This window comes from Bufo gargarizans, chromosome 3 (assembly GCF_014858855.1).
Source record: "Bufo gargarizans isolate SCDJY-AF-19 chromosome 3, ASM1485885v1, whole genome shotgun sequence".
NCBI classification, from domain to species: domain Eukaryota; kingdom Metazoa; phylum Chordata; class Amphibia; order Anura; family Bufonidae; genus Bufo; species Bufo gargarizans.
Window position 1 is genome coordinate 49,622,570 of NC_058082.1, and position 144,179 is coordinate 49,766,748.

Consider the following 144,179-nt stretch of genomic DNA (forward strand, 5'->3'; position numbering starts at 1 on the left):
CAAAGCACATTTTTTGTTCTGGGTTGAAGTACAATTCCCAATTTAGCAATTTCATAATTTAGTGGTTTCTGCTATATCAGAGCTATTTGAAATCTATCCCTAAAAGGGTATATAATATTGAAGGTGCACATAGGGTCATTCAGAATAACTTCACACACACCCGCTACTGTGTATTTCCAAGTCTAATTCTGTCACTAAATCCATACCGGTGACCCAGCGCCTAAATACTAGGCCTCAAATTTAATTCCCTCTAAATCTCTCGTTACCCACCGGTGTACTGTTGTTGCTGGGCAAGATATTTAGTGTCCGTCAAAGCACATTTTTTGTTCTGGGTTGAAGTACAATTCCCAATTTAGCAATTTCATAATTTAGTGTTTTCTGCTATATCAGAGCTATTTGAAATCTATCCCTAAAAGGGTATATAATATTGAAGGTGCACATAGGGTCATTCAGAATAACTTCACACACACCCGCTACTGTGTATTTCCAAGTCTAATTCTGTCACTAAACCCATACCTGTCACCCAGCGCCTAAATACTAGGCCTCAAATTTAAATCCCTCTAAATCTCTCGTTACCGTTGTCCTGTTGTAGCTGGGAAAGTTATTTAGTGCCCGTCAAAGCACATTTTTTGTTCTGGGTTGAAGTACAATTCCCAATTTAGCAATTTCATAATTTAGTGGTTCCTGCTATATCAGAGCTATTTGAAATCTATCCCAAAAAGGGTATATAATATTGAAGGTGCACATAGGGTCATTCAGAATAACTTCACACACACGCTTCTGTGCATTTCCAAGTCTAATTCTGTCACTAAATCCATACCGGTGACCCAGCGCCTAAATACTAGGCCTCAAATTTAATTCCCTCTAAATCTCTCGTTACCCACCGCTGTACTGTTGTTGCTGGGCAAGATATTTAGTGTCCGTCAAAGCACATTTTTTGTTCTGGGTTGAAGTACAATTCCCAATTTAGCAATTTCATAATTTAGTGGTTTCTGCTATATCAGAGCTATTTGAAATCTATCCCTAAAAGGGTATATAATATTGAAGGTGCACATAGGGTCATTCAGAATAACTTCACACACACCCGCTACTGTGTATTTCCAAGTCTAATTCTGTCACTAAATCCATACCGGTGACCCAGCGCCTAAATACTAGGCCTCAAATTTAATTCCCTCTAAATCTCTCGTTACCCACCGGTGTACTGTTGTTGCTGGGCAAGATATTTAGTGTCCGTCAAAGCACATTTTTTGTTCTGGGTTGAAGTACAATTCCCAATTTAGCAATTTCATAATTTAGTGGTTTCTGCTATATCAGAGCTATTTGAAATCTATCCCTAAAAGGGTATATAATATTGAAGGTGCACATAGGGTCATTCAGAATAACTTCACACACACCCGCTACTGTGTATTTCCAAGTCTAATTCTGTCACTAAATCCATACCGGTGACCCAGCGCCTAAATACTAGGCCTCAAATTTAAATCCCTCTAAATCTCTCGTTACCCACCGCTGTACTGTTGTTGCTGGGCAAGATATTTAGTGTCCGTCAAAGCACATTTTTTGTTCTGGGTTGAAGTACAATTCCCAATTTAGCAATTTCATAATTTAGTGGTTTCTGCTATATCAGAGCTATTTGAAATCTATCCCTAAAAGGGTATATAATATTGAAGGTGCACATAGGGTCATTCAGAATAACTTCACACACACGCTTCTGTGCATTTCCAAGTCTAATTCTGTCACTAAATCCATACCGGTCACCCAGCGCCTAAATACTAGGCCTCAAATTTATATCCCGCTGAATTTGAATACAATACATTGGGCCAAATAATATATTTGTTGTTGTGGTGAACCATAACAATGAGAAAAACATCTAGTAAGGGACGCGGACGTGGACATGGTCGTGGTGGTGTTAGTGGACCCTCTGGTGCTGGGAGAGGACGTGGCCGTTCTGCCACATCCACACGTCCTAGTGTACCAACTACCTCAGGTCCCAGTAGCCGCCAGAATTTACAGCGATATATGGTGGGGCCCAATGCCGTTCTAAGGATGGTAAGGCCTGAGCAGGTACAGGCATTAGTCAATTGGGTGGCCGACAGTGGATCCAGCACGTTCACATTATCTCCCACCCAGTCTTCTGCAGAAAGCGCACAGATGGCGCCTGAAAACCAACCCCATCAGTCTGTCACATCACCCCCATGCATACCAGGGAAACTGTCTCAGCCTCAAGTTATGCAGCAGTCTCTTATGCTGTTTGAAGACTCCGCTGGCAGGGTTTCCCAAGGGCATCCACCTAGCCCTTCCCCAGCGGTGAAAGACATAGAATGCACTGACGCACAACCACTTATGTTTCCTGATGATGAGGACATGGGAATACCACCTCAGCATGTCTCTGATGATGACGAAACACAGGTGCCAACTGCTGCGTCTTTCTGCAGTGTGCAGACTGAACAGGAGGTCAGGGATCAAGACTGGGTGGAAGACGATGCAGGGGACGATGAGGTCCTAGACCCCACATGGAATGAAGGTCGTGCCACTGACTTTCACAGTTCGGAGGAAGAGGCAGTGGTGAGACCGAGCCAACAGCGTAGCAAAAGAGGGAGCAGTGGGCAAAAGCAGAACACCCGCCGCCAAGAGACTCCGCCTGCTACTGACCGCCGCCATCTGGGACCGAGCACCCCAAAGGCAGCTTCAAGGAGTTCCCTGGCATGGCACTTCTTCAAACAATGTGCTGACGACAAGACCCGAGTGGTTTGCACGCTGTGCCATCAGAGCCTGAAGCGAGGCATTAACGTTCTGAACCTGAGCACAACCTGCATGACCAGGCACCTGCATGCAAAGCATGAACTGCAGTGGAGTAAACACCTTAAAACCAAGGAAGTCACTCAGGCTCCCCCTGCTACCTCTTCTGCTGCTGCCGCCTCGGCCTATTCTGCTGCTGCCGCCTCGGCCTCTTCCTCCGCCTCTGGAGGAACGTTGGCACCTGCCGCCCAGCAAACAGGGGATGTACCACCAACACCACCACCACCACCTCCGTCACCAAGCGTCTCAACCATGTCACACGCCAGCGTTCAGCTCTCCATCTCACAAACATTTGATAGAAAGCGTAAATTCCCACCTAGCCACCCTCGATCCCTGGCCCTGAATGCCAGCATTTCTAAACTACTGGCCTATGAAATGCTGTCATTTAGGCTGGTGGACACAGACAGCTTCAAACAGCTCATGTCGCTTGCTGTCCCACAGTATGTTGTTCCCAGCCGGCACTACTTCTCCAAGAGAGCCGTGCCTTCCCTGCACAACCAAGTATCCGATAAAATCAAGTGTGCACTGCGCAACGCCATCTGTAGCAAGGTCCACCTAACCACAGATACGTGGACCAGTAAGCACGGCCAGGGACGCTATATCTCCCTAACTGCACACTGGGTAAATGTAGTGGCAGCTGGGCCCCAGGCGGAGAGCTGTTTGGCGCACGTCCTGCCGCCGCCAAGGATCGCAGGGCAACATTCTTTGCCTCCTGTTGCCACCTCCTCCTTCTCGGCTTCCTCCTCCTCTTCTTCCACCTGCTCATCCAGTCAGCCACACACCTTCACCACCAACTTCAGCACAGCCCGGGGTAAACGTCAGCAGGCCATTCTGAAACTCATATGTTTGGGGGACAGGCCCCACACCGCACAGGAGTTGTGGCGGGGTATTGAACAACAGACCGACGAGTGGTTGCTGCCGGTGAGCCTCAAGCCCGGCCTGGTGGTGTGTGATAATGGGCGAAATCTCGTTGCAGCTCTGGGACTAGCCAATTTGACGCACATCCCTTGCTTGGCGCATGTGCTGAATTTGGTGGTGCAGAAGTTCATTCACAACTACCCCGACATGTCAGAGCTGCTGCATAAAGTGCGGGCCGTCTGTTCGCGCTTCCGGCGTTCACATCCTGCCGCTGCTCGCCTGTCTGCGCTACAGCGTAACTTCGGCCTTCCCGCTCACCGCCTCATATGCGACGTGCCCACCAGGTGGAACTCCACCTTGCACATGCTGGACAGACTGTGCGAGCAGCAGCAGGCCATAGTGGAGTTTCAGCTGCAGCACGCACGGGTCAGTCGCACTACAGAACAGCACCACTTCACCACCAATGACTGGGCCTCCATGCGAGACCTGTGTGCCCTGTTGCGCTGTTTCGAGTACTCCACCAACATGGCCAGTGGCGATGACACCGTTATCAGCGTTACAATACCACTTCTATGTCTCCTTGAGAAAACACTTAGGGCGATGATGGAACAGGAGGTGGCCCAGGAGGAGGAGGAGGAGGATGAGGAAGAGGGGTCATTTTTAGCACTTTCAGGCCAGTCTCTTCGAAGTGACTCAGAGGGAGGTTTTTTGCAACAGCAGAGGCCAGGTACAAATGTGGCCAGCCAGGGCCCACTACTGGAGGACGAGGAGGACGAGGATGAGGAGGAGGTGGAGGAGGATGAGGATGAAGCATGGTCACAGCGGGGTGGCACCCAACGCAGCTCGGGTCCATCACTGGTGCGTGGCTGGGGGGAAAGGCAGGACGATGACGATACGCCTCCCACAGAGGACAGCTTGTCCTTACCCCTGGGCAGCCTGGCACACATGAGCGACTACATGCTGCAGTGCCTGCGCAACGACAGCAGAGTTGCCCACATTTTAACCTGTGCGGACTACTGGGTTGCCACCCTGCTGGATCCACGCTACAAAGACAATGTGCCCACCTTACTTCCTGCACTGGAGCGTGATAGGAAGATGCGCGAGTACAAGCGCACGTTGGTAGACGCGCTACTGAGAGCATTCCCAAATGTCACAGGGGAACAAGTGGAAGCCCAAGGCCAAGGCAGAGGAGGAGCAAGAGGTCGCCAAGGCAGCTGTGTCACGGCCAGCTCCTCTGAGGGCAGGGTTAGCATGGCAGAGATGTGGAAAACTTTTGTCAACACGCCACAGCTAACTGCACCACCACCTGATACGCAACGTGTTAGCAGGAGGCAACATTTCACTAACATGGTGGAACAGTACGTGTGCACACCCCTCCACGTACTGACTGATGGTTCGGCCCCATTCAACTTCTGGGTCTCTAAATTGTCCACGTGGCCAGAGCTAGCCTTTTATGCCTTGGAGATGCTGGCCTGCCCGGCAGCCAGCGTTTTGTCTGAACGTGTATTCAGCACGGCAGGGGGCGTCATTACAGACAAACGCAGCCGCCTGTCTACAGCCAATGTGGACAAGCTGACGTTCATAAAAATGAACCAGGCATGGATCCCACAGGACCTGTCCGTCCCTTGTCCAGATTAGACATTAACTACCTCCCCATAACCATATATTATTTGACTCCAGGGCACTTCCTCATTCAATCCTATTTTTATTTTCATTTTACCATTATATTGCGATGCTACCCAAAGTTGAATGAACCTCTCCTCTGCCTGTGTGCTAGGCCTAAATATATGCCAATGGACTGTTGCAGTGGTGGCTGACATGAAGCCTGATTCTCTGCTATGACATGCAGACTAATTCTCTGCTGACATGAAGCCAGATTGTCTGTTACGGGACCTCTCTCCTCTGCCTGGGTGCTGGGCCTAAATTTATGACCATGGACTGTTGCAGTGGTGGCTGACGTGAAGCCTGATTCTCTGCTATGACATGCAGACTGATTCTCTGCTGACATGAAGCCAGATCGTCTGTTACGGGACCTCTCTGCTCTGCCTGTGTGCTAGGCCTAAATATATGCCAATGGACTGTTGCAGTGGTGGGTGACGTGAAGCCTCATTCTCTGCTATGACATGCAGACTGATTCTCTGCTGACATGAAGCCAGATTGTCTGTTACGGGACCTCTCTGCTCTGCCTGTGTGCTAGGCCTAAATATATGCCAATGGACTGTTGCAGTGGTGGGTGACGTGAAGCCTCATTCTCTGCTATGACATGCAGACTGATTCTCTGCTGTCATGAAGCCAGATTGTCTGTTACGGGACCTCTCTGCTCTGCCTGTGTGCTAGGCCTAAATATATGCCAATGGACTGTTGCAGTGGTGGGTGACGTGAAGCCTCATTCTCTGCTATGACATGCAGACTGATTCTCTGCTGACATGAAGCCAGATTGTCTGTTACGGGACCTCTCTGCTCTGCCTGTGTGCTAGGCCTAAATATATGCCAATGGACTGTTGCAGTGGTGGGTGACGTGAAGCCTCATTCTCTGCTATGACATGCAGACTGATTCTCTGCTGTCATGAAGCCAGATTGTCTGTTACGGGACCTCTCTGCTCTGCCTGTGTGCTAGGCCTAAATATATGCCAATGGACTGTTGCAGTGGTGGGTGACGTGAAGCCTCATTCTCTGCTATGACATGCAGACTGATTCTCTGCTGACATGAAGCCAGATCCTCTGTTACGGGAGCTCTCTCCTCTGCCTGGGTGCTGGGCCTAAATTTATGACAATTGACTGTTGCAGTGGTGGGTGACGTGAAGCCTGATTCTCTGCTATGATATGAAGACTGATTCTCTGCTGACATGAAGCCAGATTGTCTGTTACGGGACCTTTCTCCTCTGCCTGGGTTCTGGGCCTAAATTTATGAAAATTGACTCTTACAGTGGTGGGTGACGTGAAGCCTGATTCTCTGCTATGATATGAAGACTGATTCTCTGCTGACATGAAGCCAGATTGTCTGTTACGGGACCTTTCTCCTCTGCCTGGGTTCTGGGCCTAAATTTATGAAAATTGACTCTTACAGTGGTGGGTGACGTGAAGCCTCATTCTCTGCTATGACATGCAGACTAATTCTCTGCTGACATGAAGACAGATTCTCTGTTACGGGACCTCTCTCCTCTGCCTGGGTGCTGGGCCTAAATATATGCCAATGGACTGTTGCAGTGGTGGCTGACGTGAAGCCTCATTCTCTGCTATGACATGCAGACTAATTCTCTGCTGACATGAAGCCAGATTCTCTGTTACGGGACCTCCCTCCTCTGCCTGGGTGCTGGGCCTAAATATATGCCAATGGACTGTTGCAGTGGTGGCTGACGTGAAGCCTCATTCTCTGCTATGACATGCAGACTAATTCTCTGCTGACATGAAGACAGATTCTCTGTTACGGGACCTCTCTCCTCTGCCTGGGTGCCGGGGCCTAAATATCTGAGAATGGACTGTTCCAGTGGTGGGTGACGGGAAGCCAGATTCTCTGCTATGGAACCTCTCTCCAATTGATTTTGGTTAATTTTTATTTATTTAATTTTTATTTTAATTCATTTCCCTATCCACATTTGTTTGCAGGGGATTTACCTACATGTTGCTGCCTTTTGCAGCCCTCAAGCTCTTTCCTGGGCTGTTTTACAGCCTTTTTAGTGCCGAAAAGTTCGGGTCCCCATTGACTTCAATGGGGTTCGGGTTCGGGACGAAGTTCGGATCGGGTTCGGATCCCGAACCCGAACATTTCCGGGATGTTCGGCCGAACTTCTCGAACCCGAACATCCAGGTGTTCGCTCAACTCTACCCGCAAGTCGATACTTTGCCGCAGGGTAACGGACCTGACCGCTGGTGCACACGGGGGGCAAAGGTTTAAAAGTAATATCAGGAAGTATTACTTTACTGAGAGAGTAGTGGATGCATGGAATAGCCTTCCTGCAGAAGTGGTAGCTGCAAATACAGTGGAGGAGTTTAAGCATGCATGGGATAGGCATAAGGCCATCCTTCATATAACATAGGGCCAGGGGCTATCCATAGTATTTAGTATATTGGGCAGACTAGATGGGCCAAATGGTTCTTATCTGCCGACACATTCTATGTAGTACCTCCCCTGATAATGCCCCCTTCAATAATTATTGGCACACAGTGCCTTAAAATAACTGCGCCCAGCAAATAGTGCCCCAGACACTAATAGTGTAAACATAACATCCCCTAAAAATAATTGTGGTAAACTGATAATGTGCCAAGGTGCCCCCACAGCAAAAGTGCTACCAAAAGTCCCACCAATAGGAATAATTCTCTGCTAGAGCACACATGGTAGTAATAGTGCTCCTAGAGTGCCCCCAACATGTCCCCACTGTGCCGCAGAAGTAATAATGCTCCCATAGTGCCCATACTAGTAATCATGTTCCCCATAGACCCCCAGTAGTAATAAAGCCCACCATAATGCCCCCCCCCCAGTAGTGATAATTCTCCTTATAATGTGACAGTACAAAAATGCCCACTTATATTGTGTGCCAGTGCAAAAAAATACCCTTTAAATGGCCCCCAGTTGATCTAATGTCCCCATAGTGCCCCCATAATATGCCAGTATAAAATACCCCTATATAGTGTCCCCAGTAAATGCCCCCATAGTGCTCCTCTCCCCCTTCCTCCTAGTGCCCCCCATAATATACCAGTATAAAATGCCCCATATATAGTCCCCCAGTAGATTCCCTCAGTGTCTGCCATAATTTGCAAGTATAAAATACCCCTTCTTAGTGCCCCCGTAGATGACCCCATGATACTCCTCTTCCCCCTTCCCCATAGAATCCACCATGATGTGTCCCAGTATAAAATACCCCCATACAGAGCCCCCATATAAAATTCCCCTTTTCTTTGTGGCCTCAGTAGAATCCCCCCAAAGTGTTCCTCTTCCCCCATAGTGCCCCCATATAAAATACATAGATGCCCCCATAGTGCCCCCAATAATGTGACAGTAAGAAGAGCCCCCATAGTGCCTCACAATAATGTGCCAGTAAGAAGTGCCCCATAGATGCCCCACAATAATGTGCCAGTAAGAAGTGCCCCATAGATGCCCCCAAAGTGCCACCCAATAATGTGCCAATAAGAAGTGCCCCATAGATGCCCCCAATAATGTTCCAGTAAGAAGTCCCTTCATAGATGCCCCCAATCATGTGCCAGTAAGACGTACCCACATAGATGCCCCCCAATCCTGTGCCAGTAAGAAGTGCCCCCAATAATGTGCCAGTAAGAAGTCCCCCCATAGATGCCCCCAAAAATGTTCCAGTAAGATGTTCCGCCCATAGATGCCCCCCAATCATGTGCCAGTAAGAAGTGCCCCCCAATAATGTTCCAGTAAGAAGTCCCCCATAGATGCCCCCCAATTATGTGCAAGTAAGTAGTGCCCCCCCAATCATGTGCCAGTAAAAAGTGTCCCCCACAGCGCTCCTCTCCTGTATTATACCATATAAAAAAAAATAAACACATACACTTACTACCATCATGCTGTCAGCGATGCGATGAGGGCCTTTTCCGGCCTGTGTCCCACGCTGTATGTCTCAGGCGGCGCGATGACGTCATCGCACTGCCTGCACCGGCCTCTGATAGGCTGCAGGCCTAGTGCCTGCAGCCTATCAGAGGAACGGGGAAGGGAGATGCTTCTCCCCTGCCCCGCAGCATCCATCTGCATCACTGTCCTGAGGACGGCGATACAGATGACTATGGCGATGAGCGCTTCCACAATGGAAGCGCTCATCTCCCTGTGCCCTGTCACTACGTCACTGCTTGCTGGTTCGGAGGCCCACCGAGAATTTCCCCGGCTCCCCGGTGGGCCAGTCCGAGCCTGCCTCTTATGACCATGTTGTTGTTACAGACTCAGTCATGTACTGTGTCTGGGATTGCACATGTGTGTACGATCCCAACATGAAAACACAACCAGTTGCCGCCTTTTAACGATTAAAAGCCCATTTACCTATACCGCCTTTATATGGTAGGGGGGGGGGGGGTAAACAATTTAGGGGTCGGCCGCTACACATGGGCCAGTGCTGTGTGCTTGTCCCTCAGGCTACAATTTGCCAGCCAGCCCCTGAGACAGGGCAAATAGAAAGGTGGTGAAGTGTGCTGTATGTATCGAGTGATATGAAAACAAGCATGAGAGAGGCAATTGTGAATGACAAGGATGTTAAATGGAATTACAAGGAAGAAAAACACAGCAAAAACAATATTTTGTGTATTTAGAAAAAAACTGCAGCACTCTTGACTTGAAATAAAGGAAGTGGTCCTTTTATTCATCAAAATACAAGTGTAATGCAACATTTCCAATGTTAAATTCCATAAGGTGTATGTGATATAAAGTCTGCATCTGATAGATTTCCAGCAGGTTAAGTGTTGCTTTAAAAAATGAAGTAATTAGTGCATTTGGGATTCAGACATCCAGGTTTCCCTGGAGCATATGCACCAAAACTAAGGTGTCTATTAGAGAGCAATTCAAAGGGCCGCCAATGTCCATAAGGGAGAATTTGTGCATCAGCCTCTCCTGACCATTTCATCACAAAGGAAGGTCAGAATCAGTTACTTGTGGTCCGTCTACTCTGCATGCCATACCAGATCCATGCTCAAAGGTAACATGTCAACATGCTCGGTCCCTATACCGCATGTATTGTACCATAATACCGTAAGTATTGAACAGTATCACAAGTTCATAGAAAAATAAAGAGGAGGAGATAATCTCCAGAACATGAAGATCCAAGGGAGAGCTGTACGAGCTGCAATCCTGATCCAAAATAGCATTAATCCCTCAGTCTGGAATTCTTCATTCATGTTGGAGAGTTACCTCGTGCCTGTGAAGATAAAATATAATTAGAATCAAAGAAACACTTTCTCTAAAATTCAACAATAAACTTCTATATATACTGTGAGGCAGTGAAAGACCTCATGGTTGTTAAGGGAGATATATGGCAGGATTTTCTGTGTCTTCCCCACAATCACCAGGTCTGAAGCAAGACCAGGTGCAGTAATCACCTGGGATCAAAAGTATCCTCAAAGTAAGAGGCTGGGAGATAGCCCGGAGACTTGGAAGCAGAGGCCTGGGATGGCTCTGTGAGTGTGGTCTCAGCTGGGCTACGCTGAGGAACCACGAGGCTGGGAGATAGCCTGGAGTTGGGGGACGAAGCGACACCTGGGAGGGTCGCAGGGCCATAGTCAGGTGGACTACTGAGCCTTAATCCCCCACAAGAGACATTGGACTTAAGACAGTGTGTGAACTGTGCTCTGTACAGCCAGGAGGCTGATGAACAATGGGCTGGGAAAGCCGCACCTGAGACAGTGTGTGAACTGTGCTCTGCATGTGAGTCAGGGAATATGTTATGTATTAGGTAGTGCCTAGACGGGCAGGTGGTTGTTTTGTTTGCTGTGTTTATGCTGGTGTGCCACAATAAAGCACTATTTGGACATTAAAGCCTTTGTCTGGAAGGAAATCTGTGCTTGAAAACCCGAGAGAAGACGATCCCTTACAATATCTATGTAATCCTAATATTCCAAGCTCATCCTGATGATATACAGTATATTACCAGTTAACGGTGTGGACATACCTTTTCAGTCCTCGTTTTTTTTTTGTCTTTTTTTTTTCTCTACATTGTAGATTCATGTTGAAAACACATATGGAATTGAATAGAAAACTAAAAGGGGGTTGAATCATAATGTTTTTTTCCATAAAAAAAGTCACAAGGGCTTTTTTTAATGACTTTTTAAAATATTGTCGCAGGGGTGTTTTTCTACAGTGTTCAACACTGGGGGGGGGGGGGGGGGGGGGGGCAGGACATCAGCCCCGACAAATTTACTAGCATAAACGCCTGGAACAGGACTGCCGGAGATGCATCTAATTTAGGACCCTCACAATTGAAACTTAGATTGGGGACGGTGTGATTCTAATGTCTGTAAAGCACTGCGGAATATGACTTCAATAGAGAATAAATTTAAAAAAGTTCTGCCTCTGGGTACTAATAATCTAGATGCAACATATGTCATAGGACAGTGATGTGAACCTATTAGAGACAGAGCGTCCAAACTGCAACCCAAAAACCACTTATTTATTGCAAAGTCACAACACAACACTTTAACCTGATTACTGAAAATACCGGCCAAGTTGATCTGTGGGGGCGAGGCTTAACACAAACCCCAGCATAATGAATGCCCCCATTTGTGCCCCAGAATTGCACTTGGAAATTGCTCTTATTGGATGTTCCTGAAGTTACACTTTGCACTTAGTAAAAAAGACTGTTGTACATTTACTTCTGGCCTCATTCTTCAACACTACATTTCCACTGCACTGATCCCCAGGGAGCAACGGCCTGAGGGATTGCACTGTGACAGACCATTGATCAGGGCCACTATCACTCCCATCCTCTGCACCGGCTCCTCAGGGGCTCGCTGCATATGCGCCAGGCTGCATTTTAGTCTCAGTCTTGCCCTGACATTGCCTTTATATTGTAACACTAGTCTTTTGGCTGAGGTCCTTGAATGGTCAGATATGATGCTTTGATCTCATCCATATTTGTTCAGCCAGGTATATCACAGGTAGATTCCCCTCCTGTCCCTTAGCTGCTATCATACTATTACATATGAAAACCTAGAATCTAGAAGACATATCTGCAATGTTATTCAATGTACAGGGCTACTAGCCAGTACTGTGTAGTAACTAATGATGACCTACCTTTATATAGGTGAGGTATGGCTTCAGAGAGTCCCCTGGCAGCAGGCGGCTGATCATAAGGATTTCTGGAAAAAAGTATACATTGTGTAAGATAATATCTGCATGTTCTGATGCTATTATCCTGATGTCTTCTTCTAGTCCCGAGCATTTTCATAAGTGGACACCGGACTGCATGAGATTGGTGTGCGACCTGCAGGAGGACATAGTGCAGCCTGGAGTCTACTGACAGCCCATAATGTGTTGTGATTAGTGTTGAGCGAATCGAATCAGAAGTGGGCTTCAAATTTCAGGAAAAATTAGATTTGTCATGAAGCCGACTTTCCTCCCGGTTCGTGGTAACAAATCAATTTTCACTAAAATGGTGGTAAAAAAAAAAACATGCCTCATCTCATCCATTTGCCATCACAGCCATCTTGATTGTAAAAACCATGCAAAATCATGCCTGGCCAGCGTGATGACATCCTGATGTCACCTCTTGAGATTTCACGTGTTGTTTTCAATCAAGATGGCCGTGACGGCTTTCCACACAAGCAAATGGATAAGGTGATTTTTTTTAATATTTTTTTTTACCTCTTATTAACCCCTGAAAGGCCTAAATTTTAGCCTCAGATGCCGCGATCGGTAATGAATGCGGCATCTAAAGGGGTTCAATGACAGGGAACAGTGCGATCGCTGATTCCTGTGATTCCGCCCCCAACGTACAAAGAAATGCGCTTTGTGAAGAAGTAAATCATCACAAATCAAATTTCTTTGTGAAATTCAGTGAAGCAGCCAAATCAAAGTTGTGATATTCAGGTCCCGGACAGGTAAGACATTGGGTAATTTGACTTCCCTACAGCCTTGTGTGTGATATCAGTCTCTATCAGAGCCTTTAGGATGACATTAGGGGACACAATTTCTATACGTTGGTATTTACTATGACACTTACATATATAGGGTGGAGCATCGAGCATGTCAGCCGTCACTGGTGCCACATTCAGATGTTCCAATGTCTGTAAAAGACAGGATATTGTATTTCATTGAAAATATTATAATATTTATAATTAATAGTAATAATAATATATTTACTTTCAAAGATTGGATTTTCTGTTACAGGACAAGTCAGAAATGGCGCACATGTTATAATACCAGTGTAAACCCAGGAAATTCACTATCATGGCGGAGAGGTTGCAGTCACACACAGGCCCTGGTGTCTGAGAGAGCCCAAAAGTGCCCATGCCATGAAAAACTGCTGCACTATTATGGTGTATGATAGATGCAGGGCTCTGGTATATATTTTGCATCATGGCCTTAGAATTGAAGGGATTATGATGCTTTTACTAAGTGATGGACTATCTTCAGGATAGGTCACCACTACTTGATCGGCAGTGGTCTGATGCCCCAAACTTCTGCCAATTCGTTGTTTGGTTGTAGCTCTGGTGCTGGAAGTTGGCAGAAGAAATATACCGCTCTGTCAACTGTAGGGTGGAGGGTGCTCCCATTGAAGTCAATGGAAATAGTGCTACAGTGACCAGCTCTGTCCACTACAAAGCTGAATGGCAGGGGTGTGGGGTGTCAGACCGCCATCAATCAGCTAGTGATAGCCTATACAGAGGAAAGACCATCGCTTAGTAAAAGGTGGACAACCCTCAGGACCAGGTGATTTTCAGTTTTTTCTTTTTTTTACTCCCAGCTTTCCCAAAGCCATAACTTTTTAACTTTTCCATTTGCATAGCCGTATGAGAGCTTGACTTTTGAAGGAAAAGTTGTGCTTTCTAATGGCACAATTTACAGTTGTAGTGGGAAGCGGGATAAAAATTCCAAATGGGGCGGGATTATAAAAAAAAATTGTTGCAGTATGTGTGAGGTCTTATTGTTTGCAGGGCAGGTGAGGTGACTAAAAAACTACGAATTCTGCCTTTTTTTCAGTTTCACCATAAATATTTTTACATTTTAATAGTGCAGGCGATTTTGCATGAGACAATGCTCATGAAATTATTATTTTTAATTTATTTTTGTTATGCATTTATTTAGCTCTACTATATTATTCCTCAGCGCTTTACAGACATTATCACCCGCTGTCCCTAATGCGACTCACAATCTAAGGTCCCTATCAGTATGTCTTTGGAGTGTGGGAGGAAACCGGAGAACCCGGGGGAAACCACACAAAGAAGGGGAGAACATACAAACTCCTTGCAGATATTGACCCCATCGCTGCAAGGCACCAGTTCCAACCACTGAGCCACCGTGCTGCCCATCCTTTATGTATTTTAATTTTAATTTTGGGGATGGGGGTGTTGTGAATTTTGATATATTTTTTTATATTGATTTTTTTAATATTTGCAAAAATGTTTTTTTTTATTTTTTTTACTTTTTAACAGTTCCCCTAGGGAACCTTAACAAGCAATCATTGGATTGCTTCTCTCATAGACTTCATTAGCACTGGACTCTATGGAGATTACACTATGGGGGTCATTTATTATCCAGAAATATGCCTATATTGGGTGTATTTCTGGCACAGATTGTGGCGCAAAAGTTACTTGAACTGCAATCTGCAACTTTTTCCTGCTCAGGTGATGTCTAAAAAAGTGGGCGTTATGTGGAAGGGGTGGGCCAGCAGGCCTGTCTCATTCATCATTTTCTATGCCTGTTTTAGGCATAGAAAATGGTCTAAATGCAGGCTCTCCATAGGAATAAATGTGTGGCAGCCTAGTATCACTTAGCAATACGGAGGTTGTCGCACGCACACTCGGACTTCCCCGATCCTTACTGGAGGGAGCTGGTGCATGGCCAGGAGTTGCGTGCTCATGGTTTTTGACCTCCCAGATGATCATATCAGACCACGGCATCTAAGGGGTTAAGTGTACGCGTTCGGTGTTATTGTCGATCACATACAGTACAAACCAAAAGTTTGGACACATCTTCTCATTCAAAGAGTTTTCTTTATTTTCATGACTATGAAAATTGTAGATTCACACTGAAGGCATCAAAACTATGAATTAACACATGTGGAATTATATACATAACAAAAAAGTGTGAAACAACTGAAAATATGTCATATTCTAGGTTCTTCAAAGTAGCCACCTTTTGCTTTGATTACTGCTTTGCACACTCTTGGCATTCTCTTGATGAGCTTCAAGAGGTAGTCACCTGAAATGGTCTTCCAACAGTCTTGAAGGAGTTCCCAGAGATGCTTAGCACTTGTTGGCCCTTTTGCCTTCACTCTGCGGTCCAGCTCACCCCAAACCATCTCGATTGGGTTCAGGTCCGGTGACTGTGGAGGCCAGGTCATCTGGCGCAGCACCCCATCACTCTCCTTCATGGTCAAATAGCCCTTACACAGCCTGGAGGTGTGTTTGGGGTCATTGTCCTGTTGAAAAATAAATGATGGTCCAACTAAACGCAAACCAGATGGAATAGCATGCCGCTGCAAGATGCTGTGGTAGCCATGCTGGTTCAGTATGCCTTCAATTTTGAATAAATCCCCAACAGTGTCACCAGCAAAGCACCCCCACACCATCACACCTCCTCCTCCATGCTTCACGGTGGGAACCAGGCATGTAGAGTCCATCCGTTCACCTTTTCTGCGTCGCACAAAGACACAGTGGTTGGAACCAAAGATCTCAATTTAGACTCATCAGACCAAAGCACAGATTTCCACTGGTCTAATGTCCATTTCTTGTGTTCTTTAGCCCAAACAAGTCTCTTCTGCTTGTTGCCTGTGCTTAGCAGTGGTTTCCAAGCAGATATTCTACTATGAAGGCCTGATTCACACAGTCTCCTCTTAACAGTTGTTCTAGAGATGTGTCTGCTGCTAGAACTCTGTGTGGCATTGACCTGGTCTCTAATCTGAGCTGCTGTTAACCTGCGATTTCTGAGGCTGGTAACTCAGATGAACTTATCCTCCGCAGCAGAGGTTACTCTTGGTCTTCCTTTCCTGGGGCGGTCCACATGTGAGCCAGTTTCTTTGTAGCGCTTGATGGTTTTTGTGACTGGACTTGGGGACCCTTTTAAAGTTTTCCCAATTTTTCGCACTGACTGACCTTCATTTCTTAAAGTAATGATGGCCACTCGTTTTTCTTTACTTGGCTGCTTTCTTCTTGCCATAATACAAATTCTAACAGTCTATTCAGTAGGACTATCAGCTGTGTATCCACCTGACTTCTCCACAACGCAACTGATGGTCCCAACCCCATTTATAAGGCAAGAAATCCCACTTATTAAACCTGACAGGGCACACCTGTGAAGTGAAAACCATTTCAGGTGACTACCTCTTGAAGCTCATCAAGAGAATGCCAAAAATGTGCAAAGCAGTAATCAAAGCAAAAGGTGGCTACTTTGAAGAACCTAGAATATGACATATTCCCTTATGTCCTACCAGCAGCACAGATGGGGTTAACTGCCCCCCGTGGACTGGTAGGACCGGCGGAATTTTTAATGAGCCCAAAGATTAAACCAATAAAAGAACTCCAGCTCCCTTAAAGGGAGGGGTTCATCCCCCAGGCCCACCGTGTTTTTTTCTGTCCTTTGGACAGGTGGACTGGCGAGTCTTTCTCCCTGGTTTATCTTTTAGACAGGGAGTTTGGGACGTTAGCGTGCTGACCTGAGAAGGTCTCCTTTAGTCCCTTATCTGAGATGCGCTTATATTTGCGCCCCATTGCAGCTGTGGTTTTTCCATGCTCACATGTCCTCCCTCCGTCATCTCCCCTGCGATAGCCGGCAGCGCTCCACTGATAAGTTTTGCCTGGGCGCCGCCATGACCGGAAGTGACGCGGCCCTAGCCGCGGCGTCACTTCCGGTTTCCTCGGCCGTTTTTTTCTTTCGCAGGGGGGAATAGGTGGATGTGTGGGGACACTCTCACATAGGCTTAGGCCTTTCTTTCCCCTTTTTTACCAAGGGAAGGTTGTTTGTATAGCTGTTTTAAGGGGGAGGTTTAGCCCTGGACTTCACCACTTCCCTGGGCGGAGCTACTCTATTTAAGCTCCCTGATTCCCTCAGTCGGTCTCTGGTTGCGCTGCTTTAACAAGCTAGCTCCAGAGTCTCCTGTCATTTGTGAGACATTGCCTTCAGACCGGTCTTTTTTGCTTTCAGCTATCTTTGTTCTCTCCTCTGGTTCGTGCTAAAATCTGGAGGGTTTTTCTTTATTTCCATTTTTATGATGTTTTAAATTCCTCTCCTTTTGTTCCCTTGTAGCTATGGCCTCTCCTGCAGAGCCCGATCAGCCACGGAAATCAGCCACCAAGAGGAGACACCTGGCTTGCTATGACTGCAATACGCCTCTTGAGGACAGCTGCCCATTTTCTAGATGCAACAGCTGTCGTTCCGCCACTGCTACAGAGCCTTCAATGCAGGATATGTACCAGTGGGCTAAGACTTATGTCGACGACTCCATTAAAGGGGTCGTAAGTCTCCTTAACAAGAGACTACCCGTTCCCTCCCAAACACCTATGGAGGTGCCCGCCCCCACCGATAGGCCCATGCCCCTTTCTGTGGGGTCATCTTCCTCGGATGAGGAAGAAGCGACTTCTGGCTTCTTTCCACCGGAAAAGACCCAGAAGCTTCTAAGGTCCATCAGGTCAGGGGACCATGATGTTGACGTAGGGGAGTCTTCCGATCCCGCCTGCCGGACCCAGCGGGTCTTTAGGGCAGATGAGACCCTTCTCTCTGTGATGCGCACAGAGTGGAAAAAGCCAGAAAAAGGCCCAGTGCTTACCAGGAAGTTTAAACTAATGTTTCCTATGGCTATACCCTTAGTGGAATCATGGGGTTCCATTCCTAAGGTGGACATGGCGATTGCCAAGTTGTCCAGGCACACTCTGGTCCCTGCAGACGATGGGTCTAGCCTGCAGGACCCTCTAGATAGGAGGGCAGAGTGCACCCTCAGAAGAGGTTACTCGGCGGCCGCAGCATCGGCCTCGACTTCTATTGCTGCCACAGAGGTCTCCTCCTTCCTCAGAACCAAGCTGAACCAGATCCAGACGGATGTTGACCAGAGTGTCTCTCGTGATGATATTCTCGCTGCCTTTAAGTCCGTCAACTTAGCCATGGATTTTCTCTGTGACACAGCCCAACTCCAATTAAAGTTGGCGGCTAAGACTATGGCTTTAGTGTCTGCCGCCAGGAGACCTCTGTGGCTCAAACCTTGGAATGCGGATAACGCGTCCAAATATAACCTCTGTGGGCTCCCCTTTGAACCGAGCCGTCTATTCGGATCTGAGCTAGACACCATCATGGAGGGTCTATCAGACAAAAACGGGAAGAGCCTTCCCCAACAGCCCTTTCGAGGCAGGGGAAGACAAGCCCGCGGAGGCCGACCAGGACAGCAGGGACGTAAGGATTGGGGGGGGGGGCCGCCTAGAATGTTTTCTAGGCGTTCCCGCAAACCCACCAGGGAGGCAAAGCCCTCCTGACTATGGGCCTCTCAGAGGCTCTTGGATAAACCCTGCTATCCCTGCCGTTACGCCTCTGGATTTTCCCGTACCCCTCCCCCACCTCTCTGTGGGGGGGCGTCTTCTCTTCTTCAGTCACGTATGGGCCCAGGAAATCCGGGACCCCTGGGTCCAAAACATAGTAGCCGTCGGCTATCTAATAGACCTTATTTCTCCCCCCCCCCCAGGAAAATTCATTGCCACACACAGTTTTTTGCCAACCAGGCAAAGGGTCTTGGAAGCCTATATCCAAGACTACCTTTCCAAGGGAGCCCTGGAGGAGGTACCGGCAGGGGAGAAGGGTCTAGGGATTTATTCTCCAGTATTCCTGGTACCCAAAAAGACGGGAGATCTTCGGATGATTATAGATTTGAGATTTCTCAATCGTTTCATAAGGAGGACCAGGTTCTGCATGGAAACCATAAGGTCAGTCAGCCACCTCCTCAACCCTGGGGATGTGATGGCTACTCTGGACCTCAAAGACGCTTACCTCCACATCCCGATCCATCCTTCCTCCCGGAAGTTTCTCAGGATCGCGGTCCAGATATCAGGAGTGTGCAAACATTTCCAGTTTGCCGCCCTTCCCTTCGGAATCTCGTCTGCCCCCCTGATCTTCACCAAAGTGGTAGTATCGGTTGTGGCAGTATTGAGACTCCAAGGTCTGACCATTGTCCCTTACCTGGACGACTGGCTTCTTCTAGCCCCTTCAGTCCCTCTACTTTCCCACCAACTTCATGTCGCAATTTCCTTTCTGCTCCGCCTAGGCTGGATGGTCAACTGGTCGAAGTCGAACGTGAGCCCTTCGACTTCTATCCATTATCTGGGATTCATAATCGACTCTCTGCAGATGTCCCTCCAGTTGACACCAGAAAGAAGAATGCGGATTCAGGACCTAGCAAGGTTCCTTTACGTACCACGACGAGTCTCCATACGGACCCTCATGAAGATGGTGGGGCTCATGTCAGCGGCTGCGGATGCAGTCCCTTGGGCTTTATGGCACCTCCAACCCCTTCAATCGGAGGTCTTAAGCAAATGGAACGGCAGCCCCAAGGGGCTAGATTCCCTGTGCTCCCTATCCAACCAATCCCGGAATTCCCTCAGATGGTGGTTCCATCTACCAGAAGGGAAGTCTATGACCCAACCAGCTTGGCTCATATTGACCACGGACGCGTCCCTTGTAGGCTGGGGCGCTCATCTAGACGGGTCCCCAGTTCGGGGATCCTGGTCTCCTCAGGAGCGGCATCTTTCTTCAAACCTCCGCGAGATGCGTGCTATCCGGCTAGCCCTCCTTCACTTCGCCCCTCGGATTCGGGGCAAAGCAGTGAAAGTTCAGTCAGACAATATGACTGCCGTGCTTTATATAAACAAGCAGGGAGGCACAAGATCCGTACCCCTTCTTTTAGAGATTGGGGTAATTCTTCGGTGGGCAGAGCTGAACCTATCCCATCTATCCGCCACTCACATCAGAGGCTCCCTCAATGTCATCGCGGACCGCCTAAGTCGCGGCCTACCGACCATGGAATGGTCATTACATCCGGAGATCTTCAAACAATTAGTCCTTAAGGTGGGGGATGCCAGAGGTGGATCTCATGGCAACCAAGTTCAACGCCAAGGTACAGAGGTTCGGTTCCCTTTACAGGGAGGACAACCCCCTGGCGATAGATGCTCTGACAATACCGTGGAGGTTCAGGCTGGCGTACATCTTCCCTCCCTTTTCCATGATCCCGAGGGTATTGATGAAAATCCGTCAGGATCAGGCCTCGGTAATAGCCATCATACCGTTTTGGCCCAGGAGATCCTGGTTTACCCAGCTCATTCAGATGAGTCGGGGACAATATTGGAGACTCCCCCCGGAGCAGACCCTGGTGTCGTGGGACACTCATCTCTGCCCAGATCTGCACAGATTCAACCTGACAGCCTGGAGGTTGACCAGTCCCTTCCCAGAGTAGAAGGGCTCTCTGAGTCGGTCCTGAGAACATTATCGCATTCCAGAGCAGAGTCTACCAGAAAGGCCTACTCCCGGATTATGAGGATCTTCACCTCTTGGTGTAGCTCCAACCAGGTGGCGTTTGCAGATCCGCCCCTCGCAGCGATCCTACAGTTCCTTCAGGATGGGATAGACAGAGGTCTCTCCCCTTCTACCCTGAAGGTCCAAGTGTTTGCCATCTCGGCCTGTCTTAACAGACCATATTCTCGGGACCCGCTCATCAAGCGCTTCCTTAAAGGAGCGGAAAGACTGAAGCCTACAATACTGAGACCCGTTCCTCAATGGGATTTGTCAGTTGTTCTTAGGGGGCTAGCATCTCCCCCCTTTGAACCCTTGGAGGAGGCAAGTTTTAAACTCTTAACACTTAAGATGGTTTTTCTTCTGGCCATAACTTCGGCCAAAAGAGTTTCGGAGCTTCAAGCTTTCTCCGCGTCATACCCTTATACCATGTTTCTACAAGATAGGGTCCTTCTGAAATTTCTACCTTACTTTAGACCTAAGGTTTCTACCTTTCAAAATATTAATCAAGTAGTCTCTCTTCCTGTATTGCTCTCTACCTCCTCCCCGGATGCTCCAGTCCGACATCCACTGGACATAGCTAGATGCCTTCAGATCTATGTGGATAGATCCAAAGAGTTCAGGATGGATGAAAATCTCTTTATCCTGTTTGCCGGTAAGTCAAAAGGCCGTAAAGCGTCTAAAACGACCATTAGTCGCTGGGTTTAGGAAGCCATTAGGGAAGCCTTCATTTCCCAAGCCTTAGATCCTCCGGAGTTTGTGAGGGCCCATTCTACAAGGGCCGTAGCTACCTCTGTGGCGGAAAGAAATCTTCTCCCCCTAGAGTTGATCTGCAAGGCAGCTTCCTGGAGCTCTGAGTCTACCTTCATCTCCCATTATAGGATCGATGCTAGGATATCTGAGTTCTCGGCTTTTGGGCAGACAGTCCTTACTTCTGCCGAGCATGAGGACCCTCCCTAGGGGATTCTTCTTGCTATCTCCCCATCTGTGCTGCTGGTAGGACGTAAGGGAATCGTTAATTTCTAACGATAATTTGTTTTCCCTTAGTCCTAACAGCAGCACACAAATTTCCCGCCCTAAAGTACTTTTTTTCTTGTGACATACACGGTGAGCTGGGGGATGAACCCCTCCCTTTAAGGGAGCTGGAGTTCTTTTATTGGTTTAATCTTTGGGCTCATTAAAAATTCCGCCGGTCCTACCAGTCCACGGGGGGCAGTTAACCCCATCTGTGCTGCTGTTAGGACTAAGGGAAAACAAATTATCGTTAGAAATTAACGATTTTCAGTTGTTTCACACTTTTTTGTTATGTATATAATTCCACATGTGTTAATTCATAGTTTTGATGCCTTCAGTGTGAATCTACAATTTTCATAGTCATGAAAATAAAGAAAACTCTTAGAATGAGAAGGTGTGTCCAAACTTTTGGTCTGTACTGTACATTAGTCTTGACTGTAATCTGTTTAAAACAGGAGGCACCCGTTGGCTATGGTGCCCTTTTTAAACCCCCCACTGCCGGCAAAACTTTACGTTAGAGCAGCAGGAAGGGGTTAAAGTCATGCCTCTGTATGACTATGACAGTATAAGCATATTACTGGGTGTAATAGCAGATAAGTTTAGGTGGCAGCTTAGTGATAAGCCTGGCAGCTGCGGGTCACCATGCCCTAGTGGTCAGCAGCATGGTCTCCCTTTCTATAATATTATAGGGGGGCAGCTTAGTGATAAGCCTGGCAGCTGGAGGTCACCATGCTCTAGTGGTCAGCAGCATGGTCTCCCTTTCTATATTATAGGGGGGCAGCTTAGTGATAAGCCTGGCAGCTCGAGGTCACCGTGCTCTAGTGGTCAGCAGCATGGTCTCCCTTTCTATAATATTATAGGGGGGCAGCTTAGTGATATGCCTGGCAGCTGGGGGTCACCGTGCTCTAGTGGTCAGCAGCATGGTCTCCCTTTCTATAATATTATAGGGGGGCAGCTTAGTGATATGCCTGGCAGCTGGGGGTCACCGTGCTCTAGTGGTCAGCAGAATGGTCTCCCTTTCTATAATATTATAGGGGGGCAGCTTAGTGATATGCCTGGCAGCTGGGGGTCACCGTGCTCTAGTGGTCAGCAGCATGGTCTCCCTTTCTATAATATTATAGGGGGGCAGCTTAGTGATATGCCTGGCAGCTGGGGGTCATCGTGCTCTAGTGGTCAGCAGCATGGCCACCTTTTCTATAATATTATAAGGTGGCAGCTTGACAATAGAGACACTTGTTATATTTTGATAGATTGATGTTTTTGAGAGTCAAAGTGAGAAGTGAGACCTCGGGTACCAGAAAGAATATTCAATAATGCTATAAGCAATCTGCCTGGAAAATGTGGGTGAGTGCAGAGATGGAGGAGATTGCACTGACCTTGGACTCTCCTACTTCATGCTGGTGTCTTCCTTCAGTTGCGGGTGAGGTGGAGAGCTCTTCTTATTCTTTTAGCAGCTCTCCTACACCCGGACCTGATCCCATTAAACAGATGCCGTAAAGGTCTGAATGACAATCTGCATTGGCAGGTCAGATCAATGGTTATGACGTCATACTGTGGTTCTGCTGGTGGCTTTTGCTCTTGGACAACCATAGCCTGTAATAAATAGCATGGTTATACAGTGTATCAGCATTATGGTCATATTGCAGTATACAGCATCTAGTCTCAGGCTGGTCTGGATATGCTGTAGCTTTATATATGTATGTATATTACTTCCTTTCATAGGGGACTAGATCAGGGTCTTGAATAAAAAACATGATTATGAGGTGGCCATCTTCCCTGAGCTGTTATAAAGGGCATCTGTCAGCAGTTTTGCACCTATGACACTGGCTGACCTGTTACATGTGCACTTGGCAGCTGAAGGCGTCTGTGTTGTGGACAATACTTATGGAAATTGTTGGTAAGCTGGGAAGGTAGGACATATGTGTAATGGCCATGTGAAGCCGTTTATTGCTGTATACTCCACACCTGGAGGATAGTCAGCCAGAAGTCACCACAGCCTGAGTGTGAGCAGAGTCTATACCTCACCCAGAGTCTGTTACTAGGAATACAGATAGAGCTGACTGTGATGTGCTTCAGGGGCGGACATGGCTCCTGTGCAGCCGGTTCAGCATGGGAGGGTCCTGTACTCGCCTCTCTCTTCCAGCCGACACCGAGCACAGCAGGATCGTTCAGTGCTCGGGAAGAAGGTCCTGCGCTGAGAGGACATGAGAACTCCAGTAGGAGATGAGCGCCATTGTGGAAGCGCTCATCTCCATATCTGTGCTGCGGCAGGCAGGGCTGCCATCAGAAATTTTGGGGCCCCTTACACAGCTCAAGGCCTGGGCCCCCCTCCTACCCCGCCCCTTTAGAATCCGTCCTGACTCCACCTCCCCTCCACCCCCAAGGACCTACCCCCAATTTCATAATTTTTTTACAACTACAAAGACAGTAAAAAGTGATAATCAGCGATTTCAGTAAGGAATTCATTTTTGACCAAATAATATGAAGCCTGCTACCACAACAAGGTAGACTCTTTTAAGCAGGACCCTCCACTAACACTAACTGCACTACCTGTTCTTATCTGCCCCAGCAATCTTCCCCTGGCACATTTAAAAAAAAAAACTAAAAAAGCACAAGGTTTACTGTTACAGTGTTATGGGGGGATCTGTGGATGACGTACTGTTATGGGGGGAATCTGTGGAGGACTTACTCTTATGGGGGGAATATGTGGATGACACACTGTTATGGGGGATCTGTGGATGACGCACTGTTATGGGGGAATCTGTGGATGACACACTGTTATGGGGGAATCTGTGGATGACACACTGTTATGGGGGAATCTGTGGATGACACACTGTTATGGGGGGAATCTGTGGATGACACAGTTATGGGGGATCTGTGGATGACGCACTGTTATGGGGGGGATCTGTGGATGACGCACTGTTATGGGGGATCTGTGGATGACGCACTGTTATGGGGGATCTGTGGATGACGCACTGTTATGGGGGATCTGTGGATGACGCACTGTTATGGGGAGATCTGTGGATGACACACTGTTATGGGGGAATCTGTGGATGACACTGTTATGGAGGATCTGTGGATGACACACTGTTATGGGGGATCTGTGGATGACACACTGTTATGGGGGAATATGTGGATGACACACTGTTATGGGGGAATCTGTGCATGACACACTGTTATGGGGGAATCTGTGGATGACGCACTGTTATGGGGGATCTGTGGATGACGCACAGTTATGGGGGAATCTGTGGATGACACTGTTATGGGGGATCTGTGGATGATACACTGTTATGGGGGAATCTGTGGATGACACTGTTATGGGGGAATCTGTGGATGACACACTGTTATGGGGGATGTGTGGATGACACACTGTTATGGGGGAATCTGTGGATGACGCACTGTTATGGGGGATCTGTGGATGACGCACTGTTATGGGGGATCTGTGGATGACGCACTGTTATGGGGGATCTGTGGATGACACACTGTTATGGGGGATCTGTGGATGACACACTGTTATGGGGGATCTGTGGATGATACACTGTTATGGGGGAATCTGTGGATGACACTGTTATGGGGGAATCTGTGGATGACACTGTTATGGGGGAATCTGTGGATGACACACTGTTATGGGGGATCTGTGGATGACGCACTGTTATGGGGGATCTGTGGATGACGCACTGTTATGGGGGATCTGTGGATGACACACTGTTATGGGGGATCTGTGGATGATACACTGTTATGGGGGAATCTGTGAATGACACTGTTATGGGGGAATCTGTGGATGACACTGTTATGGGGGAATCTGTGGATGACACACTGTTATGGGGGAATCTGTGGATGACACACTGTTATGGGGGGATCTGTGGATGACGCACTGTTATGGGGGATCTGTGGATGACGCACTGTTATGGGGAATCTGTGGATGACGCACTGTTATGGGGGATCTGTGGATGACGCACTGTTATGGGGGATCTGTGGATGACACACTGTTATGGGGGATCTGTGGATGATACACTGTTATGGGGGAATCTGTGGATGACACTGTTATGGGGGAATCTGTGGATGACACTGTTATGGGGGAATCTGTGGATGACGCACTGTTATGGGGGATCTGTGGATGACCCACTGTTATGGGGGATCTGTGGATGACACACTGTTATGGGGGATCTGTGGATGATACACTGTTATGGGGGAATCTGTGGATGACACTGTTATGGGGGAATCTGTGGATGACACTGTTATGGGGGAATCTGTGGATGACACACTGTTATGGGGGGATCTGTGGATGACGCACTGTTATGGGGGATCTGTGGATGACGCACTGTTATGGGGAATCTGTGGATGACGCACTGTTATGGGGGATCTGTGGATGACACTGTTATGGGGGATCTGTGGATGACGCACTGTTATGGGGGATCTGTGGATGACGCACTGTTATGGGGGATCTGTGGATGACGCACTGTTATGGGGGATCTGTGGATGATACACTGTTATGGGGGAATCTGTGGATGACACTGTTATGGGGGAATCTGTGGATGACACTGTTATGGGGGATCTGTGGATGACACACTGTTATGGGGGATCTGTGGATGACGCACTGTTATGGGGGATCTGTGGATGACACTGTTATGGTGGATCTGTGGATGACACTGTTATGGGGGATCTGTGGATGACACTGTTATGGGGGATCTGTGGATGACACTGTTATGGGGGAATCTGTGGATGACACTGTTATGGGGGAATCTGTGGATGACACAGTAAGGGTCCATTCACACGTCCGTTGTTTCTTTCCTGATCTGTTCAGTTTTTTCAGGAACAGATCTGGACCAGATCTGGACCCATTCATTTTCAATGGGTCCTGAAAAAAATCTGACATTGTGCTGTCTGTTTTTTTTCAGGACCCATTGAAAATAAATGGGTCCAGATCTGGTCCAGATCTGTTCCTGAAAAAACGGAACAGATCAGGAAAGAAAAAACGGACGTGTGAATGGACCCTTATGGGGGATCTGTGGATGACACAATGTTATGGGGAGATCTGTGGATGACGCACTGTTATGGGGGATCTGTGGATGACGCACTGTTATGGGGAGATCTGTGGATGACGCACTGTTATGGGGGAATCTGTGGATGACACACTGTTATGGGGGATCTGTGGATGACACATTGTTATGGGGGATCTGTGGGTGACACTCAACCACTCTCAAACCCAACTGGTCAAACCTGTTAAATGGATCCCAAACACAATATGCACAATAACACCCCCCACCCCCTCCAACACTTAATTAACCCCTTCATGGCCTAAACATTTTTTTCAAAGCTGAACACAAAGCTAAATAGGGCTGGGTGGGCTGGCAAGGGAGGGGTTAATAACAAAGATGGAGGATCATGGCCCTGTGGGATAATCCAGAAAACAGGTTTGCATTTTACCCCTGAGCAAAGACCACACAACAAGTTGGACATGCAGTACTTTTAGTCCGGCGGCCTTTTGCCATGCACTGCCGTGCTGGGCCGGAGCTCCACCACCGTCCCCATTATAGTCAATGGAGACGGAGTGGTGGTCCGGCGAAATAACGGCAGGACGGATCCGACAGGGTGAACAACCTGTCGGATCCGTCCTGCCGCTAGTGTGAAAGTAGCCTTACAATCTCATGGCTTCTGAGCAACAGATCCCGTGGTCTTCAGTCATCTGTCACTTCTCCTGTCCCTTAATCTCATCACTGCTGCAGCCTGGTCATCAGCCTCAGTCCGTGGGTCTTCCTTGTTTTTTGGAGGATCCACGGACATGAAAAATGAAAAAAAAATCTAAGTCAAGTTTGCCTTTGAAATGATAGGAAAAAACGGACACGGATCACGGACACGGATCACGGACACGGATGACACTCTTGTGTGCATCCGTGATTTTTCACGGACCCATTGACTTGAATGGGTCCGTGAACCGTTGGCCGTGAAAAAAATAGGACAGGTCATATTTTTTTCACGGCCAGGAAACACGGATCACGGATGCGGCTGCCAAACGGTGCATTTTCCGATTTTTCCACGGACCCATTGAAAGTCAATGGGTCCGTGAAAAAAAACGGAAAACGGCACATCGGCCACGGATGCACACAACGGTCGTGTGCATGAGGCCTAAGTCTGATCTTTAGATTATTTTAAAGGGTTTCTACCACATCGTTTTGACAAATTTAGCTGTCAGACATTAGCGATCCGCTAGTGTCTGCTCTACCAAACAATGCTATTATGATAGCTTTTTGTGCAGCCGTTTCCATAAAAAACAAACTTTTATTGATATGCTAATGAGCCTCTAGGTGCTATGGGGGCGTCTTTTCAGCACCTAGAGGCTCGGTCTACCTTCACAAAATGCCGCCCAGCGCGTCCCTCCAGCACGCCCATCTCCTCTGGAATGCGATCCTACCTCTGAGTCAGCGGACGAATTCTCGCGCCTGCGCCGTGCGCGTCTGTCTTCGGCGCAGTAAATGTCTGACCGCTGCCTGCACAGACATCTCGGTCATCGGCGCAGGCGCAGTGAATGTCTGACCGCTCCCTGCACAGACATCTCCACTGCGCCTGCGCCGATGACCGAGATGTCTGTGCAGGCAGCGGTCAGACATTCACTGCGCCTGCGCCGAAGACAGATGCACCGAAGACAGAGGTAGGATCACATTCCAGAGGGGATGGGCGGGCTGGAGGGACACGCTGGGCGGCATTTTGTGAAGGTTGACTGAGCCTCTAGGTGCTGAAAAGACGCCCCCATAGCACCTAGAGGCTCATTAGCATATCAATAAATGTTCGTTTTTTATGGAAACGGCTGCACAAAAAGCTATTATAATAGCATTGTTTGGTAGAGCAGACACTAGCGGATCGCTAGTGTCTGACAGCTAATTATGTCAAAACGATGTGGTAGAAACCCTTTAACCTGTGACTCATTCGATTCTTTCTTAGACTCCCTGTACAGTGTGTGACTCAGAGCTGCTAGTGCTTGCCTTGCCTCAGCTCTGATTGGTTGGTGGGCGGGGAGGGGAGGGGCTGGCAGAAGCAGCTTCCACTCTAGGATCAGATTACACTCCTCCCGAGTCCCTCCCCTCCCTGCTGCCAGCGGCTCTGCTATTGTGTGCTGTGACTCACTGACTCAGCTCTGATTGGTTGGTGGGAGGGGAGGGGCTGGCAGAAGCAGCTTCCACTCTAGGATCAGATTACACGCCTCCCGAGTCCCTCCCCTCCCTGCTGCCAGCGGCTCTGCTATTGTGTGCTGTGACTCACTGACTCAGCTCTGATTGGTTGGTGGGCGGGGAGGGGAGTGACTGGCAGAAGCAGCTTCCACTCTAGGATCAGATTACACTCCTCCCGAGTCCCTCCCTGCTGCCAGCGGCTCTGCTATTGTGTGCTGTGTGACTCACTGACTCAGACTGAGCGGCTTCACACAGATCGGTTCAGTGAACTGAATCGATTCAAATGAATGATTCGTTCATGAACTGGACATCACTAGCAAGGAATGATCAATTGCCCCCCTCTAGCGATGCAATAAAGTTCAACTCAAGTCACTGACAAATGAGATGGGGTAAAAAAAAAAAAAAAAATTTTTATTTTTTTTTACATTAGAACTGGCCGGGCCCCCCCCAGGGTCTGGGCCCCTTACTGGGGTATCGGCTGTACCCCCCTGATGGCGGCCCTGGCGGCAGGAGAGGGAGAGGTGTGTCCCTCCCCTGTTCTTCTGATAGGCCGCAGGCACTAATGCCTGCAGCCTATCAGAGGCCGACGTCATCATCGCGCTGCCTGAGCCGGGCAGCACACAGCAGGGATACGGGCCGGAAGAGGCTGCATCGCATCGCTGCTGGTAAGTATAGGTGTAGTTTTTTTATTTTTATTTTTTTTATTTTTTTTTGAGGGGGGGGAGCTGGCACTATGGGGGCACTAAAAAAGGGGAGAACTGCACTATGGGGGGCACTATAAAAGGGGAGAACTGCACTATGGGGGGCACTATAAAAGGGGAGAACTGCACTATGGGGGGCACTATAAAAGGGGAGAACTGCACTATGGGGGGCACTATAAAAGGGGAGAACTGCACTATGGGGGCACAAAAAAAGGGGAGAACTGCACTATGGGGGGCACAAAAAAAGGGGAGAACTGCACTATGGGGGGCACTATAAAAGGGGAGAACTGCACTATGGGGGGCACTAAAGGGGAGAACTGCACTATGGGGGCACTAAAGGGGAGAACTGCACTATGGGGGCACTAAAGGGGAGAACTGCACTATGGGGGCACTAAAGGGGAGAACAGCACTATGGGGGCACTAAAGGGGAGAACGGCACTATGGGGGGCAGTAAAGGGGAGAACGGCACTATGGGGGGCACTGAAGGGGAGAATGGCACTATGGGGGCACTAAAGGGGAGAACGGCACTATGGGGGCATTATTTGGGGGGGGCACCATGGGGGAGAGGAGCACTATGGGGGCTCTAAAGGGGCTTTTTTTTTTACACATTATGGGGGGCACTATAGGGGAGAATGGCACTATGGGGCATCTGGTGGCACTATAGGGGCATTATTTGGGGGCACTAAGGGGAAGTGGGGGCTCTAAAGGGTTCTTTATTCTTATTGGCACATTATGGGGGCATTATTGCATCTGGTGGCACTAAGGGGGCATTTTTTTTACTGGCACATTATGGTAGGCACTATGGGGGAAAGGAGCACTATTGGGGCATATGGTGGCACTTAGAAGGGGCATTTTTTACTGGCATATTATGGGCGACACTATGGGGAAGGGGAGAGGAGCACTATGAGGGCATTTACTGGGGCACTATATAGGGGTATTTTATACTGGCATACATTATGGGGACATTAGCTCAACAGCGGGTACTAAGCGGGGATACAATAATTTATGGGGGACATTATCTTTATACTATTAGTGTCTGGGCGCAGTTATTATTTATTTTTTTAAACTCGTTTTATTGAAACAAGAGTAACAAGGCACTTCAGTGGTACAATTGCATAGAGGATACCAAAACATAGTACAGATCTGGTCACACGGAAAGACAGTGATTATACATACACAATTAATCAAATGAAGAGAGGGCACAGCATTTCAGGGCTTACACAGCAGAGATACCATAGATCGAGTAAGGCAAAACAGAAAAAGAGAAAATAAATTTTCTTAAAATCGATCCTATCCAGGTCCAACAGAGACTGCAGACCTCATTGAGGTTGTTAAGTGTGAGTCACACCACAAACCCCACACTTTCTGGAACTTATCTGGACACTGTCTATTAACAAATATCACTTTCTCAAAGGGAATCACCTGGTTAACCAATCTTTTCCATATCCCCAAAGTCGGGAAATCATCCGCCATCCATTTGAGGGCAATAACCTTACGGGCCAAGAACAGGGATTCACTCAAGAATATTTTGTTATAATGAGTCCAGCCATCATTGTCTAGGATACCCAGCAGACACACCTTGGGGCATAGCGGAACGGGACCTAGGCCCAGAGATGAAAGCACTCCCAGTACTGCCTGCCAATATGACTTAATGTGAATGCAGTCCCACATCATATGCCAGAAATCCGCGTTAGTATGAGAGCATCTCAAACAGTTGGAATGGGGAAGTCTCCCCATCCTATGCAATCTAGTGGGGGTCAAGTAGCTGCGGTGTAACATAAATAACTGGATCAACCTATTATTGATTGAGGGAGATACCCTAGTTACCGCCTCTAACGCCTCCGACCAATCCTCCGCCGAGAGAAGCGGGATATTCCCCTTCCACCGCGCCTCAGCGAGTATAGGTTGCGCGGACATGTGATTCTCTAGGAGATGGGTGTAGAGCACAGATACTACGCCCCGGGGTCCCTGAGACTTAATAACTCCTATGAGGGGGTAAGAAGAGATGGCCCTGTTTCTATCTCTAAATTGTTCTTGCAGAGCATGCCTAATCTGCAGATATTTAAAGAATTGGGTGCGTGCCAAACCATATTGCTCCTGGATTTGGGAGAATGAACGTAGGACGCCTCCACTGTACAAATCCCGCAAAGCTATAACACCGGCCTCTGCCCAAGCATGCGTACCCACAATCCCTTGCAGATGGGGAAATAAAGAGTTATCCCACAAAGGTGCGCAGTTATTTTTTTAGAGCACTGTGTGCCAATAATTGTTGAAGGGGGCACTATCTGTGTGGTAGCAGTATTTCCAGGGGGGCTGTTTCTGCAGTATAGTATTGGGGGCACAGTGGGCACAGTATTGGGGCACTATCTGTGTGGTAGCAGTATTTCCAGGGGGGCTGTTTCTGCAGTATAGTATTGGGGGCACAGATGGCTCAGTATTGGGGCACTATCTGTGTGGTAGCAGTATTTCCAGGGGGACTGTTTCTGCAGTATAGTATTGGGGGCACAGCGGGCACTATCTGTGTGGTAGTAGTATTTCCAGGGGGACTGTTTCAGCAGTATAGTATTGGGGGCACAGTGGGCACAGTATTGGGGGTGGCAGGAAAGGGGGTTCAGAAGATGTGAAGATGATGGAAATGTGGGAAACTAATGTCTGTTTGTTAATCTCTGCAGAGACGGGAGATGGCTGAAAAATCATCATGGCGGTCTGGTCTGAGTGGAGAAGATGAGGAAAGAGAACGTCTACAACAAAGGGGACATCACTGGATGTAAGAGGTATGGGGCGCTATGTAGGAGAGGAGATGCTCCGGCTCCTCCCCCTGCCATTTGCAGAAGGAGGATTCAGAGCTGGGTGAGGACAGCCAAAGGGGGCAGCAGGCAGATGGTGGGGGGAACCACAGGCCTTGAGCAGGATCGGGGGAGGGAGGAGAGCGGAGGAGCTTCCTGGCTGCAGCCGGCTGTCTATTGTATGATGTGAAGCAGGCAGTGCAGCCAGGACAGACCTCCCCCTCTCTCCGTATGATGTGTAGAGACAGGCCGCAACTATAGAATGTCAGCTGTACAGTGTTTGTTGGGAGTGGCCTATCATATGTAGGAGGGGCTTTTAGAATCGCCAAGTAAAAGAATCAGCGCAACACGCTACACCCCCCGTCCCTGCAGTTTTAAATATAAAGGGGGCTTTGAAAAATTGAATTAGCACAGCGCACTACACATGCCACATTTTTTTGCCTTTCGGACCCCCCCTAGACAAAATTCCTGGATGCTCCCCTGGCTGTACTCACCCCTCTTCTCTGGTCTCCTCCGGGCCGCTCTGCACTGTCCTATGAACATCTTCAGCGCTCACTATGACCTGACATTGTACTCAGCCAGGTGACAGTGCAGCGCGGGCTGGAGGAGGCCAGTGAGCAGGGACTGTAGGAGAGACCGCTGGACATGGATAGCATCCGATATGGCGGTCTGAGCATCTGATATGGGGGTCTGAGCATCCGATATGGGGGTCTGAGGATCTGATATGGGGGGTCTGAGGATCTGATATGGGGGTCTGAGCATCTGATATGGGGGTCTAAGCATCTGATATGGGGGTCTGAGCATCTGATATGGGGGTCTAAGCATCTGATATGGGGGTCTAAGCATCTGATATGGGGGTCTGAGCATCTGATATGGGGGTCTGAGCATCTGATATGGCGATTTGATTTGAGGATCTGATTTGAGGTATGATATGGGGGTCTGAAGGGAAAGGGGGTGTGTTTTTTTATTGTCGGACATTAATGGGAGTATTTTTGTACTGGTGCACATTATAAGGGGGCATTGTTCTATGTTCTAATGGGGCCCCCTAGTGTTTAATCTGTATAGTAATGTACACATCCACTATTGAGCTGGATAAGCATGGTTGCACATTCTCAGTTCAATCCTTCATTTGTCACAATCAATATCTAGTGTTAGAATCTGTAAAAGTTACAAGCAGAGAACTGCAGCAAAAAGGACACACCTAAAAATGACACGTTCCTTAAAGGACACACCCACTGATCTATGTCTCAGAAAGAGAGCTGTAGCAGAAAAAGAAAAACGTGAGCTTCCAGCTTGAAATAAATCTAACAGAGCAAGTAAAGCAAAGATTGATGAGACATTAAACCTCAGGGCTGATAAAGAAAAGAGCACCATGAGTTTTTTTTAATGGCAGATTTTTGTGTACTGCTTTTCTTGTACCATGTCACATTTGAAGAGACCCTGAGGTACCCCGAAAATTTGACCCCATTTTGAAAGGTACACCCCTGAAGGAATGTACCGAAGGGTGTAGTGAGTGCTTTGACCCCACCGACGTTTCATAGCATTTAGAAACACTTGACTGTTAAAATGAAAAATTTTATTTTTTCCAATAAAATGCTGCTTTAGCCCCAGATTTTTCACTTTCAGAAGGGGTAACAGTAGCAAAAAATACCCTACACTTTGTCATGAAATTGCTATTGAATACAGCAACACCCAATATATGGTCATAAAATGCTGTACGGGCACACCACAAGGCTCAGAAGGGAAAGAGCACCTTGTGCTTTTGGAAAGCAGATTTTGCTGGAATGGTTTTTGGGTGCATGTTGCATTTGAAGAGACCCCTGAGGCACCCCGATAGTAGAAACCCCTCAAAAATGACCCCATTTTGGAAACAACATCCCCAATGGAATTTTCAAGGGGTGTAGTGAGCACTTTTACCCAACAAGCGTTTAACAGAATTTAGACATATTTGGCTGTGAACAATAAATATTACATTTTTTACAAGAAAATGTTACTTTAGGCCCAGATTTTCCATTATATAAAGGGGTAAAAGGAGAAAGGTGCGCTCTAAAGTAAGCTGCAGTCTACTGTGCTTTCTTACATAGTTAAAAATGTACATTATCACCACTTACTGCCCAAAATTAGGCTAAAAGGTCTCTGTCAAGTGAATAAAGGCCAGTATGTGAACATAGACTTGTCAGTTTTGTACATACCTCATGGATGTCATTCAGGTCATGTGTTGGTGATGGTGGTAATGCCCTCAATTCATTCCCCTATAGTGAACAAGAGTAAACAATCATGAATTATAATTGTAATTGTTAAAGTGACGGCCTGTGGCCACTGCTGCTTCACCCACCGGTCCCGTGTTTTGGCTTCCAGGAGGTTTGGACTCCCCCCTGACTAGTCTTGTGCTGGCTGGCCTGGACTCTCCTTCTGTGGCCATAGTGTGGTCACACACTCCCCTTTAGCTCTTCAAAGGCCAGCATGCACTCACCCTAATCTGCTCCAGTCTATGCTTGCTACCTAAGGGAACTTAAGGCATCTTCCCCTGTGGCAGTGTGCCTGAGCAACGGGTTCAATAGCTTGTTACTAAATTCCTGAAAAGGTGTGCTGTCGCTGTTGTCTGCATGTGTACTGACCTCTGCCTGTTTATATCAATCTGACCCTCTACTGCCTGACCTGATCCATGCCTTACTTCTGTATTGATCCTTCTCTGCATACAATGATCTCTGACCATTTACCATTAAGCACATACTCTGACTGCCCTGACCTTGGCCTGTCCTTGACTATGATCTTGCCTGACCACTAAGGGCTCTGCACCGATGTGTCTGACCCCCCTGGAACAGCTGTCAATCACACAGAGACTATTACAGAAGGTAGCGTGTCAATCAGCTGTTTAAAGAGGAGGTGTTGCTCCATTTGAGCGCAACTACTTCATTACTCAGTGCATTGTTTCCCTTGCAACAGCAGAGCAGTGTAATTACAAGTACTCACTTTATTCAAGTGAATGTATTGTGTACTTGTAACCGTACTGCGTCTCCGAGACTTCCAAGACGACGGGCGATGTAATGAAGAAGAAGTAGTGTTTGCATGGAGCACCGCCACCTCTTCAAACAGATGATGGGCTGGGATGCCTGGTGTAGGGCCCCCGCCAATCAGATATTGATGACCTACTGTATCCTGAGGATAGATCATCAATATAAAACCTCTGCACACCCCTTTAAATGGGAAATAACTTGGAGCTAACTTATATGACATTCGAAAAACATGGCTGCTTTTTCTAGAAGCAGTACAGTAGGTAACTATAACATTTTGTAGAAGTCTTCACAACTGAATATCTATAGAAAATACCTCAGCATATTCCTCCATGCTGCTCTCACTTGATGTGGACATCAGAGGTGAAGACCTCGTCATATCGTCCTATAGTGAACACAGAGGAGAAGAGGCAAAAATCAGAAAACACTCCTGTAATTTGTCCCATGTGACACATGAACATTAAGGAGAGCTGGTGTAGAAGAGATGTTATAGAGAGGGCAGTACATACAATACCGGGATCCTGCTAAACCATTAAACATATAACACCCACCCGAACGCACACATACTGTGTTGCCTATAACCGCTATAGGCTTCAACCCAGGAGCTTTTTTCCACCATCTGGGAGAAAACCAAAGGGCAAAGCCGCCAGAATTTGGATTCATCATCCGCCATTGGTTGGTTCCTTGCGCCGAGGGATGCTCCTTCTCTTCATTTTATAGGCCTCAGGCCTAGTAGGGTAAAAGCCCGACGCAGGCACGCGCGATGATGTCATCGCGTGCCTGTGCCGGGGTGCAGGGCTTTGATGTACGCACACCTGCCTTACTATCACGGACACAGGTAAGTATTTGATTTTAGTTATCTTTTTTGTGTGTGTGTCAACTTTGGGGGGGCAGAGGAGGTTATATTAATGCAGGGACAGTGGGGGGCAAATGATTACATGCGGGAAAATTACTTAATGAGGCAGTGTGGAGGAAAATTACTTAATGGGGGCAGTGTGGAGGAAAATTACTTAATGGGGTCAGTGTGGAGGAAAATTACTTAATGGGGCAGTGTGTGGGCAAATTACTCAATGGGGTCAGTGTGGTGGTAACTTACTTAATGGGGGGCAGTGTGGTGGCAAATTACATAATGGGGGGCTGTGTGAGGGAAATTTCATTGATGGGGCAGTGTGGGGGCAAATTTCTTAATGGGGCAGTGTAGGGGGAAACTTACTTTGTGGCTGCAGTCTGGGGGCAAATTACTTTGTGGGGGCAGTGTGTGGTCAAACTACTTTATGGCAGGCAGTGTGGGGGCAAACTACCGCATGGGGGCAGTGTGGGGGAAATTGCTATATGGGGCAGTGTGGGGGAAATTACTTTATGGGCAGTGTGTGGGAAATTACTATGTGGGGGCAAATTAATATTTGGGGGCAGTCTGGGGACAAATTACTTTGTAGGGGCAAACTACTACATGGGGGGCAGTGTGGGGGCAAACTACTACATGGGGGGGCAGTCTGAGGGCAAATTACTTTGTGGGGACAGTGTGAGGGAAATTACTATATGGTGGCAGTGTAGGGGAAAATACTATATGGGGCAGTGTAGGAGAAATTACTATATGGGGGAAGTGTGGGGAAAATTACTATATGGGGCAATGTGGGGGAGATTACTATATGGGGCAGTGTAATTGGGTAATTCAGCACACGGTCCTTGTTAGGTGAGCTCCGGTCCTCTTGTCACTCCCTTCTTGGCAAACACGACCTTGGTGCCTACCACGCCAGGTCTTTATAATTGGTCTGTTGTTTACCTTTATCTTAATTGTTTAACATATTAAAATGGTGTTCACTATGACCGGCATTTCATGTTCTGCTAATTCTATAGGGAATTATTTCTTACATTTGTACTTGGGAGATTTCAGTTTAGTAAAGAAAAAAAAAAAAAGTGGAAGCAGATTCTTATAGTCTGTTCTTGGAGGATATGAAATCTATAGAACACTTCGGGTGGGAACATTACTTGGAAGAAGAGAGTTGTGGGGCTACCATCTAAGAACATAAGTAGGGTTTTTCCTCAGTTAGTAGGATCACCTATTCTATTAGTAAGGCCACGTTCACAGTTACGTTTGGAATCTGGTAGACTGATCCATCTGACGATCAGGCTACCGGAGCTCACAGTATCTGGCATTGTCAGATACGACTGTATACTGCCAGATGTCCGTGATTTTGTCTGGTCGATTCATGGCATATACTGTATGCTAAAAAGTGTCCGAATCTCTGATGGATCCCATTATAGTCAATGAAGATCCAGCGATACACAGTCATATCCGGAAATGCCGGGTACGGTGAGCTCCGGTAGCTTTATAACGGATTCCAAACACAACTGGGAATGGGGCCTAATATTATTATTTTTCAAACAGAATAAAGATAACAAAATCTATAACATTTATACATAAGGGTACTTTCACACTAGCGTTAAACTTTTCCGGTATTGAGTTCTATCCTAGGGGCTCAATACTGGAAAAAAACTGATCAGTTTTGTCCCAATGCATTCTGAATGGAAAGCAATCCGTTCAGTATGCATCAGGATGCCTTCAGTTCAGTCACTTTTACGGTATTTGAACGGATAAAATAACGCAGCATGTTATGTGTTTGTGATGGTGGTAATGCCCTCAATTCATTCCCCTATAGTGAAAAAGAGTAAACAATCATGAATTATAATTGTAATTGTTAAAGTGACGGCCTGTGGCCACTGCTGCTTCACCCACCGGTCCCGTGTTTTGGCTTCCAGGAGGTTTGAACTCCCCCCTGACTAGTCTTGTGCTGGCTGGCCTGGCCTCTCCTTCTGTGGCCATAGGGTGGTCACACACTCCCCTTTAGCACTTCAAAGGCCAGCATGCACTCACGGTAATCTGCTCCAGCCTATGCTTGCTACCTAAGGGATCTTAAGGCACCTTCCCCTGTGGCAGTGTGCCTGAGCAACCGGTTCAATAGCTTGTTACTAAGTTCCTGAAAAGGTGTGCTGTCGCTGTTGTCTGCATGTGGACCGACCTCTGCCTGTTTATTTCAATCTGACCCTCTACTGCCTGACCTGATCCATGCCTTACCTCTGTATTGATCCTTCTCTTCATACAATGATCTCTGACCATTTACCATTAAGCACATACTCTGACTGCGCTGATCTTGGCCTGTCCTTGACTATGATGTTGGCCTGTCCTTGACTATCAGCTGTTTGCAGAGGAGGCTTTGCTCCATTTGAGCGCAACTACTTCATTACTCAGTGCATTGTTTCCCTTGCAACAGCAGAGCAGTGTAATTACAAGTACTCACTCCATTCAAGTGAATGTATTGTGTACTTGTAACCGTACTGAGTCTCCGAGACTTCCAAGACGACGGGCGGTGTAATGAAGAAGAAGAAGTAGTGTTTACATGGAGCACCGCCACCTTTTCAAATAGATGATGGGCTGGGATGCCTGGTGTAGGGCCCCCGCCAATCAGATATTGATGACCTACTGTATCCTGAGGATAGATCATCAATATAAAACCTCTGCACAACCCCTTTAAATGGGAAATAACTTGGAGCTAACTTATATGACATTCGAAAAACATGGCTGCTTTTTCTAGAAGCAGTACAGTAGGTAACTATAACATTTTGTAGAAGTCTTCACAACTGAATATCTATAGAAAATACCTCAGCATATTCCTCCATGCTGCTCTCACTTGATGTGGACATCAGAGGTGAAGACCTCGTCATATCGTCCTATAGTGAACACAGAGGAGAAGAGGCAAAAATCAGAAAACACTCCTGTAATTTGTCACATGTGACACATGAACATTACAGAGAGCTGGTGTAGAAGAGATGTTATAGAGAGGGCAGTACATACAATACCAGGATCCTGCTAAACCATTAAACATATAAATGATACCTAACCTAGTACTGGGTTGAAAAATGAAAACTTCCTAACCAGTATCTTAAAAGGGTTCTTCGAGTTCAGTATTAATTGCGTATCTGATACTCCATCAATATCTGGTCAGTGATGGTCCAACTCCCAGCACCTCCACTGGCCAAATGTTTGAAGAGGCAGCTACACTCCAGTGAGTTCTGCGGCCTCCTCACAGCATAACGTCACTGGCCTAAGAGGAGGTTACAGTCAATGGCAGATTATAATACGGGCGTTCGGGTCGGCAGCCCTGGGCCCGGCATCGCTGGGGGGCCCAACACCGATCCGAAAGCCCACATACTGCGTTGCCTATAACCGCCATAGGCTTCAGGCCTAGTAGGGCAAAAGCCCGGCGCAGGCGTCCGCGATGACTTGACTTCATCACACGCGACATTACTTTGTGGGGATAAACTAATACATGGGGGGCAGTGTGAGGGAAATTTCTATACAGTGGCAGTGTAGGGGAAATTACTATATGGTAGCAACGTGGGGCCAAATACTATATGTGGCAGTGTGGGAGAAATTACTATATGGGGCAGTGTGGGGGAAATTACTACATAGGGGCAGTGTAGGGGAAATTACTACATAGGGGCAATGTAGGGGAAATTACTACATAGGGGCAGTGAAGGGGAAATTACTATATGGGGCAGTGTGGGGGGAATTAATATATCGGGGCATTGTGGGTGAAATTAATATATGTGGGAAGTGTGGGGTAAATTAGTATAAAGGGCAGTGTGGGGGAAATTTATATATGAGGGAAGTGTGGGGGAAAGTACTATATAGGGTCAGTGTAAGGAAAATTACTATTTGGGGCAGTGTTGGGGAAATTACTATATGGGGCAGTATGGGGAAAATTAATATATGGAGCAGTGTGGGGGAAATTACTATATGTGGCAGTGTAAGGGAAATTACTATATGTGGCATTGTAGGGGAAATTACTATATTTGGCAGTGTGGGGGAAATTACTGTATGTGGCAGTGTGGGGGACGTTGTTATTGGGGAGGCGCTGTAAGGGCATTTCTATTACCGGACATTTTAGTGGACATTATTTTTGGGGACACTCTATTCAGGCATTATTACCTGGAGCACAATATAGGATGTTATTACTGGGGCACTCTATGGGGTATTATAACTGCTGTAGACACTATAGGGATCTTTGAGATAGTTTATTAAACTGGTGTAAAATAGAACTAGCTTTGTTGCCCATAGCAACCAATTTGATCTCACCTTTCATTTTTGACAGCTCCTTTGGAAAATGAAAGGTGGGATCTGATTGGCTGCTATGTGCAACCAAGACAGTTCTACTTTCCACCAGTTTGATGAATGACCCCAATTATGTCTACTGGGGGTCACTATTTTTTCAGCAGTATAGTACCTGGGACATTGGGGAGCACAACGGGCACAGTATGGGGAGTGGCAGCAGGAGGACACTGTTGGGACACCAGGATGGGGAGGTTGATGAAAAAATTTAGAAATCTAATGTGTCTGTGTAATAAACTCTGTAGAGACGAGATGTGGCTGAAAGAATTTGTCATGGTGGTCTGGGTCAGACGCAGGAGAAGAGGAAAGAGAAGGTCTACATGACAGCAGATGTCCCTGGATGTAAGAGGTATGTGGTGCTGTATTCTCCTCCAAGTCTTTTTTATTATAATCATGTGTATTTTAAGTTTGGCAAACTTGTAACAGCCCAGATAACAGTGAAAACTTACTGTGTATAGATAATGTAGTAGATGTTCCCTGCAGTCCTATGTAGCACCTAACATAACACAATAATTCACTGTGTTACGTGGGGTGTTACATAGAACTGGAGTAACATCTATGACATCTGTATGAAAGTTATGAGATGGTGGGGGGTTCAACTCCTGGCACCCCCGCCAATAAGCTGATTGAGGAGACCGCGATGTTCCAGTGAGCACCGCAGCCTCTTTGCTCTTTACCAAGCACAGCGCTGTCCATTTGATAGCACTCTGCTTGGTATCGCAGCTCAGACCCAATCACCCTGATGAGACAGAGCTGCACCTAGGGCATGTGAACGATGAATGTGATGTCATATGGCCTAGGAAGAGACTGTGGTGCTCACGAAACACTGCAGCCAATTCATACAGAAAATAAGAGCAAAGAAAACCAGAATAGTCTAAGTCAGACAGAGAGATAGATAGATACAGGTGAAACTCGAAAAATTAGAATATTGTGCACAAGTCCATTTATTTCAGTAATGCAAATTAAAAGAAATTGCATTAATGCAGCTTAATATTAGAAATTTGTGAAAAGATTCACTATTCTAGGCTCAAAGTGTCACACTCTAGTCAGCTAATTAATCCATACCCCCTGAGCAAAGGGTACCTCAAAATTAAGACTTTGGGGTTTCATAAGCTGTAAGCCATATTCATCCAGATTATAACAAATAAAGGCTTGAAATATCTCGCTTTGCATGTAATGAGTCTCATATGTTAGTTTCACCTTTTAAGTTGCATTACTGAAATAAATGAACTTTGCACGATATTCTAATTTTTCGAGTTTCACCTGTAGTTAGATATATTGATAGATATTAGATCGATAAATAGAGATACCTCAGAGATGTAAAACTGTGAGAGCTGGGATGTTGCTTTAGGGGGAACCTGAAATAAAATTAGCGGTGAGTGTAATCCATAAGTATAAAAGTTTTACATCAGATCTTCTCCAGCCTTTAATAACACAGACACATACGGGGGTCTGGTAAATCCCTTGAGCCCCTTCTTAGAAGATAATTCTTATCAGTTATAAAGTGGTGTTCACTATGACCGGCATTTCATGTTCTGCTAATTCTATGAAGAATTATTTCTTACATTTATATTTGTCAAATTTCAGTTTAGTAACAAAAAAAAAAAAAAAAAGTGGAAGCAGATTCTTATAGTCTGTTCTTGGAGGATATGAAATCTATAGAACACTTCGGGTGGGAACATTACTTGGAAGAAGAGAGTTGTGGGGCTACCATCTAAGAACATAAGTAGGGTTTTTCTTCAGTTAGTAGGATCACTTATTCTATTAGTAAGGCCACGTTCACAGTTACGTGAATCTGATAGCCTGATCCATCTGACGATCAGGCTACCGGAGCTCACAGTACCTGGCATTGTCGGAAACGACTGTATACTGCCAGATGCCCGAGATTTTGTCTGGTCGATTCATGGCATATATGCTGGAAAGCGTCTAAATCTCTACTGGATCCCATTATAGTCAATGAAGATCCAGTGATACACAGTCATATCCGGCAATGCCGGGTTTGGTGAGCTCCGGTAGCTTCATACTCAGCCGGTTTAGGCTACCGGATTCCAAACTCAACTGGGAATGGGGCCTAATATTCTTATTTCAAACAGAATAAAGATAACAAAATCTATAACATATATACATAAGGGTAATTTCACACTAGCGTTAAACTTTTCCGGTATTGAGTTCTGTCCTAGGGGCCCAATTGTAACGGGGTGCCGAAGGCGCACTCGGTCCCCCATCAGCCACAGACCTGCTGCTTAGCTTTGGGAGCGAGGATCTGTGTTTGACCTCGTTCCCAGGGCGGCTTTGCTAGCTGGGAGGCTCCCTGCTCCTAGGTCTGCCTTGAGCGCCGAGCTGATCACTCGGTGCTCGACTGGTCGATCTGTCGGTCATGTGACGCTGGCCACGTCACATGTCCCTCACTCCCCACTATAAATACAGGCAGCCTGCTGGCCACAGGTTGCCTGTTAATTTCTAGGTTCCTGGCTATTTGTTGGACTACTGAATACTCACCTGATCCTGTTCCCTGACGATCCTTTGCCTGCTACTCCTGTACTGCGCATTCGTCCTGGTATTGTGACCTCGGACTCCTCTGTTACTTCTCTACTCTCCTGATATTTGACCCCGGCTTCTCCTGACCATTCTTTGCTTAACCCTTTGTACTGCGTAGCTCTCTTGGTTCTGACCCGGTCCGTTCACGTTCCGTATTTTGTCTTGTCTGTCTTCCCTGCACATATCCTAAGTAAGGGACTGTCATCCAGTTGTCCCCTGTCATCAGGACTTGTGAGGCAAGTAGGCAGGGCCAGGGGTAAGGGTGGAGCGCAGTGGTCACTATCCTTCCCCCTGTGTGCGTGTGGACGTGACCGTTACACCAATACTGGGAAAAAAACTGATCACTTTTGTCCCAATGCATTCTGAATGGAAAGCAATCCATTCAGTGAGCATCAGGATTTCTTCAGTTCAGTCACTTAGAGTATTTGGACGGAGAAAATACCGCAGCATGCTGAGGTATTTTCTCCAGCCAAAATTCCGGTTCACTTGCCTGAATGCCCGTCATTAATTTCTATTGAAATGTATTAATGCCAGATCCAGTATCAAGTGTTCCGGTAAAACGGATCTGTTTTCCAGGTCAGCGCGTGCGTAGACCTTTAAAAATTTGAAAAATAATAAACATCGGATCCGTTTTTCCAGAAGACACCGGATCCGGTATTGCAATGCATTTGTCCGATTGACCAGGATCATGATCAGTCTGCAAATGACATGCGTCTGCGCACAGTTTTCCTGATCAGGTAACTGAACTACCTGCCGGAATCAAACAACGCAAGTGTGAAAGTACCCGAACAAGTAAAAAGACACAATAAATCTAACCTCCACTCTACATTCAAACCAGTGTCCTGGCAGCTCTGGGAATTGTGTCATAATCTGTGAAGACAAGATGAAAGAATATGATATAAAAATGACCATTTCTGAGTATGGTGTCAGTATTAGTAAGGGAAGGATAAAGAAGAAACGTAAATGACTTATGTGGGATACAACGTGTATGAGATTAGAAAATCATGGCTGCTTCTTCCAGACACAGAACAGTAGGTAACTATAACATTTTATAGAAGTCTTCACAACTGAATATCTATAGAAAATACCTCAGCATAATTGTGGATGCTGGTCTCACTTTTTGAGGACATCGGAGTTGAAGACCTCGTCATATCGTCCTATAGTGAAGACAGAGGAGAAGAGGCAAAAATCAGAAAACACTCCTGTAGTTTGTCACATGTGACACATGAACATTACAGAGAGCTGGTGTAGAAGAGATGTTATAGAGAGGGCAGTACATACAATACCGGGATCCTGCTAAACCATTAAACATATAGATAATAACTAATCCCGTATTATAGAAAATAAAAAGCATAGTAACCAGGATCATAAAGGGGTTTTTCGAGAGTTTGATATTTTGATCATTTTACCATCTAATGATCCATAGATAGAAATAGGACGAATGGATAATCTAGCAGGAACATTGCTGCATGTCCCGGCCAACATTTCGCCATAATACTCAAATTCAACTTTTTCCCATATTAATAATAGATTCTGATAAGAGGTCTCTTGTTTATGACTGTTTCCATATATATCTCCCATAATCTATAGAGAGAGGCCAAGTACAAGCACCGCCGCCTCTCAACCTGGAAAGAGGGACTAGAAAAACCATTTTGATAAGAATTAATTCCATAGGTTTATTTTAAAGAACCGTTGGGTTCATCTCATTCCTAGGCCACAATGTAAGTGTAGTACCGCAGAGGGGGCACTACCATTCCTACACCTAGCTGTTGTCTCTAATGGCTAGCAAAGAATCCGCCGAACATTTGAACATATGCAATGTTCGCGGGCGCCATATTCTTTTGCATTGCACCGAACTTTGACCCATGACACATCCATCAGATAGGACAGGACAGCCAATTGAGACTTTTCAGCACATGGACATACCCCCTACCGTATCAATAAACCTGATCTGGCAGACATTTTACATTCAGTCTTTTGCCAGTGTAGGGAGAGGTTGCTGTGTGGAGCAGGGACAGGCTGTTAGGGACACCAAACGCTAGCTAATAGGGCCACAAAAGTCCTTTTAAGGACTGGTATAGGTGTGCTATCGATAGGTGTGATATAAAGAGGAGTGTGATATACTTATAATATACTTTCTAACATAGAAAGTATATTATTGTGCATTTGTATTGTGCAGCAGTTGTGTGCGGTTCTGCTGCGATACTGCAGCTACACAGAGGGACAAACGGTATCGGAACAACTAATTGCAACGTCTGTGATATACCTGTAGACAGTGCAATTTTTATCCAGTGACCGCCTAATTTACCTCCAGCCACATAATCACAAGTTCTTTTCTGTGAGGTGAATGCCTAATTGTTGGGGACCGTACTCCCGTGGCCAAAAATAAAAAAATTCTATGCTCCAGCAGGGCACATTTTTGAGAGTTTCCCTTTAATACGCATAAAAATGGCCCCTAATTAAAATACATATTTTTGGGGGAAATTTTTGCCAATGATCCCCCTCTGGTATATCACTGTCCATGTTGTGGGACTATTTGTGTACTTCTAGTAAGTGTTTTCTGGCTACAAATATGACCTGAAGGTTTTTCAGGTTCGCCTGCCATTAAAGTGAATGTCCCGGCCGTTGTTCGTCCATCACTAGCAGAGAGTACCTTTGGACAGAATGGAACTTACCATCCCATTCTTCCTCCTTTTAGGCAGAAGTGAGCTAGTCCTGTTTCCTACCAAGGGAGGAGTTGCAGGAAGCTGTGGGGAGTTGAATTGAGAGTCCAAGGAACCAGACTTGAAGCAGTGAGCGGAACGTTGTTCCCTCCTGCAGCAGAAGTCTTCTAGGAGGAGCAGATTTTGGTAAGCTCCATGACTCCTTGCAGTTCAAAAACAGTATAATGAGGGGGTCAACAGCCAAAAGGCACCCCACTTAACGGTACCAGAACCTCTACAAAGTCCAGTAACTAGAGACATAAAGCAAAGTATACAAGTTTACCTGCTATTTTACCCTTAGCCTGCTGGAGCCAAGAGAAAGATCGAGTATTGTCTGGAGGACACAAGTTTATTGCACGTTTATTCAAGTAACAACCGTTGAAGTTTACCAAGTCTGGACTCTACTTATTCCACCAACTACAACTCCTTTGTTGCTACGGAGCCTAACTCCAAGGACCGACAGTATTCAGGTAGGAGCACCGTGACACAAACTATAAAGGCCACAGCACCACTCTCCATTTCTAAACACTGGGACCCAATCGGCCCTTGGGCGCTGCATTTAGCAAATGTATTGAATATCAAACATGAAAATGAGAGCAAAGAAAGACAGAATAGTCTAAGGCAGACAGATAGATGATAGATAGATCGGTAGATAATTAGATCTAATATCTATTAATATATCAATAAATAGAAATACCTCAGAGTCATAAAAGTGTGAGAGCTGAGATGTTACTTTAGGGGGAACCTGAAATAAAATTAGCGGTGAGTGTAATCCATAAGTATAAAAGTTTTACATCAGATATTCTTCTCCACCCTTTAATAACACAGACGGGGTCTGGTAAATCCCTTGAGCCCCTTCTTAGAAGATAATTCTTATCAGTTATAAAGTGGTGTTCACTATGACCGGCATTTCATGTTCTGCTAATTCTATAAGGAATTATTTCTTACATTTTTAATTGTGAAATTTCTGTTGGAGTTTAGTAAAATAGAAGCAGATTCTTATAGTCTGTTCTTGGAGCACATGAAATCTATCCACACATCTATAGGACCCTTCAGGTGGGGACATTACTTGCAGAAGAGTTGTGGGGCTACCATCTAAGAACATAAGTAGGGTTTTTCCTCAGTTAGTAGGATCACCTATTCTATTAGTAAGGCCCCATTCACAGTTAGGTTTGGAATCTGGTAGTCTGATCCATCTGAGGATCAGGCTAATGGAGCTCACAGTATCTGGCATTGTCGGATACGACCATCTACCACCAGATGCCCGTGATTTTGTCTGGACCATTCATGGCATAGAGCCGGAAAGCATCCGGATCTCTGCTGGAGTAAAATGGAAGACAAAATAAATCTAACCTCTACTCGATATTCAAACCAGTAGCCTGGTAGTTCAGGGAATTCTGTCATAATCTGTGAAGACAAGATGAAAGAATATGATATAAAAATGACCATTTCTGAGTATGGTGTCAGTATTAGTAAGGGAATGATAAAGAAGAAACGTAAATGACTTATGTGGGATACAACGTGTATGAGATTAGAAAATCATGGCTGCTTCTTCCAGACACAGAACAGTAGGTAACTATAACATTTTATAGAAGTCTTCACAACTGAATATCTATAGAAAATACCTCAGCATAATTGTGGATGCTGGTCTCACTTTTGGAGGACATCGGAGTTGAAGACCTCGTCATATCGTCCTATAGTGAAGACAGAGGAGAAGAGGCAAAATCAGAAAACACTCCTGTAGTTTGTCACATGTGACACATGAACATTACAGAGAGCTGGTGTAGAAGAGATGTTATAGAGAGGGCAGTACATACAATACCGGATCCTGCTAAACCATTAAACATATAGATAATAACTAATCCCGTATTATAGAAAATAAAAAACATAGTAACCAGGATCTTAAAGTTTTTTTTTCGAGAGTTTGATATTGATCATTTTACCATCTAATGATCCATAGATAGAAATCGGACGAATGGATAATCTAGCAGGAACATTGCTGCATGTCCCGGCCAACATGTCACCATAATACCTCATTAACTAATCCCTTACTATAGTAAATAATGAAAAACTTCCTAACCAGAATCTTAAAGCGGTTTCTCGAGAGTTCGATATTGATGGCCTATCCGACAGGACATTAACATCTGATTGGTGAGGGTCCATCTCCCAGCACCTCCAGTCGGTCAACTGTTTGAAGTGGCCGCTGCGCTATATTGAGTGCTGCCGCCTCCTTACAGCGTACCAAGCACAGCGCCGCACGTTGTATAGTGGCTGCGCTTTGAAGCCATTCCCCTGACGAAGCCATTGGGCGAAACGCAGTGGATAAGTGAGGGACACTGGTGTTGCAGAGATGTATTAGATAAGCAATTGGTATATTATTGTTCTATATATGCGAGTCACTGCTTTAGGCTTTTCCGCCTCTGTTACCGCTTTGATCGCATCGGTTGACTTTATATAACTTATGAAGGTATCTACATGCTATTTTAAACTTTGATCCTATGAAATGTAGTAAGGTATTGACATGCCATTAGTCTATGCTGGTCTATGTATACATCTAATGTCTCATCGCTAGCCTCACTCCAGTGGTCCCTCTTATGCAGGTCACCTTGCAATGTGGACCTCTATGTATGTTTTTTAGCCTTTTATTAGTATGACATTAAATAAAGATTTTTTGATACTTTATGATCGTTTGGACTCTGAATGATCTGGGCATCCATGTGTTTTTGTAGGTATTGTATGGTTACGGTATATACCAGAGATGTGCGGATTATACACAGACACGGTATATAAGCCACTAGTACATAGACAGAAGGGTAAGATAAAGCAGTTTACCTCAGTGGAAAAATTCAGACTTCTTAAAGTCTTCATAATAACTAAGAAAATAAAGAATTATTCATATATTATAAAGTATTCAAACAGTGAACTAAACAAAACAAGACGCCATATGCAAAACTAAAAAAGTCTAAAACAAAGGAAGAAGCAAACATTTCCCGACCATCATCCAGCAGCAATAATCTGCCCTCTGGTTCAGCTGCAGTTAGGCTACTTTCACACTCGCGTTTGGTGCGGATCAGTCATGGATCTGCACAGACGGATCCGTTCAGATAATACAAACGTCTGCATCCGTTCAGAACGGATCCGTTTGTATTATCTTTAATTAACATAGCCAAGACGGATCTGTCTTGAATACCATTGAAAGTCAATAGAGGACGGATCCGTTTTCTATTGTGCCAGATTGTGTCATAGAAAACGGATCCGTCCCCATTGACTTACATTGTGTGTCAGGACTGATCCGTTTGGCTCAGTTTCATCAGATGGACAGCAGAATGGAGACTGAACGGAGGCAAACTGATGAATTCTGAGCGGATCCTTTTCCATTCAGAATGCATTAGGGCAAAACTGATCCGTTTTGGGCTGTTGGTGAGAGCCCTGAACGGATCTCACAAACGGAAAGCCAAAACACCAGTGTGAAAGTAGCCTTACAGGCAGCAATCCTCCCTGTGTATGGGGGTGAGCAATCATTACTTCCATCGCTCATCCCCATACAGATTCATTATCTGTCGGTGGCAGATCCCTGGTCACACACAGAGCTGTGCTGCTGACAGACGCTGATGACTTGTGTGGCATAAATGTGGCATCGCTCAATCGGCAGCATTTTTACAAAACACATTTAGCACACACTCCCGATAACTGGTCTGACAATCTGTCCCTGTAAATGGCCATAACTGTGGTAAATGACCGACCCGATGACATCATCAGAAATGGTGGAAGCAGCAATCTATAGGAGATGCAGCTTCAGCTATAACTACCCATTACAATGTGGACGCCGATCTACCAGCACGTGGAAATGTGGCCCCTTTATTGACCCCATCTGTGATTGAAATTCACAGAAAATGAAAATGAATGACTTCTATACGTTCCTTTGTCACTGGACTCACTGCCCCCAATAAACGTTTCCATCTGTGACTGACCTATAGATAGAATCATATATACCCATGTGTTTGACCTCCTGTGTTTTATTTGAGGTCATCATGTGAATATTGTGAAATACAGCATCGAATCGTTCAGGAGGACTTAGACCGCCACACACAGCGCTCCCCGGATTTTTAGTCCCCAGATGCCATGGTCACCGCATCTGAGGGTTAATTTCCTGCGTTCGATCTTATCACCGATCGCAGACATTAGCCCTTGGTGTCTGCTGTAGAAAACAGAAGTCCCCCAGTGCCTATGCGCCTGCTCGGCTCACTTGGGAAGGGGTTAAACACCTGTCTGCAGGATCAACCCTATCAAACAGGCATACTGCTGGTGGTGTTACTCCTGTTGATTAAAACGATATCTTAAAACCTGTTGCTCCATTCCAGAGATATGGTCGTTTTGAATCAATATGCAAATTAGGACTTCATTGTACCGAGGGGCAGACCCTAGACCCTTGTCCTCTGGCCTGGCCCTGTAAGGCCCACAAAAACATTGTTGACTCTATTATCACCGCTTGCCCCGTGCACTTCACTAGGTTTTCCTGCTGATGAAATGCTTACTGCCAGTGGGTTAGTACCATCAATGGAGGCAGACCACACAGTCCCTATGGGGACCCTGAGGTCAGTGGGCCAGGCTGGGCTGAATGGCAATGACGGTTTTCCGACCTAAATTCACCCCATGGCATTGACACAGTAACATTAGACCAGCAGCTGCCGGATCAGGAGAACATATTGTACGTTCCTGCCCCTGGGCATCCTGTCCCTGTCCTCCTCCAGATGCTTCCTCCAGGGAATGGAGTAAGGAGAGGCTGAAGAGGAGGAAAGCTTAGCACATCGGGGGTCATTTACAATGGTCCCTATGCCAGAAGCTAGTTTAAAAAAATTGGCAAACTGTGGGTTTGCCATTGTTTAAACGCCATTGCGACTAAATGTAGTGACGGTTGGCATGGTGAGAACAGGGCCACCCGCCCTGGTAGATTTATCATTTATGCCAGTTTTCCAATGAGAATATAGAGGCTAGTTACAATGATTGTACTTTGGGGGAACGGGGACCAATTCTGAGTTTTGCTATAGGGCCCTATTATTTCAAGGACGCCTCTACTTACTGTGCATGTCTGGATTATACCTGGATTGGTCCTGCTGACTGCTCCTCTTTCAGGTCTAGTTCACACATCAGAGTCTACATTCAGCTTTACAATGTTTTTTATTATTTTAATGAAAATGGCGAACTCCAACTTCCATTGCCACATTATTGACCAACACAGTTTCGAGGAGGAATTAATTAGAGAAATCTGTATCTACAATGAGGAAATATGTCACAAGCTCCACTGGTCCAGTTTGGACTTGGCAGTTTATAAGACATTTCCTGAATCACAGCCCAACTGCTGATAATCCGGATGAAGAGAAGTCCTCCCGCGTACAGCTGTGGTGAGGTATCGGTGTGATTAGAAACGGTATCACTTGTGTCCAGAGTCAATCTGGCCGTATATAAGACTCAGAGAGAGTATACACCTCGTATAGTAACCTACAGAGTTATACCTAATGACATTATAGCGGATAAATGCTGCGCCTTACCTGTCAGTCAGACAGTAACGTCCTGGTCCAGATGTTATTTCCAGAAAGCAAAGAAATAGCCAAAAAATTAGCGAGCGATAGGATACACACCGATCAACTATCTAGCGCAAAATGGGAATAAATCATCTATGGGAACTTTAGGACTAGAACTCTGTTGTGACATCATCCTCAGAAGCAGCTGCAATTGTTACATCACCATTAACCACTTAGTGACCAGACTGTTACAGACCAAGCAATATTTTTTTTTCTTTTTTTTTTTTCTTTCAAGAACTATAACTTTATTATTTTTCTGTTGATGTAGCCATATGGGGGCCTGCATTTTGCAGGACAAGTTCTAGTTTTTAATGTTATCATTTTGCGGTTACACATAACTTACTGATTAACTTTTATTAAAGGGAACCTGTCACCTCCAAAAGTGATATAAAACTGCCAGCATTACCTTATAGCAGCCCCCAGTCTGTTATTGATCATGTGTGTGAGCCAGAGGTTCGATAATCTATACTTGAGGAAAACGCTTTTTTAATCTCCATGAGCGCTCTGTTTCCTGTGAGCTTGAAGTCAAGCAAAGCCCGCCTCTTACCCGTCCCCTCTTGACTGTGATTTATATATTTTCTATTCCTTCGGATCGCGCAAGTCTGGCGCCTGCGCGGTGCGCCCATTGTGACTGCACGATCCCGTCTCGGGCTCCCGCAGTCAGCCGGGCATAATTTTCTCTGTGCGCACGGCAGCAAGAATCAGTGTGTGCGCTCGCGCTGGCGAGGTATATTCACAGCGCAAGCGTGATCACTGGTTGCAGGAGCAGAAGAACTCAAGCCAGTGATCACGCTCGTGCTGTGAATATACCTCGCCGGTGCGATCTCTCACACTGATTCTTGCCGGTGCATGGGCAGTGAGAAAATTATGCCCGGCTGACTGCGGAACCCCGAGACGGAATTATGTAGTCACAAGGGGCGCACCGCGCAGGCGCCAGACTTGCCCGATCCAAACGAATAGAAAATATGTAAATCACAATCAAGAGGGGACGGGTAAGAGGCGGGCTTTACTTGACTTGAAGCAAGGAGGCCGCTGCCCCCTTGACTTCAAGCTCACAGGAAACATATCGCTCATGGAGATTAAAAAATTGTTTTTCTCAAGTATGGATTATCGAATTTCTGGCTCACACACATGATCAATAACAGACTGGGGGCTGCTATAAGGTAATGCTGGCAGTTTTATATCACTTGGAGGTGACAGGTTCCCTTTAAGGGCTGCTTCAAACTGAGCGAGTCAATTGTGGGAATCACGCCCTGTGTGTGAGCGTGACCCTCCGTTCTGGACTTGCAGGAGCGCAGGCATGATACTGATTTATAATGCTTTGTGCCTCTGTATGACCTCATTGCTACAGGATCATATTAACAGCTTTATGATTCTGTAGAAGGAAGGTCAAGCAGAGGCACACAGCATTATAAATCAGTATAATGCCTGCGCCGCTCCTGTAAATCACACTCACACACGAGCGCGATTCCCGCAATGGATTCGCCCATGTACAAAAGCCCTAACTATCTGGGAGGGGGGTAGGAAAATCAGCAATACTGCCATTGAGGTTTTTTTTGTTTTTTGTTTTGCAACATTCTCTGTATGGGATAAATTACATGATAATTGTGTAGTGTGGTTCGCTATGGATGCGGTAATACCACGTGGAAGAGATTTTATTTTTGCAAGTTTTTGCCATTGAAAAAAGTTTTATCCAAGGAAAAAGATGTAGTTTTTATATGGATTTTTTTTATTTATTATATATTTTTGGTGGTAGCTGGGGTGCCCGTGAGGTTAGATGTTGCGGGGCCGATTCTAGCTTTTCAGCTTCCTGAAGTGAAAATTGAAATGGTGCCCCAACCCCCAAAGGTAAAAAGCCAAGTAGCCAACTGAATATACCACACACATAAATATATACCGGCAGTGAATAAACACACCAATATCTACCAGCAGAGAATATACTACACATGCCAATATTTAACCGCATTGAATATACCGCACATACCGATATCTACCAGCAGTCAGTATACCGCACATACCAATACCTACCAGCAGTGAATATACCGCACATACCAATATCTACCAACAGTAAATATACAGCACATACCAATATCTACCAACAGTGAATATACAGCACATACCAATATCTACCAGCAGAGAATATACTACACATGCCAATATTTAACAGCATTGAATATACCGCACATACCAATATCTACCAACAGTAAATATACAGCACATACCAATATCTACCAACAGTGAATATACAGCACATACCAATATCTACCAGCAGAGAATATACTACACATGCCAATATTTAACAGCATTGAATATATTGCACATACTAATATCTACAAGCAGTCAGTATACCGCATACAACAATATGTTTCAGCAGTCAATATACCGCACATACCGATATCTACCAGCAGTCAGTATACCGCACATACCAATACCTACCAGCAGTGAATATACAGCACATACCAATATCTACCAGCAGTCAACACCTACCAGCAGTGAATATACACGCCCTACCAATATCTAGCCCTGTACTAATGCCACTCCTACTATGGACACTAGCAGAATATACTACACATGCCAATATGTTCCAGCATTCAATATACCGCACATACTAATATCTACAAGCAGTCAATGTACCAATACACCACTATGTTCAAGCATTCAATATACCGCACATACCGATATCTACCAACAGTACAGTATACTGCACACACCAATACCTACCAGCAGTGAATATACCGCACATACCAATATCTACCAGCAGTCAGATATACTGCACCTACCAATACCTACCAGCAGTGAATATACAGCACATACCAATATCTACCAGCAGTCAATATACTGTACAGAACCAATTTGCTACCAGCAGTCAATATACCGCAGAAACAATATCTACCACAGGGGCGAGCTGGGCCGGAGGGTAAGGGTACACATACCCCGCGGGCTGGTAAATGTTCAAGGCGGCCTGTTTCTGTGCGGCCCCTGAACTCAATTGTATCTGTGTCCACTGGATGCAGGTACAAGTAACCATGCAGAAGTGCTGGCGGGATAAGTGAACCACTGGTTCCCTGCCATCCTATTCCCGGAGCATCGATGTGAGGTAGGGTGTGCAAGCACTCGCGTCGCATGCAACATTCCACAGGAGCAGACCCGCCAGAGGAGGCCAGGTCTGCATCGCTGCATTGTGGGATTGTGCCGGAACAGGTAAGTATAGACTGCCCTCCCCTATTCTCTTTATGTGCCCTAACCCTGACCGTAACCTTAATTACAACCCCCAAAACCTCATGTACCTCACACAGTGACCATAATATATGACTGTCCACATATATCTGTACCTACTGAATCTATTATACCTGACACATAGTATACACATAGAGTACCGTTACGTCAGGTACGAGGTATAATAGACGCAGTATGTACAGATATATAGTATATAAAGCAGTGTATTGATATGTCAGATACAAGGAATAAAAGAAGAAGTGTGTACAGGTATATATGTAATGACCCAGAGTGCCATTACCACTCCTTTTGACACCTTGCTACCATTTCCTATGTGCTAATACCTGTCATCCAATGTAATTTATGTCATCTTCTGATAATGTGCATATTTACTCCAAGTAATTGTTATGTTCATGTAATGTGCCAGGTTGCCACAAGGTGTCAGCAACACTTGGCAGTGCTATTAGCAGGGAATGGACTGGATTGTCCATTCTCTCTCTCCCTCTAGAGGGAGAAGGAGAGGAGGAGTTTAGTGTTAGTGGGAGTCTAGCTTAGCCCCTGTAAGGGGAAGCAGCAGATTTTCGGCCCTCCTGGGCGAGCCTGCAGAGAGTTCTAGTCCACCCTCCCAAGGGATAGGTTGTGTACAGGCCAGCAGAGCATTGCCTGCTCTTCTGGGCCTGCAGGTTCTGCCTGCAAAGGACTATATGGTTGTGCATGTCCCCTCCTTGGGCTTGCATTGCCTTCACCCAAGCTGAGCCGAAGCTTGAGGTACTAAATACCAGGACAACAAGTTCCTAGGAATACATACAGAAAGAGACTACTACTATTGCTAACATAGCAGAGCTGAGGAAGCTACAGCACAGCAGAACTAAGATTGTTTTTCAGAAGTATTTGCCTGCCGTTTGCCTGTTAAAAACTATTGGAAACCACGATAAAGTCTGGAAACTGTATGGATTACCGTTTATGCCAAGTAATAGCGACTGTTCAATTTTTAACAAGTCTGGACTCAACTTTGCTCTACCCCATCCAAGTTCTTTATCCCCTTTTGTACTGCTTCAGTCGACCACGTCTGGCATCCAACCGCATTCAGGTAGGAGCACCGTGACAAAAGTGCTACACAGCATCTCCAGGGATATTGTGGCCTATTCAACACCACTTTGGCCTTCCTACACTGGGTACCAACATTACCATCTACAAAGGGGACTCCACGTCCTCGTTGCTTAACCGCAACTGGCATCACGTTTACTTACTCTATAAGAGGGTCATATTTTGTAGAAACCTCCTAAGGGGTAAGAGATCCCCCAGGTGCTGGGCCCAGCCGTTGCATACAGTATATCCAGTAGTGTTGAGCGAGCATAGTCAGCCAAATACCTGTTCGGCTAGAGCATCGTTATGCTCGGCACATGGCGTTACTCGGCCGAGTACTGCATGTGTTCGAGTGACATGCTCGAGTCTCCTTCCCACACGTTTCCCGGCTGCTAAGCAGCCAATAAACGTGTAGGTAAGTACTGCCATCTCTGTGATGCCAGTAACCATGTTGGCTACTGGCATTACAGTGATTGGCTGGCTGGAACGCGTTATCGGATGCTATGTAGCACCCGATGACGCGGGTTCGGCTCATTGTGAGTCATGGAGAGCTGCGATTAGAAGGGACAGATAGTGTAGGGAGTGTGATCGCAATATATTCAATAGAAAAACGTTTCAAAGTCCTTTTAAGGACTATTGTGTGTGGTGGCAGGCTGGCAGCAATATAATATATCCAGCAATTTCCCCCCCCCCATACTTTGCAATACTTTTTCGATAGAGGGTGTCTGCAGTGACTTGTGACATCTGTTCAGCAATACCTTCTGTGTGTCAGGAGCAGAGGTAGGAAGAATATTATTGAAAACAATTATATTATTTCCATAATTTATCCACATTTTATCTATAAACGGTCCCTGCAGTGAATTGTCACATCTGTGCTGCAATAGGGTGTGTCTGTCAGGCCCAGATATTGGAAAAAATATTACTGACAACAAATATATTTTTTCCATAATTGTCCTATAAACGGTACCTGCCGTGAATTGTTACATCTGTTTTGCAATAGTGTGTGTGTCAGGGCCAGATATTGGAAAAAATATTAGCAAAAACATATTTTTTCCATAATTTATCCACATTTTTCCTATAAACGGTCCCTGCAGTGAATTGTCACATCTGTGCTGCAAAAACTTCTGTGTGCCACGGCCAGATATTGGGGAAAAATATTAGTGACAACAAATATATTTTTTCATAATGTATCCATAATTGTCCTATAAATGGTCCCTGCAGTGAATTGTTACATCTGTGCTGCAATAGTGTGTCTGTGTGTTTCAGGCCCGGATATTAGGAAAAATCTTAGCAAAAACAATTATATTTTTTCCATAATTTATCCACACTTTGCCTATAAATGGTGTCTGCAGTGAATTGTCACATCTGTGCTGCAATAGCGCGTGTGTGTGTGTGTAAGGCCCAGATATTGGGAAAAATATTAGCAAAAACTATTTTATTTTTTCTACAATTTATCCACATTTTTCCTATAAACGGTCCCTTATAACATATAACATTTAATATGAAGAAGGCGAGCATTAAGGGACGGGGAAGTGGCCGTGATGCTGATGGTGCACGCAGATGCTGTGGCCCTGGGCGCGTTGAAACTGTGCCTGCTGCCAGATCACAAATTTGCAGGGCGGCGCAGGAGATCACTCTTTAAGTCAGCCCAGTGCGAGGAGGTGGTCAGTTGGATTGCAGCAGATAGGGCTTCCAGTCGGTTAAGCACCAAGTCCAAGTCCAGTCTCAGTAGCCAGGAGTCTTGTCCACACAATACTCACTTACCCTGATCCTTCATCCTCGCACCATTTACAGTTTGGTCAAACAAGTGATCCCACACTCGGATATTCCGTGGACCTCTTTGCATCTCCATTAAAGGATTTGGCCCTCTTGAAGAGGGACCTGAGATCTTGTGCCCCAATTCCCAACCTCTTGAGCATTCAGAGTCACAAGAACATGACGCTGGGGAACGGCAATTAGTGTTTAATGAGGTGGATGATGAGACACAGTTGCCAATGGCTCAACCACAATTACTGTCTCAAGAGGTTGAGGAAGAGGATGACACACAGTGTCAATCACTGAGGTTGTGGTTAGGTCAACAAATCAGGAGGTGATCAGAGTGAGGAAGTAGAAGAGGAAGTGCTGGACGACCAGGTCACTGACCCAACCTGGGAAGGTGGCAGCAAGCTGAGCGAGGAGAGCAGAACAGAGGGGGAGGGATCTGCAGCACTGCAACAGGCTGAAAGAGGCAGTGGGGTGGCAAAAGGTAGAAGGCGGGCACCAATGAACAGGCCCGCAACTGTTCCGCGGAGCACCCCCTTGCGTAAATCTCCCTTGCCAAGGGGTAGGTGTTCGGCAGTATGGTGCTTTTTAGTGGAAAGAGCGGACGACAAAAGAATTGTAGTTTGCAACCTGTGCCACACCAAAATGACCCAGGGCGTGAACACTAGCAACCTCACCACCACCAGCATGATCTGCCACATGGCATTACAGCACCCTAATAGGGGGGCGGAACACCTGGGTCCCAAATCTCCGCAAGTCACCAACAGCGTCGGCCAGTCTGTCAAGGCTGCAGCAGCGCTTGAAATTGCCAGCTCACTGGCTGTTGTGCGACGTGAGCACAGGCTTGAACTCCATTTGACATACAAGGTGTAATTTATACCGAGTACCACACATATCAGCACACTGCTGTATATAGTATATATACCCACTGCATCTATTATAACTCTTACCACGATCATCAAAATAATGTAAGGCCTCATGCACGCGGCTGTTGGGCGGCCGTGGCCATATTGCGGCCACTAAACGACGGGTCGCCAATCCACGGCCGCTGGCCATGTGCACCCCGCATCACGGATGCGGACCCATTCACTTGAAGTTGGTGACACAGTGTTAGTGAAAGAAAAAGATTTACCTAGCAGTTCTAGAAGTTCAAAAGGATGAAGAGTGTTGTTACAAATAGGACACTCAAAACTTGACAAAAAAGGAAAACGTCTCACTACTCCACTCAAGTTGGAACCTCCTATACAGAAGTTAGTTGTTCTACTTGAGAGTGATAAAAGACACTTGGAAGTTGAGAACTTGATGGAAAATTCCTCAAATTCATGTTCAAGTCCTACCACTAAGAACATAGAATTATAGGCAATTTTGGTGGGAGTGTAGCTGGCCAGCTAAGACCTGTCCTAGGTTGCTAATATAGCTTATATGTTTATTCAGCTGGACCTGCCAATAACCTTAATACAGCTCCTATGTTATTGTGTTAAAGATAAATACAGAGTTATTTACAGTGACTTTATGTGAGGATGTCATATAACTGTTATATATTGTGTTCACAGAAGATGAAAAGATAATATGCCTTTAAAATGTATTATATGGATGTGAGATAAGCTTAATGACACAGCAGAAACAACAGAAAGCATAGAGTTAAACTGTTGTTGCTGGGCAGGAGTCTTGACCAATCGCAGTCAGCCTCACACACAGCAGGAGTTTTGACCAATCACAGCCAGCCTCACGCACAGCCTGTGTGGGAAATTCCCCTAGCAGGAGCTGCTAGAATAATTACACCAGAGAGAGGAGCTGAACAGACACACACTCCACTAAGAGCTGTGTTTTATGGAAGTAAGAGGCCAAAATAGTTCCATCAAACCATAAATTCAATTGCAAAATACAAAGTTCACAATCCAAATTCAAATTCCATATTGCAATACAAATTGCTTAAAACCATACCAGATCATACTCAACCAATCTGCAAATAGTTACTGCTAACTGCATACTGCAAATTGTGACCTAATTCAGCAAGTGAACTATTAGTTAGACCTCAAATATACCTCTCAGAGAGATCATAAAGTGCTCAAATAACTTAAAGGGAGAGTACAGATACTCAAGAGAGAAATACATCCACCATTTTTTGTTGAATGACAAGATTAAACAGTTGAACCACCATCTTATGCATACCGCCATTTTGCGATACTTTATTTAACACGTGTTTTGTTGTGGTGGTGACAGTGTTATATAAAGAAAAGTTGATGGTCATAAAGAAGTTATTTCAAGCATTTGGTGTGCTCTTTAAGGCTAGGTCTACATGATGACATTTGTCGCGCAACATTTTGTTGCACTAATGTCGCGTGACAATTTTTATAATGGCAGTCTATGATGTCGCACTGCAACATGCGACATGCTGCGACGAGACAGTCGCAGAAAATCCATTTGAGATGGATTTTTCTGCGACTGTCGCAGTTGCAGCATGTCGCATGTTGCAGTGCGACACCATAGACTGCCATTATAAAAATTGTCGCACCACATTAGTGCAACAAAATGTTGCGCGACAAATGTTGCGCCCCATCTGTTGCGCGACTTTTTGTCGCGCAACAAATGTCGTCGTGTAGACCTAGCCTAAACCTACTGCGCTAGAGGAATTACAGAGTAATAGACAGTCTGGTTAGACTAAAAGTCCGAGATATCAAAATTCTTCTAATGCCACAGCGCAAAAGGCACTTTATAGTGCTGCGCCTGCCACACTGTATGTATGTAGTGAACATGGTTCTGGTTCTTTATTTATGTAGTGAACTTGGTTCTGGAGCTGTATTTGACTTATCGCCTTGGTTCTGGTGCTCTATGTATGTAGTGATCTTGGTTCTAGTGCTGTATTTGTGTGTTAAATGTGCAGCTGATGCTACACTTTGATCTAATATTCATTCAAATCTGGGTTCGGGCCACTCACAGATTCGGTCAAAGAAACCGGACAAAAACGTCCTGTATGCAATAATCTTCTGTCCACTAAAGGATCCCGTTATGGCCAATGGAGGTTCCTCAGCTCAGGAGTTGGTAAGTCTTGCCCCTCTAATCAGTGTCGGACTGGGGTGCCTTGGGCCCACCAGTGGAATTGATTCTGGGGGCCCACTGTACAGCTACCATAAATGCAGTGACGTAGCCTGGGTTGCCAGCACCCGGGACAAGCCAAGTATTGCCCCCCAACCTGTGGCCCCGCCTCTTTTTTACAGATAATGTAGTAGATATTACAAACCTATGCAACACCACAGATAACACAGTAATAACTCTCTGAGTACAGATAATGTAGTAGATGGGTGTGAGCCCCCAGATTTCATAACACGCACAGTGTGACCTGAAGTCTGGGGCTCGGGTAGGGTTGGACGATATCAAAAATATTCAGACGATAACGATATAAAAAAATGTATCGCGATAACGATATATATCGTGATAAATACCCGTTTTAAAGAAAAAAACACAAGGAGACGTTATACTGTATGGGGGGCCATAAGGAGACATTATACTGTATGGGGGCAGCCACAAGAAGACATTATACTGTATGGGGGCAGCCACAAGGAGACGTTACACTGTATGGGGCAGCCACAAGGAGACATTATACTGTATGTGGGCAGCCATAAGGAGACGTTACACTGTATGGGGCAGCCACAAGGAGACCATATACTGTATGGTGGGGCCACAAGGAGACGTTATATTGTATGGGGGGGCCACAAGGAGACGTTATACTGAATGGGGGCCACAAGGAGATATACTGTATGGGGGCCACAAGGAGACAATATACTGTATGGGGGCCACAAGGAGACGTTATACTGTATGGGGGCAGCCACAAGGAGACATTATACTGTATGGGGGCAGCCACAAGTAGACATTATACTGTATGGGGGCAGCCACAAGGAGACTTTATACTGTATGGGGGCAGCCACAAGGAGACTTTATACTGTATGGGGGCAGCCACAAGGAGACGTTACACTGTATCGGGCAGCCACAAGGAGATGTTACACTGTATGGGGGCCACAAGGAGACGTTATACTGTATGGGGGCAGCCACAAGGAGACATTATACTGTATGGGGGCAGCCACAAGTAGACATTATACTGTATGGGGGCAGCCACAAGTAGACATTATACTGTATGGGGGCAGCCACAAGGAGACTTTATACTGTATGGGGGCAGCCACAAGGAGATGTTACACTGTATGGGGGCCACAAGGAGACGTTATACTGTATGGGGGGCCACAAGGAGATGTTATACTGTATGGGGGGGGCCACAAGTAGACGTTATACTGTATGGGGGGGCCACAAGGAGACGTTATACTGTATGGGGGGGCCACAAGGAGACGTTATACTGTATGGGGGCCACAAGGAGACGTTATACTGTATGGGGGGCCACAAGGAGACGTTATACTGTATGGGGGGCCACAAGGAGACGTTATACTGTATGGGGGGACCACAAGGAGACGTTATACTGTATGGGGGGACCACAAGGAGACGTTATACTGTATGGGGGGGCCACAAGGAGACGTGACATTATACTGTATGGGGGGCCACAAGGAGATGTTTTAATGGACTATGGGGCAGCAGCCAGCAGGAGACATTATACTGTATGGGGGCCACAAGGAGACATGATGATGAGAGCAGCAGCCACAAAAGGAGACATTACAGTATTGGGGGCAGCAGTGTAGCCGCAAGGAGACATTACATACAGTATGGGGCTTGTGGGGGGCAGCAGCTGCCCCCGCCCCCCCCCCCCCATGTCTTATGGACACCTGTGTGACTTGTCACCTGCCCGGCAGCAGGAGACATTATACTGTATGGGTGGCCACGCACACAAGGAGACGTTATATTGACGTTATACTGTATGGGGGCCACAAGGAGACATTACATACAGTATGGGGCTTGTGGGGGGCAGCCGCTGCCCCCCCCCATGTCTTATGGACACCTGTGTGACTGTGACTTGTCACCTGCCTGCCAGCAGGAGACATTATACTGTATGGGTGGCCACGCACACAAGGAGACGTTATATTGACGTTATACTGTATGGGGGCCACAAGGAGACATGATGATGAGAGCAGCAGCCACAAGGAGACATTACATGCAGTATGGGGCTTGTGGGGGGCAGCCGCTGCCCCCCCCCCCATGTCTTATGGACACCTGTGTGACTGTGACTTGTCACCTGCCTGCCAGGATGCCACCACCATAATTCCTTCTTGTTCATCATGTCATGGGGGAGGTACTGGAGGGACTCATGATGGCTCACTGCGGAGCATGCAGCTAGTGGCAGGCATGAAGGACTGAGTGGGCCAAGACATATAACTGGGGTAATTATAATCTGTGACATTACACCTTTTAATAGATGCCCGTCCGGCAGCTGTGATATATAGGGTCTCTTCTCTCCGCAGGGGGTGGGGGTCGGTCGGAATCAGACGGAGTGTGGGTTCTTCTGAGTTCTTCTCTGACTGACTTTCCCGCCACTCGCTGCTAGTGATGTCTGGATCATGAACGAATTGTTCTTTTGAGTGGATTCAGGTCACTGAACCGGAAGAGTCGATTCCTCTGACTGAGCCGATCCGAGTGAAGCCGCTCAGTCAGATTAGCATAGAGGCCGCAGCAGGCAGTGTAATAGGAGCCTCCAGTGGAAGCTAGCCCCGCCCCTCCCCGCCCTCCAACCAATCAGAGGCAGCCAGCACTGACTCACAGCACAGGGGGAGTCGTGCAGGGACTCAGAGAATCGTCTGAGAGTTTATTAGTTAAAAGAATCGAATGAGTCAGAGACTCGGTGACACGACTCTGAGTCCCTGCAATAACTATACATTGTCATTACATCACAGTCTGCTCCACTGCATTCACTGCAGCAGAGCTGTGTTTGCCAGGAGCGAGTCTCTCCTGACCTTCGGTTCACTTGAGAGCCGTCTCAGCAGTCGCTGCTGTACTGCGCTGCCCAACTCAGCCTGGGGGCGTCACCTGATTCCGACGTGAGACGTCGGTCGGTGGGCGGAGACAGCACATTCGGAGCAAGCAGGAGGAGCCGCTTCTGGAAGAAACTGGTAGATAGTGATGGAGGAGGGCAGCCGTGGACTCAGTTTTTAAAGCGATGACGTCATGAAATATACTGCGGTATTTAGGAAACAGCGATATCGCCATATCGCCGTTTTTTAATACCGTGGTATATCGTGATACCGGTATATCGCCCAACCCTAGGCTAGGGTGGGCCAAATTCTATATCTACCCTCCCATTACTACAGAACATACAGTGTAATATAGCGCCCCATACCTCATACATCCAGTGACGTCTCCTTTGATGTAGATGTTCTTTTTCCTCATCTTCTCCTTTCAGACCAGACCACCATTTTTCAGCCATTTCTTGTCTCTGCAGTTTGACAAAAAAAATCTTAGTTTTCTACTTTTCCTTCATCCTTCCATCTTCAGGACAAATCATCTTACCATGCGTTATCTGGGACCGCGCGTTCCCTATCCAGAAGAATGAAAACCTCTTCAAGCTCGACCCATCAGATTTTAGGAACATATACAATTTATCAGGTCCCACTATCACCAATCCAAGGTTCCTGTGGGATGTCAGAAAATACGCCAATAGTGAAGTACTGTGTGTCAACAACAATCGTATTCACATAGCTTTATACTGGCACATTATGGGGGCACTATGGGGACATTAGATCAAATGGGGGCCATTAAAATGGTATTTTTTTGCACTGGCACACAATATAAGTGGGCATTTTTGTACTGTCACATTATAAGGAGAATTATTACTACTGGGGGGCATTATGGTGGACTTTATTACTACTGGGGGTCTATGGGGAACATGATTATTAGTATGGGCACTATGGGAGCATTATTACTTCTGCAGCACAATGGGGACATGTTGGGGGCACTGTAGGAGCACTATTACTACCATGTGTGCTCTAGAAGATAATTATTCCTATTGGTGGGACATTTGGGAGCACTATTGCTGTGGGGGCACCTTGGCACATTATCAGTTTGCCACAATTTTTTGGGAGGGATGTTATGTTTACACTATTAGTGTCTGGGGCACTATTTGCTGGGCGCAGTTATTTTAAGGCACTGTGTGCCAATAATTATTGAAGGGGGCATTATCAGGGGAGGTACTAGTATTATCACGAGGTTTATCTGTTTCTGCAGTATAATATTGGGGAGCACAGCGGCACAGTATTGGGGATGGTAGGATGATTTAAAGCTATTTAGTTCCAGTCCGTTGTATAGGATTTACCGCAGCGATTCCCGAAAGTGAAGTGGGCACAAATCACAGTTCAGTCAATGCGTTATCTGGGACCGCGCGTTCCCTATCCAGAAGAATGAAAACCTCTTTAAGCTTGACCCATTCAATTTTATGAACATAGGCAATTTATCAGGTCCCACTATCACCAATCCAAGGTTCCTGTGGGATGTCAGAAAATAGGCCAATAGTGAAGTACTGTGTGTCAACAACAATCGTATTCACATAGCTGTACTCACAAGCGTAACTTGGTATATAGGCACATCACACAACCTCCAAGGCTTTGCTTCTTATCTCTTTTCTTCTTTTCTTATTTTTACCACCGCTAAAAAAAAACATTTAATCACTCCAATAGTAAAGCACCGCTTGAGAAATCAGTATATTTTATTAGAGCGATTAAATGTTTTTTTGAAGCCTTGGAGGTTGTGTGATGTGCCTATATACCAAGTTACGCTTGTGAGTACAGCTATGTGAATACGATTGTTGTTGACACACAGAACTTCACTATTGGCGTATTTTCTGACATCCCACAGGAACCTTGGATTGGTGATAGTGGGACCTGATAAATTGCCTATGTTCCTAAAATTGGATGGGTCAAGCTTGAAGAGGTTTTCATTCTATAGGATAGGGAACGCGCGGTCCCAAATAACGCATTGACTGAACTGTGATTTATGCCCATGTAAGACCGTGAACCTGGGAGGGACCCCCAGGATACAGCGAAGTCATGGAATAAGGAAAACGACACGGACACCAGCTCCTGATGCAAAAACAGCAACTTTACTGAACAGGCGAATAAACAGTAGTATTAACAGAAATAATAATAACACTAGTTACAGAGAGGATATATATATATATATATATATATATACACACACACACTCACCTAAAGAATTATTAGGAACACCATACTAATACGGTGTTGGACCCCCTTTTGCCTTCAGAACTGCCTTAATTCTACGTGGCATTGATTCAACAAGGTGCTGATAGCATTCTTTAGAAATGTTGGCCCATATTGATAAGATAGCATCTTGCAGTTGATGGAGATTTGAGGGATGCACATCCAGGGCACGAAGCTCCCGTTCCACCACATCCCAAAGATGCTCTATTGGGTTGAGATCCGGTGACTGTGGGGAACATTTTAGTACAGTGAACTCAGTGTCATGTTCAAGAAACCAATTTGAAATAGTTTGAGCTTTGTGACATGGTGCATTATCCTGCTGGAAGTAGCCATCAGAAGATGGGTACATGGTGGTCATGAAGGGATGGACATGGTCAGAAACAATGCTCAGGTAGCCCGTGGCATTTAAACGATGGCCAATTGGCACTAAGGGGCCTAAGGTGTGCCCAGAAAACATCCCCCACACCATTACACCACCACCACCAGCCTGCACAGTGGTAACAAGGCATGATGGATACATGTTCTCATTCTGTTTAAGCCAAATTTGGACTCTACCATTTCAATGTCTCACAGAAATCGAGACTCATCAGACCAGGCAACATTTTTCCAGTCTTCAACAGTCCAATTTTGGTGAGCTTGTGCAAATTGTAGCCTCTTTTTCCTATTTGTAGTGGAGATGAGTGGTACCCGGTGGGGTCTTCTGCTGTTGGGGCCCACCTTTCTTTCCCATTCTGACATTCAGTTTGGAGTTCAGGAGATTGTCTTGGATGTTCAGGAGATCTGTGGATGACGCACTGTTATGGGGGATCTGTGGATGACGTACTGTTATGGGGGATCTGTGGATGACGCACTGTTATGGGGGATCCGTGGATGATGCACTGTTATGGGGGATCTGTGGATGATGCACTGTTATGGGGGATCTGTGGATGATGCACTGTTATGGGGGATCTGTGGATGACACTGATGGGGGCTCTGTGGATGACACTGATGGGGGCTCTGTGGATGACACTTATGGGGCTCTGTGGATGACACTTATGTCATCCACAGATCCCCATAAGTGTCATCTACAGATCCCCCATCAGATGCATCAGTGTGGAGGGAGGAGGCGGAGACACTCATGGCGGGGCCTGTTGCAGTGACTCTACTCTAATACACCGGGCCCCGCAACTGTTAAATACATTCAATCCGATCTATATCTAAATGTATATGCACTGTTCGGTACTTACTGTAGTACTGTAAGTATAGCATTAAGACGGCGCAGACCGGCAGCTCCCTCGGTCATGCACCGCCTGTCGCAGCTCCCTCCTCATGCGCCGCCTGCCCCAGCTCCCTCGGTCATGCGCCACCTGCCCCAGCTCCCTCCTCATGCGCCGCCTGCCTGCTTATCTCACTTTATGAATGAACCGGAAGGCGTGACAGAGGGAGCTGGGGCAGGCGGCTCATGACAGAGGGAGCTGGGGCAGGCGCCGCACAGACCTATGAGAAGAAGGAGTGCCCGGCGGCCACGACGCACGTGAGTATAATGCTGCTCACTAACATACCATGTCAGCCAGGACTTCAGTAGCGTCTTGGCTGCCATGGTAACCGATCGGAGCCCCAGCATTACACTGCTGGGACTCCGATCGGAACTGCCACTCTGTGGTCATATTCCAGTCCGGCGATATAGGCGATATGCATGACAGAGGGAGCTGCGGCAGGCGGCGCATGACCGAGGGAGATACCGGTCTGCGCCGTCTTAATGCTAGACTTACGGTACTACAGCAAGTACCGAACAGAGCGTATATATTTAGATATAGATCAGATTCAATGTATTCAACAGATGCGGGGCCCGGTGTATTAGAGTAGAGTCACTGCGCCGGGCCCCGCTATGAGTGTCCCCGCCTCCTCCCTCCACACTGATACTTCGCTGGCTGCGCTGTGCAGCATAGCGGCCAGCAAAGTATCCGCTTTATAAGACGCACGGCCATTTACCCCCCATTTCCTTTTGGGGGCAAAAAAGTGCATCTTATAAAGCAAAAAATACTGTATATATGTGTATATATATATATATATATATATATATAAAAAGAAAAATGTGTGGCAGCACCAATCTGTACCAAAGAAAAAATAGGGTGCTAGGTCCAGGGAATTCACTGCTTACCCTTGTATTTAGACGAAAACGGACAGCAACTCCAAGTAGTACAAAAATGTATAATTTATTGGGCCACAGTGGCACAGAGGCGACGTTTCGGCTCAAAATCCAGAGGTTTTCCAGAGGGATGCTTGAGAAAGGCTCTGGATTTTGAGCCGAAACGTTGCCACTGTGGCCCAATAAATTATACATTTTTGTACTACTTGGAGTTGCTGTCCGTTTTCGTCTATATATATATATATATATATCTATACACAGTACAGACCAAAAGTTTGGACACACCTTCTCATTCAAAGAGTTTTCTTTATTTTCATGACTATGAAAATTGTAGATTCACACTGAAGGCATCAAAACTATGAATTAACACATGTGGAATTATATACTTAACAAAAAAGTGTGAAACAACTGAAAATATGTCATATTCTACGTTCTTCAAAGTAGCCACCTTTTGCTTTGATTACTGCTTTGCACACTCTTGGCATTTTCTTGATGAGCTTCAAGAGGTAGTCACCTGAAATGGTTTTCACTTCACAGGTGTGCCCTGTCAGGTATAATAAGTGGGATTTCTTGCCTTATAAATGGGGTTGGGACCATCAGTTGCGTTGTGGAGAAGTCAGGTGGATACACAGCTGATAGTCCTACTGAATAGACTGTTAGAATTTGTATTATGGCAAGACAAAAGCAGCCAAGTAAAGAAAAACGAGTGGCCATCATTACTTTAAGAAATGAAGGTCAGTCAGTCCGAAAAATTGGGAAAACTTTGAAAGTGTCCCCAAGTGCAGTCACAAAAACCATCAAGCGCTACAAAGAAACTGGCTCACATGCGGACCGCCCCAGGAAAGGAAGACCAAGAGTCACCTCTGCTGCGGAGGATAAGTTCATCCGAGTCACCAGCCTCAGAAATCGCAGGTTAACAGCAGCTCAGATTGGATACCAGGTCAATGCCACACAGAGTTCTAGCAGCAGACACATCTCTAGAACAACTGTTAAGAGGAGACTGTGTGAATCAGGTCTTCATGGTAGAATATCTGCTAGGAAACCACTGCTAAGCACAGGCAACAAGCAGAAGAGACTTGTTTGGGCTAAAGAACACAAGGAATGGACATTAGACCAGTGGAAATCTGTGCTTTGGTCTGATGAGTCCAAATTTGAGATCTTTGGTTCCAACCACCGTGTCTTTGGTCGACACAGAAAAGGTGAGTCTTTCTCTTCATATCCCAACTGCCATACACACGGTCACATGTCCCTTATCAGCCAATAGTAGCTTGCAGGCCCTTAGTCTCCACATACACACAGTTTTACTCCAGGTTTCCATAACAACCCAGACATTTTTCTTCACTGCTGTTGGTCAGCTTTAGGCTAGGGCTACAGAACACAAGGAATTGACATTAGACCAGTGGAAATCTGTGCTTTGGTCTGGTGAGTCCAAATTTGAGATCTTTGGTTCCAACCACCGTATCTTTGTGCGACGCAGAAAAGGTGAACGGATGGACTCTACATGCCTGGTTCCCACTGTGAAACATGGAGGAGGAGGTGTGATGGTGTGGGGGTGCTTTGCTGGTGACACTGTTGGGGATTTATTCAAAATTGAAGGCATACTGAACCAGCATGGCTACCATAGGATCTTGCAGCGGCATGCTATGCCATCCGGTTTGCGTTTAGTTGGACCATCATTTATTTTTCAACAGGACAATGACCCCAAACACACCTCCAGGCTGTGTAAGGGCTATTTGACCATGAAGGAGAGTGATGGGGTGCTGCGCCAGATGACCTGGCCTCCACAGTCACCGGACCTGAACCCAATCGAGATGGTTACATATGCAATGAAAACAACATGTCACATTCCTTTTTCTTGCCCCCAAATGACACTGTTCACGTGCCCTCAATATTCCCAGCCTGGACGCTAGAGTGACCTTGGAGTGTAGCAACAACGGAGTGCCCAGGATACCATATACCACAGGCTCATAGTCACGGTACCAGCCCAAATGAACAACCGTACCAAAATCGGCGTACACAGCAGAGCCCGCAAGTTGATACTTTGCCGCAGGGTAACAGACCTGATTGCTGGTGCACACGGGGGGGAAAAGGTTTAAAAGTAATATCAGGAAGTATTACTTTACTGAGAGAGTAGTGGATGCATGGAATATCCTTCCTGCAGAAGTGGTAGCTGCAAATACAGTGGATGAGTTTAAGCATGCATGGGATAGGCATAAGGCCATCCTTCATATAAGATAGGGCCAGGGGCTATCCATAGTATTTAGTATATTGGGCAGACTAGATGGGCCAAATGGTTCTTATCTGCCGACACATTCTATGTAGTACCTCCCCTGATAATGCCCCCTTCAATAATTATTGGCACACAGTGCCTTAAAATAACTGCGCCCAGCAAATAGTGCCCCAGACACTAATAGTGTAAACATAACATCCCCTAAAAATAATTGTGGTAAACTGATAATTTGCCAAGGTGCCCCCACAGCAAAAGTGCTACCAAAAGTCCCACCAATAGGAATAATTCTCTGCTAGAGCACACATGGTAGTAATAGTGCTCCTAGAGTGCCCCCAACATGTCCCCACTGTGCCGCAGAAGTAATAATGCTCCCATAGTGCCCATACTAGTAATCATGTTCCCCATAGACCCCCAGTAGTAATAAAGCCCACCATAATGCCCCCCCAGTAGTAATAATTCTCCTTATAATGTGACAGTACAAAAATGCCCACTTATATTGTGTGCCAGTGCAAAAAAATACCCTTTAAATGGCCCCCAGTTGATCTAATGTCCCCATAGTGCCCCCATAATATGCCAGTATAAAATACCCCTATATAGTGTCCCCAGTAAATGCCCCGATAGTGCTCCTCTCCCCCTTCCTCCTAGTGCCCCCCATAATATACCAGTATAAAATGCCCCATATATAGTCCCCCAGTAGATTCCCTCAGTGTCTACCATAATTTGCAAGTATAAAATACCCCTTCTTAGTGCCCCCGTAGATGACCCCATGATACTCCTCTTCCCCCTTCCCCATAGAATCCACCATGATATGTCCCAGTATAAAATACCCCCATACAGAGCCCCCATATAAAATTCCCCTTTTCTTTGTGGCCTCAGTAGAATCCCCCCAAAGTGTTCCTCTTCCCCCATAGTGCCCCCCATATAAAATACATAGATGCCCCCATAGTGCCCCCAATAATGTGACAGTAAGAAGAGCCCCCATAGTGCCTGTTAAGGGGGATATGAATTATTGATATTTATGCAAATCTCAATAATTAATATTCATAAATAGGCACGAGTCGTCTAGTGATGACTCCGCCTATTTATGCCTAAATCATAATATATAAACTAACCTATTTAGCTATGTTAACTAGCTAACTACCTCTGTTACCTATACACTCCACTGAACTACACTACGGCTATTGCTGCAGCGCCTTACTACTACAAAAGACTACACACTGTGCTTAAATAAATGGTATTTATTAACACACTACACGTCACAGTCTAATATTTGCTTATAATTATATATATCTATATCAATGGAATAGATATATATATTTATAGCAGCACACAGCAATATAAGTACACACACTATAACAACACTAATACGGTTCTAACTACGCTAACACAGTCCCAGGTCCTCCCCAGGATCTAACTACAATTACAATAATACACACAAATATTGGTAACCCACCCACCTGGCTACTCACTGTCCCTACGGGGTTACAAGAGGGTTAACACAGGGTAGTAACTATGCAGGGGTAACCCAAGAAAGGGTTAACAAGGCAGCAGCAGTAAAGGGGCTACTGCTGGGGCTACACACAGGGTAATGGGGGGTTAATGCTCTACAGGGACTTGCAGGGCTGAGGCAGGGCAGCATGTAGTGAAGGGGTTAATGGTCAGGGACAATAATACAAGTCTAATTATACGCTATATCTATATATATATATATATATATATATATATATATATATATATACATATGTATAGATCAATGGTTATACATTTATATACATATAGACGCACACACCACAATACAAACCTAACTACACTAGACAATTATTAATGCTGAGGTAGGGCAGTATGTGGGGTTAGGGGATGGTCGTTGGAATAGGGGTAACCAGGAGTAAGTCAGGGAAAGGGTTACTCAGCCATCTCCAGGGGCATGGCCTCTCTTCCTTCAGGGAGCTGTTCCCATGTGTCTTTGATTGTAGTCTGGTTCCAAGAGCCCGCACCTTTTCCTGCTTGGGCTAATATAGCCCAAAAGCAGCCCCCTCCTCCTTCAACAGGAGGGTGATGACATCATCGTGGGCGGGTGACGGAATGCTTGAACTGAATCAGTTGGCCCCCCCTGAGGCTAGCTCAGGAATCAAAAGACTTCCTGCCCAAGGTGTAAATGAGAGCATCTTCCCAGATGCCACAACATAGCACCTCACACGCCTACGTCATAACAGAACCAGGCTGACCAATATATATATATATATGTACACATATACACACTACACAACCTGGGGATCATATCAGTATATACATATATATCCACCCAACCTGGGGGCACTTAGGTACTGGGCCCACATTTAGGTATATAGATCCATATAGATGTTTGGGGCACATCTACCTGCATGTACATATACACAATATAAATAGGCAGTAATAAGCCCACCTGCCTATGGATATATTATACATAGAGATGTATGCTGACAAGGGAGCATACATACATCTCCATGTATACACCCATACCACCTGGACCGGCCCATGCAAAAGGGCCAATATACATGCATATACAGGTCCTTCTAAACAAATTAGCATATTGTGATAAAGTTCATTATTTTCTGTAATGTACTGATAAACATTAGACTTTCATATATTTTAGATTCATTACACACCAACTGAAGTAGTTCAAGCCTTTTATTGTTTTAATATTGATGATTTGGGCATACAGCTCATGAAAACCCAAAATTCCTATCTCATAAAATTAGCATATCATGAAAAGGTTCTCTAACCGAGCTATTAACCTAATCATCTGAATCAACTAATTAACTCTAAACACCTGCAAAAGATTCCTGAGGCTTTTAAAAACTCCCAGCCTGGTTCATTACTCAAAACCGCAATCATGGGTAAGACTGCCGACCTGACTGCTGTCCAGAAGGCCATCATTGACACCCTCAAGCAAGAGGGTAAGACACAGAAAGAAATTTCTGAACGAATAGGCTGTTCCCAGAGTGCTGTATCAAGGCACCTCAGTGGGAAGTCTGTGGGAAGGAAAAAGTCTGGCAGAAAACGCTGCACAACGAGAAGAGGTGACCGGACCCTGAGGAAGATTGTGGAGAAGGACCGATTCCAGACCTTGGGGGACCTGCGGAAGCAGTGGACTGAGTCTGGAGTAGAAACATCCAGAGCCACCGTGTACAGGCGTGTGCAGGAAATGGGCTACAGGTGCCGCATTCCCCAGGTCAAGCCACTTTTGAACCAGAAACAGTGGCAGAAGCGCCTGACCTGGGCTACAGAGAAGCAGCACTGGACTGTTGCATGTCATTCGGAAATCAAGGTGCTAGAGTCTGGAGGAAGACAGGGGAGAGGGAAATGCCAAAATGCCTGAAGTCCAGTGTCAAGTACCCACAGTCAGTGATGGTCTGGGGTGCCATGTCAGCTGCTGGTGTTGGTCCACTGTGTTTTATCAAGGGCAGGGTCAATGCAGCTAGCTATCAGGAGATTTTGGAGCACTTCATGCTTCCATCTGCTGAAAAGCTTTATGGAGATGAAGATTTCATTTTTCAGCACGACCTGGCACCTGCTCACAGTGCCAAAACCACTGGTAAATGGTTTACTGACCATGGTATTACTGTGCTCAATTGGCCTGCCAACTCTCCTGACCTCAACCCCATAGAGAATCTGTGGGATATTGGGAAGAGAAAGTTGAGAGACGCAAGACCCAACACTCTGGATGAGCTTAAGGCCGCTATCAAAGCATCCTGGGCCTCCATAACACCTCAGCAGTGCCACAGGCTGATTGCCTCCATGCCACGCCGCATTGAAGCGGTCATTTCTGCAAAAGGATTCCCGACCAAGTATTGAGTGCATAACTGAACATAATTATTTGAAGGTTGACTTTTTTTTGTATTAAAAACACTTTTCTTTTATTGGTCGGATGAAATATGCTAATTTTTTTAGATAGGAAATTTGGGTTTTCATGAGCTGTATGCCAAAATCATCAATATTAAAACAATAAAAGGCTTGAACTACTTCAGTTGGTGTGTAATGAATCTAAAATATATGAAAGTCTAATGTTTATCAGTACATTACAGAAAATAATGAACTTTATCACAATATGCTAATTTTTTGAGAAGGACCTGTATGTAAGGGCATATATACATATATATTTAAATCCAACACTTCCCTCAACAGTGCCCCCAATAATGTGCCAGTGAAAAGGGCTCCCATAGTGCCCCCTCAATAATGTGCCAGTAAGAAGAGCCCCCATAGATGCCCCACAATAATGTGCCAGTAAGAAGTGCCCCATAGATGCCCCCAAAGTGCCACCCAATAATGTGCCAATAAGAAGTGCCCCATAGATGCCCCCAATAATGTTCCAGTAAGAAGTCCCTCATAGATGCCCCCAATCATGTGCCAGTAAGACGTACCCACATAGATGCCCTCCAATCCTGTGCCAGTAAGAAGTGCCCCCAATAACGTGCCAGTAAGAAGTCCCCGCATAGATGCGCATAGATGCCCCCAAAAATGTTCCAGTAAGATGTTCCGCCCATAGATGCCGTCCAATCATGTTCCAGTAAGAAGTGCCCCCCAATAATGTTCCAGTAAGAAGTCCCCCATAGATGCCCCCCAATTATGTGCAAGTAAGAAGTGCCCCCCAATCATGTGCCAGTAAAAAGTGTCCCCCACAGCGCTCCTCTCCTGTATTGTACCATATAAAAAATAAAATAAACACATACACTTACCACCATCATGCTGTCAGCGATGCGATGAGGGCCTTTTCCGGCCTGTGTCCCACGCTGTATGTCTCAGGCGGCGCGATGACGTCATCGCACTGCCTGCACCGGCCTCTGATAGGCTGCAGGCCTAGCGCATGCAGCCTATCAGAGGAACGGGGTAGGGAGATGCCTCTCCCCTGCCCCGCAGCATCCATCTGCATCACTGTCCTGAGGATGGCGATACAGATGACTATGGCGATGAGCGCTTCCACAATGGAAGCGCTCATCTCCCTGTGCCCTGCCACTACGTCACTGCTTGCTGGTTCGGAGGCCCACCGAGAATTTCCCCGGCTCCCCGGTGGGCCAGTCCGAGCCTGCCTCTTATGAACATGTTGTTGTTACAGACTCAGTCATGTACTGTGTCTGGGATTGCACATGTGTCTACGATCCCAACATGAAAACACAACCAGTTGCCGCCTTTTAACGATTAAAAGCCCATTTACCTATACCGCCTTTATATGGTAGGGGGGTAAACAATTTAAGGGTGGGCGCTACACATGGGCCAGTGCTGTGTGCTTGTCCCTCAGGCTACAATTTGCCAGCTAGCCCCTGAGACAGGGCAAATGGAAAGGTGGTGAAGTGTGCTGTATGTATCGAGTGATATGAAAACAAGCGTGAAAGAGGCAATTGTGAATGACAAGGATGTTAAATGGAATTCCAAGGAAGAAAAACACTGCAAAAACAATATTTAGCTTATTTTGTGTATTTAGAAAAAAACTGCAGCACTCTTGACTTGAAATAAAGGAAGTGGTCCTTTTATTCATCAAAATACAAGTGTAATGCAACATTTCCAATGTTAAATTCCATAAGGTGTATATGATATAAAGTCTGCATCTGATAGATTTCCAGCAGGTTAAGTGTTGCTTGAAAAAATCAAGTAATTAGTGCATTTGGGATTCAGACATCCAGGTTTCCCTGGAGCACATGCACGAAAATTAAGGTGTCTATTAGAGAGCAATTCAAAGGGCCGCCAATGTCCATAAGGGAGAATTTGTGCATCAGCCTCTCCTGACCGTTTCATCACAAAGGAAGGTCAGAATCAGTTACTTGTGGTCCGTCTACTCTGCATGCCATACCAAATCCATGCTCAAAGGTAACATGTCAACATGCTCGGTCCATATACCGCATGTATTGTACCATAATACCGTAAGTATTGAACAGTATCACAAGTTCATAGAAAAATAAAGTGGAGGAGATAATCTCCAGAACATGAAGATCCAAGGGAGAGCTGTACGAGCTGCAATCCTGATCCAAAATAGCATTAATCCCTCAGTCTGGAATTCTTCATTCATGTTGGAGAGTTACCTCGTGCCTGTGAAGATAAAATATAATTAGAATCAAAGAAACACTTTCTCTAAAATTCAACAATAAACTTCTATATATACTGTGAGGCAGTGAAAGGCCTCATGGTTGTTAAGGGAGATATATGGCAGGATTTTCTGTGTCTTCCCCACAATCACCAGGTCTGAAGCAAGACCAGGTGCAGTAATCACCTGGGATTAAAAGTATCCTCAAAGTAAGAGGCTGGGAGATAGCCCGGAGACTTGGAAGCAGAGGCCTGGGATGGCTGTGAGTGTGGTCTCAGCTGGGCTGCGCTGAGGAACCACGAGGCTGGGAGATAGCCTGGAGTTGGGGGACAAAGCGACACCTGGGAGGGTCGCAGGGCCATAGTCAGGCGAACTACTGAGCCTTAATCCCCCACAAGAGACATTGGATTTAAGACAGTGTGTGAACTGTGCTCTGTACAGCCAGGAGGCTGATGAACAATGGGCTGGGAAAGCCGCACCTGAGAAAGTGTGTGAACTGTGCTCTGCATGTGAGTCAGGGAAAGTGTTATGTATTAGGTAGTGCCTAGACGGGCAGGTGTTTGTTTTGTTTGCTGTGTTTATGCTGGAGTGCCACAATAAAGCATTATTTAGACATTAAAGCCTTTGTCTGGAAGAAAATCTGTGCTTGAAAACCCGAGAGAAGACGATCCCTTACAATATCTATGTAATCCTAATATTCCAAGCTCATCCTGATGATATACAGTATACTACCAGTTAACGGTGTGGACATACCTTTTCAGTCCTTGTTTATTTTTATTTTTTCTACATTGTAGATTCATGTTGAAAACACATATGGAATTGAATAGAAAACTAAAAGGGGGTTAAATCAGAATGTTTTTTCGATAAAAAACTCACAAGGGCTTTTTTTTATGACTTTTTAAAATATTGTCGCAGGGGCGTTTTTGTACAGTGTTCAACACTTGGGGGCGGGGGGATAGGACTGCCGGAGATGCATCTAATTTAGGACCCTCACAATTGAAACTTAGATTGGGGACAGTGTGATTCTAATGTCTGTAAAGCGCTGCAGAATATAAATGTATTATAATATATAAATAAATCATCAAAGGGTTTTGTTCTTAATTGTAAAAAGACTTCAATAAAGAATACATTTAAAAAAGTTCTGCCTCTGGGTACTAATAATCTAGATGCAACATATGTCATAGGACAGTGATGTGAACCTATTAGAGACAGAGCGCCCAAACTGCAACCCAAAAACCACTGATTTATTGCAAAGTCCCAACACAACAATTTAACTTGAATACTGAAAATACCGGCCAAGTTGATCTGTGGGGGCGAGGCTTAACACAAACCCCAGCATAATGAATGCCCCCATTTGTGCCCCAGAATTGCACTTGGAAATTGCTCTTATTGGATGTTCCTGAAGTTACACTTTGCACTTAGTAAAAAAGACTGTTGTACATTTACTTCTGGCCTCATTCTTCAACACTACATTTCCACTGCACTGATCCCCAGGGAGCAACGGCCTGAGGGAGTGCACTGTGACAGACCATTGATCAGGGCCACTATCACTCCCATCCTCTGCACCGGCTCCTCAGGGGCTCGCTGCATATGCGCCAGGCTGCATTTTAGTCTAAGTCTTGCCCTGACATTGCCTTTATATTGTAACACTAGTCTTTTGGCTGAGGTCCTTGAATGGTCTGATTTGATGCTTTGATCTCATCCATATTTGTTCAGCCAGGTATATCACAGGTAGATTCCCCTCCTGTCCTTAGCTGCTATCATACTATTACATATGAAAACCTAGAATCTAGAAGACATATCTGCAATGTTATTCAATGTACAGGGCTACTAGCCAGTACTGTGTAGTAACTAATGATGACCTACCTTTATATAGGTGAGGTATGGCTTCAGAGAGTCCCCTGGCAGCAGGCGGCTGATCATAAGGATTTCTGGAAAAAAGTATACATTGTGTAAGATAATATCTGCATGTTCTGATGCTATTATCCTGATGTCTTCTTCTAGTCCCGAGCATTTTCATAAGTGGACACCGGACTGCATGAGATTGGTGTGCGACCTGCAGGAGGACATAGTGCAGCCTGGAGTCTACTGACGGCCCATAATGTTTTGTGATTAGTGTTGAGCGAATCGAATCAGAAGTGGGCTTCAAATTTCAGGAAAAATTAGATTTGTCATAAAGCCGAATTTCCTCCCGGTTCTTTGTAACAAATCAATTTTCACTAAGGCTGCTTTCACACTAGCGTTCGGCTGTCCGCTCGTGAGCTCCGTTTGAAGGAGCTCACGAGCGGACCCGAACGCAGCCGTCCAGCCCTGATGCAGTCTGAATGGAGGCGGATCCGCTCAGACTGCATCAGTCTGGCGGCGTTCAGCCTCCGCTCCGCTCGCCTCCGCACGGACAGGCGGACAGCTGAACGCTGCTTGCAGCGTTCGGGTGTCCGCCTGGCCGTTCGGAGGCGTGCGGATCCGTGCGGATCCGTCCAGACTTTCAATGTAAGTCAATGGGGACGGATCCGTTTGAAGATGCCACAATGTGGCTCAATCTTCAAGCGGATCCGTCCCCCATTGACTTTACATTGAAAGTCTGGACGGATCCGTACTAGGCTATTTTCACACTTAGCTGTTCTATGCTAAAAATAATGCAGACGGATCCGTTCTGAACGGAGCCTCCGTCTGCATTATTATGAGCGGATCCGTTCAGAACGGATCCGCCCGAACGCTAGTGTGAAAGTAGCCTTAAATGGTGGTAAAAAAAAAAAAAACATGCCTCATCTCATCCATTTGCCATCACAGCCATCTTGATTGTAAAAACCATGCAAAATCATGCCTGGCCAGCGTGATGACATCCTGATGTCACCTCTTGAGAGTTCACGTGTTGTTTTCAATCAAGATGGCCGCAACGGCTTTCCACACAAGTAAATGGATAAGGTAATTTTTTTTATTTATTTTTTACCCTTATTAACCCCTGAAAGGCCTAAATTGTAGCCTCAGAGGCCGCAATCGGTAATGAATGCGGCATCTAAAGGGGTTCAATGACAGGGAACAGTGCGATCGCCGTTTCCTGTGATTCCGCCCCCAACGTACAAAGAAATGCGCTTTGTGAAGAAGTAAATCATCACGAATCAAATTTCTTTGTGAAATTCAGTGAAGCAGCCAAATCAAAGTTGTGATATTCAGGTCCCGGACAGGTAAGACATTGGGTAATTTGACTTCCCTACAGCCTTGTGTGTGATATCAGTCTCTATCAGAGCCTTTAGGATGACATTAGGGGACACAATTTCTATACGTTGGTATTTACTATGACACTTACATATATAGGGTGGAGCATCGAGCATGTCAGCCGTCACTGGTGCCACATTCAGATGTTCCAATGTCTGCAAAAGACAGGATATTGTATTTCATTGAAAATATTATAATATTTATAATTAATAGTAATAATAATATATTTACTTTCAAAGATTGGATTTTCTGTTACAGGACAAGTCAGAAATGGCGCACATGTTATAATACCAGTGTAAACCCAGGAAATTCACTATCATGGCGGAGAGGTTGCAGTCACACACAGGCCCTGGTGTCTGAGAGAGCCCAAAAGTGCCCATGCCATGAAAAACTGCTGCACTATTATGGTGTATGGTAGATGCAGGGCTCTGGTATAAATTTGGCATCATGGCCTTAGAACTGAAGGGATTATGAAGCTTTTACTAAGTGATGGACTATCTTCAGGATAGGGCACCACTACTTGATTGTCAGTGGTCCGATGCCCCAAACTTCTGCCAATTAGTTGTTTGGTTGTAGCTCTGGTGCTGGAAGTTGGCAGAAGAAATACACCGCTCTGTCAACTGTAGAGGGAGGGTGCTCCCATTGAAGTCAATGGAAATAGTGCTACAGTGACAAGCTCTGTCCACTACAAAGCTGAATGGCAGGGGTGTGGGGTGCCAGACCGCCATCAATCAGCTAGCGATAGCCTATACAGAGGAAAGACCATCGCTTAGTAAAAGTTGGACAACCCTCAGGACCAGGCGATTTTCATTTTTTTCTTTTTTTTACTCCCAGCTTTCCCAAAGCCATAACTTTTTAACTTTTCCATTCGCATAGCCGTATGAGAGCTTGACTTTTGAAGGACAAGTTGTGCTTTCTAATGGCACCATTTACGGTTGTAGTGGAAAGCGGGATAAAAATTCTAAATGGGGCACAATTATAAGTAAAAAAATAGTTTTTACAGTGTTCACTGTGCGGTAAAGCTGACCTGTTACTTTCATTCTCTGAGTCAGTGCGATTATGGTGATACCACATATGTATATATATTATTTTTTTTTACTTTTTAATAGTTCCCCTAGGGAACCTTAACAAGCAATCATTATATTGCTTCTCTCATAGACTTCATTAGCACTGGACTCTATGGAGATTACACTATGGGGGTCATTTATTATCCAGAAATATGCCTATATTGGGTGTATTTCTGGCACAGATTGTGGCGCAAAAGTTACTTGCACCGCAATCTGCGACTTTTCCCTGCTCAGGTCACGTCTAAAAAAGTGGGCGTTATGTGGAAGGGGTCGGCCAGCAGGCCTGTCTCATTCATCATTTTCTATGCCTGTTTTAGGCATAGAAAATGGTCTAAATGCAGGCTCTCCATAGGAATAAATGTGTGGCAGCCTAGTATCACTTAGCAATACGGAGGTTGTCGCACGCACACTCGGACTTCCCCGATCCTCACTGGAGGGAGCTGGTGCATGGCCAGGAGTTGCGTGCGCCTGGTTTTTGACCTCCCAGATGATCATATCAGACCACGGCATCTAAGGGGTTAAGTGTATGCGTTCGGTATTATTGTCGATCACATACATTAGTCTTGACTGTAATCTGTTTAAAACAGGAGGCACCCATTGGCTATGGTGCCCTCTTTAAACCCCCCACTGCCGGCAAAATTTTACATTGGAGCAGCAGGAAGGGGTTAAAGTCATGCCTCAGTATGAACTTAGCCTTAAATGGTAACTATAGGGAAAATAAAACTCCTCTTCTACATTTTTTGGGCTATGACAGTATAAGCATATTACTGGGTGTAATAGCAGATAAGTTTAGGTGGCAGCTTAGTGATAAGCCTGGCAGCTGGGGGTCACCGTGCTCTAGTGGTCAGCAGCATGGTCTCCCTTTCTATATTATAGAGGGGCAGCTTAGTGATAAGCCTGGCAGCTGGGGGTCACCATGCTCTAGTGGTCAGCAGCATGGTCTCCCTTTCTATATTATAGGGTGGCAGCTTAGTGATAAGCCTGGCACTTGGGGGTCACCATGCTCTAGTGGTCAGCAGCATGGTCTCCCTTTCTATATTATAGGGGGGCAGCTTAGTGATAAGCCTGGCAGCTGGGGGTCACCGTGCTCTAGTGGTCAGCAGCATGGTCTCCCTTTCTATATTATAGGGGGGGGGGGGGGGGCAGCTTAGTGATAAGCCTGACAGCTGGGGTCACTGTGCTCTAGTGGTCAGCAGCATGGTCTTCCTTTCTATAATATTATAGGGGGGGGCAGCTTAGTGATAAGCCTGGCAGCTGGAGGTCACCATGCTCTAGTGGTCAGCAGCATGGTCTCCCTTTCTATATTATAGGGGGGCAGCTTAGTGATAAGCCTGGCAGCTGGGGGTCACCGTGCTCTAGTGGTCAGCAGCATGGTCTCCCTTTTTATAATATTATAGGGGGGCAGCTTAGTGATAAGCCTGGCAGCTGGGGGTCACCATGCTCTAGTGGTCAGCAGCATGGTCTCCCTTTCTATAATATTATAGGGGGGGGGCAGCTTAGTGATAAGCCTGGCAGCTGGGGGTCACCGTGCTCTTGTGGTCAGCAGCATGGTCTCCCTTTCTATATTATAGGGGGGCAGCTTAGTGATAAGCCTGGCAGCTGGGGGTCACCATGCTCTAGTGGTCAGCAGCATGGTCTCCCTTTCTATATTATAGGGGGGGCTGCTTAGTGATAAGCCTGACACTTGGGGGTCACCATGCTCTTATGGGCAGCAGCATGGCCACCTTTTCTATAATATTATAAGGTGGCAGCTTGACAATAGAGACACTTGTTATATTTTGATAGATTGCTGTTTTTGAGAGTCAAAGTGGGAAGTGAGACCTCGGGTACCAGAAAGAATCTTCAATAATGCTATAAGCAATCTGCCTGGAAAATGTGGTGAGTGCAGAGATGGAGGAGATTGCGCTGACCTTGGACTCTCCTACTTCATGCTGGTGTCTTCTTCAGTTGGGGGTGAGGTGGAGAGCTCGTCTTATTCTTTTAGCAGCTCTCCTACACCCGGACCTGATCCCATTAAACAGATGCCGTAAAGGTCTGAATGACAATCTGCATTGGCAGGTCAGATCAATGGTTATGACGTCATACTGCAGTTCTGCTGGCGGATATTGCTCTTGGACAACCATAGCCTGTAATAAATAGCATGGTTATACAGTGTATCAGCATTATGTTTATATTGCAGTATACAGCATCTAGTCTCAGGCTGGTCTGGATATGCTGTAGCTTTATATATGTATGTATATTACTTCCTTTCATAGGGGACTAGATCAGGGTCTTGAATAAAAAACATGATTATGAGGCGGCCATCTTCCCTGAGCTGTTATAAAGGGCATCTGTCAGCAGTTTTGCACCTATGACACTGGCTGACCTGTTACATGTGCACTTGGCAGCTGAAGGCGTCTGTGTTGTGGACAATACTTATGGAAATTGTTGGTAAGCTGGGAAGGTAGGACATATGTGTAATGGCCATGTGAAGCCGTTTACTGCTGTATACTCCACACCTGGAGGATAGTCAGCCAGAAGTCACCACAGCCTGAGTGTGAGCAGAGTCTATACCTCACCCAGAGCCTGTTACTAGGAATACAGATAGAGCTAACTGTGATGTGCTTCAGGGGCGGACATGGTTCCTGTGCAGCCGGTTCAGCATGGGATGGTCCTGTACTCGCCTCTCTCTTCCAGCCGATACCGAGCACAGCAGGATCGTTCAGTGCTCGGGAGGAAGGTCCTGCGCTGAGAGGACATGAGAACTCCAGTACAGCTTAAGGGCCTTTGATGATGTCATCAATGAGAGGAGCCAGAGCAGGAAGATTGTACAGCCAGCACTGGTGTAGGGAGATGGGAGTTTTTACTGAAGGTGCTAAGTGAGTAAGTGTGTGTGTATGTGTGCAGGGGCGTAGCTATAGGGGGTGCAGAGGTAGCAGTGGCTACCGGGCCCTGGAGCCTGAGGGGGCCCAAAGACCCTTGTGTCGCATAAGAAGACAGTATAATAGAAAGTGCATGCTGATCAAGTTACACTTCCGACTGGAGGAAAGGGGTTGAGTCAAGAATTAGTCGGGGGGGGGGGGGGGTGGTATCATTTTCTGTTGTGTAAACTGGGGTGCGGCATATAGTCCAGTGCATCTTATAAAGCAAAACATACGGTAGATCCTGTGGTGTAGCTATAGATGTCGCAACCGTCACAATTGCAACCGTCTCCAGTCTGCCAGTGGAGCTCTGCTAATTACCGTATATTTCACTTTATAAGGCCAATGCGTCAAGTGAATACTAGTGAGCTCACTAGTCTGCAGGAAGCAGGGGAGTGAAGCGCTGTGAGAGCTGTACTCACCCCTCTTCTCTGGTCTCCTCCGGACCGCTCTGCACTGTCCTATGAACATCTTCAGCGCTCACTATGACCTGACATCGTACTCAGCCAGGTGACAGTGCAGCGCGGGCTGGAGGAGGCCAGTGAGCAGGGACTGCAGGAGAGACCGCTGGACATGGATAGCATCCGATATGGGGGTCTGAGCATCCGATATGGGGGTCTAAGCATCTGATATGGGGGTCTAAGCATCTGATATGGGGGTCTTAGGATCTGATATGGGGGTCTGAGGATCTGATATAGGGGGGTCTGAGGATCTGATATGGGGGTCTGAGCATCTGATATGGGGGTCTAAGCATCTGATATGGGGGTCTGAGGATCTGATATGGCGATTTGAGGATCTAATTTGAGGTATGATATAGGGGGTCTGAAAGGAAGGGGGGTATGTTTTTTTATTGTCGGACATTAATGGGAGTATTTTTGTACTGGTGCACATTATAAGGGGGCATTGTTCTATGTGCTAATGGTGCCCCCTAGTGTTTAATCTGTATAGTAATGTACACGTCCTCTTTTGAGCTGGATAAGCATGGTTGCACATTCTCAGTTCAATCCTTCATTTGTCACAAGCAATATCTAGTGTTAGAATCTGTAAAAGTTACAAGCAGAGAACTGCAGCAAAAAGGACACACCTAAAAATGACACGTTACTTAAAGGACACACCCACTGATCTATGTCTCAGAAAGAGAGCTGTAGCAGAAAAATAAAAATACATGAGCTGCCAGCTTGAAATAAATCTAACAGAGCAAGTAAAGCAAAGATTGATGGGACATTAAACCTCAGGGCTGATAAAGGAAAGAGCACCATGAGTTTTTTTAATGGCAGATTTTTGTGTACTGCTTTCCTTGTACCATGTCACATTTGAAGAGAACCTGAGGTACCCCGAAAATTTGACCCCATTTTGGAAAGTACACCCCTCAAGGAATTTACTGAAGGGTGTAGTGAGTGCTTTGACCCCACCGACGTTTCATAGCATTTAGAAACACTTGACTGTTAAAAATTAAAAAATTTATTTTTTCCAAAAAAATGCTGCTTTAGCCCCAGAATTTTCACTTTCACAAGGGGTAACAGTAGAATAAAATACTTTGTCATGAAATTGCTATTGAATACAGCAACACCCAATATATGGTCATAAAATGCTGTACGGGCACACCACAAGGCTCAGAAGGGAAAGAGCGCCTTGTGCTTTTGGAAAGCAGATTTTGCTGGAATGGTTTTTGGGTGCATGTTGCATTTGAAGAGACCCTGAGGCACCCCGATAGTAGAAACCCGCCAAAAATGACCCCATTTTAGAAACAACATTCCCAATGGAATTTTCAAGGAGTGTAGTGAGCACTTTTACCCAACAAGCGTTTAACAGAATTTAGACATATTTGGCTGTGAACAATAAATATTACATTTTTTACAAGAAAATTTAACTTAAGGCCCAGATTTTCCATTATATAAAGGGGTAAAAGGAGAAAGGTGCACTCTAAAGTAAGCTGCAGTCTACTGTGCTTTCTTACATAGTTAAAAATGTACATTATTACCACTTACTGCCCAAAATTAGGCTAAATGGTCTCTGTCAAGTGAATAAAGGCCAGTATGTGAACATAGACTTGTTAGTTTTGTACATACCTCATGGATGTCATTCAGGTCATGTGTTGATGATGGTGGTAATCATGAATTATAATTGTTAAAGTGACGGCCTGTGGCCACTGCTGCTCAACCCACCGTTCCCGTGTTTTGGCTTCCAGGAGGTTTGAACTCCCCCCTGACTAGGCTTGTGCTGGCTGGCCTGGCCTCTCATTCTGTGGCCATAGGGTGGTCACACACTCCCCTTTAGCTCTTCAAAGGCCAGCATGCACTCACCCTAATCTGCTCCAGCCTATGCTTGCTACCTAAGGGAACTTAAGGCACCTTCCCCTGTGGCAGTGTGCCTGAGCAACGGGTTCAATAGCTTGTTACTAAATTCCTGAAAAGGTGTGCTGTCGCTGTTGTCTGCATGTGTACCGACCTCTGCCTGTTTATTTCAATATGACCCTCTACTGTCTGACCTTAACCTTTACTGACCCTCTACTGCCTGACCTGATCCATGCCTTACTTCTGTATTGATCCTTCTCTGCATACAATGATCTCAGACCTTTTACCATTAGGCACATACTCTGACTGCCCTGACCTTGGCCTGTCCTTGACTATGATCTTGCCTGACCACTAAGGGCTCTGCACCGATGTGTCTGACCCCCCTGAATCAGCTGTCAATCACATAGAGACTATTTCAGAAGATAGCGCGTCAATCAGCTGTTTGAAGAGGAGGTGTTGCTCCATTTGAGCGCAACTACGTCTTCATTACTCAGTGAATTGTTTCCCTTGCAACAGCAGAGCAGTGTAATTACAAGTACTCACTCCATTCAAGTGAATGTATTGTGTACTTGTAACCGTACTGCGTCTCTGAGACTTCCAAGATGACGGGCGGTGTAATGCAGAAGAAGAAGTAGTGTTTGCATGGAGCACCGCCACCTCTTCAAACAGATGATGGGATGGGATGCCTGGTGTAGGGCCCCCTCCAATCAGATATTGATGACCTACTGTATCCTGAGGATAGATCATCAATATAAAACCTCTGCACAGCCCCTTTAAATGGGAAATAACTTGGAGCTAACTTATATGACAATCGAAAAACATGGCTGCTTTTTCTAGAAGCAGTATAGTAGGTAACTATAACATTTTGTAGAAGTCTTCACAACTGAATATCTATAGAAAATACCTCAGCATATTCCTCCATGCTGCTCTCACTTGATGTGGACATCAGAGGTGAAGACCTCGTCATATCGTCCTATAGTGAACACAGAGGAGAAAAGGCAAAAATCAGAAAACACTCCTGTAATTTGTCCCATGTGGCACATGAACATTAAGGAGAGCTGGTGTCGAAGAGATGTTATAGAGAGGGCAGTACATACAATACCAGGATCCTGCTAAACCATTAAACATATAAATGATACCTAACCTAGTACTGGGTTGAATAATGAAAAGTTCCTAACCAGTATCTTAAAAGGGTTTTTCGAGTTCAGTATTGATAGCGTATCCGATAGTCCCTCACTATCTGGTCAGTGGGGGTCCAAATCCCAGCACCTCCACTGGCCAAATGTTTGAAGAGGCAGCTACACTCCAGTGAGTTCTGCGGCCTCCTCACAGCATAACGTCACTGGCCTAAGAGGAGGTTACAGTCAATGGCGGATTATAATAGGGGTGTTTTCGGGTTCGGCAGCCCTGGGCCCAGCATCGCTGGGGGGCCAAACACCCACCCGAATGCACACATACTGTGTTGCCTATAATCGCCATAGGCTTCAACCCAGGAGATTTTTTCCACCATCTGGGAGAAAACCAAAGGGCAAAGCCGCCAGAATTTGGATTCATCATCTGCCATTGGTTGGTTCCTTGCGCCGAGGGATGCTCCTTCTCTTCATTTCATAGGCTTCAGGCCTAGTAGGGTAAAAGCCAGACGCAGGCGCGCGTGATGACTTTATCACGCGCGATGATGTCATCGCGTGCCTGTGCCGGGGTGCAGGGCTTTGATGTACGCACAGGTGCCTTACTATCACGGACACAGTTAAGTATTAGAGTTTAGTTATCTTTTTTGTGTGTGTGTGTCAACTTTGGGGGGGCAGAGGAGGTTATATTAATGCAGGGACAGTGGCGGGCAAATGATTACATGGGGAAAATTACTTAATGGGCGCAGTGTGGAGGAAAATTACTTAATGGGGGCAGTGTGGAGGAAAATTACTTAAAGGGGGCAGTGTGGAGGAAAATTACCTAATGGGGCAGTGTGTGGGCAAATTACTTAATGGGGCAGTGTGTGGGCAAATTACTTAATGGGGCAGTGTGTGGGCAAATTACTTAATGGGGGCAGTGTGGTGGTAAATTACTTAATGAGGGGCTGTGTGAGGGAAATTTCATTGATGGGGGCCGTGTGGGGGCAAATTTCTTCATGGGGCAGTGTAGGGGGAAACTTACTTTGTGGCTGCAGTCTGGGGACAAATTACTTTGTGGGGGCAGTGTGTGGTCAAACTACTTTATGGCAGGCAGTGTGGGGGCAAACTACCGTATGGGGCAGTGTGTGGGAAATTACTTTATGGGCAGTGTGTGGGAAATTACTATGTGGGGGCAGCCTGGGGGCAAATTTATATTTGGGGGCAGTCTGGGGACAAATTTCTTTGTAGGGGCAAACTACTACATGGGGGGGCAGTCTTAGGGCAAATTACTTTGTGGGGACAGTATGAGGGAAATTACTATATGGTGGCAGTGTTGCGGAAAATACTATATGGGGCAGTGTAGGAGAAATTACTATATGGTGGAAGTGTGGGGGAAATTACTATATGGGGCAATGTGGGGGAAATTACTATATGGGGCAATGTGGGGGAAATTACTATATGGGGCAGTGTAATTGGGTAATTCAGCACACGGTCCTTGTTAGGTGAGCTCCGGTCCTCTTGTCACTCCCTTCTTGGCAAACACGACCTTGGTGCCTACCACACCAGGTCTTTATGGTTGGTCTGTTGTTTACCTTTATCTTAATTGTTTAACATACCATTTCCTACTGCCATGTGGGGGTGCTTATGCTGACCACTGTCTCACCTATATACATCAATTTTACTGTTCATTCTCATAGGTTGGGCACTGTTCCCAGTATTTCCCTATGATTTATTGATATACTGTATTTTTGACCCATGTGTTTCCCCAGGGTGGCGCTCGTTCTTTTCTGTCCTCTGCTCTTATTTTATCCTGTTAATGGCATCACATTTACTGGTTTCTTTCTTTCATGCATGTAATTTTAATTATGTCCTAATAAAATATATATTTTTATATTCTGGTACTATGAGCTACATTTCCTTGTGTTTCTGCTGTTGTACTCGGGAGCTTGTGCCGAGTTACCCTTTAAAGGTGTCCTTTGTGGTCATATTGGGTGGGCATTGTCCTTCACCCCTCCCTGGGACACCCTGGGTCGTCTTTTCTGTTTCCCAGTGTACATATAGAGCAGATTTTATTCCCAGGCCCTACAGAGCCAGGTCTTCTAATGTTCTCCTAATAAAACACAGGTTAGGAAAGTACAGATCAGAAGAGGGAACCGGAGATTTACCATTTTACCATCTAATGATCCATAGAAAGAAGAAGGACTAATGGATAATAGATAATAATAATATTTCTCCATAATACTCTAATGCAACTTTTTCCACATATTAACAATAGATTCTTATAAGAGGTCTCTGGTTTATGACTGTTTCCATATCTCCCATAACTTATAATAGAGAGTGAACAAATACAAGCACAGCCGCCTCTCAACCTGGAAAGAGGGACTAGAGTTGGAAAACCATTTAGATATGCATTAATTCCATAGGTTTATTTTAAAAAAAAACATTAAGTTCAACTCATCTCTAGTATTGAAGGTCAGACATGAAAATAGGAGCAAATAAAAACCAGAATAGTCTAAGGCAGACAGAGAGATAGATAGACAGATAGATATATTGATAGATATTAGATCGAAAAATAGAGATACCTCAGAGATGTAAAACTGTGAGAGCTGGGATGTTGCTTTTGGGGGAACCTGAAATAAAATTAGCGGTGAGTGTAATCCATAAGTATAAACGTTTTACATCAAATCTTCTCCAGCCTTTAATAACACAGACACATACGGGGGTCTGGTAAATCCCTTGAGCCCCTTCTTAGAAGATAATTCTTATCAGTTATAAAGTGGTTTTCACTATGACCGGCATTTCATGTTCTGCTAATTCTATAAGGAATGATTTCTTACATTTATATTTGTGAAATTTCAGTTTAGTAACAAAAAAAAAAAAAAAAAGGTGAAAGCAGATTCTTATAGTCTGTTCTTGGAGGATATGAAATCTATCCACACATCTATAGAACACTTCGGGTGGGAACATTACTTAGAAGAAGAGAGTTGTGGGGCTACCATCTAAGAACATAAGTAGGGTTTTTCTTCAGTTAGTAGGATCACCTATTCTATTAGTAAGGCCACGTTCACAGTTACGTGAATCTGGTAGCCTGATCCATCTGACGATCAGGCTACCGGAGCTCACAGTATCTGGCATTGTCGGATACGACTGTATACTGCCAGATGCCCGAGATTTTTTCTGGTCTGGCATGCGCAGACCTTCAAAAATTTTAAAAAAATAATAAATACCGGATCTGTTTACCGGATGACGCCGGAAAAACAGATCCCGTATTGCAATGTATTTGTCTGACTGATGATCAGTCTGCAAATGACATGTGTTTGCGCACAGTTTTCCTGATCAGGCAACTGAACTACCTGCCGGAATCAAACAACGCAAGTGTGAAAGTACCCTAACAAGTAAGATGCAAGACACAATAAATCTAACCTCCACTCTACATTCAAACCATTGTCCTGGCAGCTCTGGGAATTGTGTCATAATCTGTGAAGGCAAGATGAAAGAATATGATATAAAAATGACCATTTCTGAGTATGGTGTCAGTATTAGTAAGGGAAGGATAAAGAAGAAACGTAAATGACTTATGTGGGATACAACGTGTATGAGATTAGAAAATCATGGCTGCTTCTTCCAGACACAGAACAGTAGGTAACTATAACATTTTATAGAAGTCTTCACAACTGAATATCTATAGAAAATACCTCAGCATAATTGTGGATGCTGGTCTCACTTTTTGAGGACATCGGAGTTGAAGACCTCGTCATATCGTCCTATAGTGAAGACAGAGGAGAAGAGGCAAAAATCATAAAACACTCCTGTAGTTTGTCACATGTGACACATGAACATTACAGAGAGCTGGTGTAGAAGAGATGTTATAGAGAGGGCAGTACATACAATACCGCATCCTGCTAAATAGTTAAACATATAGATAATAACTAATCCCGTATTATAGAAAATAATAAACATAGTAACCAGGATCTTAAAGTTTTTTTTTGAGAGTTTGCTGTTGATAATTTCACCATCTAATGATCCATAGATAGAAATAGGCAGACAGAGAGATAGATAGACAGATAGTTAGATATATTAATAGATATTAGATCGATAAATAGAGATACCTCAGAGATGTAAAACTGTGAGAGCTGGGATGTTGCTTTTGGGGGAACCTGAAATAAAATTAGCGGTGAGTGTAATCCATAAGTATAAAAGTTTTACATCAGATCTTCTCCCTTTAATAACACAGACACATACGGGGGTCTGGTAAATCCCTTGAGCCTCTTCTTAGAAGATAATTCTTATCAGTTATAAAGTGGTGTTCACTATGACCGGCATTTCATGTTCTGCTAATTCTATAAGGAATTATTTTTTACATTTATATTTGTGAAATTTTTGTTTAGTAAAAAAAATAAAAGTGGAAGCAGATTCTTATAGTCTGTTCTTGGAGGATATGAAATCTATAGAACACTTCAGGTGGGAACATTACTTAGAAGAAGAAAGTTGTGGGGCTACCATCTAAGAACATAAGTAGGGTTTTTCCTCAGTTAGTAGGATCACTTATTCTATTAGTAAGGCCACGTTTACAGTTACGTGAATCTGGTTGCCTGATCCATCTGACGATCAGGCTACCGGAGCTCACAGTATCTGGCATTGTCGTAAACGACTGTATACTGCCAGATGCCCGAGATTTTGTCTGGTCGATTTATGGCATATATGCTGGAAAGTGTCCAAATCTCTGCTGGATCCCATTATAGTCAATGAAGATCCAGTGATACACAGTCATACCAGGCAATGCCGGGTTTGGTGAGCTCCGGTAGCTTCATACTCAGCCGGTTTAGGCTACCGGATTCCAAACTCAACTGGGAATGGGGCCTAATATTCTTGTTTCAAACAGAATAAAGATAACAAAATCTATAACATATATACATAAGGGTACTTTCACACTAGCGTTAAACTTTTCCGGTATTGAGTTCTGTCCTAGGGGCCCAATACTGTAAAAAAAACTTCTGTCCCAATGCATTCTGAATGGAAAGCAATCCGTTCAGTATGCATCAGGATGTCTTCAGTTCAGTCACTTTTACGGTATTTGGACGGAGAAAATACCGCCGCATGCTGAGGTATTTTCTCCGGCCAAAATTCCGGTTCACTTGCCTGAATGCCCGTCATTAATTTCCATTGAAATGTATTAATGCCAGATCCAGTATCAAGTGTTCCGGTAAAACTGATCTGTTTTCCAGGTCAGCGCGTGCGTAGACCTTTTAAAAATTTGAAAAATAATAAACATCGGATCCGTTTTTCCAGAAGACACCGGATCCCGTATTGCAACGCATTTGTCCGATTGACCAGGATGATGATCAGTCTGCAAATGACATGCGTTTGCGCACAGTTTTCCTGATCAGGCAACTGAACTACCTGCCGGAATCAAACAACGCAAGTGTGAAAGTACCCGAACAAGTAAGATGCAAGACACAATAAATCTAACCTCCACTCTACATTCAAACCATTGTCCTGGCAGCTCTGGGAATTGTGTCATAATCTGTGAAGGCAAGATGAAAGAATATGATATAAAAATGACCATTTCTGAGTATGGTGTCAGTATTAGTAAGGGAAGGATAAAGAAGAAACGTAAATGACTTATGTGGGATACAACGTGTATGAGATTAGAAAATCATGGCTGCTTCTTCCAGACACAGAACAGTAGGTAACTATAACATTTTATAGAAGTCTTCACAACTGAATATCTATAGAAAATACCTCAGCATAAGTTGTGGATGCTGATCTCACTTTTTGAGGACATCGGAGTTGAAGACCTCGTCATATCGTCCTATAGTGAAGACAGAGGAGAAGAGGCAAAAATCAGAAAACACTCCTGTAGTTTGTCCCATGTGACACATGAACATTACAGAGGGCTGGTGTAGAAGAGATGTTATAGAGAGGGCAGTACATACAATACCGGATCCTGCTAAATCATTAAACATATAGATAATAACTAATCCCGTATTATAGAAAATAAAAAGCATAGTAACCAGAATCTTCAAGGGGTTTTTCGAGAGTTTGATATTTTGATCATTTTACCATCTAATGATCCATAGATAGAAATAGGACGAATGGATAATCTAGCAGGAACATTGCTGTATGTCCCGGCCAACATTTCACCATAATACTCAAATTCAACTTTTTCCCATATTAATAATAGATTCTGATAAGAGGTCTCTTGTTTATGACTGTTTCCATATATATCTCCCATAATCTATAACAGAGAGAGGCCAAGTACAAGCACCGCCGCCTCTCAACCTGGAAAGAGGGACTAGAAAAACCATTTAGATACAAATTAATTCCATTTAAGGTTTATTTTAAAGAACCGTTGGGTTCATCTCATTCCTAGGCCACAATGTAAGTGTAGTACCGCAGAGGGGGCACTACCATTCCTACACCTAGCTACTGTCTCTAATGGCTAGCAAAGAATGTCATCTATGTATTTCATTCCAGGTCCTCTGATACTGTGCCTTAATAATATTGTTATACAACTGTTATTACATGTAATGTGCCTGGTTGTCCAGCAGGTCACAGTGTGTGATGGGCTTGCGGTTCGCCCGGCAGTCAGTTCGCAGTGAACTTTGAGCGTTCGCGATCCACCGAACATTTGAACATATGGCTATGTTCGCGGGCACCATATTCTTTTGCATTGCACCGAACTTTGACCTATGACACATCCATCAGATAGAACAGGACAGCCAATTGAGACATTTCAGCACATGGACATACCCCCTACCTTATCAATAAACCTGATCTGGCCGCCATTTTACATTCAGTATTTTGCCAGTGTAGGGAGAGGTTGCTGTGTGGAGCAGGGACAGGCTGTTAGGGACACCAAACACTAGCTAATAGGGCCACAAAAGTCCTTTTAAGGACTGGTATAGGTGTGCTATCGATAGGTGTGATATAAAGAGGAGTGTGATATACTTATAATATACTTTCTAACATAGAAAGTATATTATTGCACATTTGTACAGTGCAGCAGTTGTGTGCGGTTCTGCTGCGATACTGCAGCTACATAGAGGGACAAACGGTATCGGAACAACTAATTGCAACGGCTGTGATATACCTGTAGACAGTGCCATTTTTATCCAGTGACCGCCTAATGTACCTCCAGCCACATAATCACAAGTTCTTTTCTGTGAGGTGAATGCCTAATTGTTGGGGACCGTACTCCCGTGGCCAAAAATAAAAAAATTCTATGCTCCAACAGGGCACAGTTTTGAGAGTTTCCCTTTAATACGCATAAAAATGGCCCCTAATTAAAATACTTATATTTTGTGGGAATTTTTGCCAATGATCCCCCTCTGGTATATCACTGTACATGTTGTGGGACTATTTGTGTACTTCTAGTAAGTGTTTTCTGGCTAAAAATATGACCTGAAGGTTTTTCAGGTTCGCCTGCCATTAAAGTGAATGTCCCAGCCGTTGTTCATCCATCACTAGCAGAGAGTACCTTTGGACAGAATGGAACTTACCATCCCATTCTTCCTACTTTTAGGCAGAAGTGAGCTAGTCCTGTTTCCTACCAAGGGAGGAGTTGCAGGAAGCTGTGGGGAGTTGAATTGAGAGTCCAAGGAACCAGACATGAAGCAGTGAGCGGAACGTTGTTCCCTCCTGCAGCAGAAGTCTTCTAGGAGGAGCAGATTTTGGAAAGCTCCCTGACTCCTTGCAGTTCAAAAACAGTATAATGAGGGCAGTGTTGTGCCTTTTCATAGGTAAATGCATTGATATCCAATTCATTCTAGTCAAGATGAATGAGCATTGCCTTTAAGAGCCATGCTCGACTATAGTTACAATTTTGTATGTCTTGAGAAGGCCAAAGTAAGGTCACACAAAGGTTTCTACTTTTTAGTGTTATTCTTCTCGTGAATGTACCAGTCTGAGAAGAGGCCTCCTTGTCTACTTTTAAATTTATGACGGGAGATAAAGATAAGCTCTATGCAGCTGGTGATTATTACCTATACAATTAGGTATTTATTAATGAAGCAAAATATATAATATTCATGTATTTATTTAATGAGCCTTAGTCCTTAGCATAAGACAATCAGTAGGACATATATATATTACTTTATATTATATTGTTATATGTTAAGAAGACATGTATCCAGTATATTATATATATTTCTCATTAGGAGAATATTCGTCTCTAAAAGAGTGTCTGTGAAGATGGGTGTTTTGTAACCATGAATCACATCTTTTGGTGTGACAAGAGGAGGTACTGATATTTCTGAGAAAACAAAGAAATTGAAGTTATTTATGATCCATAAATAGTGTGAGAAACATTCAGAGAGACTCCTAAAGTTCTGTCTCTAATTGCTACAAGTGTCAGAATTAATCCCTATAGCTTTGAATTAAAGCTTTTAAGGTCAAAATGTATAGAATACGTTTTATTCAGACTTACATAAGTTAACCCTTTATACTATGATGCAAATAGCTTACACAGCAGTGCCACCTAGGTATGAGTAGGTGACATTACAACAGTAGCAAAAGTGCATTCTGGTTAAGGTTACGATGTCACATTTTTTATCAATGATCACGCCCATCCGACTATGATTGGAAAGTTCCAAACTAGGAAGGTGTGTCTAACTGATAAGTTTGTGATCATAAACCATACACAGGGGGGAGACAAAGACACACACAGAAAAGGAGGAGAAGGAGACAAGTTGAGCTCTCTAGAGGGGTCTATCAGGATGAAAGCCATGGTTAGATGAGCTATGATGGACCACCCAGCTTTCCTAGGAGCAGAAGTGAGATTTCTACTAGGACTTGGTAAGAGACACAGAAAATGATATTTTATTTTATTAAGACTAATTTAATAGTGTGGGTGAAAATATACCATCTAGATTGCGAATAAATAAATAATTAAATTAATTGATCATCTCCATATTGAGATGTAGTCTTAGAATTTTGTGAGGCTTCATTCTACCTGCAGAAGAATCATGACTCATAATTTAGCATAGCATTTAATAATTGCTTTTATATATATATATATATATTGATAAAACATTCTTCGCCAAGCTAATTGATGGATTCCAACAGGAAAGACATATTTCAAGTCCTTCCCATGTAAGATATGATCTAGCAATGATCCTAGATCCCTGTTATTTGTCTTAATGATCTTACCAAAGTTATATGTGTGAAAATAGTCCAGGATAGGGCGGAAGGATACAGTTATCTCTTCTAAGCTATATCCTTGATTGGATTTGCCCATGCCTGAAGTCATGTGATGTGTAGTTGGTTAGAGGGGGTGGAATGTATTTAGCATTCCATATTGATGTCTAGGATTAGACTTGCCCATCCTGATACCATGAGGCTTACTCTGAACAGAAGTAATGTATATAACTTATGTTTATATTTTGATATCCTAACCTAATAATAGCTTGGTTATAATGTGACAAGTTATTTCCACTCACATGTATTGTTAAGCTTGTAATGCTTTATATTAACGCCATATATATTCATTTGCATTTATCATTGTGTTTTATTTACTTATATATGTTTATAATCTTGTAACCAATAAATCTGCATATTTTTATAAACCTGTGTATTATTGTATAATGCAGAACTACATGTTTTATCATTAACGTCATCTCACGTCAAAAAGAACTTACTTATCTGAGGAAATAGTCGGAATTTATGACAAATTTTATAAATTTTATTTTTTATGGTTAATTATTTTTATGACCATAATTAATAATTCTTAATTGAATTATTACCACCCGACAGGAGTCAACAGCCAAAAGGCACCCCACTTAACGGTACAAGAACCTCTACAAAGTCCAGTAACTAGAGAAATAAAGCAAAGTATTCAAGTTTACCTGCCAGTTTACCCTTAGCCTGCTGGAGCCAAGAGAAAGATCGAGTATTGTCTGGAGGACACGAAGTTTATTGCACGTTTATTCAAGTAACAACCATTGAAGTTTACCAAGTCTGGACTCTACTTATTCCACCAACTACAACTCCATAGTTGCTACGGAGCCTAACTCCAAGGACCGACAGTATTCAGGTAGGAGCACCGTGACACAAACTATTAAGGCCACAGCACCATTCTCCATTTCTAAACACTGGGACCCAATCGGCCCTTGGGCGCTGCATTTAGCATAGGTATTGAATATCAAACACGAAAATGAGAGCAAAGAAAGACAGAATAGTCTAAGGCAGACAGATAGATGATAGATAGGTAGATAATTAGATCTAATATCTATTAATATATCAATAAATAGAAATACCTCAGAGTCATAAAATTGAGAGAGCTGAGATGTTGTTTTTGGGGGAACCTGAAATAAAATTAGCGGTGAGTGTAATCCATAAGTATAAACGTTTTACATCAGATCTTCTCCAGCCTTTAATAACACAGACACATACGGGGGTCTGGTAAATCCCTTGAGCCCCTTCTTAGAAGATAATTCTTATCAGTTATAAAGTGGTGTTCACTATGACCGGCATTTCATGTTCTGCTAATTCTATAGGGAATTTATTAGGAATTATTTCTTACATTTTTAATTGTGAAATTTCAGTTGGAGTTTAGTAAAATAGAAGCAGATTCTTATTGTCTGTTCTTGGAGCACATGAAATCTATCCACACATCTATAGGACCCTTCAGGTGGGGACATTACTTGGAAGAAGAGTTGTGGGGTTACCATCTAAGAACATAAGTAGGGTTTTTCTTCAGTTAGTAGGATCACCTATTCTATTAGTAAGGCCCCATTCACAGTTAGGTTTGGAATCTGGTAGTCTGATCCATCTGAGGATCAGGCTAATGGAGCTCACAGTATCTGGCATTGTCGGATACGACCATCTACCACTGGATGCCCGTGATTTTGTCTGGACCATTCATGGCATAGATGCCGGAAAGCATCCGGATCTCTGCTGGAGTAAAATGGAAGACAAAATAAATCTAACCTCTACTCGATATTCAAACCAGTAGCCTGGTAGTTCAGGGAATTCTGTCATAATCTGTGAAGACAAGATGAAAGAATATGATATAAAAATGACCATTTCTGAGTATGATGTCAGTATTAGTAAGGGAATGATAAAGAAGAAACATAAATGACTTATGTGGGATACAACGTGTATGAGATTAGAAAATCATGGCTGCTTCTTCCAGACACAGAACAGTAGGTAACTATAACATTTTATAGAAGTCTTCACAACTGAATATCTATAGAAAATACCTCAGCATAATTGTGGATGCTGGTCTCACTTGTTGAGGACATCGGAGGTGAAGACCTCGTCATATCGTCCTATAGTGAAGACAGAGGAGAAGAGGTAAAAATCAGAAAACACTCCTGTAGTTTGTCCCATGTGACACATGAACATTACAGAGAGCTGGTGTAGAAGAGATGTTATAGAGAGGGCAGTACATACAATACCGGATCCTGCTAAACCATTAAACATATAGATAATAACTAGTCCCGTATTATAGAAAATAAAAAACATAGTAACCAAAATCTTAAAGTTTTTTTTCGAGAGTTTGATATTGATCATTTTACCATCTAATGATCCATAGATAGAAATAGGACGAATGGATAACCTAAAGCAGTTTCTCGAGAGTTTGATATTGATGGCCTATCCGACAGGACATTAACATCTGATTTGTGAGGGTCCATCTCCCAGCACCTCCATCGGTCAACTGTTTGAAGTGGCCGCTGCGCTATATTGAGTGCTGCCGCCTCCTTACAGCGTACCAAGCACAGCGCCGCACGTTGTATAGTGGCTGCGCTTTGAAGCCATTCCCCTGACAAAGCCATTGGGCGAAACGCAGTGGATAAGTGAGGGACACTGGTGTTGCAGAGATGTATTAGATAAGCAATTGGTATATTATTGTTCTATATATGCGAGTCACTGCTTTAGGCTTTTCTGCCTCTGTTACCGCTTTGATCGCATCGGTTGACTTTATATAACTTATGAAGGTATCTACATGCTATTTTAAACTTTGATCCTATGAAATGTAGTAAGGTATTGACATGCCATTATTCTATGCTGGTCTATGTATACATGTAATGTCTCATCGCTAGCCTGACTCCAGTGGTCCCTCTTATGCAGGTCACCTTGCAATGTGGACCTCTATGTATGTTTTTTAGCCTTTTATTAGTATGACATTAAATAAAGATTTTTTGATACTTTATGATCGTTTGGATTCTGAATGATCTGGGCATCCATGTGTTTTTTGTAGGTATTGTATGGTTACGGTATATACCAGAGATGTGCGGATTATACACAGACACGGTATATAAGCCACTAGTACATAGACAGAAGGGTAAGATAAAGCAGTTTACCTCAGTGGAAAAATTCAGACTTCTTAAAGTCTTCATAATAACTGAGAAAATAAAGAATTATTCATATATTATAAAGTATTCAAACAGTGAACTAAACAAAACAAGACGCCATATGCAAAACTAAAAAAGTCTAAAACAAAGGAAGAAGCAAACATTTCCCGACCATCATCCAGCAGCAATAATCTGCCCTCTGGTTCAGCTGCAGTTAGGCTACTTTCACACTCGCGTTTGGTGCGGATCAGTCATGGATCTGCACAGACGGATCCGTTCAGATAATACAAACGTCTGCATCCTTCAGAACGGATCCGTTTGTATTATCTTTAATTAACATAGCCAAGACGGATCTGTCTTGAATACCATTGAAAGTCAATAGAGGACGGATCCGTTTTCTATTGTGCCAGATTGTGTCATAGAAAACGGATCCGTCCCCATTGACTTACATTGTGTGTCAGGACGGATCCGTTTGGCTCAGTTTCATCAGATGGACAGCAGAATGGAGACTGAACGGAGGCAAACTGATGCATTCTGAGCGGATCCTTTTCCATTCAGAATGCATTAGGGCAAAACTGATCCGTTTTGGGCCGCTGGTGAGAGCCCTGAACGGATCTCATAAACGGAAAGCCAAAACACCAGTGTGAAAGTAGCCTTACAGGCAGCAATCCTCCCTGTGTACGGGGGTGAGCAATCATTACTACCATCGCTCATCCCCATACAGATTCATTATCTGTCGGTGGCAGATCCCTGGTCACACACAGAGCTGTGCTGCTGACAGACGCTGATGACTTGTGTGGCATAAATGTGGCATCGCTCAATCGGCAGCACTTTTACAAAACACATTTAGCACACACTCCCGATAACTGGTCTGACAATCTGTCCCTGTAAATGGCCATAACTGTGGTAAATGACCGACCAGATGACATCATCAGAAATGGTGGAAGCAGCAATCTATAGGAGATGCAGCTTCAGCTATAACTACCCATTACAATGTGGACGCCGATCACCAGCACGTGGAAATGTGGCCCCTTTATTGACCCCATCTGTGATTGAAATTCACGGAAAATGAAAATGAATGACTTCTCTACGTTCCTTTGTCACTGGACTCACTGCCCCCAATAAACGTTTCCATCTGTGACTGACCTATAGATAGAATCATATATACCCATGTGTTTGACCTCCTGTGTTTTATTGGAGGTCATCTTGTGAATATTGTGAAATACAGCATCGAATCGTTCAGGAGGACTTAGACCGCCACACACAGCGCTCCTAGGATTTTTAGTCCCCAGATGCCATGGTCACCGCACCTGAGGGTTAATTTCCTGCGTTCGATCTTATCACCGATCGCAGACATTAGCCCTTGGTGTCTGCTGTAACAGAAGTCCCCCAGTGCCTATGCGCCCGCTCGTCTCACTTGGGAAGGGGTTAAACACCTGTCTGCAGGATCAAGCCTATCAAACAGGCATAAATTGAAATGATATATTGAATATACGCCTATAAGTACAATAGAGCAAATAACATAGGGATAGGCGCTAAAACAAAATAATAATGTCTTTATTAATTGTCTGATTTAAGAAATAAGGGGTATCAACCGTCAGTATAATGTGCAAAACTGACTTTAACAATTGTGAAAACACTGATATATACCAAATAGCACCACCATCTGGATTGCCAGTGTAATCTCACAAGCTACTAGCATAAGGGGCTCATTCAACCACAGGGTTCAAGATGTGTATCCCAGGGTGAAAGGTATCAAGGGGATGTATTGGTATAGGAATTTCACCAAACACCACTCCAAAACAGTGAGAGCCAGCGCGCAGACTCTCACTGCACTAATAATCACAGGTGCTGGACTATGGCAGAGCAATAGCATTCACTCCAGGTGGATTAAAGGAGCAATGGTTGCCCTGACATGTCCCTTATTGGCAACAGCTCAACGCTGCGTTTCCATGCATTGGGGATGCATTTCATCAGGAGCTATGTGCACCAGGTTAATACTAGAGCCCAGAGCCTCAGTGTTGTTTTAATGACCGAGGTAATGGACAAACAAACAGTCAGTGATAGAGATCCCTGCCTAGCACCGTTTTCCTCTAGTGTGAGGTACGGAGCTTTACAAACAGTCACTATCCTGCCTGAGCTAGCAACCTCTAGGCTGAGGTGCTGCGTGCTAGTGTGCATGTAATCCGGCACTGTGATGGCCGCAAAGCGGCCCACAGAACGCCGAGCTTTACAGGGTGAAGCCCCGCCCTGTTAGACACGCCTCCGTCAATCAGCCAATCCGGCCAGGAGGCACGGCACAAGGCAAACCAAAGGCTGAGGGGAGGAGGAACACGGTGAGTCACAGGGAAAGCGCAGCAAGCGCCACATAAACAAAACAAGGAATTTACAAAGCGGTCTCATACGTCCCGTTCATCTAGTGACCAGGCTGATTTCTTTGTGTTACTGTACAATGCACTATGAGAAGTGGATTCATGTGTGTGATCATTGATACAAGTGGCTACACACATGAATCTATGTGTCTGTCCGTTTTTACACACTTCTCTTGGAGTGACTCTCCTTTACTGTATAATTACAATAAAGATGTCCATGCTGCGATAAATATATAAAGCCGCTTTGTAAATTCCTTGCTTTGTTTATGTGGCGCTTGCTGCGCTTTCCCTGTGACTCACCTTGTTCCTCCTCCCCTCAGCCTTTGGTTTGCCTTGTGCCGTGCCTCCTGGCCGGATTGGCTGATTGACGGAGGCGTGTCTAACAGGGCGGGGCTTCACCCTGTAAAGCTCGGCGTTCTGTGGGCCGCTTTGCGGCCATCACAGTGCCGGATTACATGCACACTAGCACGCAGCACCTCAGCCTAGAGGTTGCTAGCTCAGGCAGGATAGTGACTGTTTGTAAAGCTCCGTACCTCACACTAGAGGAAAACGGTGCTAGGCAGGGATCTCTATCACTGACTGTTTGTTTGTCCATTACCTCGGTCATTAAAACAACACTGAGGCTCTGGGCTCTAGTATTAACCTGGTGCATATAGCTCCTGATGAAATGCATCCCCAATGCATGGAAACGCAGCGTTGAGCTGTTGCCAATAAGGGACATGTCAGGGCAACCATTGCTCCTTTAATCCACCTGGAGTGATTGTTATTGCTCTGCCATAGTCCAGCACCTGTGATTATTAGTGCAGTGAGAGTCTGCGCGCTGGCTCTCACTGTTTTGGAGTGGTGTTTGGTGAAATTCCTATACCAATACATCCCCTTGATACCTTTCACCCTGGGATACACATCTTGAACCCTGTGGTTGAATGAGCCCCTTATGCTAGTAGCTTGTGAGATTACACTGGCAATCCAGATGGTGGTGCTATTTGGTATATATCAGTGTTTTCACAATTGTTAAAGTCAGTTTTGCACATTATACTGACGGTTGATACCCCTTATTTCTTAAATCAGACAATTAATAAAGACATTATTATTTTGTTTTAGCGCCTATCCCTATGTTATTTGCTCTATCACACAGGCATACTGCTGGTAGTGTTACTCCTGTTGATTAAAACGATATCTTAAAACCTGCTGCTCCATTCCAGAGATCTGGTCGTTTTTAATCAATATGCAAATTAGGACTTCAGTGCACCGAGGAGCAGACCCTAGGCCCTCAGTGCACCTCAGCTCATTCACTTTCCTGACTTTGCCACGTTCCTTTGATTGACAGGACCAGGCTTTATCATTGTCCTCTGGCCTGGCCCTGTAAGGCCCACTAAAACATTGTTGACTCTATTATCACCGCTTGCCCAGTGCACTTCACTAGGTTTTCCTACTGATGAAATGCTTACTACCAGTGGGTTAGTACCATCAATGGAGGCAGACCACACAGTCCCTATGGGGACCCTGAGGTCAGTGGGCCAGGCTGGGCTGAATGGCAATGACGGTTTTCTGACCTAAATTCACCCCATGGCATTGACACAGTAACACTAGACCAGCAGCTGCCGGATCAGGAGAACATATTGTACGCTCCTGCCCCTGGGCATCCTGTCCCTGTCCTCCTCCAGATGCTTCCTCCAGGGAATGGAGTAAGGAGAGGCTGAAGAGGAGGAAAGCTTAGCACATCGGGGGTCATTTACAATGGTCCCTATGCCAGAAGCTAGTTTAAAAAAATTGGCAAACTGTGGGTTTGCCATTGTTTAAACGCCATTGCGACTAAATGTAGTGACGGTTGGCATGGTGAGAACAGGGCCACCCGCCCTGGTAGATTTATCATTTACGCCAGTTTTCCAATGAGAATATAGAGGCTAGTTACAATGATTGTACTTTGGGGGAAGGGGGACCAATTCTGAGTTTTGCTATAGGGCCCTATTATTTCAAGGACGCCTCTACTTACTGTGCATGTCTGGATTATACCTGGATTGATCCTGCTGACTGCTCCTCTTTCAGGTCTAGTTCACACATCACAGTCTACATTCAGCTTTACAATGTTTTTTTATTATTTTAATGAAAATGGCGAACTCCAACTTCCATTGCCACATTATTGACCAACACAGTTTCGAGGAGGAATTAATTAGAGAAATCTGTATCTACAATGAGGAAATATGTCACAAGCTCCACTGGTCCAGTTTGGACTTGGCAGTTTATAAGACATTTTCCTGAATCACAGCCCAACTGCTGATAATCCGGATGAAGAGAAGTCCTCCCGCGTACAGCTGTGGTGAGGTATCGGTGTGATTAGAAACGGTATCACTTGTGTCCAGAGTCCATCTGGCCGTATATAAGACTCAGAGAGAGTATACACCTCGTATAGTGACCTACAGAGTTATACCTAATGACATTATAGCGGATAAATGCTGCGCCTTACCTGTCAGTCAGACAGTAACGTCCTGGTCCAGATGTTATTTCCAGAAAGCAAAGAAATAGCCAAAAAATAGCGAGCGATAGGATACACACCGATCAACTATCTAGCGCAAAATGGGAATAAATCATCTATGGGAACTTTAGGACTAGAACTCTGTTGTGACATCATCCTCAGAAGCAGCTGCAATTGTTACATCACCATTAACCACTTAGTGACCAGACTGTTACAGACCAAGCAATCTTTTTTTTTTTTCTTTCAAGAACTATAACTTTATTATTTTTCTGTTGATGTAGCCATATGGGGGCCTGCATTTTGCAGGAAAAGTTCTAGTTTTTAATGTTATCATTTTGCGGTACACATAACTTACTGATTAACTTTTATTAAAGGGAACCTGTCACCTCCAAAAGTGATATAAAACTGCCAGCATTACCTTATAGCAGCCCCCAGTCTGTTATTGATCATGTGTGTGAGCCAGAGATCCGATAATCTATACTTGAGGAAAACGCTTTTTTAAACTCCATGAGCGCTCTGTTTCCTGTGAGCTTCAAGTCAAGCAAAGCCCGCCTCTTACCCAGTCCCCTCTTGACTTTGATTTATATATTTTCTATTCCTTCAGATCGCGCAAGTCTGGCGCCTGCGCGGTGCGCCCATTGTGACTGCACGATCCCGCCTCCGGCTCCCGCAGTCAGCCGGGCATAATTTTCTCTGTGCGCACGGCAGCAAGAATCAGTGTGTGCGCTCGCGCCGGCGAGGTATATTCACAGCGCAAGCGTGATCACTGGTTGCAGGAGCAGAAGAACTCAAGCCAGTGATCACGCTCGTGCTGTGAATATACCTCGCCGGCGCGAGCACTCACACTGATTCTTGCCGGTGTATGGGCAGTGAGAAAATTATACCCGCCTGACTGCGGAACCCCGAGACGGAATCATGCAGTCACAAGGGGCGCACCGCGCAGGCGCCAGACTTGCCCGATCCAAACGAATAGAAAATATGTAAATCACAATCAAGAGGGGACGGGTAAGAGGCGGGCTTTACTTGACTTGAAGCAAGGAGGCCGCTGCCCCCTTGACTTCAAGCTCACAGGAAACATATCGCTCATGGAGATTAAAAAAGCGTTTTTCTCAAGTATGGATTATTGAATTTCTGGCTCACACACGATCAATAACAGACTGGGGGCTGCTATAAGGTAATGCTGGCAGTTTTATATCACTTGGAGGTGACAGGTTCCCTTTAAGATCTGTTTCAAACTGAGCGAGTCAATTGTGGGAATCACGCCCTGTGTGTGAGCGTGACCCTCCGTTCCGGACTTGCAGGAGCGCAGGCATGATACTGATTTATAATGCTTTGTGCCTCTGTATGACCTCATTGCTACAGGATCATATTGACAGCTTTATGATTCTGTAGAAGGAAGGTCAAGCAGAGGCACACAGCATTATAAATCAGTATAATGCCTGCGCCGCTCCTGTAAATCACACTTACACACGAGCGTGATTCCCGCAATGGATTCGCCCATGTACAAAAGCCCTAACTATCTGGGAGGGGGGTAGGAAAAATCAGCAATACTGCCATTGAGGTTTTTTTTTTTTTTTTGTTTTGCAACATTCTCTGTATGGGATAAATTACATGATAATTGCGTAGTGTGGTTCGCTATGGATGCGGTAATACCACGTGGAAGAGATTTTATTTTTGCAAGTTTTTGCCATTGAAAAAAGTTTTATCCAAGGAAAAAGATGTAGTTTTTATATGGATTTTCTTATTTATTATATATTTTTTGGTGGTAGCTGGGGTGCCCGTGAGGTTAGATGTTGCGGGGCCGATTCTAGCTTTTCAGCTTCCTGAGGCTAAAATTGAAATGGTGCCCCAACCCCCAAAGGTAAAAAGCCAAGTAGCCAACTGAATATACCACACACACAAATATATACCGGCAGTGAATAAACACACCAATATCTACCAGCAGTGAATATACTGCACATACTAATATCTACCAGCAGTGAATATACAGCACATACCAATATCTACCAGCAGTGAATATACTATATATACTAATATCTTACAGCAGAGAATATACTACACATGCCAATATATTCCAGCAGTCAAGATACCGCACATACTAATATCTACAAGCAGTCAATGTACCACATACACCACTATGTTCAAGCATTCAATATACCGCACATACCGATATCTACCAACAGTCAGTATACCGCACATACCGATATCTACCAGCAGTGAATATACAGCACATACTAATATCTACAAGCAGTCAATGTACCACATACACCAATATGTTCAAGCAGTCAATATACTGTACACACCAATTTGTACCAGCAATCAATATACCGCAGACACCAATATCTACCACAGGGGCGAGCTGGGCCGGGGGTTAAGGGTACATATGCCCCCCATGGCTGGTAAATGTTCAAGGCGGCCGGTTTCTGTGCGGCCCCTGAACTCAATTGTATCTGTGCCCACTGGATGCAGGTACAAGTAACCATGCAGAAGTGCTGGCCGGACAAGTGAACCACTGGTTCCCTGCCATCCTATTCCCGGAGCATCGATGTGAGGTAGGGTCTGCAAGCACTCGCGTCGCGTGCAACATTCCACAGGAGCAGACCCGCCAGAGGAGGCCAGGTCTGCATCGCTGCATTGTGGGATTGTGCCGGAACAGGTAAGTATAGACTGCCCTCCCCTATTCTCTTTATGTGCCCTAACTCTGACCGTAACCTTAATTACAACCCCCAAAACCTCATGTACCTCACACAGTGACCATAATATATGACTGTCCACATATATCTGTACCTACTGAATCTATTATACCTGACACACAGTATACACATAGAGTACCGTTACGTCAGGTACGAGGTATAATAGACGCAGTATGTACAGATATATAGTATATAAAGCAGTGTATTGATATGTCAGATACAAGGAATAAAAGAAGAACTGTGTACAGGTATATATGTAATGACCCAGAGTGCCATTACCACCACTTTTGACACCTTGCTACTATTTCCTATGTGCTGATACCTGTCATCCAATGTAATTTATGTCATCTTCCGATAATGTGCATATTTACTTCAAGTAATTGTTATGTTCATGTAATGTGCCAGGTTGCCACAAGGTGTCAGCAACACTTGGCAGTGCTATTAGCAGGTAATGGACTGGATTGTCCATTCTCTCTCTCCCTCTAGAGCACGGGTGTCAAACACAAGGCCCGCGGGCCGAATCCGGCCCGCCAGACCTTGTCATGTGGCCTGCGTAGCCGCCGCCAGCCTTCACCTTTTATTATCACTTCCTGCAGGCGGCCCCTGCAGGAAGTGATAATAAATTGCATAAGGAGCGCTGTGTATTACCGGTACTTACAACTACAAGCGCTCGCCGAGAGGAGGGAGGAGGCAGGCTGGGAGGATGGGCGCTGGCAGTGTGAGTCATACTTCACGCGCCTGCGCCGCCCACTTTATGAATGTAGCAGGCGGCGTGGGCGCATGACGTATGACTCACGCTGCCAGCGCCTGTCCTCCCGGCCTGCCTCCTCCCTCCTCTCGGCGAGCGCTTGTAGTTGTAAGTATCGGGAATACACAGCGCTCCTTATGCGATTATATACATACGGTAACCATTAACTATTAGAGATACGATTATACAGTGAGCGGGGCCCGTGTAGTAGAATAGTCACTGCACGGGCCCCGCTGTCATTATAAAAGCAGATGCCGGCCCCTAGCCCGTGTATTGAGGGTCATTCACTACTACAGGGACACTTATGGAGGGGATCTGTGGATGACACATAGCCAGTGGCGTACATATAGGGGTCGCAGGGGTCGCACTTGCGACCGGGCCCGGCACCCCACCCTGCGGACCCCTGCTGCAGCTGCGTCTGGCATCCATTTAAGTTGCCCCCCCCCCCGGGCCCGCCTCCTTCCCTCCTCCAGGCCCGCCTCCTTCCCTCCTCCTTCCTCCCTGTGGCCGGCGCCGGGCCCGTGAACTCCCGCGAGACCTGTGTGAACTCCTGTGCAGGTCTCGCGGGAATTCAGAGAGGACGTCAGATTCGAGAAGAGGACCGCCGCGCCGAGGCGCCGACCGGAAGAACAGAAGAAGAACTGAAGTTCCCCTGCCCTGCCAGCCGGTAACTCGACGGTAAGTAAAAGCCGGGGGGGGGGAGCGGACCCGACCCGACCGGACCCTGGGCTGGCCTGGCAATCGTCGGCTCTCTGGGGCACAGGGCAAACTAGGCCCCCGGCATCCCCCCTGCCAGATGACCGGGGGGGGGGCAGCGGCAGGCCGCAGCTGCAGGGCACATTAGGCCCCCAGCCCCCCAGGCACCCGGGGGGGGGGGGTTTGAGCTGCCTGGCAGGAAAAGCCCGCCTCAGGCTGGGCCCCTGACTTAAATAGTGAGGGCCCCTGGGGGCCCTGGCCTACCATGACCCCAAAAGTGGCTGATGGGGGGTCTTTGGGCTGATCTGAGGTCTGATGGGGGCTGACTGGGGGTCTGGGCTGATCTGAGGTCTCATGGGGGCTGCCTGGGGGTCTGGGCTGACCTGAGGTCTCATGGGGGCTGATCTGAGGTCTCATGGGGGCTGACTGGGTGTCTGGGCTGATCTGGGGTCTCATGGGGGCTGACTGGGGGTCTGGGCTGATCTGAGGTCTGATGGGGGCTGACTGGGGGTCTGGGCTGATCTGAGGTCTCATGGGGGCTGATCTGAGGTCTCATGGGGGCTGACTGGGGGTCTGGGCTGATCTGAGGTCTCATGGGGGCTGATCCGAGGTCTCATGGGGGCTGACTGGGGGTCTTTGGCCTGATCTGAGGTCTCATGGGGGCTGACTGGGGGTCTTTGGCCTGATCTGAGGTCTCATGGGGGCTGACTGGAGGTCTTTGGCCTGATCTGAGGTCTCATGGGGGCTGACTGGAGGTCTTTGGCCTGATCTGAGGTCTCATGGGGGCTGACTGGGGGTCTTTGGGCTGAACTGAGGTCTCATGGGGGCTGACTGGGGGTCTGATGGGGGTAGGAAACTAAGATGTCTGTCTGTCAAACTCTGCAGAGATGAGAGATGGCTGAAAGAAATCATCATGGTGGTCGGGTCTGGATGGAGAAGATGAAGAAAGAGAACATCTACATCAAAGGAGACGTCACTGGATGTAAGAGGTATGGGCGCGATATATAGGTAGGGCTGTGCGTAGGTGTGGCTTGAGGGTGGGCGACTGGGTGGGGACACTGGGGGGGCGGGGACACTGGGGGGGCGGGGACACTAGGGGGGCGGGGGGGCCCTTGGATCAGTTTCGCACAGGGGCCCCATGGATTGTGTGTACGCCACTGCACATAGCATAAGATGCTATATAAGTGTCACCCACAGATCCCCCATAAGTGTGTCACCCACAGATCCCCCATAAGTGTGTCACCCACAGATCCCCCATAACAGTGCCATCCACAGATCCCCCATAACAGTGCCACCCACAGACCACAATTAGTTCAAAACCCACCAAAACCACACCTTTTGGTTCAAAATATTTTTTTTCTTATTTTCCTCCTCAAAAACCTAGGTGCGTCTTATGGGCCGGTGCGTCTTATAGGGCGAAAAATACGGTAACCCTTACAGTTCTGGAATGTGTTGGATAACACTGGCAGCATTATGTCAGTGTTACCCAACACATTCCAGAACTGTAAGGGTTACATAGCATCATAAATCAGTATAATGCTATGTGACCCCAGTCAGCGCTTGCAGGTCAAGCTTTCAGAGCTAGTTATTACTTACATTATTACAAAAAACAGTAATAATTGAATGCAGTGACAATAATTTATGATAATAAAGAGTAGACACATAGTCCTACAGATACAACCGGCCCTTTGAGGGTGACCAAACTGCTGATGCGGCCCCCGATGAATTTGAGTTTGACACCCCTGCTCTAGAGGGAGAAGGAGAGGAGTTTAGTGTTAGTGGGAGTCTAGCTTAGCCCCTGTAAGGGGAAGCAGCAGATTTCTGTCCCTCCTGGGCGAGCCTGCAGAGAGTTCTAGTCCACCCTCCCAAGGAATAGGTTGTGTACAGGCCAGCAGAGCAATGCCTGCTCTTCTGGGCCGGCAGGTTCTGCCTGCAAAGGACTATATGGTTGCATGTCCCCTCCTGGGCTTGCATTGCCTTCACCCAAGCTGAGCCGAAGCTTGAGGTACTAAATACCAGGACAACAAGTTCCTAGGAATACCTACAGAAAGAGACTACTACAAACCGGATTCCCCAAAAGTTGGGACACTAAACAAATAGTGAATAAAAACTGAATGCAATGATGTGGAGATGGCAATTGGCAATATTTTATTTGTAATAGAACGTAGATGACAGATCAAACGTTTAATCCGAGTAAATGTATCATTTTAAAGGAAAAATACGTTGATTCAAATTTTCACGGTGTCAACAAATCCCCAAAAAGTTGGGACAAGTAGCAATAAGAGGCTGGAAAAAGTAAATTTGAGCATAACGAAGAGCTGGAAGACCAATTAACACTAATTAGGTCAATTGGCAACATGATTGGGTATAAAAAGAGCTTCTCAGAGTGGCAGTGTCTCTCAGAAGCCAAGATGGGTAGAGGATCACCAATTCCCACAATGTTGCACAGAAAGATAGTGGAGCAATATCAGAAAGGTGTTACCCAGCGAAAAATTGCAAAGACTTTGCATCTATCATCATCAACTGTGCATAACATCAACCGAAGATTCAGAGAATCTGGAACAATCTCTGTGCGTAAGGGTCAAGGCCGTAAAACCATACTGGATGCCCGTGATCTCCGGGCCCTTAAACGACACTGCACCACAAACAGGAATGCTACTGTAAAGGAAATCACAGAATGGGTTTAGGAATACTTCCAGAAACCATTGTCAGTGAACACAATCCACCATGCCATCTGCTGTTGCCAGCTGAAACTCTACAGTGCAAAGAAGAAGCCATTTCTAAGCAAGATCCACAAGCTCAGGCGTTTTCACTGGGCCAGGGATTATTTAAAATGGAGTGTAGCAAAATGGAAGACTGTTCTGTGGTCAGACGAGTCACGATTCAAAGTTCTTTTTGGAAATCTGGGACACCATGTCATCCGGACCAAAGAGGACAAGGACAACCCAAGTTGTTATCAACGCTCAGTTCAGAAGCCTGCATCGCTGATGGTATGGGGTTGCATGAGTGCGTGTGGCATGGGCAGCTTGCATGTCTGGAAAGGCACCATCAATGCAGAAAAATATATTCAGGTTCTAGAACAACATATGCTCCCATCCAGACGTCATCTCTTTCAGGGAAGACCCTGCATTTTTCAACAAGATAATTCCAGACCACATTCTGCATCAATCACAACATCATGGCTGCGTAGGAGAAGGATCCGGGTAATGAAATGGCCAGTCTGCAGTCCAGATCTTTCACCTATAGAGAACATTTGGCGCATCATAAAGAGGAAGGTGCAACAAAGAAGGCCCAAGACGATTGAACAGTTAGAGGCCTGTATTAGACAAGAATGGGAGAGCATTCCTATTTCTAAACTTGAGAAACTGGTCTCCTCGGTCCCCAGACATCTGTTGAGTGTTGTAAGAAGAATGGGAGATGCCACACAGTGGTGAAAATGGCCTTGTCCCAACTTTTTGGGGATTTGTTGACACCATGAAATTCTGATTCAACATATTTTTCCCTTAAAATGGTACATTTTCTCAGTTTAAACTTTTGTTCCGTGATTTATGTTCTATTCTGAATAAAATATTAGAAGTTGGCACCTCTACATCATTGCATTCAGTTTTTATTCACGATTTGTATAGTGTCCCAACTTTTTGGGAATCCGGTTTGTACTATTGCTAACATAGCACTGCTGAGGAAGCTACAGCACAGCAGAACTACGATTGTTTTCCAGAAGTATTTGCCTGCCGTTTGCCTGCTGAAAACTATCGGAAACCACGATAAAGTCTGGAAACTGTATGGATTACCGTTTATGCCAAGTAATAGCGACTGTTCAACTTTTACCAAGTCTGGACTCAACTTTGTTCTGCCCCATCCAAGTTCTTCATGCCCTTTTGTACTGCCTCAGTCGACCATGTCTGGGATCCAACCGTATTCAGGTAGGAGCACCGTGACAAAAGTGATACACAATATCTCCAGGGATATTGTTACCTATTCAACACCACTTTGGCCTTCCTACACTGGGTACCAACATTACCATCTACAAAGGGGACTCCACGTCCTCGTTGCTTAACCGCAACTGGCATCACGTTTACTTGCTCTATAAGAGGGTCATATTTCGTAGAAACCTCCTAAGGGGCAAGGGATCTCCCAGGCACTGGGCCCAGTCATTGCATATAGAATATCCAGTAGTGTTGAGCGAGCATGGTCAGCCAAATACCTGTTCGGCTTGAGCATCGTTATGCTCGGCACATGGGGGTACTCGGCCGAGTACTGCATGTGTTCAAGTGACATGCTCGAGTCTCCTTCCCGCACATTTCCCGGCTGCTAAGCAGCCAATAAACATGCAGGTAAGTACTGCCATTTCTGTAATGCCAGTAACCATGTTGGCTACTGGCATTACAGTGATTGGCTGGCTGGAACGCATTATCGGGTGCTATATAGCACTCTATTAATCGGGATCGGCTCATTCTGAGTCATGGAGAGCTGCGATTAGAAGGGACAGATAGTGTAGGGAATGTGATTGCAATATATTCAATAGAAAAATGTTTCAAAGACCCAAAAGTCCTTTTAAGGACTATTGTGTGTGGTGGCAGGCTGGCAGCAATATAATATATCCAGCAAATTGTTTTTTTCCCATACTTTGCAATACTTTTTCGATAGAGGGTGTCTGCAGTGACTTGTGACATCTGTTCAGCAATACCTTCTGTGTGTCAGGAGCAGAGATAGGAAGAATATTATTAAAAACAATTACATTATTTCCATAATTAATCCACATTTTATCTATAAACGGCCCCTGCAGTGAATTGTCACATCTGTGCTGCAATAGGGTGTGTCTGTCAGGCCCAGATATTGGAAAAAATATTACTGACAACAAATATATTTTTTACATAATTGTCCTATAAATGGTACCTGACGTAAATTGTTACATTTGTTCTGCAATAGTGTGTGTGTGTCAGGGCCAGATATTGGGAAAACTATTAGCGAAAACATATTTTTTCCATAATTTATCCACATTTTTCCTATAAACGGTCCCTGCAGTGAATTGTCACATCTGTGCTGCAATAGCTTCTGTGTGCCACGGCCAGATATTGGGAAAAATATTACTGACAACAAATATATTTTTCCATAATTTATCCATAATTGTCCTATAAATGGTCCCTGCAGTGAATTGTTACATCTGTGCTGCAATAGTGTGTGTGTGTGTCAGGGCCAGATATTGGGAAAAATATTAGCAAAAACAATTTTATTTTTTCCATAATTTATCCACATTTTTCCTAAAAACGGTCCCTTATAACATTTAATATTAAGAAGGAGAGCATTAAGGGACAGGGAAGTGGCCGTGATGCTGATGGTGCACCCAGATGCTGTGGCCCTGGGCACGTTGAAACTGTGCCTGCTGCTAGAGCACAAGAAAAACAATCATACCCATCTTCATGTCCTAGTTTGCAGGGTGGCGCAGGAGATCACTCTTGAAGTCAGCCCTGTGCGAGCAGGTGGTCGGTTGGATTGCAGCAGATAGGGCTTTCAGTCGGTTAAGCACCACCCTGTCTTCCACCAAGTCCAGTCTCAGGAGTCTGGTCCACACAATCCTCACTCACCCTGATCCTTCTTCCTTGCACCATTTACAGTTTGGTCAAACAAGTGATCCCACACTCTGATATCCCGAGGACCTCTTTGCATCTCCATTAAAGGATTTGGCCCTCTCACCAAGCACGCTTGAAGAGGGACCGGAGATCTTGTGCCCTAATTGCTGACCTCTTGAGCATCCAGAGTCACAAGAACATGACGCTGGGGAACGGCAATTAGTGTTTAATGAGGTGGATGATGTTGAGACACAGTTGCCAATGACTCAACCACAATTACTGTTTTAAAGAGGTTGAGGAAGAGGATGATAAACAGTGTCAATCACTGAGGTTGTGGTTAGGTCAACAAAGAACAGAGGGGGAGGGATCTGCAGCACTGCAACAGGCTGGAAGAGGCAGTGGGGTGGCAAAAGGTAGAAGGCGGGCACCAATGAACAGGCCCGCAACTGTTCCACGGAGCACCCCCTTGCGTAAATCTCCCTTTCCAAGGGGTAGGTGTTCGGCAGTATGGTGATTTTTTTGTGGAAAGAGCGGACGACAAAAGAATAGTAGTGTAATGGTCACGTCCACACACATACAGGGGGAAGGATAGTGACCACTGCGCTCCAACCTCACCCCTGGCCCTGCCTACTTGCCTCACGAGTCCTGATGACAGGGGACAACTGGACGACAGTCCCTTACTTAGGATATGTGCAGGAAAGACAGACAAGACAAAATACGGAACGTGAACGGACCGGGTCAGAACCAAGAGAGCTATGCAGTACAAAGGGTTAAGCAAAGATTGGTCAGGAGAAGCCGGGGTTAAATAACAGGAGAGTAGAGAAGTACCAGAGGAGTCCGCAAAGAGTAGTCAGATGGGAGCCGAGGTCACAATACCAGGACGGATGCGCAGTACAGGAGGAGCAGGCAAAGGATCGTCAGGGAACAGGAACAGGTGAGTATTCAGTATTCGCCCTGGGAACGAGGTCAAACACAGATCCTCGCTCCCGAAGCTAAGCAGCAGGTCTGCGGCTGATGGGAGACCGAGTGCGCCTTCGGCACCCCGTTACAAGTAGTTTGCAACCTGTGCCACACCAAAATGACCCGGGGCATGAACACTAGCAACCTCACCACCACCAGCATGATCTGCCACATGGCATTACAGCACCCTAATAGGTGGGCCGAACGCCTGGGTCCCAAATCTCTGTTTGCGGGTCCCACCACTGCTGCCTCTTCCCCTGTGTTACATGCTGGCCAATTCCCTGTCCAAGACGCAGGCCCAGATGCCTCCCGCCCTGCACCTGGACCTTCGCGACCACATCCACTTCCCTGTCTCAGTGCAGCGTCCAAATGTCATTACCCCAGGCATTTGAACGCAAGCGCAAATATCCAGCCACCCACCCACAGGTCATAACACTAAATGCAGAGCTTTCCAAATTACTGGCCCTGGAAAGGTTGCCATTTAGGCTTGTGGACACTGAGGCCTTCTGCACCCTGATGTCGGCGGCCGTCCCTCGTTACTCAGTCCCCAGCCGCCACTATTTTTCAAGGTGTGCCGTGCCAGACTTACACCAACATGTGTCCCTTAACATCACACATGCCCTGATCAACGCAGTTTCTGGGAAGGTCCACTTAACCACGGACACATGGACAAGTGCTTTCGGCCAGGGATGCCACATTTCTCTGATGGCACAATGGGTGAATGTTGTGGAGGCCGGGAGCGACTTGTACCCTGGGATGGCACATGTGCTACAGACGCCAAGGGTTGCGGGCCCAAATTCCATCAGGGTTTCCGCCACCACCTACGTGTCACGACCACGGTTATGGCCGTGACTCCTTGGGAGCCGTATACAGTTGCCCGCGGTTGTGGTTGTTGTGTCAACCGCAGCTGAGGCATAATGTAGTTGGCCTCAGTGCGGTTGCCGCGGACAACAGCTTTGTGTGCGGTTCCCGGGGAGTTGTGTGCGTGTGTGGATGCACTGTGTTTTGTATGTCTGGTGTGCACTGTAGTTTATGTTTGGTGCGCACGGACATCGTCCTTTCACTGTGGCTGCCCGTGGCAACGTTTGGTATTATGTACATGTGGTGGCAGTGTCTCGGCCTTCGGGCTGTCTCCCGGGACGGCTGCCACCCATGTCGTTGTCAGCGGCAACAGCCACAGGGTGATCTTAGTTTGGTCACTTCCCCTGTATGTTTGGTGTTTTCCTTTCCTGTGGTGCTGGAAGGGTTAACCCTCTTCCCAGTGTGTGTGATGTCACTGGGTGTGTCTGTCCGGTGGGTGTGGCCATTTAGCCCTATAAAGCCTGTGTCTGGAGCACTGCTCAGTAGGTTGCTTTCAGTCATGCTTGGCTGAAGCAGCCTCCTGTGGATTCCATCCTTCTTGTAAGGGCCACCCTTCCGGTCATAAGATTCCTTTCCCTGATGTATGGTTGATGTCTTATCTCTTTGGTTTTTGTGCAGCTTATGGATCTGGATCCCTGTGTCCACAGGGATCCAGTCAGCAAGGCTGTGGCAGGTAGGTGGAACTAGTAAGTTCACCTGCCATATCCATAAGACTGTTGGTGTTCCCCCTTTCCTGGCTACTCGGCCCGTGAGACCCCTGTTCCTCCGTGTCCAGTAGGAACAGGCCGTCTTACCCTGACTCCTAGCTAGGGACCGGACGGAGGGTAAGTCAGGGCTCTTAGGTTCCGGCGCATGGGTCCTCCTACCTTTAAGGTCGGCCCATGTAGATAGGAGTTAGGGTCAGATTAGGGACGCTATAGGAGGTGACCAGCTCCCTAATTCTGTTGCCCTGGCCGAGCAGCAACCGGACATCAGCTGGCATTGCACGGCTGAGGATTTTCCCCATCCTCAGCCGTGACAGTACGTTAGTGGATCCAACCCCCACTTCCCCTCCTCTGCCTCCTCCTCCACTTCCACCTCCGTAGTGTCCGCGTGCAGCACCAGCCAGTCATCAGTCGGTAGCTGGAAGCAGTGTAGCACAGCAGTGGGGAAGCGGCAAAAGGCTGTGATGAAGCTGATCTGCCTAGGTGACAAACAGCACCTGTCGTAGAGATGTGGCAGGGGATAAGAGACCAGACTGAGGTGTGGCTCTAGCCACTCAACCTAGAACCAGGCATGGTTGTGTCTGATAATGGCCGTAACTTGGTGGCGGCTTTGGAGCTGGGCAACCTTAGACACATCCCATGCCTTGCCCACGTATTCAACCTTGTGGGGTCAGTGGTTTCTAAAAACATACCCCAATCTGCCTGAGCTACTGTTAAAAGTGTGCTGCGTGTGTGCACATTTCCGCCAGTCACCGACAGCTTTGGCTGGTCTGTCAAGGCTGCAGCAGCGCTTGGAATTACCAGCTCACCGGCTGTTGTGCGACGTGAGCACACGCTGGAACTCCACTTGACATACAAGGTGTACCGTAGTTTATACTGAGTACCACACATATCAGCACACTGCTGTATATAGAAAAACAAAAAAGACCAAGGGTGTCCCAAAGGGGAATGGAAAACAGTGCCCACCTAATATAGCCACAAAGGACACCCATAATTTGTAACTCGGTACAAGCTCCAGAGTAAAATAGCGAAAAAACAAGAGAGCGGAGCTCATAGTACCAAAGGTAAAAATATATATTTTATTGTAACATGATGGGGTAGCGTCATCCTGGGTGACATAGCACACAGTCTTTTTCAGGTGAGTCTCCGTTCTCCTCCTACCTATACGGCATTAGATTTGGGTTATATTTTATACCTGGCCTCACTGTGGTTTGTTTTCTGCTCTCCATGTTGCACTTGCAATACAAACCCTGCTCTATTGCCGTGTAGGTTCATTTTTGACTGACTCACCTGTGCATCAAGGTTATTATACTGTTCTCTGGTCATTGGCTGGTCACTGTACCATGTATTTTCCATTGATCCATATATATATATTTTACAACTGACATGTGTGCTATCCCAGGGGGCTCTTTTTCTGCTCCCGTTCATTTTCTGCTCCCATTCACTTTTTAATGGCATATTATTTACTTGTTTCTTTACATATAATTTTTTTTTATCATGTTACAATAAAATATATATTTTTACTTTTGGTACTATGAGCTCCGTTCTCTTGTTTTTTCACCACTGCTGTATATAGTATATATATCCACTGCATCTATTATAACTCTTACAACGATTATCAAAAAAATGTGAGGCCTCATGCACGCGACTGTTGGGCGGCCGTGGCCATATTGTGGCCAGCAAACGACGGATCGGCAATCCACGGCCGCCAGCCGTGTGCACCCCGCATCACAGTTGCGGACCCATTCCTTGAAGTTGGTGACATAGTGTTAGTGAAAGAAGAAGAATTATCTAGCAGTTCTAGATGTTCAAAAGGATGAAGACAAACTAGAGTGTTGTTATAAATAGGACACTCAAAACTTGACAAAAAAGGAAAACGTCTCACTACTCCACTCAAGTTGGAACCTCCTATACAGAAGTTAGTTGTTCTACTTGAGAGTGATAAAAGACACTTGGAAGTTGAGAACTTGATGGAAAATTCCTCAAATTCATGTTCAAGTCCTACCACTAAGAACATAGAATTATAGGCAATTTTTGTGGGAGTGTAGCTGGCCAGCTAAGACCTGTCCTATGTTACTAATATAGCTTATATGTTTATTCAGCTAGACCTGCCAATAACCTTAATATAGCTCCTATGTTTGTGTGTTAAAGACAAATACAGAGTTATTTACAATGACTTTATGTTTGGATGTCATATAACTGTTATATATTGTGTTCACAGAAGATGAAAAGATAATATGCCTTTAAGATTCATTATATGGATGTGAGATAAGCTCAATGACACAGCAGAAACAACAGAAAGCATAGAGTTAAACTGTTGTTGCTGGGCAGGAGCCTTGACCAATCACAGCCAGCCTCATACACAGCAGGATTTTTGACCAATCACAGCCAGCCTCACACACAGCCAGTGTGGGAAATTCCCCTAGCAGAAGCTGCTAGAATAATTACACCAGAAAGAGGAGCTGAACAGACACACACTCCACTAAGAGCTGTGTTTTATGGAAGTAAGAGGCCAAAATAGTTCCATCAAACCATAAATTCAATTGCAAAATACAAAGTTCACAATCCATATTCAAATTCCATATTGCAATCCAAATTGCATAAAACCATACCAGATCATACTCAACCAATCTGCAAATAGTTACTGCTAACTGCATACTGCAAATTGTGACCTAATTCAGCAAGTGAACTATTAGTTAGACCTCAAATATACCTCTCAGAGAGATCATAAAGTGCTCAAATAACTTAAAGGGAGAGTACAGATACTCGAGAGAGAAATACATCCACCATTTGTTGTTGAGTGACAAGATTGAACAGTTGAACCACCATCTTATGCATACCGCCATTTTGTGATACTTTATTTAACACGTGTTTTGTTGCGGTGGCGACAGTGTTATATAAAGAAAAGTTGATGGTCATAAAGAAGTTATTTCAAGCATTTGGTGTGCTCTTTAAACCTACTATTTCCATGGAACGGCGCTAGAGGAATTACAGAGTAATAGACAGTCTGGTTAGACTAAAAGTCAGAGATATCAAAATTCTTCTAATGCCACAGCGCAAAAGGCACTTCATAGTGCTGCACCTGCCACACTGTATGTATGTAGTGAACATGGTTCTGGTTCTGTATTTATGTAGTGAACTTAGTTCTGGAGCTGTATTTCACTTATAGCCTTGGTTCTGTTGCTCTATGTATGTAGTGATCTTGGTTCTAGTGCTGTATTTGTGTGTTAAATGTGCAGCTGATGCTACACTTTGATCTAATATTATTCATACAAATCTGGGTTCGGGCCACTCTCACAGATTCGGTCAAAGAAACCGGACAAAAACGTCCTGTATGCAATAATCTTCTGTCCACTAAAGGAGCAGCATTCTGAGCAGACCCCGTTATGGCCAATGGAGGTTCCTCAGCTCAGGAGTTGGTAAGTCTTGCCCCTCTAATCAGTGTCAGACTGGGGTGCCTTGGGCCCACCAGTGGAATTGATTCTGGGGGCCCACCGTACAGCTACCATAAATGCAGTGACGTAGCCTGGGTTGTCAGCACCCGGGACAAGCCAAGTATTGCCCCGCCCAACCTGTGGCCCTGCCTCTTTTTTACAGAAAATGTAGTAGATATTACAAACCTATGCAACACCACAGATAACACAGTAATAACTCTCTGAGTACAGATAATGTAGTAGATGGGTGTGAGCCCCCAGATTTCATGTCCTGAAGTCTGGGGCTCGGGTGGGCCAAATTCTATATCTACCCTCCCATTACTACAGAACATACAGTGTACTACAGCGCCCCATACCTCATACATCCAGTGACGTCTCCTTTGATGTAGATGTTCTTTTTCCTCATCTTCTCTATTCAGACCAGACCACCATTTCTTGTCTCCGCAGTTTGACAAAAAAAATCTTAGTTTTCTACTTTTCCTTCATCCTTCCATCTTCAGGACAAATCATCCTACCATGCGTTATCTGGGACCGCGCGTTCCCTATCCAGAAGAATGAAAACCTCTTCAAGCTCGACCCATCCAATTTTAGGAAAATAGGCAATTTATCAGGTCCCACTATCACCAATCCAAGGTTCCTGTGGGATGTCAGAAAATACGCCAATAGTGAAGTACTTTCTGTCAACAACAATTGTATTCACATAGCTGTACTCACAAGCGTAACTTGGTATATAGGCACATCACACAACCTCCAAGGCTTTGCTTCTTATCTCTTTTCTTCTTTTCTTATTTTCACCACCGCTAAAAAAAAACATTTAATCACTCCAATAGTAAAGCACCGCTTGAGAAATCAGTATATTTTATATACTGATTTCTCAAGCGGTGCTTTACTATTAGAGCGATTAAATATTTTTTTAGTGGTGTTAAAAAGAAGAAAAGAGATAAGAAGCAAAGCCTTGGAGGTTGTGTGATGTGCCTATATACCAAGTTACGCTTGTGAGTACAGCTATGTGAATACGATTGTTGTTGACACACAGTACTTCACTATTGGCGTATTTTCTGACATCCCACAGGAACCTTGGATTGGTGATAGTGGGACCTGATAAATTGCCTATTTTCCTAAAATTGGATGGGTCGAGCTTGAAGAGGTTTTCATTCTTCTGGATAGGGAACGCGCGGTCCCAGATAACGCATTGACTGAACTGTGATTTGTGCCCACTTCACTTTCGGGAATCGCTGCGGTAAATCCTATACAACGGACTGGAACTAAATAGCTTTAAATCATCCTACCATCCCCAATACTGTGCCGCTGTGCTCCCCAATATTATACTGCAGAAACAGATAAACCTCGTGATAATACTAGTACCTCCCCTGATAATGCCCCCTTCAATAATTATTGGCACACAGTGCCTTAAAATAACTGCGCCCAGCAAATAGTGCCCCAGACACTAATAGTGTAAACATAACATCCCCCCCAAAAAATTGTGGCAAACTGATAATGTGCCAAGGTGCCCCCACAGCAATAGTGCTCCCAAATGTCCCACCAATAGGAATAATTATCTTCTAGAGCACACATGGTAGTAATAGTGCTCCTACAGTGCCCCAAACATGTCCCCATTGTGCCGCAGAAGTAATAATGCTCCCATAGTGCCCATACTAATAATCATGTTCCCCATAGACCCCCAGTAGTAATAAAGTCCACCATAATGCCCCCAGTAGTAATAATTCTCCTTATAATGTGACAGTGCAAAAATGCCCACTTATATTGTGTGCCAGTGCAAAAAAAATACCATTTTAATGGCCCCCATTTGATCTAATGTCCCCATAGTGCCCCCATAATGTGCCAGTATAAAATACCCCTATATAGTGTCCCCAGTAAATGCCCCCATAGTGCTCCTCGCCCCCTTCCTCCTAGTGCCCCCCATAATGTACCAGTATAAAATGCCCCATATATAGTACTCCAGTAGAGGCCCTCAGTGTCCGCCATAATTTGCAAGTATAAAATACCCCTTCTTAGTGCCCCCTGTAGATGACCCCATGGTACTCCTCTCCCCCCTTCCCCATAGAATCCACCATGATGTGTCCCAGTATAAAATGCCCCCACACAGAGCCCCAATATAAAATTCCCCTTCTTTGTGGCCTCAGTAGAATCCCCCCCAAAGTGTTCCTCTTCCCCCATAGTGCCCCCCATATAAAATACATAGATGCCCCCATAATAATGTGACAGTAAGAAGAGCCCCGATTGTGCCCCCAATAATGTGTCAGTGAAAAGGGCTCCCATAGTGCCCCCTCAATAATGTGCCAGTAAGAAGAGCCCCCATAGATGCCCCCAATAATGTTCCAGTAAGAGGTCCCCCATAGATGCCCCTAATCATGTGCCAGTAAGAAGTACCCCCATAGATGCCCCCCAAAAATGTGCCAGTAAGAAGTCCCCCCATAGATGCCACCAAGAATGTTCCAATAAGATGTTCCGCCCATAGATGCCCCCAATCATGTGCCAGTAAGAAGTGCCCCCAATAATGTTCCAATAAGATGTTCCGCCCATAGATGCCCCCCAATCATGTGCCAGTAAAAAGTGCCCCCCAATAATGTGCCAGTAAGAAGTCCCCCCATAGATGCCCCCCAATTATGTTCCAGTAAGAAGTGCCCCCCAATCATGTGCCAGGAAAAAGTGTCCCCTACAGCGCTCCTCTCCTGTATTGTACCATATAAAAAAATAAACACATACACTTACCACCATCATGCTGTCAGCGATGCGATGCAGGCCTTTTCCGGCCTGTGTCCTGCGCTGTATGGCTCAGGCGGCGCGATGACGTCATTACACTGCCTGCACCGGCCTCTGATAGGCTGCAGGCCTAGTGCCTGCAGCCTATCAGAGGAACGGGGAAGTGAGATGCCTCTCCCCTGCCCCGCAGCATCCATCTGCATCACTGTCCTGAGGACGGCGATACAGATGACTATGGCGATGAGCGCTTCCACAATGGAAGCGCTCATCTCCCTGTGCCCTGCCGCTACGTCACTGCTTGCTGGTTCGGAGGCCCGCCGGGAATTTTCCCCGACTCCCCGGTGGGCCAGTCCGAGCCTGCCTCTTATGAACATGTTGTTGTTACAGACTCAGTCATGTACTGTGTCTGGGATTGCACATGTGTGTACGATCCCAACATGAAAACACAACCAGTTGCCGCCTTTTAACGATTAAAAGCCCATTTACCTATACCGCCTTTATATGGTAGGGGGGGTAAACAATTTAAGGGTGGGCGCTACACATGGGCCAGTGCTGTGTGCTTGTCCCTCAGGCTACAATTTGCCAGCTAGCCCCTGAGACAGGGCAAATAGAAAGGTGGTGAAGTGTGCTGTATGTATCGAGTGATATGAAAACAACCGTGAAAGAGGCAATTGTGAATGACAAGGATGTTAAATGGAATTACAAGGAAGAAAAACACTGCAAAAACAATATTTGGCTTATTTTGAGTATTTAGAAAAAAACTGCAGCACTCTTGACTTGAAATAAAGGAAGTGGTCCTTTTATTCATCAAAATACAAGTGTAATGCAACATTTCCAATGTTAAATTCCATAAGGTGTATATGATATAAAGTCTGCATCTGATAGATTTCCAGCAGGTTAAGTGTTGCTTGAAAAAATTAAGTAATTAGTGCATTTGGGATTCAGACATCCAGGTTTCCCTGGAGCATATGCACCAAAATTAAGGTGTCTATTAGAGAGCAATTCAAAGGGCCGCCAATGTCCATAAGGGAGAATTTGTGCATCAGCCTCTCCTGACCGTTTCATCACAAAGGAAGGTCAGTTAACTTGTGGTCCGTCTACTCTGCATGTCATACCAAATCCATGCTCAAAGGTAACATGTCAACATGCTCGGTCCCTATACCGCATGTATTGTACCATAATACCGTAAGTATTGAACAGTATCACAAGTTCATAGAAAAATAAAGAGGAGGAGATAATCTCCAGAACACGAAGATCCAAGGGAGAGCTGTACGAGCTGCAATCCTGATCCAAAATAGCATTAATCCCTCAGTCTGGAATTCTTCATTCATGTTGGAGAGTTACCTCGTGTCTGTGAAGATAAAATATAATTAAAATCAAAGAAACACTTTCTCTAAAATTCTACAATAAACTTCTATATATACTGTGAGGCAGTGAAAGACCTCATGGTTGTTAAGGGAGATATGTGGCAGGATTTTCTGTGTCTTCCCCACAATCACCAGGTCTGAAGCAAGACCAGGTGCAGTAATCACCTGGGATTAAAAGTATCCTCAAAGTTAGGCCTCATGCACACGATCGTTTTTTTTTAAGGTCCGCAAAAACGGGGTCCGTAGGTCCGTGATCAGTGTCAGTTTTTTCTTCCGTGGGTCTTCCTTGATCTTTGGAGGATCCATGGACATGAAGAAAAAATCGTTTTGGTGTCCGCCTGGCTGTGCGGACCCAAACGGATCCGTCACTATGGGAACGCCTCTGTGTTAGAATATACTGTCGGATCTGAGTTTTCACGAAGTGAAAACTCAGCTCTAAAAAAGCTTTTATGCAGACGGATCTTTGGATCCGTCTGTATGAAAGTAACCTACGGCCATGGATCACGGATGACAATCTTGTGTGCATCCGTGTTCTTTCTTGGACTCATTGACTTGAATGGGTCCGTGAACCGTTGTCCGTCAAAAAAATAGGACAGGTCATATTTTTAAGACGGACAGGAAAAACGGATCACGGCCGCTGATGAACAATGGTACATTTTCTGAGTTTTCAACAGACCCATTGAAAGTCAATGGGTCCGCAGAAAATCACGGAAAACGGAACAACGGCCACGGATGCACATAACGATCGTGTGCATGAGGCCTTAGGCTAAGTCTACACGACGACATTTGTTGCGCGACAATAAGTCGCGTGACAGATATGGCACAACAACACTGCAACATTTGTAGTGCAACATTTTGTTGCACGACAATTTTTATAATGGCAGTCTATGGTGTCGCACTGCAACATGCTGCGACTGCGACGCAACAGTCGCAGAAAAATCCATCTCTTCGTTGCAGTGCGACACCATAGACTGCCATTATAAAAATTGTCGCACGACATTAGGCTGGGAGATAGCCCGGAGACTTGGAAGCAGAGGCCTGGGATGGCTGTGAATGTGGTCTCAGCTGGGCTACGCTGAGGAACCACGAGGCTGGGAGATAGCCTGGAGTTGGGGAACGAAGTGACACCTGGGAGGGTCGCAGGGCCATAGTCAGGCGGACTACTGAGCTTTAATCCCCCACAAGAGACATTGGACTTAAGACAGTGTGTGAACTGTGCTCTGTACAGCCAGGAGGCTGATGAACAATGGGCTGGGAAAGCCGCACCTGAGACAGTATGTGAACTGTGCTCTGCATGTGAGTCAGGGAAAGTGTTATGTATTAGGTAGTGCCTAGACGGGCAGGTGTTTGTTTTGTTTGCTGTGTTTATGCTGGAGTGCCACAATAAAGCACTGTTTGGACATTAAAGCCTTTGTCTGGAAGGAAATCTGTGCTTGAAAACCCGAGAGAAGACGATCCCTTACAATATCTATGTAATCCTAATATTCCAAGCTCATCCTGATGATATATATTACCAGTATATTGTTTCAAATGACCCACTAGACCCAGGAGGTCAAAATATGCAGTTCCAATAGTCAGCGACTATAATTCCTGTTTCTGGTCATGTTATTAAAATATAACTTTTATTTTTACTTTATTAACCACTTCAACCCCGCTAGCTGAAACCCCCTTAATGACTAGGCCACTTTTTACACTTCTGCACTACACTACTTTCACCGTTTATTGCTCGGTCATGCAACTTACCACCCAAATTAATTTTACCTCCTTTTCTTCTCACTAATAGAGCTTTCATTTGGTGGTATTTCATTGCTGCTGACATTTTTACTTTTTTTGTTATTAATCGAAATTTTAAGATTTTTTTGCAAAAAAATGACATTTTTCACTTTCAGTTGTAAAATTTTGCAAAAAAAACCGACATCCATATATAAAGTTTTCGCTAAATTTATTGTTCTACATGTCTTTGATTAAAAAAAATGTTTGGGTAAAAAAAAATGGTTTGGGTAAAAGTTATAGCGTTTACAAACTATGGTATAAAAATGTGAATTTCCGCTTTTTGAAGCAGCTCTGACTTTCTGAGCACCTGTCATGTTTCCTGAGGTTCTACAATGGCCAGACAGTACAAACACCCCACAAATGACCCCATTTCGGAAAGTAGACACCCTAAGGTATTCACTGATGGGCATAGTGAGTACATAGAACTTTTTATTTTTTGTCACAAGTTAGCGGAAAATGATGATATTTTTTATTTTTTTCTTACAAAGTCTCATATTCCACTAACTTGTGACAAAAAATAAAAACTTCCATGAACTCACTATGCCCATCACAAAATACCTTGGGGTGTTTTCTTTCCAAAATGGGGTCACTTGTGGGGTAGTTATTCTGCCCTGGCATTCTAGGGGCCCAGATGTGTGAGAAGAAGTTTGCAAAAAAAATCTGTAAAAAATGACCGGTGAAATCCGAAAGGTGCACTTTGGAATGTGTGCCCCTTTGCCCACCTAGGCTGCAAAAAAGTGTCACACATCTGGTATCGCCGTACTCAGGAGAAGTTGGGGAATGTGTTTTGGGGTGTCATTTTACATATACCCATGCTGGGTGAGATAAATATCTTGGTCAAATGCCAACTCTGTATAAAGAAAATGGGAAAAGTTGTCTGTTGCCAAGATATTTCTCTCACCCAGCATGGGTATATGTAAAATGACACCCCAAAACACATTCCCCAACTTCTCCTGAGTACGGCGATACCAGATGTGTTACAGTTTTTTGCAGCCTAGGTGGGCAAAGGGGCACACATTCCAAAGTGCACCTTTCGGATTTCACCGGTCATTTTTTACAGATTTTTATTGCAAACTTCTTCTCACACATCTGGGCCCCTAGAATGCCAGGGCAGAATAACTACCCCACAAGTGACCCCATTTTGGAAAGAAAACACCCCAAGGTATTTTGTGATGGGCATAGTGAGTTCATGGAAGTTTTTATTTTTTGTCACAAGTTAGTGGAATATACTGTCGGATCTGAGTTTTCACGAAGTGAAAACTTAGATCTGAAAAAGCTTTTATGCAGATGGATCTTCGGATCCGTCTGCATGAAAGCAACCTACGGCCACGGACACGGATGCCAATCTTGTGTGCATCCGTGTTCTTTCACGGACCCATTGACTTGAATGGGTCCGTGAACCGTTGTCCGTCAAAAAAATAGGACAGGTCGTATTTTTTTGACGGACAGGATACACGGATCACGGTCTCGGCTGCAAAACGGTGCATTTTCCGATTTTTCCACGGACCCATTGAAAGTCAATGGGTCCATGAACAAAAACGGAAAACGGCACAACGGCCACGGATGCACACAACAGTCGTGTGCATGAGGCCTAAAGGTGCTCTTTGGAATGTGTGCCCCTTTGCCCACCTTATCGGCAAAAAAGTGTCACACATGTGGTATCGCTGTACTCAGGAGAAGTTGGGGAATGTGTTTTGGGGTGTCATTTTACATATACCCATGCTGGGTGAGATAAATATCTTGGCAAAAGACATCTTTTCCCATTTTTTTTATACAAAGTTGGCATTTGACCAAGATATTTATCTCACCCAGCATGGGTATATGTAAAATGACACCCCAAAACACATTCCCCAACTTCTCCTGAGTACGGCGATACCACATGTGTGACACTTTTTTGCAGCCTAGATGCGCAAAGCGGCCCAAATTCCTTTTAGGAGGGCATTTTTAGACATTTGGATCCCAGACTTCTTCTCACGCTTTCGGGCCCCTAAAAAGCCAGGGCAGTATAAATACCCCACATGTGACCCCATTTTGGAAAGAAGACAGCCCAAGGTATTCCGTGAGGGGCATGGCGAGTACCTAGAATTATTATTTTTTTGGCACAAGTTAGTGGAAATTGATTTTTTTTGTATTTTCTCACAAAGTCTCCCTTTCCGCTAACTTGGGACAAAAATTTCAATCTTTCATGGACTCAATATGCCCCTCACGGAATACCTTGGGGTGTCTTCTTTCCGAAATGGGGTCACATGTGGGGTATTTATACTGCCCTGGCATTTTAGGGGCCTTAAAGCGTGAGAAGAAGTCTGAAAAAAAATGTCTGAATGGAGCCTTACAGGGGGTGATCAATGACAGGGGGGTGATCAGGGAGTCTATATGGGGTGATCACCCCCCTGTCATTGATCACCCCCCTGTAAGGCTCCATTCAGACGTCTGTGTGATTTTTACGGATCCACGGATACATGGATCGGATCCGCAAAACGCATACGGACGTCTGAATGCAGCCTTACAGGGGGGTGATCAATGACAGGGGGGTGATCAGGGAGTCTATATGGGTGATCACCCCCCTGTCATTGATCACCCTCCTGTAAGGCTCTATTCAGACGTCCGTATGTGTTTTGCGGATCCGATCCATGTATCAGTGGACCCGTAAAAATCATACGGATGTCTGAATGGAGCCTTACAGGGGGGTGATCAATGACAGGGGGGTGATCAATGACAGGGAAGTGATCAGGAAGTCTATATGCGTGATCACCCCCTTGTCATTGATTACCCACCTGTAAGGCTCCATTCAGACGTCCGTATGTGTTTTGCGGATCCGATCCATGTATCAGTGGATCCGTAAAAATCATACGGACGTCTGAATGGAGCCTTACAGGGGGGTGATCAATGACAGGGGGGTGATCAGGAAGTCTATATGGGTGATCACCCCCTTGTCATTGATCACCCACCTGTAAGGCTCCATTCAGACGTCCATATGTGTTTTGCGGATCCGATCCATGTATCCGTGGATCCGTAAAAATCATACGGACGTCTGAATGGAGCCTTACAGGGGGGTGATCAATGACAGGGGGGTGATCAATGACAGGGAAGTGATCAAGGAGTCTATATGCGTGATATCCCCCTTGTCATTGATCACCCACCTGTAAGGCTCCATTCAGACGTCCGTATGTGTTTTGCGGATCCGATCCATGTATCAGTGGATCCGTAAAAATCATACGGACGTCTGAATGGAGCCTTACAGGGAGGTGATCAATGACAGGGGGGTGATCAATGACAGGGGGGTGATCAGGGAGTCTATATGGGGTGATCATGGGTGATCAGGGGTTCATAAGGGGTTAATAAGTGACGGGGGGGGGGGGGTGTAGTGTAGTGTAGTGGTGTTTTCTGGTACTTTACTGAGCTGCCTGTGTCCTCTGGTGGTCGATCCAAACAAAAGGGACCACCAGAGGACCAGGTAGCAGGTATATTAGACGCTGTTATCAAAACAGCGTCTAATATACCTGTTAGGGGTCAAAAAAATCACATCTCCAGCCTGCCAGCGAACGATCGCCGCTGGCAGGCTGGAGATCCACTCGCTTACCTTCCGATCCTGTGAACGCGCGCGCCTGTGTGCGCGCGTTCACAGGAAATCTCGCGAGATGACGCTTATATGCGTGACTGTGCGCAGCGCTGCCACCTCCGGAACGCGAATCTGCGTTAGACGGTCCGGAGGTGGTTAAGCAGACATTGCCACAAAACATAAAGTGAAAATTTAAAAATACATATGGAGGGCCGAATGTATATGGGGCTTGGGGTATAGTGTCTCTACTTGATCAGTAGGTCAGATGATATTGCTGCATATCCCTCTGACAATGGAGTGCAGGTAGCATAATTGATCTTATGTCTGTAGTGTCAGCCGACACCAGACACTCTGTAATTTATACTGCACTCTATTAGCTAGTTACCCTGCCTAAAGCGCAATTAGCGTGGTATCTGATGTCTGCCTGGATACTCTTAGTGGCATCACCACTTGCACTTCAATTTATCGGCACTGCCCCTTTAATGTGATTATGTATACGGCGTCTGCAGTTCGCCGTACATCTATTGGTTTCTTTTCCCTGCCATAATTTTAAAAAAACTAAAGAATGCAGCTCCCCCTGGGGGGGGGGGGGGGGCTGTTAATACTGACACATGGGGGGGCTGTTAATACTGACACATGGGGGGGCTGTTAATACTGACACATGGGGGGGCTGTTAATACTGACACATGGGGGGGCTGTTAATACTGACACATGGGGGGGCTGTTAATACTGACACATGGGGGGGCTGTTAATACTGACACATGGGGGGGCTGTTAATACTGACACATGGGGGGCTGTTAATACTGACACATGGGGGGGCTGTTAATACTGGCACATGGGGGGGCTGTTAGTACTGGCACATGGGGGGCTGTTAGTACTGGCACATGGGGGGGCTGTTAGTACTGGCACATGGGGGGGCTGTTAATACTGGCACACGGGGGGCTGTTATAAATACTGGCACATGGGGAGGCTGTTAATACTGACACATGGGGGGGCTGTTAATACTGACACATGGGGGGGCTGTTAATACTGACACATGGGGGGCTGTTAATACTGACACATGGGGGGGCTGTTAATACTGACACATGGGGGGGCTGTTAATACTGACACATGGGGGGCTGTTAATACTGACACATGGGGGGGCTGTTAATACTGGCACATGGGGGGGCTGTTAATACTGGCACATGGGGGGCTGTTAATACTGGCACATGGGGGGGCTGTTAACACTGGCATATGGGGGGGCTGTTAATACTGGCACATGGGGGGGCTGTTAATACTGGCACATGGGGGGTTGTTAATACTGGCACATGGGGGGGCTGTTAATACTGGCACATGGGGGGGCTGTTAGTACTGGCACATGGGGGGGCTGTTAGTACTGGCACATGGGGGGGCTGTTAGTACTGGCACATGGGGGGGCTGTTAATACTGGCACACGGGGGGCTGTTATAAATACTGGCACATGGGGAGGCTGTTTTTAATACTGGCACATGGGGGGGGCTGTTAATACTGGCACATGGGGGGGGCTATTAATACTGGCACATGGGGGGGCTGTTAATACTGGCACATGATTGGGAGCACTATAGGGGCATCTACTGAGGCCACAAAGAAGGGGTATTTTATATGGGCGCTCTGTACAGTACAATTTTATGCTGGGACACATTATGGTTTTGTACTATGGGGAAGGGGGGTGAGGAGTACTATGGGGTCTTCTAGGAGGGGCACTAAGAAGAGGTATTTTATACTTGCAAATTATGGGGGACACTGAGGGCATCTACTGGAGCATTTTATACTGCTACATTATGGGGGGCACTAGGAGGAAGGAGGGTGTGGAGCACTATGGGGACATTTACTAGGGGCACTATATAGGGGTGTTTTATACTGGCACATTACACATCAGCTCCGCCGAGCCCCCGGCCAAAGTATTGAAGTGGTGTCCGAGATCCCCAAGGGCCAAGTCAAGTAATTGTAAGTTTTCATGTGAAATATGTTTGTTATACACATATAGCCTACACTATGTAGTCTGTTCTATAAGCACCATTGTTTTGCGGCGGCGAACAGAAAATAATCTGAAAGTGCCCCTCCCGAGACCAGGCTCTGGATCCGCCACTGCATCTAATTTAGGACCCTCACAATTGAAACTTATATTGGGGACAGTGTGATTCTAATGTCTGTAAAGCGCTGCGGAATATAAATGTATTATAATTAGTGTTGAGCACGAACATTCGAATTTAGAATTTTTATCGCGAATATAGGTACTTCGAAAATTCGCGAATATTTCGAATATAGTTATATATATTCGTAATTTCGAATATTCGATTTTTTTCGATTTTTTTTCAGATTATTATTATTTTTTTTTATCAGTACACACGATTCTTCCTGCTTCTAGCTTGTGGGCCCAATAAGAAGGCTGCAATATACTTGACTTTAGGAGTAGTAGTGTTTGCGAATTTTGCTCTATATTCATTTTTTCGAATATTCGCTCTATTGCTATATATTCTTGTTTTAGAATATTTCGAATATTCGAAAAAACTAAATTATAGCAATATAGCGAATATTCGAAAAAAAAAGAATATAGAGCAATTTAGCTAATATAGTGCTATAATCTGTTTTTTTTATAGTTGTATTTTTTTTCCAATCTGAACTTCGGATGAGAAAAAAATTACAACTATTAGAGAAAGAAGATTATAGCACTATATTAGCTAAATTGCTCTATATTCGTTTTTTCGAATATTCGCTATATTGCTATATATTCTTGTTTTAGAATATTACAAATATTCGAAAGAACGAAGTTATAGCAATATAGCGAATATTCGAAAAAAACCGAATATAGAGCAATTTAGCTAATATAGTGCTATAATCTTTGTCTAATAGTTGTAATTTTTTTCCCATCTGAAGTTCAGATTGGAAAAAAATTACAACTATAAAAAAAAGGATTATTGTGCTATATTAGCTAAATTGCTCTATATTCGTTTTTTTTTCGAATATTTGCTATGTTGCTATATATTCTTGTTTTAGAATATTACGAATATTCGAAAAAACTAAGTTATAGCGAATATTCAAAAAAATCGAATATAGAGCAATTTAGCTAATATAGTGCTATAATCTTCTTTGTCTAATAGTTGTAAATTGAAAAATTCGCTATAAAAATTTGAATCCGAAAATTCAAATTACAAAAATTTGCATATTACACAATCATTACCTTGCCGATTTTTTTAGAAAAATAAATCGTGAATTTTCGAATATTCGACAAATATTCTAAAAAATATTTGCGAAATATCGCGAATTTCGAATATGACCCCTGCCGCTCATCACAAATTATAATATATAAATAAATCATCAAAGGGTTTTGTTCTTAATTGTAAAAAGACTACAATAAAGAATAAATTTAAAAAAGTTCTGCCTCTGGGTACTAATAATCTAGATGCAACATATGTCATAGGACAGTGATGGTGAACCTATTAGAGACAGAGCGCCCAAACTGCAACCCAAAAACCACTGATTTATTGCAAAGTCCCAACACAATACTGAAAATACCGGCCAAGTTGATCTGTGGGGGCGAGGCTTAACACAAACCCCAGCATAATGAATGCCTCCATTTGTGCCCCAGAATTGCACTTGGAAATTGCTCTTATTGGATGTTCCTGAAGTTACACTTTGCACTTAGTAAAAAAGACTGTTGTACATTTACTTCTGGCCTCATTCTTCAACACTACATTTCCACTGCACTGATCCCCAGGGAGCCACCGCCTGAGGGAGTGCACTGTGACAGACCATTGATCAGGGCCACTATCACTCCCATCCTCTGCACCCGCTCCTCAGGGGCTCGCTGCATATGCGCCAGGCTGCATTTTAGTCTCAGTCTTGCCCTGACATTGCCTTTATATTGTAACACTAGTCTTTTGGCTGAGGTCCTTGAATGGTCTGATATGATGCTTTGATCTCATCCATATTTGTTCAGCCAGGTATATCACAGGTAGATTCCCCTCCTGTCCTTAGCTGCTATCATACTATTACATATGAAAACCTAGAATCTAGAAGACATATCTGCAATGTTATTCAATGTACAGGGCTACTAGCCAGTACTGTGTAGTAACTAATGATGACCTACCTTTATATAGGTGAGGTATGGCTTCAGAGAGTCCCCTGGCAGCAGGCGGCTGATCATAAGGATTTCTGGAAAAAAGTATACATTGTGTAAGATAATATCTGCATGTTCTGATGCTATTATCCTGATGTCTTCTTCTAGTCCCGAGCATTTTCATAAGTGGAAACCGGACTGCATGAGATTGGTGTGCGACCTGCAGGAGGACATAGTGCAGCCTGGAGTCCACTGACAGCCCATAATGTTTTGTGATTAGTGTTGAGCGAATCGAATCAGAAGTGGGCTTCAAGTTTCAGGAAAAATTAGATTTGTCATGAAGCCGAATTTCCTCCCGGTTCGTGGTAACGAATCAATTTTCACTAAAATGGTGGTAAAAAAAAAAACATGCCTCATCTCATCCATTTGCCATCACAGCCATCTTGATTGTAAAAACCATGCAAAATCATGCCTGGCCAGCGTGATGACATCATGATGTCACCTCTTGAGATTTTGCATGTTGTTTTCAATCAAGATGGCCGCAACGGCTTTCCACACGAGCAAATGGATAAGGTGATTTAAATTATTTTTATTTTTACCCTTATTAACCCCTGAAAGGCCTAAATTGTAGCCTCAGATGCCGCGATCGGTAATGAATGCGGCATCTAAAGGGGTTCCATGACAGGGAACAGTGCGATCGCTGATTCCTGTGATTCCGCCCCCAATGTACAAAGAAATGCGCTTTGTGAAGAAGTAAATCATCACGAATCTAATTTCTTTGTGAAATTCAGTGAAGCAGCCAAATCAAAGTTGTGATATTCAGGTCCCGGACAGGTAAAACATTGGGGAGTTTGACTTCCCTACAGCCTTGTGTGTGATATCAGTCTCTATCAGAGCCTTTAGGATGACATTAGGGGACACAATTTCTATACGTTGGTATTTACTATGACACTTACATATATAGGGTGGAGCATCGAGCATGTCAGCCGTCACTGGTGCCACATTCAGATGTTCCAATGTCTGTAAAAGACAGGATATTGTATTTCATTGAAAATATTATAATATTTATAATTAATAGTAATAATAATATATTTACTTTCAAAGATTGGATTTTCTGTTACAGGACAAGTCAGAAATGGCGCACATGTTATAATACCAGTGTAAACCCAGGAAATTCACTATCATGGCGGAGAGGTTGCAGTCACACACAGGCCCTGGTGTCTGAGAGAGCCCAAAAGTACCCATGCCATGAAAAACTTCTGCACTATTATGGTGTATGGTAGATGCAGGGCTCTGGTATAAATTTGGCATCATGGCCTTAGAACTGAAGGGATTATGAAGCTTTTACTAAGTGATGGACTATCTTCAGGATAGGTCACCACTACTTGATTGTCAGTGGTCCGATGCCCCAAACTTCTGCCAATTAGTTGTTTGGTTGTAGCTCTGGTGCTGGAAGTTGGCAGAAGAAATACACCGCTCTGTCAACTGTAGAGGGAGGGTGCTCCCATTGAAGTCAATGGAAATAGTGCTACAGTGACAAGCTCTGTCCACTACAAAGCTGAATGGCAGGGGTGTGGGGTGCCAGACCGCCATCAATCAGCTAGCGATAGCCTATACAGAGGAAAGACCATCGCTTAGTAAAAGGTGGACAACCCTCAGGACCAGGTGATTTTCTGTTTTTTCTTTTTTTTACTCCCAGCTTTCCCAAAGCCATAACTTTTTAACTTTTCCATTTGCATAGCCGTATGAGAGCTTGACTTTTGAAGGAAAAGTTGTGCTTTCTAATGGCACAATTTACAGTTGTAGTGGGAAGCGGGATAAAAATTCAAAATGGGGCAGGATTATAAAAAAAAATTGTTGCAGTATGTGTGAGGTCTTATTGTTTGCAGGGCAGGTGAGGTGACAAAAAAACTACGAATTCTGCCTTTTTTTCAGTTTCACCATAAATATTTTTACATTTTAATAGTGCAGGCGATTTTGCATGAGACAATGCTCATGAAATTTATTTTTTTTAATTTATTTTTGTTATGCATTTATTTAGCTCTACTATATTATTCTGCAGCGCTTTATCACCCGCTGTCCCTAATGCGACTCACAATGTAAGGTCCCTATCAGTATGTCTTTGGAGTGTGGGAGGAAACCGGAGAACCTGGGGCAAACCACACAAACATGGGGAGAACATACAAACTCCTTGCAGATATTGACCCCATCGCTGCAAGGCACCAGTTCCAACCACTGAGCCACTGTGCTGCCCATCCTTTATGTATTTTAATTTTAATTTTGGGGATGGGGGTGTTGTGAATTTTGATATATTTTTAATATAGATTTTTTTAATATTTGTAAAAATGTTTTTTATTTTTTTATTGCTTTTTAACAGTTCCCCTAGGGAACCTTAACAAGCAATCATTGGATTGCTTCTCTCATAGACTTCATTAGCACTGGACTCTATGGAGATTACACTATGGGGGTCATTTATTATCCAGAAATATGCCTATATTGGGTGTATTTCTGGCACAGATTGTGGCGCAAAAGTTACTTGCACCGCAATCTGCTACTTTTTCCTGCTCAGGTGATGTCTAAAAAAGTGGGTGTTATGTGGAAGGGGTGGGCCAGCAGGCCTGTCTCATTCATCATTTTCTATGCCTGTTTTAGGCATAGAAAATGGTCTAAATGCAGGCTCTCCATAGGAATAAATGTGTGGCAGCCTAGTATCACTTAGCAATACGGAGGTTGTCGCACGCACACTCGGTCTTTCCCGATCCTCACTGGAGGGAGCTGGTGCATGGCCAGGAGTTGCGTGCGCCTGGTTTTTGACCTCCCAGATGATCATATCAGACCACGGCATCTAAGGGGTTAAGTGTACGCGTTCGGTGTTATTGTCGATCACATACAGTACAAACCAAAAGTTTGGACACACCTTCTCATTCAAAGAGTTTTCTTTATGTTTATGACTATGAAAATTGTAGATTCACACTGAAGGCATCAAAACTATGAATTAACACATGTGGAATTATATACATAACAAAAAAGTGTGAAACAACCGAAAATATGTCATATTCTAGGTTCTTCAAAGTAGCCACCTTTTGCTTTGATTACTGCTTTGCATACTCTTGGCATTCTCTTGATGAGCTTCAAGAGGTAGTCACCTGAAATGGTCTTCCAACAGTCTTGAAGGAGTTTCCAGAGATGCTTAGCACTTGTTGGCCCTTTTGCCTTCACTCTGCGGTCCAGCTCACCCCAAACCATCTCGATTGGGTTCAGGTCCGGTGACTGTGGAGGCCAGGTCATCTGGTGCAGCACCCCATCACTCTCCTTCATGGTCAAATAGCCCTTACACAGCCTGGAGGTGTGTTTGGGGTCATTGTCCTGTTGAAAAATAAATGATGGTCCAACTAAACGCAAACCAGATGGAATAGCATGCCGCTGCAAGATGCTGTGGTAGCCATGCTGGTTCAGTATGCCTTCAATTTTGAATAAATCCCCAACAGTGTCACCAGCAAAGCACCCCCACACCATCACACCTCCTCCTCCTCCATGCTTCACGGTGGGAACCAGGCATGTAGAGTCCATCCGTTCACCTTTTCTGCATCGCACAAAGACACAGTGGTTGGAACCAAAGATCTCAAATTTGGACTCATCAGACCAAAGCACAGATTTCCACTGGTCTAATGTCCATTTCTTGTGTTCTTTAGCCCAAACAAGTCTCTTCTGCTTGTTGCCTGTGCTTAGCAGTGGTTTCCTAGCAGATATTCTACCATGAAGGCCTGATTCACACAGTCTCCTCTTAACAGTTGTTCTAGAGATGTGTCTGCTGCTAGAACTCTGTGTGGCATTGACCTGGTCTCTAATCTGAGCTCTGTTAACCTGCGATTTCTGAGGCTGGTGACTCGGATGAACTTATCCTCCGCAGCAGAGGTGACTCTTGGTCTTCCTTTCCTGGGGCGGTCCGCATGTGAGCCAGGTTCTTTGTAGCGCTTGATGGTTTTTGTGACTGGACTTGGGGACACTTTCAAAGTTTTCCCAATTTTTCGGACTGACTGACCTTCATTTCTTAAAGTAATGATGGCCACTCGTTTTTCTTTACTTAGCTGCTTTTTTCTTGCCATAATGCAAATTCTAACAGTCTATTCAGTAGGACTATCAGCTGTGTATCCACCTGACTTCTCCACAACGCAACTGATGGTCCCAACCCCATTTATAAGGCAAGAAATCCCACTTATTAAACCTGACAGGGCACACCTGTGAAGTGAACCATTTCAGGTGACTACCTCTTAAAGCTCATCAAGAGAATGCCAAGAGTGTGCAAAGCAGTAATCAAAGCAAAAGGTGGCTACTTTGAAGAACCTAGAATATGACATATTTTCAGTTGTTTCACACTTTTTTGTTATGTATATAATTCCACATGTGTTAATTCATAGTTTTGATGCCTTCAGTGTGAATCTACAATTTTCATAGTCATGAAAATAAAGAAAACTCTTAGAATGAGAAGGTGTGTCCAAACTTTTGGTCTGTACTGTACATTAGTCTTGACTGTAATCTGTTTAAAACAGGAGGCACCCGTTGGCTATGGTGCCCTTTTTAAAACCCCCACTGCTGGCAAAACATTACGTTAGAGCAGCAGGAAGGGGTTAAAGTCATGCCTCTGTATGACTTATGACAGTATAAGCATATTACTGGGTGTAATGGCAGATAAGTTTAGGTGGCAGCTTAGTGATAAGCCTGGCAGCTGCAGGTTACCATGCCCTAGTGGTCAGCAGCATTGTCTCCCTTTCTATAATATTATAGGGGGGGCAGCTTAGTGATAAGCCTGGCAGCTGGAGGTCACCATGCTCTAGTGGTCAGCAGCATGGTCTCCCTTTCTATATTATAGGGGGGCAGCTTAGTGATAAGCCTGGCAGCTGGAGGTCACCATGCCCTAGTGGTCAGCAGCATGGTCTCCCTTTCTATAATATTATAGGGGGGCAGCTTAGTGATAAGCCTGGCAGCTGGGGGTCACCATGCTCTAGTGGTCAGCAGCATGGCCACCTTTTCTATAATATTATGAGGTGGCACCTTGACAATAGAGACACTTGTTATATTTTGATAGATTGATGTTTTTGAGAGTCAAAGTGGGAAGTGAGACCTCGGGTACCAGAAAGAATCTTCAATAATGCTATAAGCAATCTGCCTGGAAAATGTGGGTGAGTGCAGAGATGGAGGAGATTGCACTGACCTTGGACTCTCCTACTTCATGCTGGTGTCTTTCTTCAGTGGGGGGTGAGGTGGAGAGCTCTTCTTATTCTTTTAGCAGCTCTCCTACACCCGGACCTGATCCCATTAAACAGATGCCGTAAAGGTCTGAATGACAATCTGCATTGACAGGTCAGATCAATGGTTATGACGTCGTACTGCGGTTCTGCTGGTAGATTTTGCTCTTGGACAACCATAGCCTGTAATAAATAGCATGGTTATACAGTGTATCAGCATTATGGTCATATTGCAGTATACAGCATCTAGTCTTAGGCTGGTCTGGATATGCTGTAGCTTTATATATGTATGTATATTACTTCCTTTCATAGGGGACTAGATCAGGGTCTTGAATAAAAAACATGATTATGAGGCGGCCATCTTCCCTGAGCTGTTATAAAGGGCATCTGTCAGCAGTTTTGCACCTATGACACTGGCTGACCTGTTACATGTGCACTTGGCAGCTGAAGGCGTCTGTGTTGTGGACAATACTTATGGAAATTGTTGGTAAGCTGGGAAGGTAGGACATATGTGTAATGGCCATGTGAAGCCGTTTATTGCTGTATACTCCACACCTGGAGGATAGTCAGCCAGAAGTCACCACAGCCTGAGTGTGAGCAGAGTCTATACCTCACCCAGAGTCTGTTACTAGGAATACAGATAGCGCTGACTGTGATGTGCTTTAGGGGCGGACATGGCTCCTGTGCAGCCGGTTCAGCATGGGAGGGTCCTGTACTCGCCTCTCTCTTCCAGCCGACACCGAGCAAAGCAGGATCGTTCAGTGCTCGGGAGGAAGGTCCTGCGCTGAGAGGCTGTGAGAACTCCAGTACAGCTTAAGGACCTTTGATGATGTCATCAATGGGAGGAGCCAGAGCAGGAAGATTGTACAGCCAGCACTGGTGTAGGGAGATGGGAGTTTTTAACTAAAGGTGCTAAATGAGTAAATGTGTGTGTATGCATGTGTGCATGTCTGTGTGTAGCAGAGATGTGTGTGTGTATGTGTGCAGGGGGCATAGCTATAGGGGGTGCAGAGGTAGCAGTCGCTACCGGGCCCTGGAGCCTGAGGGGGCCCAAAGACCCTTGTGTCGCATAAGAAGACAGTATAATGGAAAGTGCATGCTGATCAAGTTACACTTCCGACTGGATGAAAGGGGTTGAGTCAAGAATTAGGCGGGAAGGGGGGGGGTTACATTTTTGCCTTAGGCTACTGTTAACACTAGCGTTTTTACTGGATCCAGCAGGGTTCAGTAAAAACGCTTCCGTTACTAATAATACAACCGTCTGCATCCATTATGAACAGATCCAGTTGTATTATCTTTAACATACCCAAGACAGGTCCGTCATGAACTCCATTGAAAGTCCATGGGGACGGATCCGTTTTCTATTGTGGCAGATTGTGGCAGACTTGCCATGGGGTCATGCCGGATCCGTCTTACTCCGCATCCCAGGACGGAAAGCAAACTACAACATGCTGCGGTTTGCTCTCCGGTATGGGAACGCAACTAAACAGAACGGAATGTATTTTGGAGCATTCAGATCTGTTCATTTCAGTTTTGTTCCCATTGACAATGAATGGGGAAAAAAAACTAAAGCTTTTTTTTTTTTCCCGGTATTGAGCCCCTATGACGGATCTCAATACCAGAAAACTAAAACACTAGTGTGAAAGTAGCCTTAGGCAGCACAAAGGTTATGTGCTTCCCTGGCCAGAAAGCACTGAGGGACGGGGGCCCAAGCTGAACTCTTGCACCAGGGCCCATGAGCTTTTGGCTACGCCCCTGTATGTGTGTGTATGCATGTGTGCATGTCTGTGTGTAGCAGAGCTGTGTGTGTGTATGTGTGTGTATGCATGTGTGCATGTCTGTGTGTAGCAGAGCTGTGTGTGTGTATGTGTGTGTATGCATGTGTGCATGTCTGTGTGTAGCAGAGCTGTGTGTGTGTGTAACTGAACTGTGTGTGTCGCAAACACTTAAAAATAATTTAGAAGAACAGGAAGCATGAAGTAAAGCAATGGAGACACATTTATTAGCATAGGTACATTTAATGAGGTGACCATATGCACTATTGCTGGTTGTAACAATGGTCAGCAGAGGAAATACTAAGGGCTACAGGAGCTGACCAAAACTATCCCCCCCCCCCCTACACCCTATCGTTTCTGACCTTGACCCCTCCACTTCCATAAAACACTAGTAAACCACATTACCTTCAAAGAGGTAGAAAGTATTTACTGGGGTGCGGCATATAGTACAGTGCGTCTATAGATGTTGCAACCGTCACAATTGCAACCGTCTCCTAAGCCAAGGGCCCCCTTGCCAGTGGAGCACTGCTAATTACCGTATATTTCACTTTATAAGGCCAATGCGTCCAGTGAATACTAGTGAGCTCACTAGTCTGCAGGAAGCAGGGGAGTGAAGCGCTGTGAGAGCTGTACTCACCCCTCTTCTCTGGTCTCCTCCGGACCGCTCTGCACTGTCCTATGAACATCTTCAGCGCTCACTATGACCTGACATTGTACTCAGCCAGGTGACAGTGCAGCGCGGGCTGGAGGAGGCCAGTGAGCAGGGACTGCAGGAGAGACCGCTGGACATGGATAGCATCCGATATGGGGGTCTGAGCATCCGATATGGGGGTCTGAGCATCTGATATGGGGGTCTAAGCATCTGATATGGGGGTCTTAGGATCTGATATGGGGGTCTGAGGATCTGATATAGGGGGGTCTGAGGATCTGATATGGGGGTCTGAGCATCTGATATGGGGGTCTAAGCATCTGATATGGGGGTCTGAGGATCTGATATGGGGGTCTAAGCATCTGATATGGGGGTCTGAGCATCCGATATCGGGGTCTGAGCATCCGATATCGGGGTCTGAGCATCCGATATCGGGGTCTGAGCATCCGATATCGGGGTCTGAGCATCTGATATGGGGGTCTGAGCATCCGATATGGGGGTCTGAGGATCTGATATGGGGGTCTGAGGATCTGATATGGGGGTCTAAGCATCTGATATGGGGGTCTGAGCATCTGATATAGGGGGGGTCTGAGCATCTGATATGGGGGTCTGAGCATCTGATATGGGGGTCTGAGGATCTGATTTGGCGATTTGAGGATCTAATTTGAGGTATGATATAGGGGGGTCTGAAAGGAAGGGGGTTATATTTTTTTATTGTCGGACATTAATGGGAGTATTTTTGTACTGGTGCACATTATAAGGGGGCATTGTTCTATGTTCTAATGGTGCCCCCTAGTGTTTAATCTGTATAGTAATGTACACGTCCACTATTGAGCTGGATAAGCATGGTTGCACATTCTCAGTTCAATCCTTCATTTGTCACAAGCAATATCTAGTGTTAGAATCTGTAAAAGTTACAAGCAGAGAACTGCAGCAAAAAGGACACACCTAAAAATGACACGTTCCTTAAAGGACACACCCACTGATCTATGTCTCAGAAAGAGAGCTGTAGCAGAAAAAAAAAAGAAAAATGTGAGCTGCCAGCTTGAAATAAATCTAACAGAGCAAGTAAAGCAAAGATTGATGAGACATTAAACCTCAGGGCTGATAAAGGAAAGAGCACCATGAGTTTTTTAATGGCAGATTTTTGTGTACTGCTTTCCTTGTACCATGTCACATTTGAAGAGAACCTGAGGTATCCTGAAAATTTGACCCCATTTTGGAAAGTACACCCCTCAAGGAATTTACTGAAGGGTGTAGTGAGTGCTTTGACCCCACCGACGTTTCATAGCATTTAGAAACACTTGACTGTTAAAATTAAAATTTTTATTTTTTCCAATAAAATGCTGCTTCAGCCCCAGAATTTTCATTTTCACAAGGGATAACAGTAGAATAAAATACCCTACACTTTTTCATGAAATTGCTATTGAATACAGCAACACCCAATATATGGTCATAAAATGCTGTATGGGCACACCACAAGGCTCAGAAGGGAAAGAGCGCCTTGTGCTTTTGAAAAGCAGATTTTGCTGGAATGGTTTTTGGGTGCATGTTGCATTTGAAGAGACCCTGAGGCACCCCGATAGTAGAAACCCGCCAAAAATGACCCCATTTTGGAAACAACATCCCCAATGGAATTTTCAAGGGGTGTAGTGAGCACTTTTACCCAACAAGCGTTTAACAGAATTTAGACATATTTGGCTGTGAACAATAAATATTCAATTTTTTACAAGAAAATGTTACTTTAGGCCAAGATTTTCCATTATATAAAGGGGTAAAAGGAGAAAGGTGCACTCTAAAGTAAGCTGCAGTCTACTGTGCTTTCTTACATAGTCAAAAATGTAGAAAAAATTATCACCACTTACTGCCCAAAATTAGGCTAAATGGTCTCTGTCAAGTGAATAAAGGCCAGTATGTGAACATAGACTTGTCAGTTTTGTACATACCTCATGGATGTCATTCAGGTCATGTCTTGGTGATGGTGGTAATGACCTCAATTCATTCCCCTATAGTGAACAAGAGTAAACAATCATGAATTATAATTGTAATTGTTAAAGTGACGGCCTGTGGCCACTGCTGCTTCACCCACCGTTCCTGTGTTTTGGCTTCCAGGAGGTTTGAACTCCCCCCTGACTAGGCTTGTGCTGGCTGGTCTGGCCTCTCCTTCTGTGGCCATAGGGTGGTCACACACTCCTCTTTATCTCTTCAAAGGCCAGCATGCACTCACCCTAATCTGCTCCAGTCTATGCTTGCTACCTAAGGGAACTTAAGGCACCTTCCCCTGTGGCAGTGTGCCTGAGCAACGGGTTCAATAGCTTGTTACTAAATTCCTGAAAAGTTGTGCTGTCGCTGTTGTCTGCATGTGTACCGACCTCTGCCTGTTTATTTCAATATGACCCTCTACTGTCTGACCTTAACCTTTACTGACCCTCTTCTACCTGACCTGATCCATGCCTTACTTCTGTATTGATCCTTCTCTGCATACAATGATCTCTGACCATTTACCATTAAGCACATACTCTGACTGCCCTGACCTTGGCCTGTCCTTGACTATGATGTTGCCTGACCACTAAGGGCTCTGCACCGATGTGTCTGACCCCCCTGGAACAGCTGTCAATCACACAGAGACTGTTACAGAAGATAGCGCGTCAATCAGCTGTTTGAAGAGGAGGTGTTGCTCCATTTGAGCGCAACTACGTCTTCATTACTCAGTGCATTGTTTCCCTTGCAACAGCAAAGCAGTGTAATTACAAGTACTCACTCCATTCAAGTGAATGTATTGTGTACTTGTAACCGTACTGCGTCTCTGAGACTTCCAAGACGACGGGCGGTGTAATGAAGAAGAAGAAGTAGTGTTTACATGGAGCACTGCCACTTTTTCAAACAGATGATGGGCTGGGATGCCTGGTGTAGGGCCCCCGCCAAACAGATATTGATGACCTACTTTATCCTGAGGATAGATCATCAATATAAAACCTCTGCACAACCCCTTTAAATGGGAAATAACTTGGAGCTAACTTATATGACATTCGAAAAACATGGCTGCTTTTTCTAGAAGCAGTACAGTAGGTAACTATAACATTTTGTAGAAGTCTTCACAACTGAATATCTATAGAAAATACCTCAGCATATTCCTCCATGCTGCTCTCACTTGATGTGGACATCAGAGGTGAAGACCTCGTCATATCGTCCTATAGTGAACACAGAGGAGAAGAGGCAGAAATCAGAAAACACTCCTGTAATTTGTCACATGTGACACATGAACATTAAGGAGAGCTGGTGTAGAAGAGATGTTATAGAGAGGGCAGTACATACAATACCAGGATCCTGCTAAACCATTAAACATATAAATGATACCTAACCTAGTACTGGGTTGAAAAATGAAAACTTCCTAACCAGTATCTTAAAAGGGTTCTTCGAGTTCGGTATTAATAGCGTATCCGATACGCCATCAATATTGGGTCAGTGATGGTCCAGCTCCCAGCACCTCCTCTGGCCAAATGTTTGAAGAGGCAGCTACAC

At 45.3% G+C, this 144,179-nt stretch overlaps 1 protein-coding gene and 1 long non-coding RNA gene across 3 annotated transcripts; both read right to left on the reverse strand.

Annotated features, from left to right (window-relative positions):
* Positions 1–10,390: 10,390 nt before the first annotated feature.
* LOC122930302 lies at positions 10,391–42,005 on the reverse strand. 2 transcript variants are annotated; one of them, XR_006388116.1, is made up of 6 exons: positions 41,959–42,005; positions 39,139–39,207; positions 23,188–23,404; positions 13,314–13,377; positions 12,386–12,450; positions 10,391–10,514 (listed from the first exon to the last, which is right to left on the reverse strand). It is a non-coding gene; the product is annotated as an uncharacterized LOC122930302 (long non-coding RNA). The 2 variants fall into 2 exon arrangements; XR_006388117.1 differs by lacking the exons at positions 39,139–39,207; positions 41,959–42,005 and adding an exon at positions 35,795–35,857.
* A 46-nt stretch (positions 42,006–42,051) lies between these two features.
* LOC122931359 lies at positions 42,052–104,350 on the reverse strand. The gene is made up of 14 exons (XM_044285423.1): positions 104,239–104,350; positions 98,985–99,025; positions 97,881–97,949; positions 97,609–97,662; positions 96,936–96,983; positions 92,452–92,491; positions 92,169–92,203; positions 90,789–90,836; positions 90,375–90,443; positions 90,103–90,156; positions 89,262–89,309; positions 44,275–44,343; positions 44,003–44,056; positions 42,052–42,072 (listed from the first exon to the last, which is right to left on the reverse strand). Exons 2-14 carry the CDS (start codon positions 99,018–99,020, stop codon positions 42,052–42,054), a joined length of 645 nt encoding a protein of 214 aa, XP_044141358.1. The 5' UTR covers positions 99,021–99,025; positions 104,239–104,350.
* Between the last annotated feature and the right edge of the window lie 39,829 nt (positions 104,351–144,179).

Coding starts and splice junctions, on each gene's coding strand:
- LOC122931359 (XM_044285423.1), bottom strand. CDS start 99,020: ATGAAGACTTTAAGAAGTCTGAATTTTTCCACTGAG. Junction 90,444..90,788: donor CACAGTTTTACATCTCTGAG/GTATCTCTATTT, acceptor TCTTCACTATAG/GACGATATGACGAGGTCTTC. Junction 89,310..90,102: donor GGTTTGAATGTAGAGTGGAG/GTTAGATTTATT, acceptor ATTTTATTTCAG/GTTCCCCCAAAAGCAACATC.